Source organism: Vanessa atalanta, chromosome 13, assembly GCF_905147765.1.
Source record: "Vanessa atalanta chromosome 13, ilVanAtal1.2, whole genome shotgun sequence".
NCBI classification, from domain to species: Eukaryota; Metazoa; Arthropoda; class Insecta; order Lepidoptera; family Nymphalidae; genus Vanessa; species Vanessa atalanta.
The window spans coordinates 7253370-7397548 of record NC_061883.1 but is presented as its reverse complement, the minus strand read 5'-3'; the positions used below and the strand labels follow the sequence as shown (position 1 = coordinate 7397548).

Here is a 144179-nt window from a genome sequence, read left to right as displayed (position 1 = left end):
AATTACATTATATACATACATTTCCATACAGATTGTCAGGTGCCAGTTATAAAGTCGGAACCTGTCCTACCACAAGAAACAGACTATCTAACGCAAAAATATGTAATTAACTATACCGGACTGGTATTTCCTAAGAATCGCGCGTATAATCATACAAACACTCCAGCGCTATGTATGAACATATAGATTATACCTACTTATTAAAAACCTTAATAGTCTGAAAATATACTCTACAACCTAGGTGTTGCTTGTGCCTTGATAAGTTATAGGTGGTTTTGTGTTTTTCGTCATAGTGTCCGTATCTGATTAATAGTTTAATGAGTACTAAATGAAACTACAATAATGAGTAGAATTAGGTAGTTGTATCATATATTATATTATAGAAAGAGCAAAAATTATGGAATGTATTCTGACTGTAATCTCACTAAGCATTAGGACAGCGACCATTTTGGTGTTTGGAATGACTGACAAATAATAGGATCATTAAATAAAATCAAATTTCTTCAACAGCAATAGTCACGTCAGGAGACCTGTTATAAGATATATTGAGAGAATATTATTTGGTTATGATAAAACGTAATCAATTATTATAGTGTGGGTAGTTTAGAAATTTTTGTTCGTAAAATGCTAATACGCTTTAGATTTTGAAAGTCAGATTTAATTTATATCTGTGGAGTAAGTGGCTCGACATCCTCGAGGCCCTGGGTTCAAATGGGTCCGATTCACGGCACTTAATTATTGGGTTTTTCTGTCAAATCTCAGTAATTGCCCGAAAGGAAATAAAGAGTGCTTTTCTCCGTTGAGAACGCCTGCCACGGCTGAAATTGTCGTGTTCATAATCATTGTAATTGTATTTTGAATAATCTGGTCCTATTAATCAAGGACAGAAGTTTATTTTTAAGCTTATAAACCATTTGATCTTTTAAAATCACGTCAATTAATGAAATGCTATTATTTCAGTTGAAACGTTGCTGTGTATCAATTTTGCAACGTAATTAATAAAATAAATCATTTTTTCCTGTCTGTATGGAAACTTTGGCTTAAAATATATTCTGATCATTGAATATGAATAGTTCTATTAGTTATTTTTCTGCACCTTTTTTCTTTTTATTGAGAGGATAAATCAAAGAGCGGAAAAAGCATTTAAAAAAACTCTTTTTCAGATAAATAAACATCGATAACTCATACATCGAAACATATGTACATTTCGATTTGTAATTAGTACGTATCGTGTGTCGTGTGACAAAAGGCATAGTGGCCATTAGTTAGGTCACACCAATATAATCTAAATATACAAGTACAGTGCAAGGTTGGATCCAACGTATAAAGGTTTGACCGCATCGATCGGCAAACGACGTTAGCATTGCCCTCTTTTTCTTTCCCAAGATTAAAATTCCATTGTGACGTACCATAAATTTTTATCTATTAATCTTTTAAAAACTAACTTAGCTTGCTATGATATTTAGAGATATTTTATGACAGTTGCTTTAACCTGGGTTCGCGACAGCAACTTACTAATACAGATAATATTAATTGCTGTTATTAATTAAATTACACAAGTTTCGAATGTACATTTTTTTCGTTTATTATTTTATAATAAATTACTTAGTAGTATTTAGATGAACTTGCGTTCGCTAGGTTTTTGCCGTTAATGGGAAATTTATATGGAAAAAAAAATTCTTAAGTTTCCTGAAAAACGAAAGAGTTCTCGAAACTATTTTGTACATTAATCAATACAAATAAGCTATAAATATATATAAAATAGAACTTGATCTTTCTTGAAATTCGTCTTTTTTAATTCGTAATAAATTATATATTTAACCTACAGCAGATTTCCACTTGTTCTTATTATGCTATGAAGTGGCATACATGGACAGAATATTTCGTGCTCAATTAGCGTAGACACGCGCCATAAAAGAGGAGAAAAAAAAATAAGTATACTATTTATGATTAGTTTTTATTAGCAAGTTCGTATAAAGACACGATATCTACTCTGTACATAAGGCTCAAAGAATAATATTTATGTATCCTTTGACGATTGTGAACATTTAAAACGTTCTTCAAACGGTACGTACCTAATACTAAATGACATTTGCTATATTTAAAAAATTTTACAAGTAATAAAATTTTCACAAAAGTAAAAAATGCATGACGAGTCATTCTAGTCGGAACCGTTTGAACGCGGGAAATAGCAATTGGACAGCGGCACGCATCAGTCGGTTCAGTTTAGTGATTATAAATAAAAGATAGGAAACTCGGCCACTGCTCCTGCTATTTCGGCTTCTGATTGAATCTAACACTGAAATCAAGAACACGACCAGGTTAAAGTGGGTTTGTTTTAAACATGAATTTGGATTGTCGATGGGGTCACATATTTAGGACCGTACGTGTCTGGTTGCTGTGCACGATGCGAAATGTAAGTCTTTTAAAAATGTCTATAGAAAACAAGTATTAGTTTATTAAAAGAAAAAAAAATGTTGAAATGAATTTCATTTGTTAATTTAAATAGTAATTAATTTTCCGGTGCTTTAAATTGCTTGTTAATCGTTCAATTATCTAACTACATATATACCTAATTATTATTTAAATGTTTAGTACTCCTTGCTACTGGATTTATATTGTAATATAATATTCAGTGAGACACGTGACTCGACTCATAAAGACTTAATCTGACTAGGTACTTTAGACATGAGTTAGTATACAGTGTTAGTATGATGTAAACGTAATCTTGTAATCCATGTTTCAAGATTGCTTTCGCCGTAATCCTACGATTAAAGCAAGTTATGCCTAGTATTTAAAACATTTCCTCCCAATTTATTGGCACCATGCCCGGTCTTACGGTTATTATGTTCAGTCGTCGTATATGACAAATACGCGTTATCATAACTATAATAGCCATGATTAACATTCGTTTATAATAAAAAAAAACATTCTTTCATGAATAAAATCTTTACGTCGTATCACCTGAAAATGTTATTTCGATCGATCAACGACCTTTGGTATCACATATATTTATTTGTACGTTAGATCTGAATTATTTAGGAAAGCTTAATTATAAAATTATTGATAATATCTTTATAATAATTATGATTAGTGTAGACAAATTAAAGAGCATTCTTGCCACCATTCCACGCGGTCAAGATTTATACAGTAACTATTTTTAATTATTTATATATATTTAAGCACTTAATGTTATTAAATAAAGAGTTGATTCATTAATAAAAATTCAATAACAGGATAAACGTCAAATCCAATCAATAATTTATCAATTTTCAATTTTTTTATACAAAGAAATTATATACAGGAATACTAATCATATACAATACACAATAAAACGATATCTATCTACATAGTATACACGTTAAAAAATGTAAAGTGCTGATATATGCACTTATGTAGTTTGATTTACTTATTTTCTGCTATACTAGAGGATTTTTAAAAGACTTTTATTTAATTGTATGTGTAAGAAGAAACATTTGCATGAGTTTCCTATACTTTATTTTATAACATTTCATATTTTTTATAAGAATTGATGTTGGCGGCTTGAATAAGCCTATAAACTAAATTGTCTCTATAAAAATAATTCTCAAAAAATTACACGAAACGGTACCCAACTATCGAATGGGGTATTATATACCAAATTACCTTGTTTTCAATTTGAGTTACATTTTTTTTATGGTATTCGTTGGCGGACGATCATATGGGCCACCTGATGGTAAGTGGTCACCACCGCCCACAGACAATGTCGCTGTAAGAAATATTAACCATTCCTTACATCGCCAATTCACCATCAACTTTGGGAACTAAGATGTTGTGATCTTGTGCCTGTCGTTAAACTGGCTCACTCACTCTTCAAACCGAATCACCACAATACTAAGTACTTTTGTTTTGCGTTAGAATATCTGATGATGGGGTGGTACCTACCTAACCTACTCAAACAGGTTCACACAAAGCCCTACCACCAAGATTATATAATACTACGAGTTCCAAAATACAAATATGTGAACATTGTAGATGACGGTTAATTTTGTTTACAGGGTATGGCAACCACTTCGAGGAGCCGAAGAAAGGTGAGATATGCTAAGGACAATTTAAAAAAAGCTATACGTACCTACGTACCTACACGCTGTGTGTACCTACAAATTATTTTACATGCATATATCCAATATCTTTATACTTTCGTATATAATAACTCATGATTTAAGTATATAAAAATATATTTTAAAATTTGGTATATTATTTATTTAATATTCATTCGTTCTAGGAATTTTCGTTGCCAATTCCAAAAATGTTTATTATATTTTAGTTATCTTTAACTTTTGGTACTCTTTTGTCATTTAGTCGAAGTCAACTTTAATGTTTTGTAATACCAACATCACTTACAGTATACAGACTACAGTGGTAATGTTTGGAATCTTTCAGAGCGTACGTTCGCTCGTTTGCCAACACAACTCTGTTATGCTACGTATGTTTGCAACTATGTGCCTAATTTGAAACATTGTGTCCCCTTGACTTTGACCACTTTACCGAGTTGAAGTATTTTGGGCACTTGTGACTAATATATATACAAATTGATATGTTTGAATTGCAACAATTTATCTTATATTATGATTCATAGAAAACTCAATATTAATCCACACTCGAGAATTATCTACCTACTTGTAGGTACTATTGTGGTTTTGTAAACAAGCAGTAAAAGAAAATAGGCTTTGAAGATTTTAACGTAAAATGTTGTCGGAACCGTCTTTGTAGTGAACAATAACTCATAAACGCTTTGAACGGCAGGAAAGAAATGTCTATTTTTTTCAAGTAGCTAAATGTTGCAGAAATGTTTACTGGCCGTGTCCCGAGTTGATGCTGTGCCAAACACGACATTAGTTATTTCAATACTAACTTCATTTACTCAAACTAGAACTTACATATTTATCAAAAAGTTATATTTAATAAGTCCTTCTACAATACTGAAACATGTCGAAGCGCCAACTTTATATAAGATAAATGTAAGCTGACATAAATTCTTGGCATAAATAACATACATATATAATAAACTCTGGTCCCTACAGTTGACATCATATTAAATCTTAATATGATAAATGATCGGTTAAAATGAAATTATGACATACCTAATATGTGAGTTGGCAATGAAACTTTGTAAGGGACATAATTCATAAGGTATTCCGTTATGATTGATAATCTAAGTATTTTAAAGTTTAACAGAGTTGTTTGTGTTTGTGTTTTTTTATTTTAATAATTCAATGCAATTTTTTATATATATATTGCGGCTATCTGTACTGCAACAGTTCCTAGTTGACAAGTGAGTCCAATTATTGGCTTTAACGCTTCCTACATAATGTGTCTTTGGTTGTGCGACGTTGACATTACACGTCTCGTATACACTTTTTAATAGAATGAAAATAAACAACAACAACCTATAGTTTTATTTTACTTCTTATATCTTAAAACAAGCAATTTTTCACAAATGATAAGCCCTATTTGAAACAAGTATAATTTTTTTACTGGGTTTTCTGTGTCAGAAGCCAAGTTTAAAATGTTGTTACTGAGAACTATACAAATTAATAATTTAAGGTCTTCATTTTATGCTATTTTTAATAATTGTAATAATGTAGCCAGATTTGAAATAATTACGGTTGAAAAAATGTCTTGCAAAAATTACATAAACAAAAAATGCTCGACGAAAACCTTGTTACAGATTTCTAGGTAAAATAGATGTTATATTACTCGTAGGTGGCGTTTATTTTGTTTCCGACATTGCGAATTACAGTTTACGTTATAAATAATTTGAATTCGAATTTTGATCGAGTTCTCGACTTAATGTGTTCTATTTATCCATGTTTAGCTTTACCATTTAGTTCTGTTAAAATAATAAAATGTTTTTATTTAATTATTGCATCACCTTACTTATTATTGCAAAATCTTTCGTATTTTGTAATTGTTTTTTTTTTTCAAATAAAACAAATAATGTTTATATATATGGAAAATATAGAATCTATTGATCAACCAATAGACAGATAAGACAAACAAAAAGAGTGATAACGTTCGGAAGTTGATAAAGTTGTACTGATATATCGCTGGCACATTATGACCAGTAAAGTCACTGTTATGAAATAGAATATATTGTGTACTAAATAACTCTTTCAAGTTTTGTGTATGTCTAATTTAAGTAATTCAAATAGTTGTAATGGATTGCAGCAAGAAGATGAGAAAAAAAATAAAAAGAAGCAGTCTCCAGTGGACGACCGGCCCTCGGTACCAGCGCCAAGTGAGGCATTGCTCAATAGTAAGCATACGAAAATATTTATTCGTATATTTAATAATTTTCATTGGATCACAATCATTTTCGTTCGTCAATGTTTATCCTACCTTGTAAGTTAATACTATCAAATTTACTTGATGTCCATTATGGCGTCAATTTTCGTAAATCGATTCTAAGTTTGCCTAACATTTGGTGTTATAGGAATTTTACGTACTTTTACCTATACTAATTAAGTGAAATAGTTAAGTAAGTTAATTATGTAAGCACATACTTTAATTATATTATATTAATTAAAGCAACAGGTATGTCGCATCTATTTAAATATCTTTATAGTTATAATTAAACATTACCAGCATATTTCAGAGTGCTATTAGTTTAAAAAATAAAGATAATGTATTTATTTTTTATTAACAATATTTGGCGGCGATATTCAAAAGTTATTTTAATCCACATTCCAAGACCCTGAAAAATAATCAAAATACCACTTATCAAATCATGATAGCATCGATTTCAAGGCTCAGGAAATGCACACTAACATTAATTCAGTATTTTATTTGTTGTTCATTATAATTGCTAAAATATTATGATTTATATAGGTGCACGATAAGATAAGGCGAAATTTTACAACCTTAAATTTACCATTATTAGATAAGTCGGTACTTATTTTTGGAGACTTTTAGCCTTAATTATTGCGATTAATGATAACATTTCAAATAGGTTTTGTTAAAATATGATTATGAGTTTTAGTACAATACCTTTAGTACTTAATTGTTTAAGAAATAGGCCGAAAGAAATTGCAATAATCCGAGTTAACAATACTGACTTTTCATCTGCTTAGTTTGTGCTTATAATTCAACTCTAGCTCAACGGAAATGAAGGACAATATCGTTGGAAACATGCATGTATCGGATGAAATTTTGCCGGCAGTCCGGATTGTAATAATGTCATTTATATTCTACACGAAAATTCTAAATATGAAACATTTCGCTTATTTTGTAGGACGTTTGTGAGACTTTAGGGAATGTGGAGCATTGACAACATGTTAGAGCCAATTATATATAATATAATATCACTTATTTCTTACACATTCAAATGTCTTAAGAATAAGAATCGAGGCGACAGAAAAAAGCAACTGTTATTAAGAACATCCCACGACACACACATAAAAAAACGTTTATATAGGTGTCTATTTCGAAACCTGCGATAATTCCACTAAATATATAGTGTTATTGTTTACGAGTCATTTCAAACGTTTTAAAAGAAATTAGAGAATTCATTGTTAAACTTTAAAAACGTTTTGCAAGGCTTTTAATTGAACGCTGTGATATTATAGATCTATTCACTCACAAAGGCGTTCACTCCATTCTCAATTATCAGAGTGCATTAATATGAATGACGCTTGTGTTTACAAGATTCTTAGAATGCGTGAGATGACTAATGTCAGAATAAAGACAGCAAATAAAACAAGTTAAATTGGATTATATTTGTTAATGCACGACGATAATTTAACGCACCAAACGTGAGTGAACAGTTCTATCTATACATTATTAAAATATTTGGCTAGCGAACTATATTAATTGACTACAAATTACGAAAACTATAAAATAATTCAAAGCAAAATATAAGAGATTTGTCGTTGAAAAAATAAGCTGCTTAAAATACGGCGAGCAGGTGGAACTATTTAGGTAATAATAAATTAGGTAAAATAATTATTTTCAGCGTCAATTAAATTTCCATGGTCGCTTCGTCGGCTGTCTTAAAATTGAAAGATGAAAGATAAGAACTGTATCTACGTAGCGTTTCCCTAATCTTTTGTCAATATTGTGAACGTTATAAGGCAAACTGATGAGAGAACGCTCATTTTCATAAAACATCTTGCCATTAGAACTAAAGTGATTATCATAATTTTACATAAATCAATTATATTTTGCAATATTTGCTATAATATAATCTAGTTGGTGTGTCGTTAGTTACTCGAGCGAAATGACTTTTCAAAAAAATAATGATTTCTGTAAGTAGTTTTATCAAAATAGACATTTAAACTAATATTTTTCGTATAGTGTTTATTTAAGGTCATAGCCAAGTTCTGTTTAGAAATTAAAAAAATAAATCGAATTGTATTCGTTGGAAAGTTTCGATAAATAATTCACACATTCGTTTATAAGTAATTGCTAATTTTACGATGCGTACATTATAAAGGAGAAAATTTATTCGACGCGATGGGAGTAAACCAAAATACACTTACTGACAGTATCGATAAAACACACATGTTATCTTATATCTTCATGTAAAATGATGTAATAATCAAGGATTCTGTCATCGAAGTCGTAAATTTATGTCAGCGCTTATTAGTTGCAATGCCATTTACCAGAATTTATACTTGTTGTGATAAACATATGGATACTTATGTATACATAAAACAGACCTAATATAAATCGGAAATCGTAGCCAAGTGGCAGCGAGAAACGAGATCTTACTAAAATATAATCAATTTATAATGCAGGCGGCAACATACGTTTTTAAATAATTACTACGATTTCTAGATACAAAAATCGACATACATATATAACATAATCATACGGCATCTCCATCAACCATCCAAAATGCAAATCGCTTTATTGGCTGTTTGGCTTGGTGTATTGAAAAAAATTTGTTGGGCGTAGCGCCACTCTAAAAACAAATTTCGATTAAACCTTCAGACTTTCTGTCGTACGTCTTTTGGTAAAAACTGTGTTGATATTCAGTAACAGATTTATACACTCACGAAGACACGCCCCTCAACTTTAAATTATCGCCGTTCATTAGTTTTGATTGACGCTCGTGCTTAAAATATGTCTTAGTATGCGTGAGACGATTAACAAAAAAAAGTACAAACAGAAAAAGAAATATAAGTTTAATTATATACCCTTATTAATTTAAGTTTAACTTGGAGGGGCGCGTCAGTCCAATAGCAAGCGTATCCCTAAAAATAGTGTAGTTCCCTCATTTCTGCAATTATATGCAATCTCCTAAAACAGAGCTAGTAAGAACTGATGATGAACTTCCAATAGATCCAATAATCTTATATGAAGTCATAGTAGCGATATCTGTTAGGAATGGTAGCATGTATCACTATAATTTGGGAACGTTCGTATCAGGGCACGCAGTTGTACTTCCGAAACAATGGAAATGTATTATTAATTATTACATATTATTTACAGAAATTCTGATATTTCAAATTTATTCGTCCGATTTATGTCAAAATTGGGATAGGGATAGGATATGACATTAAGTCATGTCGGATATAAGCAAAATAATATGTTTTATATGTATTATATTTTTTGATGACCACTGTTTTCGTAGATATTTTTATATCGTTCGGGGGCTGTTTATGCGTATTCCGTTCAAACGATTGCTACCAAAATTTTTGTACGAGAGCTTTTCGTATTTTGAAAATATTATAAGTGTACCTACATAATCAAAGATATATAAGTAATAATAAGAAAAATAAAATCAACACATGTTGCACATAATTTTGTTTATATTAAAGTAAAAGTAGCTTAAGCAAGTATTTTTAAATATATTACAAGATGTTTAAATTAACTCATTACAAAAAGGACGCGAAACTAACTGCATTTTATATTTTTCAGGATTCCATATTTAAGATCTAGTATCAGTAATTTAACTTATATTTTAAAAAAATATATATAAAATACAATTTTTGTTTAAATAATCAAATCAAATATTCACTTACAATCTAGATGTTTTAATTAGTAGCCAATATATAAATAGTTCTACTATTTAACTTCTAGCTTTATCACAGATCAATTTGGTGTTACCGTATTATCGTGTTGTCCTTTTGCAAATTATATTAACATTACATTTAGGTATTAGAAATACGAATACATATCGTCTTTTTTAATTCGTTTAATTAATCAGCTTAACATAACGAATTACCCTTGTTGAAAAAAATATTTCGACAATAATAATATAATGAAATATACCGCGCATTATAAATGCTAATGCCTTAACCTATGTTTTATTTTCTAGATCTCCGAACAGCATTCGGTCTGTTGGATAGGGATAGCGACGGTCACGTAACGCCGGCGGAGCTGCAGTTTATGCTGCGCAACCTAGGCATCGAGGTCAGTGACGACCTCATAGCCGATCTTATTAAGGATGCCAGTAAAACTGGTGAGTAAATCCAATATAAATTCCCTTTATTATCTTATTCTTAATAATATAATAAACACAATATTATATAATAAGCAGAAATTTAAATGTTGCTCGTGATTAGTATTCTCAACTGTTTGATCACGTGACAGTGTGCTTGACGTGCTTCCAATATTGCCAATGAGGTGGAAAATGTAGCTTTATTGTTTCTTGTCATGTTAAATCTATTATTACATAGTTTTGTGTAGAGAATTATTGATGTTTAGGGAAACATAGTCATCTAAAAATACTTCAACCCTATAGATATGTATAAATATAAAATTTAACACCTTGAAATCACTAGCCAAAATGTCATGAGCTTTTAAAATATATGTCCTTGTTAAAGTACTTTCAGCTGAGCATCGCCCACTTTGCACTTTGATTTGAATTGTTGCCAAAAACGAACAGTCTCGCGCAGATTTTTATTCATGTTAAGATAAATTAGGTCATTTAACGATCTTGTAACCGGCTAATTGTAACTGTTATGTCTTAAATCGTGCATAATTAATATTATTACCGAAGACGCTGGAATTTGGTTCACTAATTTGTGTTTCGCTTAGACCTGTGTTATTGTTGGCAAAAAAAATGAAACGATAAGACTGATTTATTGAATTATATTTTAAAGGAAAAGTAAACAAAGTTGATTAAATCGATGGAGATAATTTATTCGAGGTATTATTGTAATGGCGTGCAGGTGTGGGCCGCCGCTTCCGGTGACCTCGCGCGTTCGCACGGCACCCTTACACCCCTTTTCCTGAACGCGCAACATTACCACAGAAAGATTAGACATTTACTTACAAAAATCGTACAATGTTGTACGTGTTTTTTTATTTAAATTAGCATATATATATATATAATAATTATTTTTTTATATAGTATTTGACATGTTTACTTACATTGACACAATAGAAGTTAACGCAGCAGTGGTTTAGAATTATTATATAATAAAGTTAAGGACTTAATCATAATCAACATGTTGGATACATGTTGATACTGTGGTTGAGAATCGACCATATCTTTTTCAGGCTGTTCGTTTTTTCTACATATCTATGACACAATAACGAAATCGAATAATATACGTACCATAAAGTTACCTTAATTTGCATTAATAATAAATACTAAAACTTATGTCGTCTAAATTTCAAAGTTCACGAAGTTATGTGGGTACTTATATATAATGTAAGATTAATTGATTCTGTTGACTGTTTGACTGAAACAATTCTCGTATGCGCTTAAATTTAAACAAATATTATACTTGATAAAGCGCCAACTCTGTTAAGAATTTACCTTTAAAGAAACATAAAGTTTTGAAACTATAATTATGGCGAAATCCTACGCAGTTAGATGTACAAAGTTTATGTTATTTATGCTAATGATTTATGAAGGAAACATGAAAGAGTCGTTACATTGTCTTGTGTAAATGTGTGACGTACTAGAAGCACCTGTAACGGACAAAAATACTTCGGCATCACAGCACGCAACGCGCTACACCTACCATCGCAATATGCTAATCCACCCTTCCTATCAGATTATTCGGAGTGCCCACTTTACCTTTAAATTAGATCTTAGATTATTTTTACATTGTGTTATTTCAACCATTTTACTTAACTATTATTATTTTAGAAAATAATAGAATAAACGAATTCATTTATAGTATAGATAACAAACCTTTGTCTTATGTAAGAAAGAAGTATATATTTGAATTTAACCAAGACTTAATAAATTTAAATTCAATGTTTAATATTTTTTCTATTGTAATATAAACTATTTTTTTTTATATATGGAATCTGCCCCTTACAAGCATACTTGACTGTAAAATTCAAATTCAAATTGGAAATGAAGATATACCTACAAGATTTTAATTTAAGGTCCAATTAAAGGCATGTGAATCGTGTATACTTTTTTAACTTAATTTAATTTTAAAATACATTACTAGTATTGAAAAGAATATTGAACAATAATATATAACAAAGTTTGATTAGACTTAAATATATAAGTATTATTATTAGTCTTGAATATTTTCAGTAAGGTTGACAAAGGGGAAGTCGTCGAATACATTTTTTTTAATCGTTAGGAATTTAAATAAATACTTTTCAAGTTAAGGGTTATCGAAATACATTTTCCTATATTATAATCTTACGTTTACAAATTGGTGGCAAACTCACGATGTTAAATTTTATTAGGTTAAACACTTGCGTATGAACATTAACAACGTGTCAAAGCCAAAAATAGCGCAAAGCTCAGCAAAGGCTACGTCATAACTGTAATGACTTCCCTTTTACTGCGTTAATTAAGTTTTAACGACACAAACCCTTTCATTAACTATCGCATTATCGCCAACGGTAATGAGTGTGGACTTGTATATTCCTATAGGTTAAATGAGATCATCTAGTATTGTAAATTATAAAATGTTTCATAAAATATGAAATACAATAAAAAATGAAGCTTAAGTGAAATATTAATAGTTATCAAATCTTGCTTGTAAATAAAATGACTTACTGACTATTCAAACCGGAACACAGCATTTTGTAGCATATATGATATATTAGAAGTACCTGTTAAGGCAGGTATAGGCAGCATTAAATAATATCTAATACTAAAAAAATTGTTACAGGAAATGGCTTAATAGATGAAAACGAGTTCATGCAGTGGGTGACAAAGATTCAAGCACTGCAAGGGTTAGATGTAACAACGACTGGAGGAGATTCGGAAGAAGAAATAACGAGAGATTTGCTGGCAGCATTCAAGTAAGCCGTGCATTCATTTAGTTAGCGCCATGTTAACAAATTAAAGTGTGACTCATAAAAACCTTCATTTCTTTGCAATAATATATGAGTATGTTAAACGAAATATGTTTTTACATTCAAATCAATGATTAGGTAATTAAAATAAAAAACAGAAAAATATTATTTTATAAATCGAAAGTATAGCAAACAAAATCCCCATTCACAGAAATGTTTGACAAGCTTCAATATTCTTTACAGTAGATTCTTTAACAATTACGGTGATTACGGTATTATGGACGTCATTTTGATAAGAGTATGCCATAAATTTTATAAATATTCTAATCAATGTCGAATATCGCCTTCTTACATTTCACGCTCGTGTTCTGCGGTGAATTTCGCGTTTCTTTTTACAGAATACCTCTCCTGTATTTACAGTCCACTCCTTGCAGTTTCTCATGTCACAATATATTAACCATAAATTCTAATTCACTGTTAATCTCATACTTAATATTCAAGTGATACCACACTACATTGATTATTTACTTGTGGTTTATATTACAGAGTGTTCGACCGCGACGATAACGGATACATAACGCGGGATGAATTGCGCTCAGCACTTGAAATTATAGGAGAACCTGTGACGGACGCGCAACTGAACCAAGTGCTGGCGCTCGGGGACATTGACCACGATGGCCGCATCGACTATGAAGGTAACAAAAAGCCCAAGTAAATCGATCTTTAATTGGTGCAACTCTTCTCCAAAATAGACTGCACTAAGTTTCAACTGCGAAGTTGCTGTAAAACTTTACCGAATCGATTTTGCAGTAATGAAGAGTAGACTGTTAATGAATTGATTATGCAGTTGAGCAGTATAAGCATTAGGAACTATTTCATAGGCCATTTGGCATAATAGTGTTTATACTTCTTTAAAAATATATATAAAAAAATAATTCCATTTAAACAAAGCACTATACAAATTGCTAAGATATAAAACTACAGACGAAGTCAAAAGTGCACAGATTCATCAAAATTAGAAGAATATTTATTGAAATTTTTTGTTGCAGAGTTTGTCAAGATGCTGTTGTAATACAAAAAAAATCATTGAAAAAGAAAGACCTCACTAGATATATTACTGTCTATTGTCATCGATGTTTCAACGACGTCGCGTCATAGTTAGTTCAGTAGTTATTGTAACTGGATACTGTCCAAGGATCGAGTTAGGTTAATTTACTTATTTATAGATTTTTATAGGTTATAGATATAACCGTGTATAGATGAAATGTTTATAGGCTTCATAGAAGGCAGATTGAAATATTTGACTAAAGATTGTTAACGTTTTGAAGTAACTCTTATATGTTATTTTCTTTTTAATGTCTGCCTTGAATAAGAAGTTGAAACAGTAAATTAATTTATATATCTACGGATATTTTAAAAAAAGTTTCTTTTTAGTCTTACCTACCTTAGTAGGCTACACGTACATGCATTCGAGCAGTTTGTTTTTTTTTTATACCTACTGCAAAATTAATGTTTGCGGTTTTCGTCTGTAAGTGTTTTTAGTCAATAAAATTAGAGATATTTTTATATGCATGATAAAATTGCAAACGCTTTTTACAACGACAGAGCGATCTTCGTTTGGACTCAATACGACTGATAATATAAAACAAATATTCTTGGATGTTTTTATTTGTCTATATTGTACTTACTTGATAAAATGAAAATTTTCTTTTATGCAATCTTAAGGCACTATGAAATATTAAAATTTATTAACATGGCAATACGAGCTTTTTGGCGTAAAATTACTTTAGGTTAACAAATCAAAGCTATACTTATGTATAATATATCATAAAATATTCTAATTTTATGGTTGTGAAAGATAATTTATATCAAAACAGTTGTATATATTACACCGTTTCAATGTTTATTTATATAAATACATAAAGCGAATGGAGTATAAAGTTCAGTGCGAACACAAGATGCCCACACACATTATATTTTTATTTTAATACAAAAGGCTTGCTTTGTAAAGACTATTTCAAATGTGAACTATTATGAAATTTTGCAACAAATATTTTGTAATTGTTGCTAAATATTTGTAGTATCAATAAAGTTCATGGTTGCAATAGTTTAAAAAATAGCCTTTGAAAGGCATGTGATTTGTATTATTCGTGATCAAATAAAACATAAATTTGTTATTTATTTTATTATATTACTAACTCCCTATCCCTCGTTATTCATACAGATTTTGAAATTAAAATAAAACATCAACTATTAACATCTAATTGTTATGCTTAATAAAGACTCGTTGATGTAGTTGTCTACCGAGGCAGAGACTCTGGATCTACATACCCTATTTCCTTCAGTCCCGCCATAACTAGAGAACGACTATACCGATATCATTCATCACTTTTTCGAAAGTCGGTTTCCTCATTACGAGATTTCCGAAAGTATAGTCCGATTGACTTGAAATTTATCATAGTTACTTCTTTCGCGATGTAGGCACTTACTAAGGATTATTGTAAATTTAAACTTTTTTTTTTTTTTGAAGTTTAAAGGTTCAAAATTTGTATGAATTTTACCATACGAAGTATAGTTGCCTCAACCTATATTTAAAATTCTACTATTTTTTGTGATGTAGGCAACACGAGTAGAAAACCGAAAACGGAGGTGGAAATATAATGTACTTGACGGTGATTGGTTACCACCAAAAGATATTGGCGTTACAAAATATATTAACCATACCCCAAATCGCCAGTCTACTATTACCTTTAGGAACTATGATATATTTTAGGCCTTGTGGTGTTGGTGTCTTATAGCGTGTATGTTAAAACTGAAATAACAACTATGACTAACTCACTGTTCAAACTGGAACAAAATAATACTAAATATTGCTGTTTGCTGGTTGAATATTTGATGAGTGGATAGCACCTACCTAGACGGGCTTAGCCCTACCAGCAAGTGCTATATAACAGAAAAAGAAACAGATCGTGGCGGGAGTTCTCAATATAGTATTTATATTAATCAGTAAGAAGTAGTAAAATTGTCTATGTCTAAATGTCATTGTTTTTGATAAGTTATTTTATATATAATTTTAATATATAAGAATATGCAAGAGCTATACCAACTCTGTTAAAATAACTAATATATAATGCATAAATAATTCAGCAAGACTTATGAATTTAAGAGTAGCGAATTCAATCCCGCATCAAGATCGCGATCTCGTATAAGCCTGCGAGATTGGTATAATCAATCCCGCGATTTGCGTATTTGCAAATTTTATTTTCTTATAAATAATAATTTAAAAATATGAAATAACTTAAAGAATTTAAAAAAAATGCAAATGATGACATTCGAACGTTCCTATTAAGGAAATAGTAAATTAAAAAAAAAATACCTTTTTTAGCTGTATGTTAAAAACTGAAAATAAAATTACTTTAATGAATAAATTGTTAAATCACTCATTATTGAGGGTGTGCTGTAGGTAGTCTCATAAATAAAATCAGATCGTCATCTGAATTATGAGTTATCTCGCATTTACGATCCCACAAAATAGGTACGGGGATCCGGCGTTATGGGATTGGATTCCCTACTTATTAGTAATAATAATACAGTTCCTTGCGCAATACTACCGTCATGAAAAAATGATGAGGATGGGTATTAAATTAAATAAGACAGTAAGGTTATTTATATATAAATATTTAACTCATTTACAATCGGAGAATATAGATTTTTGTACACAAATATACGTGAGAAATAACTATTTAAATTTTCAACTCCAACGTCTTTAATTTTTAAACAATTTTAATCCAAATTTGCTAAGAACTTGCCAATAAAGTCGCAGGGTTTTGGTTCGTAGGTTGGATGCCAGTGGGCCATAATGTGACCTTTTTGTTGCCATTGATGCGTTATCTCTTTTAAATTTATAAAACCCTATTAAATACAATTAAATTAATCAGTGATAATATTACTCAGAATATTAATAAAAGAGCTCTATTCACTACTGATTAAAATTGAAGCAAAGCAGGAAGTGTCTGTGTTTATTTTGTTTTAATGTTTGCAAAGATTTCCAGGTGCATATAAATATTTTCGTTGAATGTTAGCTGATAGAAGTCAAAGGTTCTTACATAGTTAATGAAACACATTCAGAAATATGTAGTTTAGCCGATATACTCAAAATTGAATTACATATCGTGAAAATTATTTAAATATCTATAAAAAACATACATACATACAACGGTAAATAGGCCACCTGATGGTAAGTGATTACCATCGCCCACATATATAGGCAGTATTACATCGTGCATGTGCCACCATCCTTGGGGAGTAAGAAATAATAACCATTCCTTACATCACACTAATGCACTACCAATCTTGGAAGCTAAGATATTATGTCATTTGTGCCTGTATTAATGTAATGATTTGGTGGCACCTACCCGTCTTGCCTGCTTAGGCAAGACAACAATTATACTATTGGCATATTAAAATTATCTCATTGCCATAGCATAGTTCGAAAATGCTATAAGTAATTGACTTCCATAATACAATATTGTACTTGATAAAATTAGAAACAGAGAACAATACCTTTATGACCATTATGTCAATAATTCTCAAATCGTTGATACAAGCATTTTTATAAAAGTATTCTCGTAATTTTTTCCGACAGTTTTCCTCGCTTTTCGGTATATCAAACTGTTTTACTATAAATTACGTTAAAAATATTAAGTATTAGCTTTTCGTGTCACTGAATTATTGCTTAGAAAACTAATTACATATTTACCTAGATAAGGAATATAACGAAAATAAGCTCGATATAAACTAATAACACGTCTATGGGCTTCCCGACGATCTCTTGATAAAACAGGCTTGGCGATTTTAAAACCAGCTTTTAATGTTTCTTTGCCAGCCATCTAGTAAACATAAATTTAGCGCAATCTACTATAATATAAAATAATGATATCTATTAATCAATTGTAAATTCAAGTTGTCATCAAAAATATATTGTTACTCTTTGGTAAATGCTTAAAAACAATAATAAAGATACTCTTTGGTGGTCTTACAAAACTGTGTACGCCGGGTATTAAGAAAAATTAAATCAAGAGGTTCAGCAGTTGGCTTTTAAATGTTAAAGCGAAGTTTGCTGTAGATTTTGGTTACTCTTAATAGTTCCGATCAATATAAATAAAATAATAGGTAAGCTTACAATAATTCACATGGAAATAAAAATTGGTAAAGACCTTCGATATAATTATTATTAATATAAATGAATGAGAAGAAATAAGAGACAATTTAAATTATGTACAAAATATGTACCTATATTTACTTTTTCATAATATTCCAGAGAATGGTGGTGACCGTTTTAAAATATCGAAAATAATATTATGAACGGCTACGTCTGATGCAATCTAGCAGACTGTTAATGTCCCACGGCAGGACAAAGGCTGGGCGACTGCTGTTTTGCTACTTACTCATCACGCTTCTCCAACACGGGTTGGTGGATATAGGTGGCAGATTCACATGTGCCATATGCAGATTTCCTAATGATGTTTTCCTTCGCCGTCGGGCAGAAGATGAATTATACACTAATTAAGCCCATGAATTGAGTAGTACTTGTTCCTGGTTTGTACTCAGAATGATTTAATAAGATTCAAGTCATCTAACCGCTAGGATATCACGGATGACATACGTAGAAGTAATCGTATATACAATATATGCGTTAAATAAATGATGACCTGGCAAACACTTGCAGGAATGAATATTGCTCAAAAAAAATATTTGTCTAAGAAATATGCCGCTTCAAAAAAAGAAAAAAAATTGCCACCAATGTTCACATTATTAAGCATTTCTACCAGACTGAGGCTAATTCGATGTTTTTTTTTTTTTGAATATACGCAATATTCCAATGACTTCATGACTAGTTATCACTGAATTATTTCAAAATATGTTTAAAAACAGAAATAAGGTTCACTGGTTTCCTGATATCAATATACTTATATTTGGGGTGAAGCCACAACAGTGGTGCTGGTCTCTTCTCAAATTATTATAAGAAAGCAAACATTATCAGCTAAGTAAAACTAATAACTAATTTTCAATGTTATATATACTATCTCTAGTCATTTCGAATTTACACCACATAAATTATAAAAGTTTGAGAATAGAATGTATAATTGTGCACTATCATATTATGCTCCTACAGTTGGGTGTTCTCTCTTAAGAAAAGCAAACATGTCCTAAAAATCAATCAAGTCTAGATATATATAAAATTGTGATCAGTTGTGATTTTTTAAAGTTCTCGATCGTCATATTTGTGCAGTCCTAAATTATCCCAACACCAATACATCCCGAGCAGTAACATTTACATTAAAAAAATTTTTATTTAGTTCTGAAACATTTTTTTTTATTAAACCTTTAACTACAAACAAATAATGAAACTTTAAATATAGGTCTCAATATTGTAAAAGAGAAGAGACTAGTGCAGCAAGCATGTGGTGGCCATCAACACCAGTTAAAAACTTACCTGTGTATGACATAAAGGAAAGAGACAGATTTCTTTAGGTATACACAATTATATTAATCACTAGCTGTGCCCGTGACTTTGTGCGTGTTGTTTGAATTTAAGTTATTTGGATATTGTAGCGTGATTTTATTTTTATTCTATACATAATTGTAAAATAAAAGTAGCTTAAGTTACTCCTTATTACATCAGCTATCTGCCAACGAAAGTCCTGTCGAAATCGGTTCAGCCATTCCAGAGATTAGCCGGAACAAACAGACAGACAGATAAAAATTGTAAAAAATGTTATTTTGGTATATGTACCGTTTATACACACATATGCATTTAGTAAAAATGGGTTATTTAATTATTACAAACAGACACTTCAATTTTTTTATATGTAAAGATTAATAAAAGTCTGCATGGTAGTAACTGATTTCTCTATTCCATATTATCTATACAAATAATTACATTATTTTGCTTAAAACAAAAAGTAATTAATCAAGACCAGAGAAGAATTTTGATAAGAAATCTTTAGGTTTTGGTTCTTCCGTTGGTTTAAAGAATGTCATAACATGACCTTTTTGTTTCCAGATGTTGACTGTTTCTTTAAGTTCCATTTGACCCTGGAATTAATAGCAACATATATTAATGTTTATATTTTTTAAATATAATGTTTTTAAAATGTTTTTAGTACTAAATTATGAAATTAAAGATAAGAGGTGGTTAGACAAGTAAATTTATGTTGTAAGTTAATATTTTAATTTTAAGGTTTAATAAAATAATAACTTACTTTTAATGTTTAAATGCATATAAAAATAAAACACACTATTATACAATTTTACTATGCAGGATGGAGAATAGAAGGATATTGATTATTTATATTATTGCATTGATAGATTAGTCATTCAATTAAATCTAAAGAGCCCAATAGAATTACTAAAAATTCAAGTCTATTGTATTTTGAATAAAAAGAGTTACACACCTTAATCACAAGCAGATCAATAACCCTCACATCAGTGACATCTTTGTTTTTTACAAATATTTCCTTTAATTTTGCACGGCACTGCTCCTCTGATTTTGGTATATCAAAATCTTTGACTGTAAAATTGAGACAAAGATTAAATAAGGGAATTGTTACTATGATATTTATGTTGAACTTTATATTATAACTTATGAATTTATTTTCTAGTTATAGAATAATAGATATAAATCTATCACTGATACAAAGGCTTGTTATTAAGTAATACGTTGCCTTTGAAATAAGCAATAATTAATTTCATTGAATATTGCGTATTTCCGAATACAAATGAAATTTTTATCGATGACATAACATATTACAAACCTATGTAAGGAATCTGACGATACCAAGCTTTGTATAAACTTAATACTCGTGATCTGGCTTCTGCTTGGTTTAAAGATAGAACTGGCCTTACATTTTTGGTGCCAACCCGTATGGCTTGTTTTGCAGCCATAGTGTGATATCTTTTTTCTAGTTTAATGGAAGCAAGATCGTCTGTAATAGCTTATTTTGATATAACTTGACATTGACATTTGACTTTGACATTTATTTTTTCTTATGACACAAAAAAGGCAAAAGTATGATATTTTACAACTTCGTAAATTTTTTAAAAATATATACATTTCCTATCTCGTATCGACTTCACCACTGACATATATGACAAAAACAGATTTATTTATTTAAGGCATGTCAACTCTTATGGTATGCTTATTACCTTAGTTATTAGTTACTTATTAACGAATATAAAATACGTTAGCGATTTTTTTTCTTGCCAATTATGATTTAATTTAATCGAATTTACTAATTGGCAACAAAAATCAATGTTTGGTCCTTTTCAATATTTCATTACTCTTTTTCAATAATCTGAAAATTTTACTATTTATTTGAATTATACAAAAATATGTTTAAAGATATAGAGATCACTTTAATTTGTATAATATGTACCTAATTACGTTTTTTTATGACCAACGGCTTCCAATCCTGTAACTTAATGTATCACAATAAATTAATTTATAATGTTACAAAACTAAACAAAAAATAAGTAATAAGGAAGTTCATATCTTTAGTGTCATACACATATATATAATCGAGCAGGAGGCTCACCTTATGTAAAGTGGCTACCACCGCACTCGTACTGCACCGCACATGTATAGAGGCTTGCAGGTGCGTTGCCGGTATTTATGGAATAAAATAATAACTCACAAGTTCGGAATATAATAATTTTGTTGTTATTTGTATTTCTTAAACACGAAAATAAACATTCAATAAATAACAAAAAACTTAAGTGAAACAGAGAGTTAGAACTAAATCACAAAAACACATTTTTACTTATAAGGGACACGTCTTCGCTCCATGTTTTGGTGTTAATTCAGAACTGTATGGATTAATCAGGAATGTATCTTTCATTCGTCCAGGCATATAAGTAAAATAAATATCCCTGAAAAAAATAAACAGGTATGTTATACTTAGATAAAATAATACATACCGTCTGAAATTAAAAAAATAAAAGTATAATTGATTTGATGAAAATGAACTACGTAGCTTGAGCCTACTGAAATAATTTGAGTCAAGCACCTTAGCGATATCAATTTAAAAAAAAAAGTAATGCTACCATTAGGCTTGTGCTCTAGGCAAATGTATATTATATCTAGAAGGTAACCGGCAAGGTACTCAGTAGTTAATCTTTTTAAACAACTTCAAACTCCTTTGTATAGTCCAATCTCCTTATTTAGATTCCTTAAACGGATTTGTATAAACTCATTCATGAACCGATTTGGGAAATTATTTTTTTGTTGTTATGTTGTGTTTTGTAAGTCTTATTATTGTGTTAAAGTTTTAGCAATAAAATACGTATAATAATAATAATTTTAGATATTGGTCTATAACAAACTTACAAAAACGCTTTGCTGGCGTAGGCATCATATTTTGTGGTCGACCACCACAATCTAGTCTGATTAAGTTGCAATAATCTATTTCTAGTTACGAAGTCGTCTAATAGTATTTCAAACTAAAACACAAGATTATTTGAACAATTGATGACGTCAATTTCAAACAAGACGTATAAATATTCATACGTATGTTTATTTAATGTGTAAAATTTAAAGAAAAAAGTACCAGTGTTTGTACTACATGACGGTGGGACCAGTTCATATGTTTTAATTGTTTCAGTGTGAATGGTATTCTATATGCACGAGCTCTAAAATCCATATGCTTGAGGTCAAGCCATCTGCGTTGAGATTGCAATAATAGTTGTTCTGAAATATAAATAAAAAATAGTTATTAGTAGAACAATAATCACATTATGGGCTACTGAATGTTAACCACGCATGATTTATTTATTGTCAGGCTATCGCGGGATCTATTATATAATTTGACTTATTACCTTTTAACTAAAACACACACGTTTAATGGCCTCATAAATAATGATAAGGAATATATTTCGTTCTACACGAATAGATGTAAACCTTGAGATGGTCACATCACAAGCTGTAAGCTTATATAAATCAACAAGGGCAAGCTCAACTGAGCCCTGTACTATATTTATGTCTACAAAACATCATAGCCGTATGGCTATGTATATAAAACATCATATCATCATCAATGCCTGCATTTATCGATGGAATAAAGTTCCTACACGTTTTAGGACATCAGTTACGAGGCTTTACTTATCAGTGCCATTTTTGTCTCTACTTTTAGAATAGACAATATTTTGATATTATTTCTTATCATTGTTACTAATATAATAAACATTTATTTATTTATTGTACTTTCGAACGTACTGTCATCGGCTGGTGTAAGTTGACCCTTTACTCTTTTCCTGACCCACTCCTGAAGATTATTTAAAAGATTTGCTTGTGGTAAGTGTGGAATTAAAAGAGGTGTATCTGACAAGTCAGCTAAAAATGCCTAAAAAATAAATAGGTGTATTATTATTACTATAAAGTTTATAAGTCTTGCTTATTTATTCACTATAATATACTAATTAATTATTAAAATACTTATTCACCATAGACCCCAGTTTTACATGGCCTCCTGGCGTACTGTCAAATATAATCTACTAATCTAAACTAATCAAAGAGAATGAGAATAACCCATAGACAAATGTAGTACTACTTTTTAATTATTTGGTACGATCTTAACATTAACTAGTTGTAATTTGATTGTTATATTTGTAAGCATTGGCTCAAACTTCTACAAAATTGTGATTGGATAAAGTTTTGGTTATACTTATTATACTACTCTTTTATCTAGCATCAACTTTACTTGGTGGTCCACTCCATGCCCACCCAAGCAATACTTACCGCAAGTAAATCCTTCTCTTTTAAACCGGAAGGTAATATTGTTGGCATCGAAGCTTCAGGCTGTCAGAAAAATGATTATTGAAACTTAGCTAAAATTAAAGCTAACTTAGCGTGGATCTATAAAGCTCCTTTATGAATCACAGTTAGTCCGTTACGGTTTTTTAGCAATTAATAGGCCTAAATGATATGAATTCCAACCAATCTCTACAATAAAATAATACAGAAAAAAGGTAGGACTAATTAGTGTTTAGTACAAGTAACGCTCTCTAATGGGCAATCCAAAAAAAGAAAATTCATAAACTAAAATAAAAATCATTTAAGTCAATCATCGTAGTTTTCTCCAGCTAAAAACATAATTTTAATGCAGTTTTTGAATGTCATAAGCGAATTGGATTATTTTATATGCAAAGATGCTAATACTACAGGTAAATTTAATATTTGTAATGTGCCTTAATGATGATAACGATCATGGGTCGACATGAAACCGTTATTAAACAAAATACTCCCCGTTTGGAACAGCAGCTGTTATTGTTTCACTTAGCAAACACAAAATTTCAAACTATACCGTTGGTTCCGCAGACATTAGTGATTCTCTGACAGTTTCTTTTATGAAATCCTCCATAGGATCTAATTGATAAACTTTAGCATTATCAATCCAATATGGTCCATTTCTCGTCGGTTGATAGAAATATTTTTCTAAAGGTATTCCTTCGTTGTAAAAATCGTAGAGGTGACCACATTTACATTTGGATTGTTTAAGATATGTCATTACAACATCGTCCCTAAAATTAACAAAATTCTAGAATCATCATAACACATTTTCTAATATATTTCTAAGATTTGTTCTGATAATTCAATATTTCTTTCAATATAAGGGTTAATTAGTATAAATATAATTATTTCGGTAAATATATGTACATATTTTGATATAAAAATAATACCATTTAGATATACATTCACAATTTGTGTCACATATTTCTTTAACTTCTTTCGGAAATTTCCAGTAACCATGTATATTGGTGACAAATTCACCATTGAAGCAAGCAAACCCATTATTAATGGGTATATAACCGGTCGGTAGCAGAGAAACATCTATGTTAACAAAAAATATTACATGAATTTATGTTACAGAAAAAAGGAATTATGTTATTATAGGAAGCACAGTCACAGTACCGATCATAAAAAGTCTGATAACAGCATTTATTTTTCGAAATATTAAAGTAAAATAAGTCATAACTTACTATTTAATAAGTATCGGGGTTGTCCACCTACAAAAGAAACGCCTCCGACGAGATACTGAACATTTTTATACGGTGCCTTATACTTAGGTTTCGCTTTCTTCTTGAACATTTTCAGTTTGTTTACGTATGCTACCATTTTAGGATCAGTATTACCTAAATAGATATATTTTTCTTTATCATAAAACGTGCAGCTCATTAAAAATTTATCATTAGAAATAATATTTTTTTCTTAAATTAAAGTTAATAAAATTGGAATGGTTACTAACGTAATGTACTAGGAGGCTCCCAAAACTTGTATTTACAAATTCTTTCTAATTGCTTTTCCTTTTTATTTCTATCTTTACGTTTTTCAAGCTAAAATTTATATAATATTAAATAAAATATAAATATAATAAAGTAGTATTAAACCATTATAATAATGTAAAAATAGTACTAACAAAATCATGGTTCTTGCAAAGTCTTTCGTAACTCTGAAAAAAAATCAGTGGTAAATTTATCTATAAGTAGGAAATATCTAATAATTGGTGCTCATGTAGCTTTCATGTGGCTCTGACTTTAGATTATTAAAAAATCCATAAATATAATAAGCACTCCATAAAATGAAACATATTTAATATTCGTTCGATCCCAATAGACCAAACCGCACAATATGAGCTTTTAATATAAAATTTAAAAATATATACGATATATTACTTATTAAATTACCTCATCACTACGAAGTCTAACTTTATATCCAAGTGGTAGAGGCTTTTGCTTTGATTGATTACTTTTAGAGTGTGTACTGTAACACGGGACGTAACATTTTTGGAGATATTCCCCGTAACGAACATTCGGTTGAAAATTTCTACGAGGTTCTGTATAATGAATAGAACAAAGATTAACTGAATGAAAATAGCATAATACTTGTAATAAATGTATGAAACTGACTTTTATCTGATGTGACCGACGGTATCTTCGCAGAGTACGTTAATTTTTCTAGTTTCTCTATACATTCAGCTAAGTCAATAAACACTAAGCATGACATTAATATCATGGCATTCATGTCGTACTCTGCAATATAATATTAAATAATAAATTATCGTCACATAATCAACAGCTAATTAGAATAAATACTTAGTGACAATTAAGTGGCAGCGGTATTTTCTCTCCTGTATAATTATCATATTGAGTTCTGCAATCTCTATTAACTGAATATTGATTATCCTTACAGTGTCCCCGGCATAGAACGTTTGTTTAGATATATTGTACTATTTTTTTCTTTCTATATATAATATAAGTGTTTAAGGTTAAATAGTCTTACCAGCTCGTAGCTCACTCGGGGGCTGTCTGTAATATGCGCTATAAAGATTCCAAATAAATACACCGGGGTCTTCGAAGGAATTTGTCATCGCTTTCATAAGAAGTGGTTTTGGAATTTTTAATGTGACGCCCAGATCGGATAACGATTTTCTTGTTCTGATAGGCAAATCTTCTAATAGATCTTGATGAATATTTATTTTTAAAGCGAAAAGTACCTCTCTTTGACTGCTTGAAAGTTCATAGTACCAAGGCGGACCCACCTCTCGGCTTAATCTCTTTAGCTTGCGTTTTTCTTAAGGTAATAAAAATATTGTTAGTACTATATCATTAATTATATATCAGCGCGACGATCAGCATCATATTAAATTACTTTGTTCCTATTCATTACATTATTTTAGTTTTTTTTTTCTAAGCGACACAGTACAAATAAATTAAATCTCCCAAACTTGGAATTACATACAATAATAAATATAGAAGAATAAATGTCGTACAAAAGACGAAATATCCATCATTCACGATTCTGCTTATTATTATAGAGCTAAATTTAACCGTTCATACATGTAAATAAATACCTTCACAATAATAATAATATTTTAAATCCCTTAGAAACTTTAGCCAATTGCCGACTTTTTCATTATATGGTTTCTTATCAATATTGTTTCTCATTTCTCTTTCTAAGTAAACCCATACTGGGTCTTTGTGATCATAAATTTTCTAGAAAATAGGACAATTTTTTTTTTATTAAATATTGTATATATTTTAAAATACATAGCTATGATCACGGCGGCCACGGCAGCCAAGGCGTTGGGAACAAGGGATAAAAGTCAACAACGTAGATATTATAGTGCTAAATAAGTGCGTAGCCGCAGATACAGCCTCATTTGCATAATCCGTTCAAGCGCAGGATTAACCGCTTGACGTGCTTTCCGAGACAAGTTATTGCAAATTTCCAAACTTCGTGCTCCTACGCGAGTTTATCTTGATAGAAATACGGGGTTTGAACCTAGGAACTCGGGATGCCTTATGAGTTAGCGACTAGTACCTAGTTCGAGACAATATAATATAATAAAAACCCATTCGATTCTACTCCAACTATTACGATTTCAAAATATTAGTTAAGTAATTATTAGTTTTATATATATTTATTATTAATAATGAAAATTACAGTAATAATATTCCATTGATCCATGTAAAGTACTTTTGTTTACCTTTTTTTTCAAAAATTGATGCACAGTAGGCATTTTATAAGTAGCCATTTTAAAACACTGAAGAATTTAGCGAACAAACTAGAATTTTGATAAAAAGTATTTAGATGTTACTTAAAATTTTCCAATTAGCCTAATCACATTTTATAAATTTAGACATAACTTTTTTATTTTTTTTGAATTTGCCAGTTCTTTCTAGGTTTGACATAAGGTCAATACACACAAGCAACTTTTAAACGGTGAAACTAAAACTCAACTAATATTATAAATGTGAAAGTGACTGTTTGTTACATTTCACATCTTAACTATTCATCTGATCATCATGACATATTGCATGCAATATTTATAGAGATACAGGGGTGTCGGGGGTCCAGAAGAGAACGTAAGGTACCTAATGCTTTAACAAAACAAAGGCAAAACCACCGGCAGAAACTAATTTTTTATATTGCACCAAGATTCAAAGGGTTTGTTAGAGGTTAAAAAAATATATATAACTAATGAAACACATATATACTTAGTTAGAAATTTTATTTTTATGTACATCAGTTATATACAGAGATATAGATGCAATTATACTAATTTACTCGGTAATTTTTATACTAATTTCCTTTATATTATAAATGAAGTTCTTTCTTAATTTAATTAGTTAGCATACCATTATTTATTCATTTAAGCTATTGCTTTTATGTATGTTTTGAAATTGTAATAATATTTGCTTATAAGTTATTTGTTTGCATTGATTTATTTTTTTCTAAAATTTCTTTGTAAGGAGGATCTATAGGTCCTTGGACAGGTTCCTTGTATTCATAAGATTCTTGACCTTCTAATAACAAAGGGTATGATGTATCAGAGTCATAAGCACTGAGGTCACCACAAGCATTAAATGGTACTATGAACCTATTTGGCCCTGTAAACTCATTGAAGTCACAATATTTATGATCAAGTAGTGGGTTAACCATGGTAGGGACATAATCTGGTGGGGGGTTATAGTTTTGACATATAACAAAAGCTTCAATACTAGAATTTCTTGAACTTCTTGGCTTTGACACTGTAACAAACTCAAAAAAAAGCTTTAACTGTGAATACAATAAGGTAACATCTTTACCCCTGAAAATTTTGGCAACAAAAATTCCACCAATTTTAAGTACATGTGTTGTTATATTTAATGCAGCAAGAAGAAGTTGTGATTGAACATATTCATCAATATCATGCAACCCCGTTACATCTGGTGCTCCGTCGCATACAACTAAATCTGCTTTATGTCCTTCGAATTCTTTAATTATCTCATTTGCTGTTGATATTTTTGTAATATCCCCTTGAATTTGTTTAACACCTGGAAGTGATGCCATGGCTTGCAAATCCACCGCAACTATCTTAACATCATCTTCTTTTTCTGTATTTTGGTGTAACTTTTTTGTTAATACCTGACTCCAACTACCGGGTGCAGCACACAAATCAACGGCTCGTAAAACACCTTCAAAAATATTATACTCTTCATTAATTTGTAATAACTTGAAAGCACTTCTGGCTCTCCATCCTTCTTCTTTTGCTAATCTATAGTAAATATCTCTTTTGTCTTTAGATGTTTTTCCCATATTTATATTTTTGTTCTCTTAGATTTTATGAATTCTTAGTTGAAAAGAAAGAAGTGAGGTTAGACCAAAAACAAAATAAGAGTAGTACCGATGGTGATATTTATATTGATTTATTTTAAATTCTTTATATAAATTCAAATTAATTTTATTGAGATAAGAAATAGCAAAATACTATTTGATATTATATTTATTATTTTAGTCCCACCTGACTTTTAACAGATCAAATGTCAAAAGTGCTGCCAGATGTTAGGAACTTAGGTTAAATTTTACTCTTAAATCCTAATCTATCATAAAATCTCCCCAAAAAATGGTACATTGAAAAAGCATCCAAAAAACTACTATTATATTATGTTTTGTAATATTTCTACTATTATTATATATAGGAAGTTTTATAATTTTTAGAGGTACCACTGATTCTCAGCACATGAGATTTCAGTTAAAATATATGTTATCTATGGATGAGATACGAAAATTATAGGATCAATTCTTCTCATTGGTTAATGATTCATTAATAATTCATTGGTCGCTGACATTTGTCATTCATCAGTTTATTTTATGATCAGTTTTAATAAAGTTTTACTTGGTTGATGTAGTGTTTTTTGCATTCATAAAAGTAATTGTCATTGCTGACTATTGTGGAAGATCGACAGAAAAATGGAACTGAATACTGGAACTAAAGAGTTATTGTTTTTCATAGTCGAAAATTGGAAATTATTGCTTTTTTTTAACTTAATATTTTTTCTTTATTTTTACTACACCCAAACGTTTGATTATTTTGAAAAGCGAAATATAAAATTTATGAAACCTGTTATTTTCTTTGGAAATTCATTATCAAGAATAACTGGTAAAAGGCCTTTCATCGAATTTCAGTTAGATGTTTACAATTATTTTAAAGGCAATCGTTATGGAGGTAAGTTTAAATATTAGTAGAACCTGGATCCAGAGTCATTTTTTCTATTAAAATTTTGTCAAAAATATAATCATTAATAATTGTATAATATTATAGGATATTTCGAAGGTCGAAGACCTGTTCTGTATGTCTTAGACCCAGACCTAATAAAATCTGTCACTATTAGTGATGCCGATCATTTTATTGACCGAAGTACTATCAAGACTAAGGAACCAAGATATTTGAGCAGATCGCTTTTAGCTTTAAAGGTAAAAAAATCCTTTAAAACATAATAATTACCTACAATATTTAAGAGTACAGATTTTATAGCATTAGGTAACAGTTATTTTTATTTATTTGACCATTTTGCTACTTTTGAATTAATATAATGAGCCAGAACATTTCAAAACAAGATGGTACTGTGTGCCAGTGGCACAGGCTGTTTTTTGATCTCGGGGATCGAGTTTGGCTTTTCTATGACAGAGTCATGCTAATTATGGTTTTAGATAGGGCTCTCATTTGTCCACTGAGACTTACTGGCTTCTGAATTCTGTAAACACCACCAATTTAACATGACAATTAGCAATTATAATATATTTCATGGATTTTCATTAAATTTCATTATTTTTCATGATTATAAAATTCTAGGGTATGGAATGGAAAGCCGTCAGGAGCTTAATAACACCAACTTTCAGCTCATCACGCCTAAAAAATATGTTCCCATTAGTTCAACATTGTTCAGACCAGTTGGTTGGACTTTTATCACGCTTTGGTCAGTATTTCATATATATTAATAGTTCATATTTCAGTTACAGTCCTGATTATTCGTATGAAATAAAACTGAAATTCATAAAAACAACAAAAACAAATCAATAAACACTTACTTACCGAAAATACAATATCCTATCAATATCCTTTTTAACGTTCTTGACCTAATATTTTTAGAATTTCTCAACGAACTTATCAGCATCTTTAATGAGCATTTAGATTTCATTCATTCATCATAGGTTTTTTAGATTTTCAATTCAAATCTAACAAAAACAAAAGAAACCTATTAGTTAAACTCTGATACTTCTACTGTGATAGATTTATGTTGTTTTCTTTTAAAGTAACCAATTTAATAAAAATTCTCATAGTAAAAATTAAAAATCTTAAAATGCAGATCAATTATTTATTTGCACCCAATAAGGAAGTTCCACATATTAATGTTTGCAGACAATACTGAAATCGAACTCAAAGAGATGACTGGCCATTTCACATTGGAAGTTACAGGTGTATGTGCATTTGGTATAAGCACTGATGCTCTTAAAGATGAAAATGCAGAATTCTACAAGGTTAGTTAAATATGGTAGTTGATATTAATACATTGAACATTTTTTGTTTATTTGCTTATTTGTTAATATTCTGAAAATATTCAACATTTATTAGGCAATATATTTTTATAATCTATCAGTTTGCATGTATTTTATTTTATATTTTTAGGTAGCAGAGAAATTTAATTACATGTCCATTCAAAAGAGGATCTTTTTCTTTTTCATTTTATTGTTTATGCCTTCGATGTTCAGATACATAAATATATCTTTTATGAACTATGATTCTACAAAAAAGTTAGTAAAAATATTACAAAACACTAAAGCTGAAAGAATGACTGCAGAATCAAAGTAAGTTTATAAAATACTTAATTAAATGCTGTTTGAGAAAGAAAAATTTAAGCAATAATAAAACTTCAAAATAGTAATTTCTGTATGAAATTTCTTAACATATACTTTAATTTTTTTGCAGGAGAAGTGACTTTTTGCAGCTTTTAGTTGATGTCGCTATAAAAGAAAAAGAAGAGCTTGAAAATACTAATGAATCTTCTAAAAGATGTAAGCAAGAAGTATTACACAATATCACATATTTTTTCTTGGTTATAAAACTATTCAGAGAATTGCCTAACTATTTATTTTATCTATTTACTTTGCCTTGTTTATTTCAGATTTGGATAATGACACATTGGACGCACAAGCATTACTATTCCTGTTAGCGGGTTTTGAGACAACGAGTACTTTGTTATCTTTTGTTTTTCACACAATGGCCGTGCGGCCAGATATACAAGACAAATTAAGGGCTCATATTGAAGAAATTACTAAAGGACAAGAGTTGACCTATGATCTTCTTTCGCAACTAGATTATTTAGAAGCAGTTATACAGGGTAATAAAAATGTATTATTATTAATTCAGAAAAAAAAAACAAGTAAAATTTTCAAAAGTCGAATTGTTAACGTTGCATACCTTACCGTAATTAATCTACCTCAGCTTAAAGTACTGTGATGTATTCCTAGATTTTTATGTATTAAATTCTTGGATCGAGTTCTTAAATACCTGTGAAGATGACCATAAAAGTCTCTAAAATATTGTCTTTTTTAGTCACAGTTATGACGTGTGTTTTTCTTAAATCTACAAAAAGGCAAAACTGACTGTGTTCGCCTTGCCACTTGTTTGTTTCATTCCCACAAAACTAGTTTTTGGGGCTTGTGACGTTCGTCACGAGCGACGAGCATCGCATCGATTGGACAGCAATCATTAAATCTATGCGCCCATAATTTATTTATTTATTTATTAGGTTCGCTAGCGATTTTTACATTTGTCATTCTTACATAAATACACAATTAGGTATATACTTATACATCCATAGATTAATGTAAAAACATTTAAAAGCAAACACTACATGCTAATTAAACTATTAATTACAATTGCTTGCTACAACAACAAAAGTGAAAAAAAGAAAAAACGATAAATGAGCAAAAGAGAAAAAAAACAAAAAAAAAGCTATTAAAGCGTTTTTACACATATTTCGGCTTAAACATTACTCTGGTATATAAACATTTGTTTAGATTTGATAAACTAATTGTTTAGTAGCTTAATTTAATTTTTCGTTCAACGAATTAATCAACGAGCGGACGGACAGACAGGAAATTCGATGTATAAGATGTTCGTATGTACATCGAATGTACGGAAGTAATAACTTACCTTTTATTTCAGAAACTTTAAGAATGTACCCACCATTAGGCAGAATTGATAGAACATGTACTAAGCCATACACTGTACCTGGTACATCATTGCATCTCAAAGTCGGCGACGTAGTTGCAGTACCCGTTTATGGCATCCACATGGATCCAGACATTTATCCCGAACCTAAGGAATTTATACCTGAAAGATTTATGAAGGAAGAGAAAAAGGAGAGGCCTTCGCATTTGTTTCTGGCATTTGGTGCTGGACCTAGGAACTGCATTGGTAATGTACTTTAAATAATAAATTCTAAATATTTAAAAAAATGTCTGTTATAACCTTTATTTAGCTATAATAGTAACTATAAATTAGAACCGATACGAGCACATATAATTTTGTACTTTGATAATTGTCTGATCATGACTAAACACTAAAGACCACACAAACGTGTGAAAACGAAATATGACCTTTGCTTGACTCCCGTATATTTTTATTTTTTCTCGATATAATAATGGCATAAATTTACCAATCATGATATTATGAGGAAGTTGCTGTTTAAAGTTAATATATTTAACTACATAATAATTGTACTGTAAAAACTAGTTTTGTATGATCTAATGACGGTAAATCAGACATATAATACTATATAAATATAAGATACCTGTTTGATAACAAAAGCTGAGGCAATTATGTTATATAAATAAAACAATAGCGATAGCGATATAAGAGACGGAATAATTTGAGTAAATATCACACAACATAAATTTAATTAAACGATACAAAGTATCTAGGATTTTATTTAAAATAAAAGCCAACACTTGATTTATAACGTGCGTCAAAATAAAGTAACAGCCTTTTAGTGTCCCACTGCTGGGCAACTCTCGAGTAGACGAGAAGGTTTGGTGTTTGTTTCACCAAGCTGCTTGTGGTTACACATGTGACATATTCCTTACGATATTTTCCTTTACTGCCGAGCACGAGATAATTATAAACACAAATTAATCTCATGAAAAATCAGTGGTGCTTGTTCGGTTTTGAACTAGCAATCATCGGCAAAGATCTCGTATTCTAACAACTGCGCTCTCGACTGTCATGAGTCATAGTAGGTATACATGTTCAATTATAATATGGTGATTAGTTTTTAATGCAGTTTTTTTTATTTGACTTCATAAAATGCTATTGAACTTGACCTTGCTTTAAAGTCAAGTCCTATTTTATACGTTACTTGAAATGCATTTTTATATAAAATGTATGCATTGATTACTTATTAAAATTTATTTTGTAATTTAATTCGTTTGATTAAAAAACCGTGTAATTGATCAAGTTCGGACATTATTATTTGTAATGTATTCTTAAAACTCATTTATAAAGCCAATACGTTAAGTTTCATAATCGCACAAATTTAGCTAGTTACGTCTTAGTCATTTTTTTTTTTCGTTTTTCTCGGTAATATATCTAAGATAGTGTTAGTACTTAGTAATAACAATTTAATTAAGTGTGTTTTAATTAATCTTACGTAATCTTCTACTTAACAGTCTATTCATTGCAGGTATCCGCTTCGCGATGATCGTTGCCAAGACAGCGATTGTTACTCTGATGAGAAATTTCAAATTTTCAAGCGGACCAAAAACTGAGAATCCTGTGAAATTTCACAGAAATTCCATGTTGTTAAAACCAGAATCTGGTATATGGGTGCACGTTGAAAAGATATAAATCATTTGAGTAACGTATAAAGCTGCCTTCCAGTGCCTGTGGTATTACGGAACACGTAGCTGGCGGTTCCGCCCGGCCCGTCCAATCCACCAATAGTGGATAGGCAGGTCACGGGCACTAGTTATCACAGGCTGTGGAAAGCCACTCTAATGTACTATTATATTATTATACTATAAAGTTATTCAGAACATCGAATGTTATACGACTTTAATTATATTGTTGTATGGTTGATAATAATTATTTAGGTGTCGGATCCGGCTTTTAAACCACAAGCTTTATAAAATTGAATAATTTCACAGTGAGATTAAATAGTACAAAGTGAATATATAATTTAAAAATATTGTAACTTAAATATAAATACATATTCGAATTTAAGATTATAAAAATATTAGAAAATTTATAATATTATTATTGAGATAATCTATTATAATTTATATAATAATTCAATAAAATGTATATGCTACTTTAAAAGCTCGAATTTTAGTAAATCTTAAGACTTTCCAGTAAAACCTAAGATTTACCGATTATGACTGGTAAATGTCCATAAAACTTTGGGATTCGAACATTTACCATCATTCACTTGGTAAATCTTAGGATTTACATATTAGGTTAGGTTGGAATGGTAAGTCCGAAAAAGTCGTCCCTTTATAATAAATACTTACATTTACCAACTCATGTCGGTAAATCATAGGTTTTACTGGAAAATCTTAAGATTTACTTTAGTTCGAGCTTTGCAGTAACATATACATTATTAGAATATTAAATAAAAACAATTATAACATGTAACATTTGCCACTAATTTTGTGATATATTTTTTTTAGTTTATTGTTGTCAATTTATAATTTAGCCATAATTTTAATAAATACGAGTAATAAGTATTTATGAACAATAAAATTTATACTTGGACACTATGGGTATTATTTTTGTTTATTTAGTATAGTAAATAACATAAAAATTAAACTGTAAATATTGAATTTCCATACTATAAGTTTTCTTCATTTAAAACTATGTACCAAAACGATTAATTTTATTCGGTGAAATTAAAAAAATATCATTTTTGAACACCAAAAGAATTAGGGTAATAAAAAACAACACTTGATTTAAATAAAATGTAACTTATTGTGCTAACTGTTATGATCTTTAGTTTTTACGAATGCCGCTATAAAAAAACCTATAGTATTTTTATATATGTCTTCAACTGGTCTCAATTCATCGTCTTCTGGGCCAAATCGTTGTACCATCAATCTGTAAGTATTAATATATATATGATTAATAACTCTGATATTCTGATAATAAATGATGAGCTCATTGACAATATTATCTTGACGTAATATCTGCAAAGAGAACGACATCATTTTATTTATTATACTTATTACAGTCCCGTTTTATTAATTAGTACACTAATAACTAGAGATTTTAGTAAGCTAGAGAAGGGTAAGTGGGCTATGAGACGTGTATTGCGGTGGGGTCCCGACATGATTCATCCAGCCCAGTTTATTATTTATTTATGTTTTAATTGGCATTTGAAATCAATAATCAAACATTTAATTACAATAAATGACCCAGTTAATACATAAACAAGACCGTATCTAAATACTAAATTTTTAGCCAAATTGTTAATTTGAGTATGAACGAATTCAATTTTGAATTTTTATACTAGAATTGCTAATTTTATAGTATTTGTAAAATGTTACTCCATATTGCACGTTTTAAGCTAGTGACTTTGTGCGAAATTTTACAATAGATTAGGTTTTAACACATTCTTGATACAATATGACCCTTTAATGTGATCGTGTTTTTCAGCTTTCAGCTTTTACCCTGCTTTCATTTTGCTTATAACTCAGTTTACCTTTCTCTTTTTGCAGTGAAATGTAGGGATTTTTTTTAAAATGGGTAATTCAATGCATTTGTTTTATTTTATTACCTTTCTTTGTCAGACAGACCAACATTTGGTAAACCTGGTCCCCCATATAGAGGTTCTGCAGGTATAAGTTTCAAACATGGAAATTTTTCTAAGACCCAAGCCACCATTCCTTCGTTCTCGTCCACTGTTACTGTACAAGTGCTGTATATTAGTTTACCATTAATTTTCAAAATTTTTACAGCCTGAAAAATATGTTTTTTTTTAATCTGGCAAAAATACATAATAACAACATGTCTGGTTATTTTACTGTTAAGCATTATTTTACATTTACAATTACTTATAATCGATTCCACATGTCAAACTCCTAAGGAACAAAATACTCGTACGTCATTGCTCAATTGGCTAAATGTAAGTAAGACTATCCTCAAAAATGATTTCGCCAATGAAGTTAACGCACGCATAAGCCAATGAGTGCACAAGGGCAATTTGAATCAGAAATGAGTGTTTGTATCATGGTTGTACTTTACAACATGAGATAGACCATGAAAATAGTTTTTATTACTAGCAGTATATTATTTTATATTCTATGAACGTGTGATATTACATTATTCATGTGATAAACAGAGAGCAAAACTCTAAATAATAACTATGTAATAAAATACTTGCCGCATCAAACAACTTCCTTTGAACAAATTTGTATGATTGAAGCATTTTTGGTGACATATTGTTATTTAATTGTGGTCTTTGACCAAGCCCACTACAGGGTGCATCCAGGAGAATTTTATCAAAACTATTTGAACAAAATGGAGGCTCCAGTATATTATTATTATCATCACCAGAATGACATTTTGTTGAATCATATGCATAAGCTTTTACACATGTAACACCCTGGGTATTGCAAGTTTGCTGTATTTTAGCACATTTTTGAAATGTCTTGTCAATAGCAATAATAACAGCCTAAAAATAAATAGTTTTGAAATAAATTATAGTACTATAACTATATATTGTTGATATTATAAAAAAAGAAGTATTGTATCATATTTATTAAATTTATTACATATATACATATACTGACTTTATTATCTGACATTTCAGCTAAGTGGGTTGTTTTATTACCAGGTGCAGCACACATATCCAGGATATATTCATAAGGCTGTGCATTAACAACCCACCCAGCAATTATGGATGGGAGATTTTGTAACAAAACTTGACCTTTAGGAAAAATTGTTTCATTTATTACTGGCAATCTTGAAGCAGGCAGTAATGTTTGAATTGCTATACCACTGTAAATATAAATTAAAAATAATAATAATCATGACATTCATAAACAATAAAAAAGCTAAATAAAAATAAGGATAATTATTTAAAATATTTTTATAAACATTATACCTAGGTTGAACTCCTTTGTCGAATAAGTGGTATCGTAACATTTTCAAAAAACCTGTGCCAACATATTGTTTGTTTCCATCATATTTTACTTTATGACCTCTTTTACATTGGCCATCCATTGAACCATAGATATCTATTCTTTCGTTTATATCACAGTCTATAAAAAATAAAAATATTTATATACATAAACATATATTTTACAAAACATTTATTACTATTTTATGTCTAGAAATAAATATTTACATGTTTTTCTTCAATAAAGCTATTTTACTTACTCGTGGGAAGGCCTAAGACACCAGGGGCATATACATGGGCACCTCTTAAGACTGCAGCTGCACATAGTGGATCTACAATTACTTCATTCTTTGATTTCTCAAGACTTAAAGTTGTAGGCCATTGTTCAATAACAAGACAGTCAGGTTTTAAAAAATAATATTTTGGAATACTATCAGTGTTTAATTCTTTTCTTTGCTAAAAAAATAGTATTTGTTTTTATTACAAAAATTATATGCTTTTCGTATATGAAGTTTATTAGAATTAAACATACTTCCTCTAAGTACTTTTGAAGATTCACTAAATCCAATTTCATTAATTTATTGATTCTAAATATTGTGTACTTCGGAGGGTCTAATAGCCAGTCCTTTAGAGAGTTGTTTTGTGTCATTTTCTTTAAATGAGTGTTTAATATGTATAAACAATGACAAAACTATGTATTTATTTTGTTAGTCTAAAACTAAGATTGAGTAAACTACAATCTTATACCAGATGTAATTCCCTTATTCCTACATACTTCACACATGCCACATTTTATTTCAGTATTTTATCAAAATTCTAGTGTACTAGGAAAACAAATATTTATAAACCTGTAAAATGTAAATCATTGGATATTTGACAGAAGTGAGACGTCATATATTTTAGCGATGTGTTCAACTTTAAGGCCATAGACAATTTGATCACCTCATTAAATTTATATTATATTATGGAGTAAAGTTTTTGCTTCCATACTTTTCGATTTTACTTATGGATCTCGTACGGTTCCGTTTCTGTATTATTATTATTAAAGTTGAATGTTTTTTTCCCTATTTCAGTGTAAGTTCTCTATTTAAGGATGTCTTTATTCTGTTTTAATACATAAAAAGAAGTATAAAAGTGCTTATACATATAGAAAAATCATAAGCTGACAACAGTACCTTGATATATGCCCTTGAAGGTGCTTCTTTTTCATTGATATTACTATTAAACAAGAAGAGAGTGCCTTTGCCGTTTAATCGAAGAACATTTCTAAGTTGCTAGTGTTTCGTAGTTATACTGACTATATTTCTTTTGCTGGTGTCCTCTAAGTAGACTATCTGGGATGATGAAGCACTCTACACTACAACACACGCTTTCAGCGCATGGCATTTTTGTTTGATGCCCTATCTGACTGGCGCACAAGATGGAGATTTTTCAATAAACAACTAGGGCCTCGATTGTTCGTGTAACTCGACACCGCAGAACTGCTATTAGAGCCCCTAGGAGCCTTCAACACCTGATTTGAGCCTATAGTCATAACTAACATTAACAAGTTATAATCAATTGTTTATATACTTAGTCTGTCATAAAGTTTACAACTTTAATACGTTTACGACTTTAATAGGTCTTTTTAAAAGTATTATATATTTTGGACTAGTGGATCTTAAAATTAATACGTTCCAACAATAAGAAACCAAAACTCTTCAGTTGATATTATAAAAACAGATTCCTTTATCATCAAAATAATAACTTTATAAAGGTAAATATTCTTGAATTCTGTCGAATAATGTCATGATAATTTCAGACGATGTTGTTGATAATTTAATTGCAATTGATAAGTTATTGTTTTAGAGCTAAGAGCGAAATAACTTAATAATATGCATTAATATTCCTCTTATTCCTTTGACTGCGTGTAACTAATACATATATATTTAGGGAACATAATAAATAAAGTCAATAATTTTGGGAACGTGACTTGAATTTATTGTAGTTAACGTTGAATAATATAATATGAATTATGAATTGTTCAGTTATGACTTCAAAATTAAATTTATAACTGGCCACTTTTTTCCGATACGTGGCATAGGCACGAACAACTTCCACGTTCGCCGCCATTTTGACATACAGTGAATAGTAGAGACTTCAGTGGATTGAAGCGTTTTTACTTCATTTAACATACATTTCCTCGAAAAAAAAAATGTAAGTATACTACCATAATTTTATTATAACTCTATTTAATATCAAATAAGTGATTGAACTATTATTTTATACACCTTAAGATCCTTGGGTGGTGACCCTAACAAAATTACTAACAGCGGTGTTCACGAATTTTAAGCTAAATGTATAATTTAATTTGTGATACACTACTTAAAGTTTATATTTTATATTTGTTTTAAAGTACAAAGCTCTTTTTATTGTTTGTTTCGATCTAGCTTTGAACAAAGTACGTCTAATTCTAGATAGGACTTGCCATGTCATTATCATTGATTATAGTAACATATAGTGACGGATGAGTCAGAGTGAATGTGTTTTCTAATGATTAATAAAATAATTTCTTTTCAGAAAGCTCACAAAGCCGCAAAATGGGGAATATGTTTGCAAATTTATTTAAAGGCCTATTTGGCAAAAAAGAAATGAGAATATTGATGGTTGGTCTTGATGCAGCTGGTAAAACCACAATCTTATACAAACTTAAATTAGGAGAAATTGTTACAACAATTCCCACAATTGGTGAGTAATTTGTTATATTATTTTAATTCTACAATTTTTTTTTTATATTTATTACATTAGACTTATGAAATAATCAAAAATTTATTGCTGGTAAAAAAGTAAAAAATCAATGTGGAGTTATAATTTAATGTTTATTTATGTGTATGTTATTTAATTTTGTGTGCTGGCTTGCTTGTCTATGTGATTGCATAGTGGTAAATGAGAATACAATGTGTACACTGATCAGATAAGCAATATGCCTAATTAATGTAATATCGAAATATATTTATAAATATTATTTAATTATTTAAAACTATGAACTAATTAAAAATAAAACTGAAAGCTTTAAAAAGAGAAAGTATTCTCTAAGCTGAGTATTGCTTTTGACCTATTTATTATTAACAATATGTTTAAAATAGCATATTGGTTATTTTCTTCTATTAAGATTAATTATATCAAATCATTGCTAGAATAACTAGAACAACACACATAATGTTTTGATTTTTTTTTATATTAGACTACAATATATTTGTATAATCAGATATTACTGCTAATTTTTTCCATCTTGTGTAATGTCTCTAATAATAAACTATCCCTTGTTATATAATATTCTTATGACATTTATTGAGATCAATCTTATAATAAATAATTTATGTAAAATATTACAGGATTTAATGTGGAAACTGTAGAATACAAAAATATCAGTTTCACTGTGTGGGACGTCGGTGGCCAGGACAAAATCAGACCTCTATGGAGGCATTATTTCCAGAACACACAGGTAATTTTTTTTTCCTCTGATACAGTTATTAATTAAATATATCTTACTTAATGATTTCATAATTCAAGTTTTATTTAAAGACAACACATACATAGTAGTGCAAGGTTCGTTATAGGAGCCCTAGATTACGAAAACAATGTTGTAATTTATGGTGCGGATGATGATAGCTTTACATTAATTACAAATCTGTGATGTGATGTGATGATGATTCAAAAGTGCTTGTAATGCCTAATTGAATAAAGTATTTTTTGATTTTATGTGATATGTAAATGATTCGCTATGACATAGAATAAAATTTGGAATCTCAGCTCTAAAAGCTGATTTACATATATTATGTAGTCATGTAATTAAATTTTATCTTAATTTTAAGCGACTTAATTTAGAATAAGCTTTTATATGTTTGATCTGAAATTTATTGATTAACTGATACCAGGTATAACAACAATTTGTTTTTTTTTTAACTCCTTATTTCTACAATGTGAGTATATTATTTTTCACAAACTTATATTTTATGATTTGCCACGCCCATTAATAATTTTAATTCATGAAAATTTTTCTCACTATTCATTAAATTAATTGATTTTTATTTAAAAATTATGAATCTTAAGAGATTTAAACAGTAAAGTTCATATTAAGCACTAATAGCAAATATATGTTTTTATTGTTATACTCACTTGGGATTTTTTTTTTATCAATCAGTTAGAGGGATTGAGTGCAATAATAAAGTATGGCATGAGTAACAACATTTTAATATTACTGGGCTCTTCTACTGATCCTGTTGAAATTGTGTGTATTTAATTTGACAAAATATGTTATGTTTTTAGGGTCTCATCTTTGTAGTAGACAGTAATGACCGAGAGCGTATCGGCGAAGCGCGTGAGGAACTCATGAGAATGTTAAGTGAAGATGAGTTAAGAGATGCAGTACTGTTGATTTTTGCAAACAAACAGGTAAATAATTTTTAAACAATCGATTTTTTTTATGTGACAATTTTGGTTTTACCACTTTATGTTTAATTTTATATGCTTTTAAGTAATATGCGATTGACTGTATCTTACAAATTGGCAACTTATTTATCTTATCTAATCTTGTTATTTTTTTTAAAGCATATACAGTATTAGTTTTATGTATACAAAATTTCTATTGTGATACTATTAAGATTTGAGTTTGTGCATGCATAGCTCACTAACGATTTAATTTTCTCTCATTATGAATATTTGTAGGTTCATACTTAAAAACAGTATCAAATTCTTGGTTGCAGTTGGCTGACAAATATATTATTAATTAACATTTATATTAATCACTATTTAAGTGATGCATTGAAAAAGAAAAATGTTAAATATAAATTTAAACTTAATTTATTTTTCTTGTGTAGGATCTGCCAAATGCCATGAACGCGGCCGAGATTACAGACAAGCTGGGTCTGCATTCACTGCGCAACCGCAACTGGTACATCCAGGCGACGTGCGCCACCTCCGGAGACGGACTTTACGAGGGGCTCGACTGGCTCTCCAACCAGCTCAAGAATGCCAACCGCTAACCACCTGTGCGCTATCAACTCACAGACTAATCTGATTACTGAAAGAGACTATGGTTTAAGATATGTTAACTTTATTTGCTATAAATGAATACAATGTATTATGTGCGGTATCATAAATGTATTACTGTGTCACCCGGTGACCGAGCTCGCATCGCATTCTCGCCGAACCACTCGCTTACACCGAAGCCCAAGTACGTCGCTCTCGACTATATGCTAAAATAAACGCGATGCATAATCTTCATTTCTAAAATATTATATCGATATTAATTTGTACAAAATTAAGGGGTCATGCTGTACTTAGTGCAATGAGGTATTAGTCATTGGGATTGCGTTGTTTGTTCGATCTCTGATGACGTTGAACAAATATAGTGTGTAAAGTTAATGCAAAATTACAATTTTTGTTTATATATGTATCTGTAAACAAAAATAAAACTGTACATTCGATTAATCGCGCATTGTGATGTGGATAGGTACATATGTGTAGCTGACTCGTGATAAAGTGAATCACAGCATAACATGTTTTATATGTATACTATAATGTGGTATAAGTTGTCGTAATAAAGTATTTAAAGTTAATTCACTTTTATGACTTTAATTCACTAGTTTAGTAGCTATTGCCTGTAATGGGCTCACGCGGGGGGGATAAGGGTCACGGTTCACCGGAAGCAGTAAGCTAGAGCCAATAACGCGTGGTATCGAAGGTGCAGATAATTTTCTTATTACATATGGAACTACAGAAGTTTGACCAAGTATCCAAATTATGTGAAGAAGATTTGAGATCTTCGCCGCATAGCATGTCACAACCTATTCACATCGCTTTGTGACTTACTAGGGACTTACTTCACCTTCGATTTTGTGCATATTCCAATTATTATTTGAACGACTTATTGTATGATGATAGTTTATTTTTATGGAAGTTAACTAGGTAGAGTAAGCTGTTATGTATTTAACATTTCAATCGCATTCAAAACAGTTCCGACCGATGGCTCTCATTTATCGGATGGCTCGTTATGACCACCTGCATTTATAGTTGACTTCTCATGACGAACCGAGATTTAATTTAGGCGTAATATGTATTAGATGGACAATGTGTCATTTTGGGAAGTGTTTTTGCGTACAGGAAACCGTGCTCGAAACACTTCAGTGGTACTTTGCTCTTACACAATTAATTATAACTTAGCATTTTTTATAATAATTTAGAAGAAATTATTAAAACACAATTTAAGGATATGATTATGTGGCGTGTGGTGGAGATTTTTTTTAATTTTTATGAAAATCAAGAAGATTAAATGAAATGCGAAATGTGACATTCCGGTTTGTCTTAATGCTGTATTATGGAATAAAATATCCTCACCAACCTTCGTTTTTACTTAATAAATCCTATCATATTTTATCCTAATTTGTAATATGTATGCATGAATAAAGTTGTGAATCAAATGAAAAACCGGACGCGAAAACATCAAAATTAATTACTGTTTATAGGGAAGTAGATTAAAAAAAAATAAATAAAAAAACAATCGCACTTACTACATTTTCCTGGTTTTTGCGTTAGATTAGTTTCTATTTATGTTAAGATCTAAGAAGAAAAGAGGAGATAGAATTATATTCATAACACAAACTCAACTTACCGTACTTTGCTACCGTACTATGTAGAGATGTTCAGCGCGATTATTTCGGACATGCAAAATGATGAAATGAAATATTTAATTGTTTTTTTATAATAGTATTGTTAATATTCAAGTACAATTTATGAAATAAAATCGGTTTTGAAAAAGAAAACAATACAAAGTTTCCAACTTCAGTTGACAAAAGACAATAAATCATAAAAGGTGCGCTTAAGTCGCACGCTCTGTAATATGTATAAAACAGTCAACATCATTTTTTTTTAAATACGGCTATTGTTTTGGCAATATTGCTTCCAATTGCTCCATATATTCCATGTTGCTCAATGTCGACGGCACGTGTGCGTGCAAGTGTGTACATCGTAGTTTCATGTGAGTTTGAGTTGAAAATAATGTCCTTCGTTTCTTATTTGATTTTATTACAGTACCTGACATATATGTGATTCTGTTTATTGTAAACTTGTATATCTTACTTAGACCAGGGAATCATAAACCTTCTCATTTCGATATATTGTTTATATACTAATAGATATCGCTGGAACTTACGACACGATTTGTAGTGACCATTTATTGTGAAGCAAAAAATGAAGTCTATGAACATACATGTAGATGTCACGATGCGGGGCCAAGGGTTCTGCCTATTCTATTTGTTGTGAAGAAACTGACATATTTCAGATGAAACCAAACCCAAACTGAATTGAAATAGCATGTTGGAATATGCTTAACACCCCAAAAAGCCTAAGTAGACCATCTTTATGAAGGAACATAACTTAAACTTGATATTTTGCTTTCAATAAAATGTTCACTACAAATCGTGTCGTGACCATCGCAAAAGTTTATTAGTTATATCTTCATATCGAGGTAGAGTAAGCTGTCCATCTAGTACTTTGTTCCAATTTCTAACCCGCTTTAGAAATTTGAGGCCCGCATAGGTGACCAACTAGCCATAGGCCAACCGCCGCGCGTCACGGTAGAACGGTGCCCGGAGTGGGTACCGCTGGTTTTTAGTGGATTGTCACATAGCACCGGTGAGTAATACACCATTACAAGTGGTAAAACGCGGTGTGAAACGCGTAATTGTATTTATCAAGTTCAGTCAGAGTATGATAATATAAATTGAATTACCTTTATTTGGTTTCGTCAACTAATTGCAAAATGTAGATAGCAATCGTAAATATTGTAATAATCATAATAAATTTGACTTCAGGAGCATGTAATTTATTGCTATATAAAATATGTCTATGTTAGTTAAACAAAGGCCCTTTTATTCCGCGGCCCACGTCAAGACCCTCTCGATTGGCGTATAACCTTCACCTTCCAGAGAACGGTAATAAGTTTCGAAATCTCTATGCGCTTTCGATCCGCATTTTCTTAGACTAGGTCCGAAGATCATAGAAGGAGTTGAAACGACTTCTACCCAACATTGAAGGCAAGAAATCACCATGCCGGCACTGATACAGCGATCGGAACCCACATGAGTCGCTAGGTAACTAGAAAAGGCGGCACACTGACATCCAGACTGACGCAGTTGCTTACCGAACATGGGTATTTCGGTAAGTACTAGCACAAATAGTCACACGGCGCACCACATCCTAAAGGAGATCGCTGGTTGAAGGCCCCAGCGGCTTTCCCTGGCAGCCATAATTGGCGGAGACCTTTCGCTGACGAGTGTGATAAATGTTAAGGACTGGATGGAGATAGTATCCTTCTGCGAGACTATCACGCCGTAAAAGAAGGCCGCAGTGTGTCAGCGCAGCAGTGTGCGGGAGTTTAGGGAGATTCTCTCTACCATAGGAAACTTGCTACAAAGGAGGACCGCATAGGTGGACTATCCAACAGGGTGGCATGGTAGTATCCGTATGCAATCCCGTAGCGCCCCCGCGGGATGGGTAGTAAAAGTAATAATTAATACTTTAAGGCAAAAGCCTTTTTTTGTATACATAAATATTTAAGCAAAAATAGCACCACAATCTATTGTTTCTTATTATATCCTAAACCGAACTTCGTTAACCTAACCTAAAATATAAGATGGGTATCTTATATTTTGGTTAAAAAAAGAATTCGTAAATTTTATTCGATATATACTTCGGGATTCTATTAATTTTCAGGTATTTGTCCTTATACCTAATTATATTTTAGAGAACGCAATAAAAAAAATGCGTTTGCTTAAAAAATCACATAAGCTTAAAAAATTATAAACTTAACACTGTCGGTAGTTGTAGTCAAGGAATGATTGTCCCTGTTATTCTTACAACTTTTATTAAGAGAACATTTCGAATGGATGTAATTTTTCTTAATGTCTGGTTACTAAATACTAGATGAATTAAACATTACTTTCTCTGTCAAAACTGCCTACATCCGTCTACTCTCTTTAGTTACACTTTTTATGATGTTATCAATAAAACATTGATTCCATTATATACTATCAATACACTTATAAAACCTATTATTTTAAATGGTAAGTACTGTATTTTGGCTTACTTTCAACGTAAGTGTCTTTCCATATCATCCATACTTTCAACAAAAATAATCTTTTGTAACAATGTTATACTGGACGTATCTATTTGCGGATCGTCTTCCTTTTTATACCCTTCCATGATTTGAGTTAAGGCAAAAGTAAGAGCTGTCAGTGAAAAGTTCTATTCGCCTCGTTACCATCGTACTAGTTTCAACGTGAGCAGACAAATTGGACTGAGTTTATTGATAAGTAGTAAGTAAATGTAAAGTAACAGTAAATATTATCAAGAAGGCTCTATTTCACCCGAATTATACTACTACTGAGCCGAGATGGCCCAGTGGTTAGAACGCATGCATCTTAACCAATGATTTCGGGTTCAAACCCAGGCAGGCACTACTGAATTTTCATGTGCTTAATTTGTGTTTATAATTCATCTCGTGCTCAGCGGTGAAGGAAAACATCGTGAGGAAACCTGCATGTGTCTAATTTCAACGAAATTCTGCCACATGTGTATTCCGCCAACCCGCATTGGAGCAGCGTGGTGGAATATGCTCCAAACCTCCTCAAAGGGAGAGGAGGCCTTTAGCCCAGCAGTGGCAAAATACAGGCTGCTAATGCTAATACTATTATATATACTACTATATACTATTGAGTATTATTGCTATGGTTTTCATATTCGTTTCTCTTATTATGTCCATGAGTGTATATTGAAAAAAGCAATGTCCTAAGTGTCAATGTCTGACATATAATATCTACATGAAATTGAAGTTCAGAAGCAATCCTACTTTTATAAAGTAGAAGTGCTTAAGAAAGTATATTGAGAATCTTTCAGGCAAGCGGCATCGCGTCAACTTGAAACGTCCAATTCTTAACAGGCGAAGTTGTGATAGAAGTTGCTTATAATACAACAAATACCTAAATACTATTAACATTTCATTGTTTTGTCTTCGTCTTTGTACATGCCATCCAAGGCAAGTCACAAAATAAATAACAGACCGTAAAAAACAGCTGTAGGTGACACCTACAGCTACTTGTTTAAATAAAAATAATTACTAAAAGTTACCCTACTAAAAGTTCTTGATTAATATATTTGTATTTATGATACAACACTAATACACTTAACTACTAATATTCTTTTTAAGTTCCGATAGCAGTTCCGATAGATATACTGGTTCAAATTACAAAGCGTGAAATTTACTTTTATTATATATATAAATGGGTAATACATCATATGTTATTTGTTTTTGTTAGGTGTTCCAAATAAATTGTGATAAGATTTTTGGGAAGAGGGGGAATTGCTTACGTGAATAGTAATGTAAGTTGCCTTAGGTTATTAATATTAACAAAGGTGCAATATAAATAATTATGGTATAAAGAAAAACTGTAAGAAGATTTCAAAAGTATGCTTCGATACTCTTTTATGATTTTCTCAGAAATGGTAAGTATATAAGTATGAGTTTGAGATTTGGCGTTAAAGCTATCTGCACGCACGTTCTATACGAGTATAGAACTTCCTTCTTGTTTTGAAGTCAGTTAAATATATCTAGTGTTATTTCAAACGGTGCATGTACAAATAATCACCATATATTTGTTATATTTAAAACATTTATTTTTATTAATAACATTTCTTATTATTTTTCAAGTAAGTAATTATTTTTTAAGTCAGTTAAAAAGCAAAATATCTCCAGGCTAAAATTTTACGTTTGTTATTACGAAAATAATAAACACGTAAAATAATTTAAGTTGGCTCGAGGAAAATATTTAAATAATAGAGTTTCATTTAAGAGAGAATAAACTCGTAGTTTGCTACTGGGTGAAAGTGTATTGTCACGTTGTTCTCACACGTATTACGCTAAGCTAGGCAGTTGATTGGCTTTGGTTTATCTGGAGGCATTAGAACACTGCACCTTTAAATGTCACTATACTTGCTTCTAAGAACTTCGAAATGATACTACTTCATTCAGATACACTTTCGCAGTAAGAGTGTTAAACGGCTATCCATTAGATAGGTAGATAAGACGATAGATTAAGTGTCCATAGAGAACTCTATATATGTAAAAAGTAATTGTAAATAATTTAAGAGAATATTTATTAGATATTATTGATACACAATACTGCTTAAGTTAAGGAAATAAAAGATTGGATCAATAACTTAGATATCCATAATTTATATGTGTTAATACTAAATTCATAATCTTTTTTGTCGATTTTTTTGTAAATATTTCGTTATTATATAAAAGTTTGATTAGGCAGTTTTCTCTAAGAAATAAAAAAAGTATACACATATGTATGTGTATGTACGTGAGAAGTTAAACTTCTTCGGCGTAGTTAATTAATTATAATAACATAATAATAATTTCATTATCATAATAATAATAGTGATAAATATAATTTATTCTTTCTCACCACTAGCATAATCGCCTAAAACTTTAAAAAAATAATAATTTCGATTTGTAATAAAATATATATTTTTTAAAAAGATAAGGTGTGAAGTTGTTTATTTCGAGCAGCTTAACATTTAATTGGCGGTTTAGCGAGCAACTTCATCATATACTTTAAATGTCACCCTGTGCGCGCGCAGCATAAAAATTCATCATCATTTTTCATAACATGTTATTTTAAATGCGGGCTAACACGTAGTAAGCATATCAAACGTTTCAACTGCCAATAATAATTATATTGTTTGCTGTTGTAATAATTAGAGCTAAGAGTCATAGTGCATAAACCATGATTAAAAATATAATATTTCGTCTTAATGCCTTTGACAGAAGGCAATGCCACAGAAGGGCTAGTTCATTAATCCGAATTGTGATTCGACTTGGAAATGTTGCATTTCACGCGGTCATGATTTGTAGGGTAGCTTTTTTGAATGTTATGTCTAGATACTTTAAGGTAAATATTTTCTTGAGTAAATATGTTATTTGGAATTATGAAAAGTATTATGTTAAATTAATATGTTAAAGTTGATATTTGCGTAAGTAAATATAAAAAAAATAATTATCACGGAAATTGAAAATAATTATGTTTTTATTCTATCCTGCATGTCTTTGTTTTATTAACTTTACTGTTCTTAAAGATATGTACGTATGTATGTATGTATGTAGTGCCTATTTAGAACGTGTAAGATACAACCTTCTCAAAAATGCGGACATTTACTATAAATGGTTAGAGGCGTACGCATATATTATTTTGAATTTACCATTTGATGTTACATTTTTGCGCACTTATCATTATGAACGATTGTCATATTTTTGCATTATCAAATTATCCATCGTAAGATCAGTAGATACGTAAGATATCCTTCTGATAATCAAGGTGTAACTTCATGCACGCGCGCTGATATGAATGATTAATGTCTTTATAGTGATTTAAAAAATAGGAACTCTTGTTTGTTTATTTTTTCCCGTATTCTCGCAATAAGCTGCTGTATAATTAATGAATAATCTGATTGTTATAAAACTTTCATAGTGTTATAGTAAATACTTTAATAGTTTTAAGGACTTTTATAATGTTTAATATATATTAATACTAGCGCGTGAATATTAAACTTTACATTTAGCACACAAACTGTCACCGCCCAATTTTATCCCCTCGAGTAGTGAATTAAAAAAAGTAGCTCATTCCTCAAACTCACTCAAACCAAAATTCATCTAAATCGGTCCAGCGGTTAAAGCCCAAAGAGGTAAAATACAGAGTTACTTTTGCGTTCATAGTACTAGTATAGAATATATAGATAGAAAAATATTTTGAAATTTATTTGGATGAGTCAGATAGATAAATTACAGAAAACATCGATATTTATCACAAATTTCTTCAATTTTAAAATATCCTACTCTACCGTACAGACGTTACCTCTATGATCCTTCGTCACGTTCGCAATATAAATATTATAATATTAACATTTATTGAGAGGTACAATTTGTCTTAATAATAGTCTCGACTATATTATAGGATGCTGTCACGATTTTATTAAAATATATAATTAAAAAAAAATATAAATATATGAAAAAAATATTATCTTTTCCTTCAACAAGTCTAGTAATTTATGTATATCGATATCTATTTATTAAGAACCCAAAATATGTATTTAATTTGATTTATTTAATTAGCAAACATAACTTATTACAGTCATTAAAAGCACCTTAACTATAGGCCTTACTGAAAATAATAGTACTGTTAATAAAAAAACAAAAGTAACCAATCCTAAAGTTTCAATATGAGTCGTTCAGTTGTTTAGTGGTAACTAAAGCCTCATAATCAATGACGTAAAATACAGACAGAGATATTATTGGTATTTAATATTAGTTTAATTATTTCCTTGAGAATTATAGAATTTAATGAAGAGAAATAGAGAATCTTATCAGTATCTGTAAGGCAGTTACCGAGATTAAGGTTTACAGATTTATGTTCTCAGGTCTAAGCAACTTAAGACGATAAATCATAATGTTATTTATTAACGTCAAATGTTAATAGCTCACTGTCACCTAACCATAGATATATATTGTTGTAATAATAACTTTAACTGGATGCACTTAACTTCATGGTCTTAATGAAACATTTTTCTTTACTAACGGTTTCATTTTAGATTTATTTTCAAGTAGTAGATAGTATAATATGCCACCCGATGGTAAGTGGTCACCACCGACCATAGATATTGGTGCCATAAGAAATTTCAACCTTTCCTTCATCTATAATCAAACCGGAACACAAAAATGCACAGTATCGTTGCTTGGCGGTAGAATATATGATGCGGTGCATACCCAGACGGGCTTTCACAAAGCTCTACCAAATGAATAATTAGTGTTCATTGAGAAAAAATCAATATTAAAAATTTCAGGAAAACGTAAAATGTGAATTTATACGTATGTTTTGATCCTTGCTTGCAATGAAACAAGAAAACTACGTAAAAAATTTGAAAATCCTATGGCTTGATAAGCAGAGAAGGTAGATATTGAATCTTTTGTCTTTGTCTATTAATATATTGATATCAAAGCTACTTTAAAGTTTCGCACGTGACATTGGCGAAATAATCTGTGCTATATCGGCACAAATAAAAGTCAAATAAAAAAAAACAACTTTTAAAGTTTTGAAGCTTTTCTTTACATTTTTTTTTATATTTCAGCTAATAGCTGTAAATAATATTTACAAGGAGTAAATAATATATATATCAAATAGGACAATGATGACTAACGCTACTTACCGAGTATCGCGATATTTAGATGTCCTGAGGAAGGCGTCACTAACATTAATATCAGGCTAACTATACATTATTCATTTCAACAATAATAAATCGTTTCTATTAATTTAATTTGTTAAGCGTCTGCAGTTATTATATATGCACGTAAATACGCCCGTACTTAAACATGATATTTAAATATTTCATTCATTTTCTTATTTCAGATTTCGTAATATACAGGTATGCTTAGTTGGGCGTTTTGCCAGAGTTTAAACAGAAAACATTTATAATAATTTACTGAATTATTATAATTAATGCTTTCAGTATGTTTGGTATTGAATGATATTCTAAAATCGAAATCGCTTTAACCATCTAAATTCCGGCTTACCATTAACGTATTATTAGTAAGTTAAACTAAAGAAAATTGAGCCGTAAGTATTTAATATGATTATAGCTGATATTAAAATTATATTGAGCTCAATTTTCTTGTTTCGTTTTTTCTGGTTTCACGCAAGAGCAACTAACCCGGTTGATGTGTTAATAATCGTAGGTTATATGTTATATGTATGTATTGCTTTAATTACTAACGTAGTGGGAGAAAAAAATGTCGGTACTTTTGAAGCGAATACTGCCCATACAATTTTGTATATATATAATAACATATCAAACGTATAACATACAATAAAATATCTAATCATTGCTTAAAAAAAACTCAGGTGTTTTCATTTAACTAAATAAGCAAATGTAAATATAGTTGTTTTTCTTATAGCGGTAAAAAGTTGTTTAGTTGTATTTGTACCTTCTCTGTAATAATGAAAAAAGTATTTATTCAAAACAATCGGCAACAATTGCAGCACAAGTGCATGTGAGTGCACGACTGTGCGACGGTCGCGGCGCATGTCGGCGAGGCGGCGGGGCGGGCGGCTTGGATGGCGGCGCTGCAATTTTCCCCGCCCGCACCGCCGTGGGCCGCGCTAACGCCGCGTTTTCCGCGAGGGGCGCGCCGGCCCCCTCGCCCGCACGAGCTGGGAAATCGCTCTTCGCTCGCCTCAGTCTGGCTCGGCCGTCGCACAGAAACGACGCGTACGAGTTGCGCGCTACACTCGCCACTCGCGAGCCTCTGCTCGAATAAAAACTTCATCTGATATTCGAACGAAAAGAGCACGCGCGGCGAAAATAGTGAGCTCGTGGCCGGGACTGTCGATAAGAAGGTGGGAGAACGAGTGGTAGGTGCAGGCAGTATGATGCTGCCTGCGCTGGCGCTGCTGGTGCTGCTGACGCTGGCCCCAGCGGGGCCCGTAGCAGCGCGTCGTCATGCACCTGACTTACGGGAGGACGAGCCTGCGCGTCGCACTACACGCCCTGCCGGTATGTCCAGGCGACTATCACTCTTACACGAGGGCAATTAAATTCAGATTATAATCAATCTTTCGTGTATAAATCATTCGTCGTTGCATTGCATACTCGTCTATATTTGATGCACCGACTATTAAATAAATATACGCGATGTATGAAGAGTGGATTAGAATGTTTATGTAAATAATTACATTCCGCATTTGCTGACCTGGTAAGCGCGACACGATTAATTAAATCGTGTTAGTTAACAAAACGGCGTTGTGAGGGGGCTAATCATACTGTAATTCGTCATAGAACGGTTTATTGATATTTTGACGATGACGTATCGTTATCATTTCGATATCACCGGTATGATGGGATAATAAAAACAATGCCACGTGAGAGCGGTGATCGGCTTTCTTCTCGATGCCACGCACAGAGAAATGTCAAGTGATCTATTTTTGACGCGTGATAAAAGTTATCTTTTTTATCGGCCAAAGACTTCGAGAAGGACATAATATGTATATGTACTTTATATTGAATGCTATGATTGTTTGTATTTTTTACTTTACATTTTTCTGATATCATTAACTTTTAATACGATATAATCTTAAAAAAAAAAGAAATTATCGTAGTAGGGGTTGAAATGCATGAAATATTTATTTATCATTTGTTTATTAAACATATTCATCTATGAAACAATAGCGGAAAATTACTTTTAACGTTATTAAACATAATATCAACACGCAAACATGTAGGTAATAAAACTTTTAATTAAATAATATCATTCCATTGATCTCAGTCATAAAGCAAAAAAGGGTATTTATACACAGATCAAGACAGATACCAGGTTTCATTCGAAGGCTAAATTTAATTTTATGCTACTTTTTTATAATTTTGTATTTTCAAAATGCGTGTGAATATATCATTAATGCCAATTAAGATAATATTATAAATACATGTGTAATTATAACGACCAGATACGATACATATACGTTTGATAAATTAATCGATAGCCAAACCAATGCATATCATATTATAATAGAGATAACAAGAATTAATTTGCTTTTGCCGTTCCTGCTTTACTTAAAATATATTACTTATAAAATTATATTTAATTTTTTTATTTGTACCTAATTTATACAAATAATTATAAAATACGTCTAGTATTTATTATTAAAGATAAACTTTACACTGATTATTTAAAGGTGTATGGATTCAATTAATGTATACCAGAGAATACTATCAATTAGATATTTTATTTTTGTAATAATGTTTTTTAAGTAGAACGTACAATGTATCCTTTTTATTTCGTAAACACTCAACATAAACATGGTACGATTTTGCAATCTTATCGCGATTGACAGGCAAAACGTAATTTTGCAAAAGATTTGGATTCGCCTACATTAGCCAATTTCATTTCGTAACAATTATTATCACTTAGATAATTCTTTTATCTTGATTTTCCATACCTACTTTTTAGTTATAACTTCTTATCTAATTGGTCGCCAATGTTTATGAGATTGCATATAATCTTAGATAATTCGATTTCATCAATTTATAGTATAAAGTTTTTGTTGATAAAATTACGTGTTACTCATAAACAAAATAAATTTTCTTAATAGCAGAGTGTTAAGATTTTATGTGTTTTGATTTATTTATATTTTATAAAAGAATAGTATGTTATGTTCATTTACCTTTTAATGAATTTGGTAAATGTATAGCGAGGACGTTTACATTTTGCGATAAAAAGTATTATAACCATAAACTCAACATTACTACATTAAAATATTATGTCATTCGTCATCAGATTGTTTTAGAGATATGAATTCTGAAAAGTATTGACATACACATATCACACAAGATAATGCAACTTGTGATGACTAGAATCTGAGAATAAAAACTTCAATCACGATTCTGTCTTTTGAATACCCGGAATTGTTTTATAATCATTATTCGAATTGTGAATATTTGCAAAAAAGTAATTATAATTTTGGTGTATTTCTATAGCAACGGATGTCTTTTATATATTCGATTTATAGATGAAAGTGATTTAACGTATTTATAAAATATAAAAGATCAATATCAGCGGAAAAGGCTGTAAGCATTTGTTTACTATTTATCTGCAATCCGAGCAAATGACCAGCTTCAAGATGGTTTTGCGGAAACGTTAAAACATACATAACATAAACATATGTACGTTAAAACATAAATGTGTTAAATTAGTTATAAGCGTTTGATTAAAAAAAATACTTTAGGAAGAGAATATTGTTGAAAATATGTAGATTAAAATTTCTCGAAGAATCTATCATCTGAATTTTATATGTTATGTGGTTGTGCTAAATTAGTAACGATAAGTTGAAGGAGTGTCTATGTTATTTGATTATTATTATTATTAGTCTAGTAATTATAAAAGTTTTAAAAACATAAAAATCGCCTCGCACATCATCGCTATCATTAATGTTTTCACCTTGAATCTACTTTCTCGGCTTTGCGTTCATAAAATTACAAAATATTTTATACATTTAACCTTGTCTGAGCGCCAGGACGATGTCATATAACATAATAATTATAATAGACACCAAGGACATTTAAAGCGTGATGTTAGCTATCAGTGACTCACTCACTCTCTTGTCAACTTTCATTCATTTTTTTTTTAAAGGATAAAAGTAAAGTTTGGCAAAATATCTCAAAGAATGTGCCAAAAAATAATTTTACTGAGAAGAGAAAAAAGTTGTCTTCGGCGTCTAGACGATACAGCGAGACGCGACGTGACGGTTATAAATAACAAAACATATAACATTTTTTAAATTTTCGTAAATAATGTCTACATTATTTGATTATGCGGAAAATGAACCAGTAACGAAATGAAAACATTGTGAAAATAACCTACATTTCGATGTCACAAAGGATTAATGAGATATTTGTAACAATCAACACACGCAGATATATTTATATTTATTAATGTTATACATATGAATATTTTTTACGGGTTTTTCCTTCTTTCACAACGAAAGAGCAACCGATTAAATTTATTTTTTCAAGACGCTAGTAAATTGCGAGTCAAACTCGTGTTGAGAGGGTTTCGTGCTATAAAGATAGAATATAAGAAGAAACATATGTATAATATAATGGAGATAAATTTTCCTCGAAGAAACGACAGAACTCAGATAGAAACAGAAAATATTTTTTGGTAATAACTTAACATTATTAAAAGAAAACACTTCAAACGCACTAAATTTTACTTTGATTTAGTCATATAATCTTTTTACATGTTTTACTGACATGTGCTTAAATAAAATACTAAATTGACAATATCCCGATTCTTATCCGAGAGTCAAGTTAATGAAATCACTTTTAACAGCATTAACCACTACCTGGGTACTACAGTACTCACTAGATCAATTGAACTTCCTAAATCTTGCTGAAATGTAACTTATTTTGCTTTATAATTCAAACAGTTTTATAGAATATATAAGTTACCTTTTAATAAAAAAATTGGCGGAATTTCGATCTAAGATTATTAACAAAAAAAAAAAACATTTTAAATGGAACATTAGCAATAAATAGTGTTGACAGAAAAATGTGTTTGACGTACATATAAATACAAAGTGCAGTATTAGTAGCAGTGAAGTTTAGTTGACTTAGTTATTCGTTGGCTATGTTTATTATAGTTTAGCTAAATGTTTGGAGCTATTGATAGAGAGAAAATAAAATGGTAATGCAATTTGTTATTTATAAAAAAAGATAATTACGTATAATACAATGAAATTGATGTATCCGCCTGTGTAGGTGTGTCTTAATACATCTTACTGAAGGCTCCACGTGTTTTATTCTTATATGTTTATTTAAATGTCTTGTAAATATATTACTTGCATATAACTTATATGCATATATTTGTGTAATCAATAGGATTAGTGTGTTTTAAACAATCAGCTAAAGCTACTAAATAAGCGATCCGATATTATTATACGCCTTACGTCGTTTTTCTTAAACAATTTGAAACATACTGTAATTTATCGGAAACACTTACTAATTTAAATTGTAAGCTAAAAGAGTAAATGTTATTTGCAGAGGACGTTTAGTTTGTTATTTATTTTGATAGGGTTTAACACTGTGCGTCAAATAATTCGGTTTTAAGTTATCGGGTAGTGGGTAAACGCCAAATGGTGCTTTAGGTTTGCATTAGGTTCGAATGGCTAAAACACAACCGTATCGATAAAATCAGATCCCTGATTCAAAGTGTAACAAATTTAAACTGTTTTCGTTGCGTATGCATGAATTTCTTTAAAAACTAGTTTGAAATATTTGCAGATGCACAAAAAATTATTTAAAAAAAGCTTAATTTATTAAAGTTAAGAATTTTTCATTGACATAGATAAGAAACAGGAATTCGCTTTATTAGTAATTTTTTTTTTTTTTTTTAACTCGTCACTAAATAATGCACAAGAGAGTTGATTATTAACATTTTAATAGTACATCTACTAGTTCAGTGTTTATGATTGTCGTATTCAGGAAGTGGGCGATATTGATGGTATAAAATTAAATGTCAATTTCCACCTACTGCATTCATCTTACTAAGCTAACGTTCAATAAATTGACGTTAGGTTCGTGTGGGGGCGGGTCTATAGAGACGATTCACAAAGGACAAGTCATAAAGAAATTTCTATTCATAATTATTTAATCGTTTGAATGGAAAATATTTAAATGATACGATTAATTGACTCGAAAATTATGTGAAGTCAACGCTGACCGGTTAAATAATTAAATAATTCCGATCACATTTTATTAGTCTAGGAAAGATAAGATTATACAAATTGTTACACTTTAATTATATGAAACTATAATTAGATATTATTCATTATATGTTTTTGGCACAATGATTTTATCAAATGATCTCGTAACCCGAAGGCGGTAATGTATCAATAATATTACTAATAAACTCGATATGCACACATTATAATGATCCCATTTTTGATATTTTACGTGACATTTTTAATTAGTAGTTCCAGCATTTTCATAACCTTAATCTACGAGTGGTAGGACTATGCGCATACCCGTCTGGGTTGGTACCATTGATTCATTAACTATTTACCGCTAAACTGGTATTGCTGTGTGCATCTTTGAATGGCGAGTGGGCCAGTGTAATTACAGACACAAGGAACATAACATCGAAATATATATATATAAAAAATATATATAAAAATAGAAGTTTTGCCGTATTTTCCTTCGATTTCTAGTAAAGCTCATTGTAATCTCTCATCGGAAACCGCAAAGAACTGTCGTAACACTAAAACAGATTTATGTTACGTTAATGGTCACTCAGGTTTTAATTATTTGTACACACTGCGGTAGACGTGTTTATTTAGTATGTCAATAGTAACATTATATGATATTACAATTACATAGTATGACTGATTTTAAAATATGAGCATGATTTAGCGTAGACATGATTTTTTTATAAATACCTACCTTTTCTAATAGGTAATATGATATGTTAAAAAGTGCCGCTTTTTGTGTGAAATATGATACTTGATAAATATTATAAAAACGTCGATTTGAAGAGATTAGCAAATGGCTTCTCTTTGGGTAGCTAACATTAGGTATTCGTTATATTATTTAAAAAAAAGTTAAACATTTCAAGATGATAGATTAAAATCTCACATATTGCTTCTAATTGATATATTAAATAAATACAACATAAACAGTTAGAGCTCAGAGCCAATATGGTCGGTGGAAATGTAGTGTGTCACTAGTGAATACGTAATGTTGCACACATGTACACTTGAGAATAATCCTGATTTCTGGAATGTTTATGCATTTTATTATACAAGATTGTTTGTGTAGCGCGTTGCATTTGGAATGAAAATGTGTTTGCGCGTCTCTGATTGCGTGACATTGTACGACTCCGTCGGGTAATTGTCATAATGTTGCCTTTTTACACACATATAGTATACGTGTATTGTTAAAGGTAAAACGGTAATGACCTACGTTGGATATGATTATGATAATAATAAGCAAATACTCTTTTCACATTTTTTGTTTATTTGAAAATATAGAAGATTATTAAATTTAAACAAAATGCTTTTATTGTGACATTGACATTGTTAGTCAGTCAGTTAAATTTCATATCAATCGAGCTTTTGTCTACTTTCGCCTACTCTAGTTTTAGTAAATTCACCCATTGTTCTAAGAATGTAGATAGGTAGAGCATTAAGAGTTGTGTCACATTTTAAATTCAATTATGAATGTAAGGAGAGTTTTGGCAAACGCGATTAAAACGATACGATGTATTGCAAAGCGTGAAGTGTAATGTCGTAAATCGTGGTTGGATTGCGTTATGTCGGTGGCTGTCGCAGGACTCTTATGTCCAATTCAGTGTATGGTTCATTGCCCCGAAGCTTGCGCGTAACAAACGATCCGTTGAGTGACGTCACGTCATGTGCAATGCACTCGTTGCAATGAGCTTGGTCCTGCGCTAAATCTTAGCTCATATTTGAACCATATAAAATCGAGGCTCAACATAATAGTGACCTGTCTGAATTCTTATTAGGATATATAAAGGTAAGGAATGGATTGGACGAATGGATTGTTTTTTAAAGATTAATAATTAAGCTGATCATTTAGTTTTAAACTGACAAATATATTCAAAGAAGTATCTGTGCATACTATATGTATCATTATGTATAGTATCTGGCACATCTAGAGACAATCTGGGTATTTTTATAAATATTAATTTCGCATATAAGTTCCATGTTTATTAATGTTATATACCCGGTTTTTATTTTTTATATGTAACGACTACATTCGTTCGGCAATAACCGATCGCTATTCAGCCAATAAAACCTATCCCATAATTTTGTACGTCACATACATGCGATTTGGAAATTTACGAAACGTTCCTTTTTACGCTTCCAATGACACCTAGTAGACATTTACTATGCTTATTTTGAGGCATTCAACCGAAATATTAACACAAAAATCTATCTGCTTCAATATTTTTACTAATTATTAATCCATCAATCATTGACTGAGTCTTGGTCGTATAAAACCTTATAAGTAATTTAATGATTATTATTAATGATAAAAGCATTTATTATATTTAATAATAAACAAGCATAATTATAATCTGGGTAATCATTTCCAATAGTTTATATTCCGTGGAAGAAAAGGTTTAAAGCCATACGAAGTTTGTAGTCCATACAGGAGCTATGTAGATATTATATTAATGCACAATTATGTTTCAACAATAATATTTATTATAAATGCGATTTTTTTTTTACGGTGATAGGTTATAATTTTAATATTCAAACTTTCCAATTCTAAACGAATAGTTCAGACGTGTGAAGAACCAGCGAAGAAAACTCAGCGAGAATATATTTTTTACTAAATTCAATAATAATATATTGTGATGGGGTTTTGCGCTAGCAAGAAGGTTTAGGTACCACCCACTTATCACACATTGTAAGGCCAAACAGCAATACTTAGTGTTGTTCAATATTTTGAAGGGTGAGTGAGCCAGTGCTACTACAAGCACAAGGGAACATAACATCTTAGTTCCCAAGGTTGCATTGGTGATTATTTCTGTTAAAGTACGAATATCATTTGCCAGTATACCAACTTATATGACAAAAAAAAAGAAAAAAAAATCTCAAGGTCATTATCTAAGCAGTCTATTAACGTAATAAATGTTCCAGCTGTAACTAATATTTTTACTAAATTTGATAGTTGCACTTATACGAATAGCAATATGTAATATACGAGATGTAAAATGTGTGTAAATTTTTGAATATATTCATAGTAAATATCTAATAAAAATATTTTTTGTTTTGCCAACGACTAGTGAGCTCTCACCAAATATTAACGCACTTAATTAACGCACAACGAACTCGCTTCCACGAAATTAATCGAGGTCAAAGAATTTGAGTGCATACGTCTCAATTAAATTCGCCTCAACGTTATTAACTAAAATAATCATTACTTTAAAGTATTCAGTTATAATATTTATCCTTTACCAGAACTCTTACTCACGTCGAGGGTCGGTCGGGTCGGTATCGGTGTGCGTAATCACACGCCGCCTTTTAGATTCGGACAATAGGCATTAATTTTGAAAACGCGAGATAGGAATGTTGTCGGCGCAGATTCGGGCAGGTAGAATTTTTAGCGCCTTTATGATCAGATCCTGGCGTGTCATACGCCACCCACGGTTCTAATTAAGCCGGTAGCCAACAAAGGCGCCGGGCTGACCATAACGCTGTCGGATTATGCGGCGCGAGACGGGCGGGTCGTCGGCCGGAGGTGCCCTCGCGTGCTACAATTGCACACAATACGCCCCCGCACGACCCGAGAGACCAAAAAGTTAGAAAAGTGTGGCACGGTGGGACGTTACGCCCGCGCGATACCATCTCGGCGCCACAGCCGCCGCCGCCCGCGCGCCCTGGGTTACTCGACATTTAATTTTGACCACTTTGTAACTGTCCGTGTAACCCGTCGACTTAGTTCGACGGTCGAAGAAGGTGCGGGGTTCACTTAATTAGAAATTTACTTTTAAGGACCTGTGAATTATTACATACCTTAGAAAATTTGAATCGTTTCGGACTCAATACCGAGAATCGATATATGCGACACCGAAAATTGAGCGATCTGATTTATTTTATGGACTCTTTCGGTCTTTCGGGCTTCAAATCGCTGATATGATCGCGTTTATCTTAATCGATAATAAAAGTTTTCGATAAGATACAAATACGGGGGAGCGGATTCTTCGGGTGAATTACGGAGTTCCTCCCACGTACGGTCGCCGGCTTGTTATGAACTTGAATTAAATGAATGACGCAGTTGTATGAATGGCGCGGCAATGAATGTGAGTCGGAAGTGCAAGCCGCGCTTCAGCACGCTAGTCGATTGCGCCGATGCACGTGCATCCGTTCTTCGGTTCTTAGCTGTGCTTGAGCAGTGCTGCTCCAAGGAAACTACTGTCATCCTAGAACAAGAAGATGTAAAAACAATTAATAATTTAGATATAAAATGTGAGAGTAGTTATTTTGGAACTGCTCTCAAAATTAAAAGCGAAAGTTAATGGGAATGGAATTCAATGGCCAATATTACTAACTATTGTATAATCATATTATTAGTGCCATAATTATGTCACAAAGAGGGAAGGAATTAAGTATATTTCATTGTAATAAAATAAAATATCCTTGAATATGTTTTTGGATCGATTATATTTTAAAAATATCGATAATTCGTAATAGAATTTACAGAAATTGAATATTTTGATAATACAATGCATGATAATTCAGAGATTTAAATCAATCAATCAATCCTCTTATGTGAATATATAGATTTGTTTTTGAAATGTGTTTCTGTTATAATTATATTATAAATTAATATGATAGTATGTACATGACAGGCTTAAATAAAATTAGTAAGTAGTTTTTTTGTAAGTAGACTTGGCAAAACTTTGATGTAACCTTCGCTGAGATAACACTCATCAGTCAGGTATAAGCGCAACGTAAACTAAAATTGTCTTTAGTTCTAGCAAATGTCTATAAACATTCGTAAAAATTTAGTAAATACTAAAAATATAAGTCCTCAAAAATAAAAAAAAGCTAAAGCTGTTTAGCTCACGGGAACCATTTTGGTGTAATTTTCTGGTAGCAACAGAATAAGGACGAGTTGTTTATTGCAATACTGTTTTAAGTTTCAACATAACTAGTTTTTAGATCGAATATAATACGTTTTTCAAAACACGTAACAGATTGTATAGTAAAATATGTAAGTCGTAATTTTATAAATGTGCGCTCTATTGCGGCAGAAAATTAGTATATTCAATAAATATCTTTTGGTAAATTATTTCATACTTCTAAAAATACCTATACCTTTATACAAACGGAATTGCGTAGCGGAAAACTTGTGTTTACGTTTAAATCGACGATCATACGATATAAGTTTACGTAATTAAGGCAACCGTCGCTTTAATCTATGATTCATTTTCTCATTGGAATGTTCGCTCGCTCGTTCAAAGAGGATTTACTTTAGAACACTCGCTTATATGTGTAATTCGCTATCATCCAAATTACCTAATACACGCCTTATCATGTTAGTTTGATTACAGTCTGTCATTGTCAAATATACAAAATACATGAATGTAGAAAGAAAGATTGATTAAATAAGTAAAATCAAATATATATACGTCATTTATGTGTATAAAATGTTACATTTAGTTGTACGTCAAGTTACATCTCTAAAATTAACATTTTTTTCAACATCTTGTTAGTAATATTTATTTTAAATTTTGATCATCTTTGTAAGTAATACTCTGAACAATTGCAAAAGTTGCGAACACATAAATCGCTAACTGTTTGTAATTGCATGACGAATAACTTGAACCATGTTGACATTTTCACATATGATCATCTATTGTTATTATTTATTAGCACATCTTCAATATACTACCCAACATGACTGTACATAATTATATCTTAAATATATTTCAATAATATGGCTATAGATGATTTTTTTCATAATAAGCCAAGAGAAATCATGTAACGGGAATCTAAAGAATTCCATATTCCATTCGACCTTGATATGTCGTTATTAAATAAGTCTGTTTCCTAATCCTAATAAAGAATATTGCTTATAAAATTAAATCTAAATTTGCCTCTTTGACATTTAAACGTAAATAGTGCAATTTACCCGTCAATAAATTGTACGGACGCGTACGGAATCGTGATGTAATGCTAATAATGGAATTTTACCTAGAGATCGTCTATGATCGAGTGCTCTTCGTAAAATATATATTTATTAGCAAATTCCTTATTTTGTTCTGATATAAGTCTACAGCGGGATATTTTCTAAGGCGGATTTTTTTTTCGGGACTGTTTTTTGTTGAAATACACTTAAAAATTCTGGTTTCACTTCATTGATTTAGAACGAACATGTTAACATTCCTTTTGTGTGTGTATCTTATTATATTTTATATGTTTATCTTAGTAGGAACTGTAATATAGGCAGCGATTTGTTTGAGCATATTCTTTTGTATATATATTTGTCGCTATTTTTATTAAAACCAAAATTAATAAATAAGTATTTCATAATTAATTGATACAGAATTGCGACCGTATTAAGTTACTTTTGTAATCCCTTTCAATATATTCACAGATTTCAATTTTGTGCTTCTATTTAGAATTGGAATTCGGTTAGTTGTAACTATTAAGTTGTGTTAGCTAAAAATTAAGTAATTCGAACCATCTCATGACAGGCGTGGCCTAATAATCACAGATTGCTTTGCAAATGAATAAATTAGCAATAATTTATTATTAATACTACGTCATGTTTTCCAAATCATGTCGTGACAAGTCATGGTAGACGAAACTGTTAAGGGTTTTCTTAGCTCTTTAATTATATTTAATAATTCATTTCTTAGTATGTTGACCTTTAACTAATAGGTTAAAGGACATTGATAATATTTACATTATTATTTACAAATAGTTAATTATTATCTATTGATAAATTTGATCACAAATCAATGTCAAGTTTATCTTAATAAATTGAATTTTACCGAATATAATTTTATTACGATATTGTAATAATGAGTTTGTAACGAAGTTCAAAATATTAATACAGATTATAAAATACAAATATCAATGACTGTACTTAATGCTGGTGTGTTATGTAAAGTCGAAAAGTGTATAAATTAAATTTATTTCATTCATTTCCGTTCAACCAACCAGTTGCTATTACTACGTAATAAACGGAAGTGCTCACAATAAAGCAATCGGGTGCACGAATGATCTCCGGATGCTTAGAATGGCCATCATTTCACAGTATAGTATGTATAGGACTTAAACGATGATACTATAAATGGCGATTTTTGTATTGGTACAGAATGACATTGGTAGATTTTCTGTTAGTAAGGAAATATGACTGACTTAATATAATTATTTAAAAAGGTGAAGGAATGTAGGTAATCAAATAATATTAATATTAATTTTTTTTTTTTTTTCGTTTTTTCATATCTTGGAAAATTATTGCAAAGATGCGCAGTCATTCGCAATAAGATATAAAAAAATACACTGACGATGCTACTAACAATCCAGGCTTAATAAATATTTATCCGCTTCCACTTCTCGCCAAACGGCACACTTAAAATCATTCACAGAGCCCCATTTGGCGCCCAATGTCAATTTTGCAGATTACCCATCGTTGGAAAGTTTCAACAAGCACTCCTATCGAATGCTGTTATGCGAATAACACGCTTATTGTATAGGTATTAATTGCAATAACTGTGTGCTGCAAAATTGTTTGTTCATGCAACGCGTAATGGATCCGAGCACTCTTCTCAATCGCTCGCGAAACGTGTTATGGATAAATGCTAGTGTGACTTTCATATCCTTACTGCTTGAGAGTTTGGCTCGCTGCACTTAGTACCTTATTGGTATAACCTATCCTGTTAATACTTAATAACAAATTATAAATAAGCACACTGGATGTTAAGAAAATATAGATTATTTTTAAAATAAATAAAACTGCGAATTTATACCTTGAATTTATAACCTTAGAGAAATCATGATTTTTTTTTTGTATAAAATGGCGGCCCACCCAGAGCATAGTCGGAAATATCAAAATTTCCGCGAAAGTTGGAGTATTAATCGCTACAAAAATTGTTCAATTTAAATTGTGTTTGATTTTCTGACAGAATTGCAAATAGTTGCAAGTGGGTACAATAATTGCCAAGTTTTTCAATAAAAACGTTATAAATTGTTCTCTTTAAAAAAAAAAAATACGAACCGATATTTTCATCATAAAATTATTCTTCTTCCGTTTAATTCTTAGAGCTAACACGTCCGCTTTCGAATTGACGATTTAATAACCGCAACTTGAAGATTTAATAAGGACGTCGTAACCTGATGTCGTCTCGCTGTCTACCGAACGTATGTCTGTCATTATAATCTTTCTACGATACGTTTTTATTATATTTAGTCTCAGATTATTACAATAAATCATGACAAATTGTTTCAAATGAATAGGTAGATAGGTAAAGCGCAAATTAACCTAGAAGTGTATTATAATGAAGGTACGACTAACCTGCGTTAGCGCAAGGGGTCACGTGTATATCTAATTTATTTTGAACTCGTCTATTGTCATAATTTTGTAAAGTGACATTTCTAAATAGTGACTGAAATAAAATTATCTATTTCATAAAATTGTTTATTCATTTATAAATTGTTTTGAAAACCACAAACGTTAATGAAAGCGTTTACTCGACACTCCACATTCATGTTTATAAATAAAGTAGTGTGTTATTATTTTATTACAAAATATTATTATACAAAATGCGATCGACACAGCAATATCAAGTAGCAGGTAAATAGTAACGTTTGTGTTAGTTCAGCTAGATAATGTTCTGTGAATATCATTCTGTGAACACGGTCCTATTTAGAACTTGTACGGGACGAATATTTACAGTTTTATACGTTGTGTAAAGTTGGTTAATTGATGTTACCAAAAAATAGTTACTGGGTTTTTCTATATGGAGTGATAACCCAATAACTCAGGAATTCTTACTCGCAATCAGGAGTTTGATTCTCACTAGCGATCCTCTGAAAGCACCTAAAGTTGTTAGTACTGCTCTTGATCTTATCTAAATTGCCATCCTGTCTTACTTTATGAGTAAGGGAATAGTGATAGTTATTTGTTCACACCCTTGTGTATTGTCTTTATCACTGATATATGTAAATGGTTAGTCTTGGGATTGACTGGTTGCCTAAATTTGGTTAGGAGGACTTTATTATTACTATTAAGGCTTAGATGACAATGGGTGTTTCGGCATTTAGCTGAGTATACGCATATAGCATTCGATTCTATAAACGATCTTGCAATTTTGCTCGGAAATGTTATCGAAGCTGTGAACATATTCGGATCTATCACGTAGCCAAGCAGTAGTATAAGTTGCAAGTCAAGTCGAAAATACAGGCCGATTATTTCTAAATAGGCTGTCCGGTTGTACAGTTGCACTCCTTAGATGGTCGGTTGGCGCCAGTTTCTCTCGCCTTGTACGCCGCTCGCTAGTACGTTAGTTAATGATCGATCCATCTCGGATATAATCAATCGGACAATTAATAAATATTAAAAATAATATACAACATATCTGTTTACTAATATTAAAGTTTTTTATTACTCTCTGTTCAAGCATTGCAGTAGAGATTTAATTTGTATAATTTTATAAATTATAAATATAAATAAATATTGGACAACATCACATATATTACTCTGATCCCGATGTAAGTAGCTAAACCACTTGTGTTATGGAAATCAGAAGTAACGACGGTACCACAAACACCCAGACCCAAGACAACATAGAAAACTAATGAACTTTTTCTACATCGACTCGGCCGGGAATCGAACCCGGGACCTCGGAGTGGCGTACCCATGAAAACCGGTGTACACACTACTCGACCACGGAGGTCGTCGAATAATTATAATATATTTATACGTAAAAAATCAGAATCTCCTTAACAGGAGACTATCAATTTATCAAGCAAATATATTAAAATTTTAAGACCTTATTGTAACTTCATAACGTAAAATAAATTCTTCAGTGTGACGATTATAGACCACGGCGAGCGCACGAGACGATATAAAAATGATATAAAACACTTTGGGTGTTTCGGATGAATCTAAATCCCGCGAACCGCACAATGTCAAAATATTGTCAAAGTGAATTCCTCTTGTCCAATATATAATAATGATTTTCCACTTGGCAATAATCCTAGCGATTTATTTCGATCTCGGTAGATATTAAACCGCATACCGCATTTATCTAGGCGTCGGTCACTTTAGTTCGGTAGTCGGTTGTTGAACCTCCTTCTATAAGATGGGATAGGTTGAGACTGGCGGGCGACTGAGCGAACGCATTCAGTTTCAGGTATTTGTTGCGTCGAGGATGGCGGCTGGGCGTCTCATTGTCGTTTTCGTATATTTAGTGGTGTCGACGCGTCACTCTCTCGTCCGGAAGCGTCTGTCGTCGGCGCGTGTAACCGGCCACCTGCACCCGGACACGTACAGTTTACATCCATACTGACTATCCACTAAGCAGATGTAATTTGGCAAAATCCTGATAGACGTCTGCCCGGTCAATCTGCGAATTGTCACGTCTAGTGTTGCACGTAATTGTTGACGCATTTTGTAATTTATTGACGTCGACCGCCTCCCTGATCACAATAATGCTATAAATAGGCATTGAATAATGACCACTCACGAATATAATATTTACAGCATATGCTTTCGTTCATATTATAGTTATATCATAAATTATATTGGTACAATAAATTAACATTACAAATAGAAATATGTCTAAGACGCGCTGTATTCATTGATTGTTATATTACAAAAAGCCAGACGGTATTGTTTATTATGTAACTGTCATTTCTTAATCTATCAGACGATAATTAGAAGATACTACGCCCACGCCGCGCCCACTTCTGGTCATCGGTCAAACTGTCTTACAATATTGCTGACCAATTTACTTATTTATATTTTATCTAAACAAATGTATGTTGAGTGGGAGCCACTTTGTCGTTATGGACTGATAATTGGTCAGTTTTAACAAATGTCTATAGGAAACCAGTAGCTGGATTCTGTGATAAGTTATTGTGGATTTTTCATTTCTTAATTTAGTAGCAATATAAATTTCTTCTTAAGAAATTTTATCAATGAGTAATGTATTTTCTTTTCTTTTATGTATAATAAATAATTATATCACTAATTAGTATTAGTGAAGGGGCAAATGTCTCGTGTTTTTACTGGAGCTTTAGTAAACAGTAAAAGGTCAAACAGCAGCGGTAACCTCCGATAGTGCTTATGTCTAATCTTGAAAATATTTTAATTATAGTATTATTTACTACGTTTTTTCACTAATTTTTTTATCAAATATATAAAACTATTTATCAAGTGTTGATTATCTCAAAACAAAAGTGCATGTTACTGTATTAGATAAAACCAAAATTCAACAACTCATTTTTTCCATTACATAACATACATAAGCAGCCCGTAAATGTCCCACTGCTGGGATAAAGGCCTCCTCTCCCTTTGAGGAGAAGGTTTTGGAGCATATTCCACCACGCTGCTCCAATGCGGGTTGGCGGAATACACATGTGGCTGAATTTCGTTGAAATTAGACACATGCAGGTTTTCTCACGATGTTTTCCTTCACCGCCGAGCACGAGATGAATTATAAACACAAATTAAGCACATGAAATTTCAGTGGTGCCTGCCTGGGTTTGAACCCGAAATCATCGGTTAAGATGCACGCGTTCTAACCACTGGGCCATCTCGGCTCTCATTTTTCCATTAAGGAAGTAAAAATCTGCGGAAATCTGGGTTAATCCTGCTATAAACTCTTATCTCAATAATTTACAGGAGACTATGAAAAAGCACTTTATGGATTTTATCCGGTCATATTTTAGGCGTTGGTAACTTAATATTTCTCTAGACGAATAGTTCAAAAGTGTTACAGAAATGTTACAATAAGTAAGTAAATGCGGTTGCTTAATTAACATCAGATCGTCATCCGCGAAGATAATTATCGGTCAGTAATTGGTTTCAACTGAAGTGGTTTCGTACAAATTACATAAGTGGTGACATACCACCCACGTTATCAACTACATCTTTGTAGCGTAACTGGTGTTACGAGGCGGTTTATTAATTTGCGCGTAACACGCAATAAATTTTATAACAATGACATTTGCACATTTGTGTTATGCAATTTCATTAGTGTATCGACATTTTTTTTATTCGAATTAATATTTTATTGTAACATGCTTTCACTGAATTATAAATTTACAACAGAAAAAACATCTTAAAATAAAATAAAAGTGTTTTCAGTGATAGTGTTTAATAAATGTTTTTATTACTTCTATGTTCTTGATTAGCTAGGTTTAAATGGTATAAATATATTTTCTAAGTACGACTCATGCATTTGTGAGAGCCTTTATAATGAAGTTGCTCTTAAAATGTTTCTTTGAGAGTCGATATGAGAATCAAGTGGCTGCAGAGTTGTAGTAGCAGATACAGTTGCGTGAAATAACGCCTGACTCAACGAGATATCGTGTTGTATATTTTAAATATATTCTAAAAACACACTAGTAAATAATTTCGTGCACCATATGACCGGCCATATCATCTGATTAATTAATTATAGCATCGATATGTCACGCGTTTGTGTATTTTTAAACGTAACATTCACATCGCGTTTATTAATAGACGATAACTTTTTTTCAAATATATGTCTGTCTTCTCATAATAAACTTAGATGAAACATTTTTTTTAAATGAGATAGAAAGAATATATTTAGTATGTTTTCAAATGTAAAGCTCGCGGATGATTCACGTGTTGTATCTCAGTGTTTTATATATTTTTTTAAAATAAATCATCACGAGAGGTATGCGAGGAGCGCGATGAGCTGTTTCGTATAGACAGAGTTTGCATCTACAAGCGTTGGCGTGTTATGTGTTGGTGCGAACGTGCGGGACTGCGCACATCGAGCGACGCGCGTCGGTGACGGTGCGCGGGCCGGCTGACTGTGGTCGCATCGCCAGCGGCGGTGGCCCGAGTATATTTTTATTTGTCGATATCGGTGATCGGCGCCTGCTCCATTAGTCATGTGACAGTATCGACACAAGATCGACCCTCTCGGCCCTCTTTTAATTCTATCGATGCCCGCCAGACCGAACCTGCAGTATGCAAATTTACACGCGTACAGAACAACTGATGAATGATATACTGACGCGCCAGAGTACATTCACGCAATGCTTTCTGAAGAACTGATGCGCTAATGGCTATGCGAATATTCAAAGATTGAATAGATTGCTATAATGTAAGCGCCGCTTAAAATAGAGCCTATATTTTATATCATAGATTTCTGATGAACGATTTCTTTATTTTGGTATTTCTGTCAAATGTAATCTGATAATACATCATATACAATAATAAAATTACATAGAAAATTATTCATTAATTAATACTTTTTACACACAATTGGGCTAATTAAAAAGGGTTTGTAAGAAATGATAATGTTACTATAATAAAAAATATGTTGAAAGTAAATTCCTTCATTATGAAATTATTTTTTTCTTTGAATTTTAATTCTACTTAAAGTGTGTTGTCAATAAACTGTTTGTTATGTAATATTTGAGTATCAAACAACGTAGTGTGCACAGGAATAGTGTGCGTCGGCGGCTGCGCGAGGGTCAATGCGCCCCGGCTGACTCACCGCGTGCGACATACGTACACTATAACATTATTACTTTCTTATAAGGTTGTCGTGTTTAAATAATGCATGTAATGTAACTGGTCGCAATTTGTGTTCTCTTGAGGGCGTTCAAGCCAAGCTGTGGGGTCGGAGGGTCCTAAGCAGGCCGGCGGAGCGGTCTTAGACTATGAATGCAACGCAAACGATCCCGCATGACGTCTATGATTACAAGTCCGTGTTCACTTATATAACGTGTAATGACATCTATGTTTTATTAAATAAATACCACTTCAATGTAATTTAACGAAATATATTAGATTCTTTGAGCTATTATTAGACTTATAATATTTAGACTTTTGCGTATAACATTAACACTAACATTAAAAATATATCTTGAACTTGAAATCCCTTAACGTTGTCTTAGATTTTCGCGATTATTACACATTGAAATAAAACTAGTTTTTTTAACGGATTTAAACGTCGGGATGTTAAAATAAAATAATTAATATACGCGATTAAATCCGTTAAAAAAACTAGTTTTATTTGAAATCCCTTACTGTATCTTCATCTGAGTTTTTCGAAGAAATTCAATAAGCAAAAGAAAGCAGTTCTACTCGTAGTAATAACGAAGAACTTAAAATAAATAACTCATTTTAAAGAGCATTAAACTATATTTTGACTTGCGAGCGAGTGGTCCACATTTAAACACATATACTCATATACAAATATTTATAATGAATATGGTGTGCTTGCGATTTTATTTGAAAAGGAAATTGTTTATTATATTAGGGGCGCCTAGGAGGTAAAATGGGCGTGAAGGCACGCATCTCTTCGCGCCTCGATATCGATTCTATCTTAAAGAAACGCACCTATTGCATATTAAAATAGAGAACGCAATTACCCAATGCAAATGCTGCAGTAATTATGTTTTCTTATGTATTTATCATTTATATGTACCTACATAGGATATTTATATAACAAATTTTAGGTGAACTTATGGAGCTGACGAGTTAAATTTTTGTAGGGTTATGTAGATCATTTAAATAGCGATGATAGAGTACAATACTCTAGAAGCATTATACGCTGCGTTGTTAATTGAAAGCGTTTTTAAAGCTATCCAAGTTAAGTAGTAACGTTAGCTAAGTTCTGTCTCTGAGGTTGATGTTCAGAATCCTTTTTAAAACGACGTAAATTGAATAGGCACACATCCCAGGCTCCGACTTTTAGCACTTAGATATTTCAAAAGATTTTTTTTTGGTAGAAATATCAAAAACAATATGAAACACCACAGAATATGAACTATTCTGTCACAGTATTGAATCATTTTTTAAAAACTTTGCTTCAAAAGTTAAACAATGGTGTGCTACGTAATTTAATATTATTTGTATTTGAGGCTGAGGTTCAAAATCAAAGTCCTCCTTAAAACAAAGTAACCTAGTTGATTTTAATTTACTCGACTAAATCAATTTGTATTAATCCGAGTTTCAGTTCCTCTCGCTACGAAACTATTCAGTGACTATTCTCCCGTCAAAAATAACACATTATAATTACATTTACATTAATTGTACGAAACGAGCTTAAGTGAGAAAACGTTTATCAGAAGGAAGTTTACGTGAATCGATCTAAATGAAATATTCCGAACCGACACAGGACCAGCATTAAACGCATTATCGTGTTATCGATCAGCGTCTTTAAAGCGGCTTGCAATTAGTAGTTTATTTAAGCGATGCAAGTGCGGACCTCCCGCGCTTGACGCCAGGCCTGACGCCGCCTTCTTGTCTTTATGAAATTATCACTAAATTGAGAGATAAAGTCTACTCTCTGACGTGATAATAGCGCCCCCCGGCGACTGCTTTTGCCTATTTAAGGTATGCAACGTATCAAGGAAGAAATTGTAAATTACAACGGTTTTTTGCCAAGGATTACTTGTTAATGAATCTTGGGTAATGTGTGTTTAATATTTAAATTACTGTTACTTATGTCAATTAAAATTGACCATGGTATATGGTGTAGTTAATGCGATACCTTAATGTAAGAAGAGCGACGCCGTGGGGCGGCATGTCAACAGTGGTATCAGAGTTCGCAAAGGGCGTTCGGTTCTCCTTAAAAGGCACTGTCACTTACGAGAGACCTTTCATAACACTTAATAAGATGCAGTACGAGTGTAAAGTTTCGTGATGGATCCGTGAGAGTAGTCACGAGGCGCCCGAGGGCCGTGGGACAGGGCGACTTTGTTTTATTTTTAATGCTTTACGTTGTGCCGGCAGCTAATTACACGGCGGGTCGCTTTTTAACGAGCACTCATTCAGCTTAACAGCACGCGCACGCGCAGTCGTCACACCTACGCACGTTTTCAATGGTATCAGAAAACACTTCACCGTAAAATAAAAATTGTAGTACACAATGTTAATTTCATTTTATACTTTTTGCAGGTTTAGGTAAAATAAAAATACGAGTAAAATAATAGTTTGCTAATTTTATCACAACATTTTATGTGACAGCCAGGAGATTTTATGAGGCAATAGGTATAGGAGCGTATGCGTCTAAAATAATAGAGATTAAGTAATGTCGCTACCAAATGCTGACGTACGAGCAAGAAAACTACAATGTCTCTGTTTTATGATCAGTCCTGTCGATGTAAATTTGGTATTGGTTAGTACTAACACGATTTTATATTTAAATAGAAACGCCAACGTTACGACCGGAGTAAGATATATCAAAAGTTATAGTCGCTGAATGTACGTATAAGTCCGATAATATTCTATTCATTTATAGATTAGATATATTTGGAATTTATAGTTAAACCTTACGACCTATCTCCTTGTAATTTATGCAGAACAAACATATTGCGATTGCGTACATTTGTATTTCTGAAGTTTATAACTTGGATAATGTGGTTTCCATTTTGTTACACCGAATAAATGGTTTGATATTGTAATAGAAATTATAAAGATCGTGGATTTGTACGAGCATTTGCTCAGCAAATAATAACGAGAAGTCATTATATATTATGTCCTTCTTATGTAAATTACCTTGACTTCAAAATATACAATATGTATTTTTCCATTTTGTGTGACGATGATGATTTCGTGACAAATGTGGTTTAAATTGAAGTTCTAATTGCTGTTCAAACATATTCAATTATCTATTTCTTCCATTTAGCAAGATTTGAAATGACTATCTTCGAGTCACGAAATATAATAATCCGGTATAATTCCGTTAATAATATATATGATCTCCTATAAATGTCCTATTTCTGGGCAAACGCAGATTCCTATTTACTCGACACGATTGGTGTCAGAATTTCAGCCAACATATGTAGGGGAAATATAAACACATATAAAGCACAGGAAAATTCTAATGCTTGACCGGATCTCAACCCGCGATCTTTGGTAAAGATCTGCGTATGCTATTCACTATGCAATCTCGGGTTTGTTATATAAATATGTATACGCTTTTATTTTTTCAACCGATTAACTCGTGCGTGTTTAGTTTATTTAATAGGAGCTGCATTTTCCACTTCACGTCGATAGAAGATGGTAATAAAAATGTAAACCTTAAAGGTAGGTGATTGGTTGTTGACGGGCCACACCGTATGCTGCATCGCAGTTACAGAACGATATCGATCTTACTTGAAGCACAGCTTTCCAAATAGGGAGGCCGAGTTCCCAAATAGGCAACGGTCAGACGGTCGCCGCCACCGCCATCTTCACTATCGAGGACGCAACATTTTCCATTGTCTACACGTTTTTGCCCTCTCTGAAACCAATATTGCATCTTCATCGAGGACATCCAGTCTACTATAGACGGTGTCACTGTACCCAGCGCTGGAAATAAACTTGTTTCGGCGGCGTTTTCTAGGATATCGCTATTTTCAGATATACATAAGTTATTGTGAAATGTTGATTTAGACAAGGAGTTGAGACTTCACTGAGATAAACACATGATTATTTGTATTTTTATTTATATAATAATTGAAAAGCGAACGATTCGATTATTTAATATAAAAAAATATTCTACGAAATAAAACCAGATGTATTTTTAAAGCAATACGAAGCGACTATCTAAAAGAATAATTGGAATATGACTCAGAAGGTTCGATGCCAAGTGTAATTTTCTATAGCTTGAGATAGTGCGAACACTCTATAAAGCGTGTGCTCTGTGGCATTGACTAATCGCTCATGACTGAATACTATCACTTACTGACCTCCAGTTACCCTCGCTGGCGTCAGTGGAGATAAATAGAATACAGTGAGGTGCTGCGGGGTGAGTGGGCGCAGTCTGGCGGGTGGCGCGACGGGCACGCTGCTGGCGCACTCGCACACCCCGCTCACACCCACTACGACCACGCTTTATAATATTTCTAACAATTCAACAAGAAGTTTATCTTCATTTCAGACATGTTTATGTCGACATTTCTGTTAGCTAGTTAGTAGAGTAACAGAAATCACATTGAGATATGCGACCGCAACTGCCGTCGCGCGGCGCCGGTGGAATGTAGCCTTGGGGATTGATCGTAATGTTCAATGGATGAAATATGTAGGCACGAAATCAATAAGTAACCGTTGGGCCTTTCAAGCTTATTAATCTCAATTGGAAGTCAATTGGCACTTAAATCCTTCGCGATTTGTAACTTTAATTACAAAGAGGTTAACAGATTTGTATTGCGGTATCGTTTATGTCGAGGATAGTTATACGAAGAATGTCGTAGACTTGGAGCCCTCGAAGATGATTATACATGCTCAAGCGCCGACGAGCCTGAGCTATTGCGGTATTGTATTCAAATCCTCGCGCGTCACCATGCAGGGTGCGATGCCGCGTCTGGCAGGCGCGAGACGTTCTTTGTGGCGACACACCTCCTCAACTTGCAATTTATTTCAAATATGTAGACATTCTACTCTTAACAGTTTAATTTTGTATTAATATTCAGCATGAAACGAACTAAACGAGAACGAAATAATTAAATTAACTTTTAGGTATTGTCACCTGGTTGCAAGGTCATAATTCAGAAGAACTCTTTACGAATATCAAAATGCAATTCCTCGAGATTGGTTTAAATGAATTTATTGCATAACCCAAGAGAATACTAAGTTGCAAACGTTTAATATGCAAATTAAGTTTAGCAGTGAACACAAGGGTTATAGCAAAAAACATCCTGATCGAAACAAAAGTTGTATGAAATATGGTTACATATATACCTTATAAAGTCAATATTTCTCGTTGGCCTCACTAGAGGTGTCGTTTGAATCTCGCCGAGTGATCGTGTGAGGTAAAGTTGAGATATAGGAGTGCAACTTCTATGAGAACAGACGTTAAAGTCAGTGTAGTGTGCCTTACTTAGGCGCATGACATTAAACATTTAGACATTGCATATCAATTTCACTTTATAACAGGACTATTAGCTTTATAGTGTTCAATACTATTATTAATAAACATAATACAATCATAAAATAATTTTAATATATTAAGTAAGAGTTACGGAGACGTTATATTTAAAAGTGTGCAAATTAAAGATTCAAGATTATAATAAGGTAATTTATATCTTAAAGGTAGGTTCAAAGTTTTTGAAACCAAAATTAAATTATAATCAGGTCAGCCAGAGGCGCTGAGAGGCGCTCTGTCACCAAACAAGTATAAATAATCCTTTTAACTTTTGCCGCCGCTATGTTTTTCTTAGAATAATTATATTCTTGAAGCGATAATGATATAAAAATATCATTCGTTAATTAAACTGGATAAGTATAGTTTATTTTTAGTTGTTGTTATAACATTGGATAGTAATATCATAATTATCTACATCATATTATTCTCTCGTAAATGTAGATTGAACGATATTTGAAATGCGTTATTTAGGAAATTTAGAATTTAAATTTAATAAGAAATTTCGTTCACATAAAGATTGTTAATCAACACCGTATCAACTTGTAAAGAATATTAATTACGCCGTTGTATGTTTTTACCTCATTCCTTTATCTCTGGCGCCAGCGAGTGCGTATTGTTGACCCTTTACTCAATTCACTGCTGTGCCTTGAATGTGGATAAATAGTCATAATTGGCACTTATATACTTTTTTACCGTCTGTCGGCTCATGTTAACAATTTTCTGGAACATAATATATAATAATTTAAGTGTCCCTTGTACTTTTTATAGCGCTGACGTTAAACTTTACGATACAATACTTTATTTTTTATACGTTACAAATCATAGTGAACTGAGGCCACCAACTGTCACAACATAAACAAAAGTCTCGCACGCTTCTAAGTCGCTGTGACGCCCCAATAGTAAATGTTTCACGCCATATTGTACACTTTATTAACGTGAATGTTGGCATCTCTGCTCGCCCATTAATCTCCATATAATTAAATGATCAAGTGAAATTATATTTAGCCTAAGAAATGAGGACGTGCCCACGCCCGTCGCGGCGCGTTTCGTTCGCCCTATCGGACCACATTGAAAACCTCACGGGCGATGTGAAATACTTAAGTTTTAATAAGTTAACTATTAACAAAGTATGGGCGATCAAAAGTACATCTTTATAAGCATCAAACGAATTTGTTTCATGTTCTTCGACAGAGTTTACCAGTCGTAAATAAATCCGACATATTTCTTAGCGCGTTTATCATCGTTACCTCAACCGTTACATTTCCCTATAGGCGCTATGACCGACTCGATCCGACATTCGCATAAACTCACCGCTAATACACATTAAGGTTTATACGTTTAGGCATTAGTAATAAAATATGTTAGTAAAATGATTCCCGTAAACGTAACGGTTTAGTATCTCTCGGCTGTAGGTATAGGTTATCGCGAAAGGCTTTCTACGAGGCCTGATAACGGAGACACAAAACCATTAATGAGTGTTCTCGCTTAGTGAAATCGTCGAGGAAAAATCTCAAGTCTTATTAACATAGTAGTAAAGCTAGTTTATTCATAATTGGCGGTTATCTCCCTCCCTAGAGCAGTGCGTGCATTGCGCCCCGCCCCGCGCCTCGTCGTCGCGCAAATAAATTGCGATCATAATATCGCGCAACATCGACCCGGCCCGACCACAATTAAAATTTGCATTCTTGTCCTTTGATTGATAGCTCTGTTCAATAACAGAGAACCCTTCTGATATGTGTTAAACCTCATAGCGTTTAATAATAATGTTTCACGTACCCTTTATCTGTACCGCAATATCTAGTCGATGTTTTTGTTTTATGTAAGAGCCCACGATAATAAATTAGTGTTATTAGGATACATGTATAAAATTACTTGTAAAAAAGTTACAGCAACGCAATGTTTTGTATTCCAGCCTGTCATTGTTGGGGGGGGGTGTGTCACTATAGGAACTATGTAGAAATTACGTTATGGGCGCATTAAAATAATCTTTTGTTTAAGTAATTTTACAAATAAACGTTAACGTAAAGTTAAAGAGGCGTGTGCAAAATTTCAGCTTGATTAGTTCTGTGGAACTTGTTCGAAATTAAAATGTAAAATCAGTACACTCTAACAGGCATTAATTAAACAGATATTAAATAAAAGCTACTAAAATAATTGGAGTATTTAACTTTTTCGTGGAGTATCGCATAACCATTTGTAGAAAATATTTTCCTGTCCGCCTTTTCTTAATTGTAATATAAGCAGCCCAGGAAATATATCATAGCAGGTAGACAATAGTGTGTGCAAACATAAGTGCCTTCTCTTTATTTCCTCATACTCATTATCCCATGGGATAGCAATCTGGTACGATCGTAGATAGATCTATGAAACAATAAAGTGTGACAATGTCATCTACCTAATTTGATCAGGCTAATTTCCTTAGCTTTGAGCCCCGTCCCTTAGCTTTACCGACTTAACAACAAAGGAAGTTTATTATTTAATTACTATTCTACTATCAAAAAAGAAAACAATTCGTATATACCTCAAACATCCTTAGAATTATGCAGACAAATATCTAGATCATATTAAATTATGTATGAGCTCTTTCCCGAGACGTGGACAGACGTTATAATGAGCTGTATTTTTCAAAGAAACTAGACTGAAATAACATCAATATTATTAATACGCAAAATATGCACTGTATATATATATCTGTTGCCCGATGGCATCTCATATTTGCGAAAATATTTTTTAAGTTTGTTTTTATGAGGTGCAACTGTACGAACGCTCATTCCGAAAGCATTTGTAGAATGATACTCAATAAATTATACGATATTTTTGCTTAGCGAGTTGGCAGCTGTCCACTGTCTGCTACTGGATATTATGATATTAGACTAATAATCGATTAGGCGACGAAAAAATGTACGTAAACGAACATATATATCAGTTCTTTTAACGCCTTTATGGAATAGTTATAGTTATTGGGCCGTTATTTTAGAGACTACATTTTAATACTGTTATGAATCTACCCACATTTTCAATCTGAGATTGCCCCCGATAAGGTATTCGCTATCTGTAAATCTGTCTTCACCTCGTAAAATCGTTTCATTTCACGCCTACCATAGATTAATTATGAGAGAATAAAGTTCATGTTGTCCATCGATAAACTACTAATAAGGAAGAAGCAAGATGATTTATATGATATTTACGTTGACTACGAACTGCTTCGAAAATTAAAAATCGTTACTTTAACTTTTTGCATTTTAATCAGGAGTCATTGGAAATAAACATATATTTGTTGAATTATAGGCATATGAAACGAGAAGAACCAGTCACAACTGCGTCAAGCAGGCGCCGGACCCAGTCAATGAAGTCTACAACAATAAATAAAAATTGAAGGAAACGAGACCGTACTGATATAGAAACAATTTATGTTTTATCTTTGTCGCCAGCGATGCGTTCACAAACGCGATATGTGTTTTAATTGTTGCTCAATGCTACTAAATCGAATGCATACGCTAATTGAATTTAATTCAAGTAAAAACTTGACTTGAAGGTGAAAAAGGTCAGTAAGATGCCAATAGTAGGCAACGAAACTTAGTAGAAGAGACAGGAAGCCGTAATGCAATGTCGTCAGCCTTGCCTCGTATTTTGTATATCTGTACCGTAGACATTCTTGTTATAATATATGTAATGTTAATTATTTTAAAATAAAATGAAGTAATACTAAGACTTAAATGTATCTGGCAATTGTTTATTTTTTTTTTAATTATATTGGGCTTATAAAATTGATGTTTCTCTAATTTTATTTAATCTGTTAGACTACAAGAATACGGTTCGTATTTTCTATAAGAAAACCGCGATTTAATCTATAATTAAACTAGGAAAGTAAGTAGGTAGTTTTAAAATCATAAAAATCCTTGTAATATAACCTTTAATAAAATCTCAGAATATATATCTTGCCTCGTGATGAATGGGAAATCCTGAAGACAAATTTATCTCACTCAAGTACTCGTAATAAGTACCTTTATAGGAAGCTACATTAGTAAGGAAAATTCAAATTGATTGACAGAATGATTCTTTATAATTTCATGGAATCGTACTGAGATTTTTTTTTAAAACGAGTGGTTAATATGTAGAATGATGTAACTCAATTAAAAATGCCAGATTTAAGGATCATTTAATTATGAAGACAAGATATTTAAATAATTAAAAAACAATATCTAAAAAATATACATAATATCATGTTATGCCACTGCCATTAGTCCTTGGTCGGACCGAGTCAGTGTGGCGACTATTCTGCTGTGTCCATATTAATCGAATCGAGACGAACAGCGCACGCGAACCCAAGAGGCACTATCGTGCGCGCGGTATCAGCTAACATTGGCAATTAATGGCTTCGTTTTGTACGATTCATTTGATTATATACCATAAGATTTAATGTTTCGTTTTCAATATCTTTTAGTTTCCTATAATAATGTAGATACCGTTAGAACATAGACAATGGTGATTAATTTTTCTCTGGACGTTATGGAATCCTATGATACTTATAACAGTAATATATATATATATATATTATATAAATCACGTATCTACTAATATTGAAAGTTAAACAATAAAAAAATATATATCTAAAGGTAAATACTGTAAAATATAAATAGGAGTAAGAACTAAGCTAAATAATTTTGTAAGCAATTGAGAGATTACGTCGAAAAATGAAATGAATTTATTTAAAATAGTATTGTGTTTTGTCCAAAGCAATAGAAATTAACATTATTTTTAAATACCTATTTCAGTTATAGCTCACAAAGTTACTAATTAACAACTTAATAATCAAATTATCCAAATTTGAATGAAGGATTTGACCTTATTCGTTTGATATGTCAGTAGCAGGATCGCATTGGCCTCAGGTGTTGGTCGTCTTGCGGCCACGCGTATTATGTAAAGCGGGGAGTATCAAATATCAGCAACAGGTGTCGATCGCGGCAGCTCATAAGAATTATTGTTGCGCATCGATTTAATCAACCATGTCGACGATTAGTGTCTGTGTTGATCGACCAAATAGAGTTTTTAATTGCTGTTTACAAATAATACAAAAACATTATGACTCAAGTTTATAGTGTTTAGCTACGTTATTTAGTCGTAGTATTTGCGTTTTAAGCTTTAAAGAATAAGGAACTAGCTGGTAACCTTTATATTTGGATCGTTTTTTTTTTTAAATTATCGTTGGCCAGTTTTTTAATGCGCGTCATTTAAAAAAAAGAGGTCATAACAGCAAGTAGTTTTTATTAAAACTGTGAATGAAATTTATTTAATAAAATATTTGATGTTTATGAAAAGCAAATTAATATGTCATTTGTATATATTTTTATCCGTAGGTTTGGTTTTTATAGACAAATAACTCTTGTATTATTTTTACATATGCTACTAGTCAATAACACAAGATTTATTTCGCAAATTCTCACTGTAAATAGGAGTCACAAGAATAACAATATTTTTTTTTTTACAAGTAATTTATTTTGGTACATGTTAAGTATAAAATAAGTTTGCGCTAAGCGATGGCCGGCTAACATTTGCTTTGGCAGGCTAAATATCAAAGTACACTCCTTCTAGCTAATTCACAGCAAACAATTTATGCTCTACCCACGCTTGCTGAAATACGGCGCACGCCTATTTCAACCCTTTTATGTTGAGGATTTATTGAAGCGACTCGAGCATGCTTCAATGAACCGGCCGTATACCTTTGCCCGCTTGACATGTAAGTCATACTTATCGTGATCTATGACATGACAATGCATTGGAAACCGTGGGGCCTTGCATACCACGCTTCAAAGATGACAAATGGTAACTAACTACCTTATGCTGTACCGACGTTTTTCAAGTAAATAAGTCATGTTATGATATTGTGAATATATAGACGCTCGCGCAGTAATACATTAAGAGTCAAAGTGATTTTTTTGTTTGTAGCATTAAATTAGCAACATTATTGCTAACCAAAATATTATTCGTGCATTTTCACGATGGTCCTGACAAATTTATAGATATTGAGTTTATTCAAAATAAACAACTGCATAAATATCGGGTACAAATTTCCATAAACAGATCGTGAGACCAGCATAAGACGGGCGTCGCCAATACTTCATTTCCCTGGCGAGCCGTTTCTGGCTCCGCGCCAACGTTTCCGAGAACATGGGAGAAGGTTACGCGATGTCTCGCATTAGTTTATATGCTTAAATCATATCGAAGATAATATTTTTACAGGTATTCACTATATAGAAAGTCCACTATTCTACACTTTATATTAGAACTTTGAATGATCATTTCAAAGTCCCGTAGGTTTGAAGCTAAGACAAAAGTTTTACTATTATTTTTTATGATTTAGGTTGGCGAACGAATGGTCCACATTGATGGTAAGCGGTCACCACCGCACATAGACATCGCCGCTGTAAGAATTGTCTCACCCTTCAAATCAGAGCACAACAATACTAAGTACTGCTGTTTACGGTAGAATATCTGATTAGTAAGTAAATTACTCGTATTGAGATCTCCAGTATACAATTATACAGCATACAATGGTTTTACATAAGTCTATGTGTGTGTGTATTCTTTCACTTCAAATATTCTAAAAACGAAATTAAATTATGATACCTATTTAAAATAGATGTTATATAGTTTGCAGATTAGGCTTCCTTAAATACAATTATGTAGTATGTGTATAAATTTGTTAATTGAAGGTGCGAATGGACAAAATTGCAACCGGGTAATGTTTTTATTTTAGTATTGACTCAAAAAGATCATTTTATTTTTTTAAAAGACATACGTGCTTATCTTTTCCTCTTACGACAAAAATAGTTTATGTAGATAGAGACGTTTCGCTGCCACGATTACTTAGTCAGAGTCTATCGTCTGACATGGTAAGTGCGACGCGTGATTGTCGCATCCTTATCCAAGGCTCCCTCCATCCTCATTATAATGGCGCGGATACCGAGCCGTAGCGAAAGAAATATATGGATAGAAAGCAGTGTAAGTCGTATTGACATTAAGATCAATATGTTCTCACGCAACGTGTCTCGGCCACTATCAGTGCACTCGTAGAGTGAGGTTAATTAAATAGTTACAAGAAGGCGATAACAGTGACGCCTATTTATAGAGGCCGGGCCACCTTATCGACCTAAGCCATCTGATAGTGATCTATTTACCACACCGAATCGCTCACACTAGCCCTTCGTAGTGGCTCTCGAAAATGCATATATTATCATTTATTTTATGACCGTGGTTTGTAAAATGCATTAGTGATTTCTATGTTTATTATGCGAAACTTGACTTTCACTGTTCTTTAGGGTAATAGGTGACAATACGTAGTAATCCATATGGAACGAATCATGAGTAATTATTCAACTAGATAATAACATTCATTAAAACTGTGATTAGAAAGGGTATGATATGTACACATATGTTTATATAATAGTATTAATTTATACTTTCCCAATCCGTTAAGACTTCTAAATTTTTAAATAAAATATTCACTGTAACGAATATAGGTTTCTAGTTTATTCAATTTTACGATGTGTCGATATTATAAACGTCATCGTCAAGTGACAATATTTAAAGTAAATGCTACGTAAACCCGTTTTATTTACGACAAATCGCATTAGTTAGGATGCGAATAGATACTGTTAAAGTTTTGAATGCATTACGCGGTTGTTTTCTACCTTTCAACGCTACAACCTGGACTTTTATTTTTAGATGTCCTCTCGACTGCGGCATGTAAATGTGTCTTGTTAACCTGCGGGCACCGGTTTAGTCTATTAAATTATTAAATTAACTATTAATCTTACACGTGTAAAACAATCGACACGATTATTAATTAAAATAGATTTGATTAACGTCCGACCGTATGTAATCAGCCATAATCGTGACATTTATTTGCATTTAATAATCACGTGCACAAAAACATTACCAAAAAAAATCAATGAAGTCTTAAAATTTGATATTATTCATTATCTTGTGTTTTACTATTTAAGTATACTAAAATATGCAATTCGTATTTAACAAGTTAGTAGATAGTTTCGATTTGAAAGTGTCAAACGAATACAAAGATATTACTTTGTTTTGGCGCGGCGCATCACTTTATATAATTATATCTGTGGTGTTTTGTTTTTAAAAGCCTGTGACATGTTCGTCATCACGTCACGGCGGCGCGCCGTTAATCATGAGAGAGAATATTAAATTAAACGTCGTATATCCAACGTTTGGAAGATCAAAAAATATATCCGTTTATTTGGTTTCGACGTCATTCGAATACGTCGAATTGCAAATTTTAAGGCCACATGCGGTTAATCTATGATTTCTGTTAAATAAAAGATAAGTTTCGCTTTATTTATCGTTTTGCCGTGTAATTAATTAAAATTTCAAGTGGCATTTTAAATCGTGACCGCGCCTTTAAATTAATTAATGAAATTTCCAACTGTTAAAACAATTGTCGACGATCGTGATACATTTATCATTGTAGTACATTGGAAAGGTTGCAACTTTCCAGCTATTTCGCTCTGCTGATAAATCCGCCAGGTGAAGGTGTCCGTTATAACTAAAAGCAGCTACGACGTTGTTTGTTACCGAATACCCCCCGCCGCTTTACAGATTCACCAATAACAAAATGCTAGACGCAAAATCTATATTAAGAACGTACCTGTAGTACAAATATTTTTATTGAATGTTAATGGTTTTTAATTGGCGTTGTTCAATCACTATTGATGTTTGGATCATGGTGTGTGCCAAATCCCTGATAAGGGCATCTAAGAAAACTAAGAACTCTTTGGTTTCCAGTTTGAGAGTGAGAGTGTTCAGTTGTCCTCTATGTTGATTACACATTTTATTTTATTTTGTTAGAGATTTTTTTGAAATATTTATCCGAGTTCTTAGGTTAAGAAGTTCAATGTCATAAAATATATAGCTATAGTAGAATATATACATACATATATATATACCTTTATTCGACGATACTTGACGATAATTTATAAACACAAATGTGTTTATATGAAAACTCAGTTGTGCTGTGCAGTTGTGATTGATTTTCATTAGTTTTAACCACTAGATAATAATTTCCGCGCGGTTAACTCGTTGGTTATGGTTTAATATGAACATATCTTATTGTTACAGAATGTCAGTTCGGGAAACAAGCGAAAGAACTCGGTTCGACGTGGTTCGCGGACCTCGGACAGCCTTTCGGTGTGATGTACTGCATCAAATGTGAGTGTATATCGGTAAGTATGGGCATAGCTCTATTTTTATCGACTTTGAAATAAATGATTATTTAATTTTTTTAAATAAAAATCAGTTGAAACGGTTATTTTTTACTGAAACATTAATAAACTTTTTTTTTAAATATATTTTTTGGCAAAACAAGTATTTTTGGTGTAACATTGCAAATTTACAAAGATACATTATTTTATTATTTTTTTAAGAATCACTTTTGTAAATGTAAATTTTCCTCTAGGTACAAAAGAAGCGTCGGGTTGTAGCAAAGGTGCATTGTCGGAACATAAAGAATGAATGTCCGGAACCTTCCTGCGACACACCCACACTCCTACCCGGTAGATGCTGTAAGACCTGTCCAGGAGATATAAATTGTGAGTAAAGAATATTATATTTACAAACACTATTTGAACTAAATAAGTACCTCAAGATTTAACGCATAAATGCGCGTAGTTATTAATATATTAAGTAATTAATCGTAATGCACTTTTTTATCGAGCATCGAGCGTTCAAATCGTGGGCATGTTGTCGAGTATACCTTAGTGTATTTACCGAGAGCAAGCGAAGAGAAGTGAATTAATAATAATAACATTATATGTACATGCGTTTGGTTTAGTAACACAATATTTGGATTTGCAATTAAAAAGGGAGTTAAATACTCATAAATAGAATATTCTGCAATTGGATGTGTGCTATAGTTAACTATATATAGTCTATTCCAACCACAAGAGGACAAAACCCAAATAAACAACATTGACATTGAATTCACGCGATAACATTGCTCGAGGGCTTAAATAATCTATGATATTAATTATTAATTTGAGTTTTAAACGTCGACGATTTTCTATCGGAACTTTGGAAGTGAAATTAAAGTGGATATAGGTAGTAAAGTGTAACAGTGTTGTAATTTAAATAAATATATATTAATCAATAACTATTAATAGCGAAAAATGTAGCGGAGCTATTAACAAATATGTAAATTACATATTTGTTTGTCTTCATTCCTTCTTTGAAATCAAAAAATTAAAATCTAAATATACTTTATTTAAGTAGGCTTTCAAGAAACTCAGTAGTTACTCTTTTTCGACATCTAAAAATACAGTCATGTTTGTTAAATACAATTATATATGTATGTTATGTCTCCTGCCTGGAAGTCAACAAGCACTAACTCCACGCTTTTTATCATCTATATAATTTTGTATCGAATAATATGCCTTCTTAACCAATGTATTTTTTTACAAATGACTTGACTCCACGAAACGGCAAAGTTAAAAATGTCTGCGGAATTTTATTATATTTATTCGTCTGGAATAGGCTATAAGTATTATATTATTAATTTAAATGCTTATATAATTTCTATTCTAATTTGACGGATCATTTGAGAATATCAAAAGAGCATCGTGATAATAAGCTAAAGATAATGTGGACGGAGACATACACGATATTGATAACGACAGGCAACGGTACGAATAGAGTTTAATTATCCAGGGATATTGTATTCATTTTTGTGTTCCGTTTTGATTAAATTGATTGTTACGTAATTGGTTTAATATAATTTGAAGAAAAAAAATATTAAAGTCAACAATTATATCTATTAAAGTCGTGCACTTATGGATAAGCAAAAATGCACAACTCATAACGCTTATTAATTCAAAAAAACATTTTACATTCGTAAAACACTCTGATGATGCTTCTCATCATGAGTCGGGCAAAAGAAAACATAAATTATTTTCTTATAATTTGTTTATGAAATGACAAACAAATAAAGCTAACTTTTTGGTTTACACTAATTGATATAAATAGAAAAATATTCATAAATTGTGCAACTTACAAATACGTTGTATCAAATTAAATACTATATCCTATCATATACGTTTTATTTGTGTTGGGTCAGAAGTATTTGCTTAAATAAGAAAAGAAATCATGATTTTATAATAAAAACATGACAAGGCACTTCAAAATGTAATAAGGTTTTATTTCTCGTACAAAATCATGTTTTGCATAGTTATGACTAATTATAACCCAGACATAAAGATATTCATAACTATTTCAATTGAGACAGACTTTTCTTGGTGTCGCGAAATAAAATATAATGTCTGAAAGTCAACATTTACATTAGCCATCTAAAAGTAAAAGAATTTTTAATCATGTATCATTTTTATGACCTCTTAAATACCGCCAGTATTTATGTAAGTGATATATGCTTATCCATTTAATATGTAGAATTTTCTCGTTAGTTTATACTATCTGGCGTCTTTTAAAATGAAAAACTTTTCATTTAAATTTTATAAATATTGAATATTTTGAATACGTAATAATAACACAAATAGCTCTATACTGAATTTGTTTCTGGATTTTCAAAAAATGAAGTGCAATTATTATTAAATATTCGATTTTAAAGATGATATATTTAAGATTATACGATTACAATAACTTTGTGATTCAACCAGGTCCATTTTAAAAAGATTCATTTATTAATTGAAGTTGCATGAATTCACTGGCGAATCGTTTCGTACTCAGCGTCACGCACTATTATACGTATGTATACGTACGCACGCACATCATGATGTCTGTCAAGATGTCGATTCAATTTCATTTCTTAAATTGGTGATGTCACTCTTACTTTAGTCAGTATATATTGACTGATGTCATGCTTTTCCAACTTGACATTGTTTGTTGCTAAGCCGATAATGTCCCTCGAGCCGGAACTTTAGTATCTTTTCATTTTGTTAACATAGCCTTTGCGGTACACGGAGATACAATCTTCTAGCGTGTTTCGTTTCAATTTCATCTTAAAGCTTTCTCTTATATTTGTCCTCAGAAAGAATCACTATCTTAACTCGTGTATAATGTAAACTACGAACTACAACTGGGTTAATAATAAAATAATAAATTAATATATAATACAATGAAAAATAATGTGTTTTTAGCATTTACATAACAACTAATAGTAATCAGTCTTTGTTTGGATATATCTAATTAATATAAGTATTAGTCTCGGGAGGTAATGTGAAGAATTAATTTGAAACTTATTAAAATTGTCAAAGAGGTAATGATTTATTGATATCGTCTTGATTTCGTTCGGAACAAATACCGCCGCAACAGGTTGGTGACTCACGGGCCATCTGTCGCGAAAACTATCCACACATGTGGAAATTGTCTGAACGACATACAACTTTATGGATTTTTTTTGATGACAGCGATTAATATTCCGTTTTCGGGTGACCCCTCTCTCTTTTGTAATATGACACTTCGAAAGATCTAGTCAGTTTATTATAACTTCCATATAAATACAATATTAATTGAATAAATTATGACAGGCCGTTCGTTATTCAAATACATAATATAATTATATCTTGAAAATAACGACATGCGTATTTTAAAGCCATTAAATTAAATAGATATAGAATTCAATTACCTATTTTTTTTTACATTAAATGTCACTTGATTGTCATCGTTTATCATTTCAATGGCTGTTTTTGTTGAATCGGCAAATTCCCGACTTAAAAGGTAATTGCAAATGTGAGAAAGCATGCGTACATATGAAGTGACAGGAACTGGCGATGACAAATGACATTGGACAGGCACGGCGGCTCCCACGACTGATTCTCATGATTACCTACACATGGACGCTCGTTGCCTACATTCGATCTGGATAATCATTCCTGCCGACACTAATTCGTAATGCACAATTACATGTTCCGATAATGAACTGAGAAAATATATGCGCCATTAATTTAAAAGCAAAATTCCTCCTGTACGGCGTGAGTAGTGACAATGAATCACTTTCGACGAACGCTCGCCGGAGCCGAATGTTGTTCGCGGCGTGGGGCGGTCACCATCGACGACGTTGCCGACAGCTCGTCTGCCCGCTCGGATCCACTGAGTGGGATATATCGAGAGCATTACAATGCCATTACTCAGATGCACCGGGCTGGTGCAGAAATGGCACGCGCTGGTGTCCCCCTGCGCCCGCGCCGCTGCTGCAAATATAGCTGCTGGTGGTGGTTATTCCGGGCGCGGCCGTCGACCCGCCGCCGCGACGCCGTCTGCGCGCCTTTTTAGCGAACACAACTTACAACACACACATTTTTTGCGAGCAAATATCGGCGATGTCAACGTACTCGTCTCTTTTCGTTATTCCTCGAGACGTTTTCTTAGGCTTGCAAAATTCTCAATCGTTTCGTGTGTGTAAATACTCGTTGTTCACTGTCTCGTTAATTGATCGTCTGAGAGCGCGTCCTAAATTCGTTTCGCTTGCGTAGCGAGAATATTATAAATTAATTTTAAATTGATTAAGGTTATTAACATCAAATTACTGTGGCAAAACAATATTAAATTTCGTCATGCACGCACTTGTGGCTATCCTATGACCTTTTTGCATATGTAGACTAAAATGAATGTTAATGTTGTTCCTTTAAAAAACTACGCGTAATATTTTAATGTATGCAAAGCTATTTTGTTGAATGAATGTGCCTTAAAAAAAAGTTGTGGCACAACAAAGTTTATCTAAAACTCATAGGTACAAAGCGCACGAAATCTGATTCACTGTCGCCTTACGAAGTCCAGTTGGCCGACTGCCGTCTATGCCTTCCGACTGTGTCGTATTTTATCGCAATTTCAATACACTCCTTGCCGTATAAAGCGAGTAAAATCTACGATTTTTTAATTGAAACTGCTCAGCGTTGGAATAATAAAACTCATTTAAAAGTACCTCGACACGGGAAGTGTCTAATGTCAAATTAATTACGTTGTTTTAAGATGATAAAGTTTCGTAAGCATATGTAGATAGCTATATAATTCTCTGCGATTACATTACATGTTAGGTTACTATTATTATTAATATATACACATATTTAATATTTATTTATACTAAAATTTTAATTGCTACCTTATATATTATATATGAGGCACTGTATGTTTTATAAATAGAATATTATAAGTAAATAATTAATTGGAGAAGTGTTGAAGGACGTTTAAAAGTGGCAATATGTTTAGTTACGTATTTTATAAGTACTAATTAAAAAATGCAATGATCCTTTCCTACATTACTTCCTGAACAAAGAATGGAGAACTGAAGTATAATTTTAGTGTGGTCCAAAAATGAAAAGGGGCGTTAGAAAACTAATTTAAACGAATTTAAAGTTCTTTTTCTGCTTATACTTAGATAAATACTTTTTTTATCGATTAAAATTTAAATAATGGAAGGACTTTTAAAATTTCAAAAGTGTTGTATTCACGAAGTCTCTTACAAGATAAATACACGATAAACGTAAATCTATGGAGAATACATCTTCAACTAAATACAAATAAAATTATATATCCTGCATGAGATTCCACAAAAATTGGCTCCACGCTTTTTTATCTATAATAATAATGTAGGTAATTTTGTATGTAGGGCGTAATCTCCGGAACAAATGATCCAATTCTTATAATTGAAATATTCATTCTTGCAAAGCTAACATTATTCTGGAGCGCTAAAGGGTATAAATTGAATATATCATAATATTTTCTTCATTAAACAATTGAATAATCAATTGAATATTATGCTCTTTAAATCTCCTATCTTTGCTTAAAACAACGGAGGTTTTAGTTACAAGATTATAAAAAAATATATATGTAGATCGGTTTTTTTTAAATAAAATTAAATATATATTTTTTAGTGCTTAGGATAGATACAAATATACTTATAAAATATACTTATCGAGGAATATAAAATATCAGCGTGTACTGCAGAGGGAGCTAAGCATAACTGTAAGACATGACTAATGAGAATTCCACTGTAGTTTCGAATCTAAAGCAATTCCTTAATATAGTCATGTATTTTTCGCTCAAAAAGTTGTGCCTTATACTAAACTAGTTTTTCTGTTGGTGGTCGTAATTATTAGTTATAAAAAAGAATAAAAAGTGAAATTCCGTTCAGTGGCTTAAGCGTGAAAGTATAACAGACAGACAGACAGACTATGTTACTTTCGCGCTTATAATATATATATATATAGATAAGTAAAAATAAAACACTTTACTTTTTTAGCGTTTATAGCGAAATGTTTTTTTATAAACCAATTCAGCATCAGTGTTAATACATTGTTTACGTTGTAACATTTGTGAATTTTCAGAGCGACACGTTTATCTGATCCCAAAGAGGTATATGTCCGTATTTATTTGCCTAAGGTTGCCAAGATACAATACGAGCCTTGAAAATAAATATTTCGCAAATTCATTTCATAGCGTGCCTCTTAATTACGAAATGAAGAAATCATCCTAGCAATCAAGGCTCTATATTTTATAATGCTTGCTACCAATCCCGGGTTTCGCACGGGTACAATAATTTATGTACTTCTAAAAGTTTTAGATTAAAAAGCAAAGATAATAAGAAAAAATAAAGGCTTTGTTTTCGTCTGTTAATGAAAAGTTGATATTCTTCGGATGTTCTCTACTGTAATAAGTGTGTATAAACCTGCCTCTTAAATCACTGTTTATTGATAAAAGCCGCACAAAAATCCGTTGCGCAGTTTAAAAGATCTAAGCGTATCGATGTCGGGGAACTTTGTTTTATAACATCTAGAGAACTATCTACTCAGTTAGTCAGGTCATTTTTGTTAAGAAGATGTATATTATAATATATTCTTATATGGTACGGTTTATTCAAATAATCCTAGTCACTTAAGGTAGTTGAAAATACAGTACAATAGTCATTAATTATATTACCAAATACGTTTTTTTTACGTTGTCCTAATATAATATAGATGAGATAGAGATGAGAAGGAGAGAGATGATAGAGAAAACAAAATGTACCCGGTTAAATTGGTATAAATTAATTTTACCAGAATGTTATGGAACGAAAATGGTTTATACTTTATTTATACAGAAATATATAAAACACTTCTTAGCGAAGGAATAGCGAAGGCTAATTCTTTGCGAAATCAAGAGAGTAAATTAGTGAAGAAAAAGAAAAAATATACATTAAATGTTCCAAAGGCTTAAACGTAAGGACGATAAATGATAAGTCATAACTTCGCGTGATAGCTATGACTTAAGAAGCAGTAATGAGGGACGGCCGCGTGTGCGTGTGCGTGTGCGCTCACAGAGCGTTCATGGTTCATCGGACATCGTATCCCCGACCACCGAGCAGTCGATCACGAGTGTATCTAATTCAGTGTGCTGCATGTGCCTCCGAGGAATTTGTTTTGTGCACGCCGATGCCGCGTACAATCGACGTTTTATTTTCGTGAGATCGGTGTCCCTGCTTGCAACGCATTCCTTGTTGTAATTTTGTTTGCATCTTTTTCACTACACAGCGAAAATGAGCTTTGATGTTGGAAACGGGATCACTTTTTTACGATGTAAAACGATTTTTCTTAATTTGAATGATTGGTTACTGTGTAGGTTAAATCGGACGTGCGAGATCGTTCACGCCTCAGTTATATATTTAAACTTTATATAAATGAGGTTACTACTCTCCGCGGACACGGACGCTTGGAAGATGCTTCAATCAAAAAAAAAATCGATTTTGACAATTTAAAATACAACTTTGAAGAGAATACTTTATGTCTTTGCATCCGGATTGCGGTATTGCAATGGGTGAATGTTTTTTTTACAATGGTTATTACGGAGGCATTAGTCGTTTGCGGTTAGATTATAAGCTTGTCTTGAATAATAGGCCCGTCGTTTGTGGTTCAAACAGTACGTGACTCGGCCGCGCCGCGACGGTAAGCGCCCGGCCCCCGCGTTGGCGCCACGACCACTCCGATTTACCTCAAACATTAATCTTTAGATCAAAGCAAGTCATGTTTTATATTAAATGGTGTTTGATATATCGTTACACGTTTAACGTATTGTTGTGCTGTGCTACTACTACGCAGCGGAGTACTTGCCTCAATTATAACATGTAGGCAACTCCGCTATCTTGATACTTGTAACTGACCCCGTATCTTATATTGCTTATTTACATTTACCAGTCCATCCAAATATATATTCAAAATGTTTGTTTGAATTTTACAAATAAAATAATCATATTTTAGAAGTGTTAAAATTTCACAGCTTCAACTGATCCCGAAGGGCTCACGGCCGCTTTATTAGGCGAAATATTTTAAGACGTAAAATGCGAAGTGTGTTCAGTCTGAAGCAATTTGCGACGTGTTTATTGAAACAAAACGTACTTGCGTAAATAGAGAACATGCGCGATGTGCAAACAAAGGCGACGTCGCGACGCTCGGCGCCGGCGCCGGACAGTGTAGCTCTTTTTACATAGATCCGATCGAAAAGAACAAACGACCTCTGAAATAATCAACGAGCGCTTTTAGTTAAATCATTGAAATAATCTTACTTGCAGATAAGACCGCTTTAGTTATTCAAACTGTTAGTAATTTACATGGTGTCAATTAATAACAAAATTTAAGGAATCTGCGCATTTCATTTAAAATATTTTAAAATTTAAAATCAAATTTAATTTAAATAAAATAATTTTAAGATAAAGGCACACGAAGTGTAAAGCACTTCAAAATCAATTTTCGTTGATATTTACTTGTGACCCGAGCGCGTTCCGAGGTACTGATATTAATCTAAAATATTCGGTATGAATATTTATTATCTTGCAAATAGCGGTCACGATTAAGATTTAATAATAAAATGATTAAGTTATTGATATAATTATTATACAACGTGGTCAACTTGGTCGACGACAAGTAGAATGAAAATGTCGCCGATAGACGGCGCCAGTGCGTTAATGCGTACATTTTAACACGATTGCTCTTATTTCATACAATATTAGTTTGAGACTGCGGCCTGCGGGTGGCTATCTGTGCGGCTGAAATTACGCACGCTTGCATTTTCATTTATCAACACATTCTGTTCTTCCAGATGGGATTAGCACAATCGCACTGAAGTTCAATATTGGAATACACAATACTTTTATTAAACAAAAAGGTGAAATAATATTATTTATATTGTATTCTAATATATTTTCCTTCGTAAATGAGTTTTAGCTGAAGATATTTTCTGATTTTAAATATACGTGCACAAACATGATTCGAAAATAAACGTTAAAATAACTGACGCCATTGTAATAGAATATATTATTTGAAATGCAAAACTTAAACGGAGGTATTCGTTTATTACGATCATAAAAGCACGGTTTCGCTTCGTATGCGTTTTCTGGTATTGTCTGTAAATGGCATTATGTGATGCTTATGAACCATGACGCGCGGCGGAGTGCATAAAGAGGGTGAAAAATAAATATGTATTAAGTTTCATACTACTCAAGTTCTTTTGTAGCTTCATAGCCATACCTTTACTTTGTTATTGTAACTTTCAGATGAATAATATTTTTACGTTACATTTCATGTTATAGCAAAGATTTTTTATCTTCACAGTTTATTTACATGGTTATTATATTCGATTATTTTTTGAGAAAGGATTAAGTTTGATTTACTTGTTTACTTGTCGCGTATTAAATTATTTTTTCATGTTTTATATTAAGTCTGTACTATGAAGATGAAGTTTTTTAGTTAGGGAACGCTAATCTCTAAATTCATTCGAAGATATCTTCTTGCGTTAGATAGCCCATTTATTGAGAGTACACTACCCACAGCAGAGTTAACTGGCAGAAACTTTCACGTAAGGAAAGAGCGTTATGCCTTCTTCTGGAGACCTTACCCTCTCTGTCTCTCTTTCTCATTCTATGAAATAAAATAATTTAAATATATTTTATATGTTGTTGTTTTAGCAATGCCATTTAATTATCATACATTGTTAACTTAATTCTAACCGGGTGTCCAACGACACGTTTTTTTTTTTTAATATAAATGTATAGAATATATATTATTTATATAAGATAAATCAAAATCATTGAATTAACAGTAGAGGTTGACGGTCGCATAAATTCCACAATAAAGTATTTTAATGTCGAAGGAGTGCTGAATAGCGCTACATTGCTTTCAATGGCACTAGTAAAGTTCTCTCGATTACATTTCTAGCTCGATCCAGCTCCGCGTATTTGTAGTATGACTACTACCTACTTATTCATGTCGACGAACCATTATCGTTATCTTTTGCACGCTATAGTATTAAATTTGATATAGTGTTACTGTCTTGTTCTTAATATAACTGTTCTATTTAGTCACAACTACGAATAGTATTTTATTGCCAACTCATATGCATGTAGAAGGTGTGTTCCTTCATCGTGAGGTGCCGGGTTCGTATTTTGATGTAGCGCCAATTCGTGTCCATTTAAAATTTTTTATCGAAGCTTTTATTGAAACAAATTGTCAGAACGAATTTAAGTGGCACATTTTATCAATTCAAAGATTCCGATGATTACTTTGCAAAAATGCACGACGGCGCAGCGTCTGGTTTATTTAGTACAGTGAAATTAAAATCGTTAATAATTAATTTTGCTTTTTTTTTGTCTAAGAGAAATTATTAATCACATGTTTAAAATAATTTTATGAAATTAACTTGCACATAAAAACTACTACTACTACTAAATGTATGTAAATTGAAAAAAACAAACATACACGATAAGTTCGTCATCAGAGTTATTTAGAATCATGTCACATTTCTCGCAATTACCTGTTACACGTATTTGGATGTAGACTTACAAACTAAATGAATATAATTTGATCAATTAAAATTGTAGCGTCAGAATCTATGAGACTAGGAGTGGAGTTGGCCCATAACCCATAAGGCAAGTGTGCGTGCTTAAAAGGTCACAGGCGAGACGCGAAGGCTATTTGGAAAGTAGACTGGCGCCAGCGCACGGCGGCTCTAAGCAAATTTGGTGAGAATGTATAGAGCTACCGGCACCACCTTTAGTAAACTGACACATGAGTATGTTCACTAAAACTATGTTACCTATAAAATCAAAAGTCACGATTTTCGTTTTTTGACTATGCATTATGGAGAGGCGTTTCGGGAATCCTTAAGGTCACGACCTACGTGAATGTTTAATAATATAAACATAATTTAATTAAGTTGTAAGTGTAATACACTTGTAATATATTATAGCATATAATGTAGCATCAATGACGTCTTTGTCATACCTAGGTTATCGTCGGAGTTCGAGATTTGTACTGACGCCTGACCCTACTTTTGCAGAGTGATATATTATTTAGTCTCGTGGCACGTAATTGGTCAACTAAACATGTCCTTACACATTAAATCTTTGCAAAATAGACAACATACTTAAATCGGCAGCGTTATACTTAAACGACGTAATACGGAATGTGATTATGACGCCAAATTAAAATATTTCTGCTAACTGTTTCACAGTAATAATGCAAATCTCATTTGCAACCTAACTTTATTCGCAAAATGTTATTAATCAATTTGAATATGATTGATTACATTTATAAAATCCCTTAATTGACTAGGCTTGATGTTATAATTTGTTTGTTATTAATGGAATGGTCATTTGCTTAGTTACCGTAGCGAGTTTCCTGGTTAAACGGTGAGACAGCATTCAGTGCTATATTCGCGAAATGGCCTAAATGCTGAGCATATGAATGACATGCAGTGTATATACTATGTACATAATTATGAGTACGCAAGTTATGATCGCGCGTTTGGCGCCATTTACATACCATTCTATTGTTCACAGAAATGTGGCGCCGGCACTTACTTGTTCATACGTAATTTTATGATCAACGCTCGCTTGCTGTTTTCTGCATCTGTAGCCGCCACTTGAATGTGAATAGAGCATGGCAGCCACGAACGGTCCTTTTAAATCTGTAATAATTCATGAGCGTTTACTTGCGTGCCTCGAATATGTTACCTTTGTGAAAATTCTCAAATATGACGAGACATTCTTTGGTGTCGTTTTCTTACGAGCGGATATGTATCAATAGAATGAAATAGGAATTATTTATCGCTTTGTGGTCCGAGTGCATCGTAAGGAAATCCTGACTCATTTTGTACATAAATTGAATAGCATCAATTTTTATGTATAGAGTGTAATGTGTTACCTTTAAATATAGACTCATTTAAATAGTTTCGTGTTACGTTACTCTAAAAGCTGATAACCCTAAGAATTCGAAAAAGAATTTCGATGTTAACTTTTTGTTATTAGAACGTCTGATAAAAACAACTCTAGTCATAGGCTTATATACAGAAGAGAATTTACTTATAATATTTTAAAACATTTTCCTTTAATTCAAAAGAAAAATCTCCACAATCTTACTATTATATTTTGATTGAATTCGACAGCATCACAAATTTTAGGATTACAATGTAATTTGCCTTCTACTTCAATTTGACTTGGTGGTAGAGCTTCCTGCAAGCCCATTAGGGCAGGTACCACCCGCTCCTCTCATATTACCCCACCGTACATCACCTTGGTGTTGACCTTTTACCCCCGGTAGCCCATTTGCCACTTTTATTATACAAAAGATAAATATAAAAAAATGAGTCTTGTTATTGTAAAAAAACTCAAAATTGTTAAATTTGAAATAAATAAGTCTCTCCGAGCTTCGGTTCTTCGCAGAATCGAGTGTTTATTTCCGATTCACCACACCAGTATGGTGGTAGGTTTTTGAAAGTCAATAATAAAATTGAATCTTTATTCCATATAGAAGATATTTATTAATGATTTTGACTTTAATTTTGGTTTTTGCGACTTCTTTATTGCCCTCAGATGTTATGTTCGAGTTGTCTTCGAATACTATACTAAAATTCGAGAATGAGAATGTTTTAACAAGATACGAGGTCAATATAAAATACTTCGTTCTAAATTTATTTTTTCATTCAAAAACTCATTCATCATCATCATTCGCTTCCTGTTATCGTATTTATTTGGTTCCGGCGCGTATGTTTATCTCACTACAAGATATACGATTAGCCAGACTTTTACGGAAGACCGCCTAGCTGACGCCAGCCCTCCATGTGAATTTTCTAACTAGTGGTTTGAATAAAAAAAAAACCTTAGTCGTTTTCAAAACAAAAGCAATTCGAGATAGGGAGCACATATCTAATAATTAACACGCCAAACGACTTCTTTAATTATGATAAAAAATATAATCCAAACTTTAAAGTATGCGAAAATGCGAAATGCGAAAATAACTCTGTCTGTCTGTCTCGCTTTCACGCCAAAAGTACTGGACCGATTTAAATGAAATTTGGGACACAAATAGTCTAGAGCCTGAGAAAGGACATAGGCTACTTTTTATTTGGAAAGTGCTGTAAAGAGGGGTGAAAAGGGGGATGAAAGGTTGTAAGTTGTTGAAAATATTGTCATTTATAGAACTAGAAGCATAAAACTTATATTTTAGGCTATATATAACATATCATGACACCCACTAAGGAGTTAATTTTGGAAATTCTACCCCTAAAGGGGTGAAATTGGGGTTAAACGTTTATATGGAAGTCCGTAATTTTTTAAGTAAGAGAAACATGAATCTTTATTTTTAGGATACTGATTAAAAATGAGTAGATACGTATATAAGTGTTCCTGCATATTCTACCCTCACGGGAGTGAAATAAGGGTTGAAAGTTTGTATACAAGTCAGTCATTTTTGACGATAGAAACTGAGTAAATACTTATTTAAGTGTTTCTTGATATTTTAGGCCTAAAGGGAAAAATAGGTGTTGACATTTTGTATACAGGTTAGTCTGGAAGTCTGTCATTTTTAAAGTTAGAAGCATGACATTTTATTATGGGCTACCGAATAAAAATGAGTTGATTCGCATTTAAGCGTTTCTGGATATTCCCTAAGGGCTGAAATACACACCAATGTGGTATACAAAGAGTAGGTATACAAGATTAACGTAATATTAGAAATTAATTTGTAAATATATTCATATTGTACGCGAGCGAAGCCGCGGGTAACAGCTAGATAATATATAGATATAATTTAAGATTTACAACATTAAAACATTTTTAAAAACGCTTAAAGAAATCTTATAACATATCGATATCGATGGCATATGTGTTTATCGAACTAGGCGTTAGTGCGGAAAGGCGTTGAAAGGAATTTATAAATATTTGAACGTTGTATAACGAATGTACCGTGCCTGCACTCCATAGCTAGACTCGATGAAAGATTTATCTCAGGTAATTTATGATAGACACAAGAGAGACGGATTGAGTAATGCTATAATAAATAAGCCGGAGTACTTATTTCATCTTTATTTTATATGAATTAAATTAAAATAAGCAAAAATCTATAAACATGGTTACTTGAAAAATATGGACATGAAAATTGATCCGATTCTCCAGCACTTATATTTTTAGTATAACTATGTTTTTGTGTATTTTATAACAGTGGTTTGATCCGTAAGGGTTTAGAAATAAATTGATAAAATGCTTGATTAATTTAGCATTCAATTCTATATTAATATATTCTAAAATTAACAATCTTTTGATTGAATATATTCTTTTGAATCAATCCTTTTGACACGTGATAGACGAAATTGCAAAAGATCCTAAAAACCCTTCTTTGATCGTATAAATATTATGAATTATACTTAACTAGGTTACCTTTGTTAAATAAATGTAAAATGACCATGTATATTAAGATATTATTAAAATCAAACATGTTATTATAACGACATATCTACAGGCAAATGATTTGAGTAAAACCGAAATCAGTGATTAGATATTTTGGCATTTCAAACGATCTAATGTTGACACATTTTAAGGTTAGATTATAAAAAGCGAATTCATAATTAAGTTATTTCCTTTTAAAATGTTTAGTTCTTTTTATACGATTTCTTGTATAAGACGGTATAAAAACTGAGCTAGTTTCACTTTTTCAATTCTATACTTATTTATTAGTACACACGTTAAAAACACATATAACGTACCTTATATAGTGATAAATATCACATATTACACACGGATTTATTTAAATAAATGCTTGAAAGTAAAGAGTTAATTATAGTATTGATATTGTAAATAATTTATTTATTGAGTTTAGAGTTTCCTTATTTTGTTTTATTTTTTTATTTAAAGATTTTATTACGACTCCTTCTCGCTTATTTTTTGTGTAAACAGAGTAAGTCTGTTTACATAGAGCGGAGATTTTTATGTAAACGCAATTGATACAAATACATTTGTTTTTTTTTTATAAATATATTTAATACCTAAATATTTTTTGATTAGATTTATGTATACATATATAATATATTCTCTATTTATATACTTAAATAAATAAATTATGTTTAATTATAGAGTATCAGAACACTACAATAGAACTTTTTAAATAGAGCGAGGCTTTTTGTATAAACAGAGGCAAAATGTTTATTTGACTACGAGGTGTGATTGGCATATCATTAGTAATGTGTTAACTATTGACAGAGTAACAAATCTTTATATCCTAAAAAAATAGCAATGGTTAAAAAAATATATAATGTTCGAAATGTGTTTTGATTTGTAATTATTTGTACGAATTAATTATTTAACAAGCACAGTTGGAAGTGTTCGCAAATGGATTTTATAAGCACATTAAGTAGGTATTAAACCGCGTGTAATTGAAACTATAAATTCTATTGCAGTCGAGTAGTAACTTGTATATACAATTAATAACCTAATCAATTGAGTCTTGCTATTGCAGATGACCTATGCACCTACAAACGCCTTGAGATAGCGAAATCTGTTTATTATATAATGTTGTAAAATAGATATGGCAAGGATTTGTGCAAGTCCCTTTGGGTAGGTATGACTCGTGGCACTACCGTTTTCGAGAAACTATCTAAATCCGATTGCGTTATTTAATTAGATCTTAATCAGTGAGGCGGGATAGATTGTTGACATAAATGTAAGAGTAAATAAGGAAAAAAAGAGTTATAATATTATTTTATGTAAATAATTATATAATACTGGATGAAATCCCGGCTTCGCTCGGGTGAAATAAATAAAACTAAACAAATAGAGTTTATCATTTACTTTTCATACAACTTTTTATAAACGTTGTGATTATCAAACTCACAATAAGCATTCTTTACACAGCTCCATGAACGCACCCGTAAAACGTCAAACATGGCCGTCCGTTGAACTGTCATGTCATGTCATGTCATCAATGAATTTCATGGATTTAATATCGAAATATCTCGATTATTCGTATTATGCAGTTATGCATATGTTGTCGACTAAAAATCATTACTTTTTAACGATCTATAATTGTGGATAGGTTTCAATCGAATCTATCGTAGACCCGCGCAGAATTGTTAAATAGAGATGTAATTATATATCTAGATAAAATTGTATAATATAACGTATCGGAAATTAAATTCGCAAAAATACAAAAATAAATTGAAAATGCAAACGTAAAATGCCTTTTTAACTTGTCGAAAAAAAATCAAGTTAATTTAATTTATATAATCACTGTAATTTCCCCATGAATTTGATTTACTGTAATATGCTTTTTTAGTACTCCTTTTCATTAAGCGTTACACTTTAGACATTGAACAATACGCAAATTAAATAATAATGCAAAGAGGACGAAAAATAATCCGATACGATTTGCGCGCTACCTTATACGCTGTACCTACTGATGGTACTAGGTCCGAAATCATCACGCACGTGCCAACAACGGCAGTACAAAGTTTCAAATCGAATGAACGATGCAAACATAAGCACACGTACTTATAAATATTTAAAAAAAAAGTTTATTTTAATTTTTCACGAAACGTTCTGTACACATATTTGAAAAAAATACTGAAATCAACGATATATGTTTTTTATTGGATGTTTTCTTAGAATTAATGTATTATTTTTATTAATATAATATTTAGATTGAGTGCACCACGATTTTGAATTAGATTTTCCCACGCACATACATAAAATCGTAAATATTTAGGTACTAAGCTATAATATGTATTGCAAAAGCTAAGCATCTTCAAAGAATACCAAATACGTGTAATCTATGTACAAGTATGTCGATACTGAAGTGACACGTCGTGACCTTATCGATTTATGTTTAAGTTGATAATAAATTTTAATCAAGGAAAACGTTTACCTGTTAAACTAGAAGTAATAAACACAGAATATGTTTATTGTATAGTTTCATCTCTTCGGATTATGTTTATAAATAAATGCCTATATTTCAAAGTATCGTCATGATTTTAAAGATGTTGGTAATTGTACTTTATAGACCTTATTACAATAGAATAATATAATTTATTACAATATAAAGGTGAAAGTTTGTATGAACGGAGGTTTGTTACTCTTTCACCCAAAAACTACTGAATAGATTTTAATGAAAACTTTCAACAACTTACACTTCAGAATACCTGACAATACCTGAGCACCAACCCCTGAAACGATATTAATCTTAACATTCATTCAAATTACCTATTTGTAAGGTCTGTTTGTGTGTAGAATAGTAGATCTTATTTTTAATATTAGTAATCATAGGTGTTAAAGATATATCTATTTTAAAGGTTTTATTATAAGGTTTACAAGGAATATAAAATAAAAAAAAACCTTTGTGCTACCTGGATCTGGTATTTGTAAGGTTTCCTATGTACATTTTTTATTACGTGTCGTAACATGCAAGTGAATTTTAAACGAGTTTAACTTAATCGATTGAGTTTATAGATACTCTACAAAATTTTATTCGTTTTAGAGAATAGAAAACATTTTGATTTAAATACGCGCTGTACTTTAGGACTTACTTTAAGTGGTTATTAATCACATGAATTTAAAAATACTTTTCTATATTACTTTAAAAAGTTATTATTTTATTGCGTCTATGTTTCCCTCAACGTAATATTTAGCCGGCCTTTGCTCTTGTATATTGTCTTTCATAATCGAATATATCTAGAATAGTTATATCTAAATATCTGTGAGGCATTTTAAATTTATGAAAAGACTAAGCTATTTATTTTCGTTTAATTATTCATAATTTTCAAACAATTCAATCTATATTTACCGAATATTCGGCTTATTTCTTTTGAATTATATAAATGTGCTGGTATAATGATGTAGAACATAGTGTTTCAGTAGAGCGAATCACCTTATTAAATACCAGCAACTATATATAGTATATATAGATATAAATACTCAACTACCTAATAGAAGTTGTCTAGATATTTGGCTTACAGTCTCTTAGAAAACCGGTGTAAAATGCTAATATGGCAAAAAAAAACTGCGAATTTTTCATTTCCGTGAGAACCTTCTTATAATAAAAAAAAGATGAATGAAATCCATAAAGAAGTAAGGATTAATTTTCTATATAAAATATATCTTTTATTGGCTGTAGTAGCCATTACACTCCAAATACGTTGGCAAATGTACATTATTAAGTTTTCTGGAATCTGTGTACTATCTATTTCAAAGGAATAAAGTTCCTGTGTTATGTCTTATCACAAAAAGTATGAACGGTTTATAATGTAAGCAGTGTTATTTTTGTATTAAATTTCATTTAATCTAGGGCATGTAGGTACATTTTGTTTGTCGTAAGGAACGGTAATATTTACTCGACATGATAATAAATGTTATTAATTAAACATGCCTTTAAATATTTGCTAATCCTTAAATAAACTGATAGAAATAAATTAATTTTGCAACTGTTACTTTATTGTGAGATATTGTTTTTGCTGTTATTTGTGCCAAGAGGGCCCATACTATTATGCCAATGTCACGTGCGATGGAGAAGACACGATGGAGACTAAATGGTTCGGTAGAAATTACAGGCTCAAATCAATTTTAAAGGAATAGACTCTTTGTAAACTCATAACCTAAAATAAGATAATAATAAATAATTAGTTAAATATAAAATGTTATTAGATTTAATACAAACAATCAAAAAACTATTACAGCTTAATTTTACTGCGCTCAAAGTATTTGCATAAAAATTTACAAATTAGACTAAACACAAACTTTAAAAAATTCATATGATGATTTACTGTAGGTAAGAGAACATTCTGTGAGATATTTGTTAAATAAATTATTCAATTCGACAAGATAACTGTCAACGGTTTCTTTTACATGTATACAAAATAATGTCGTGTATAATTACTATAATTGAAGGACACTATTCACTTTCAAATATATTCCGTTTTAATTAAGCAATTAGTATAGCAAATGATAAAATAACTAATAATAATTTGAACAAACGGTCTAATCGTAATTTTTTTCATACAGTCCTTAAAATAGTACCAGGAAAACATAACACCGTAGAGGTCATGAACGGGGATGTACAATTGTACAACCTTTAATATCTTACGTTCATGGTCAGACTGGCGCCAGTGGTTGGGCGCCACATGGCCTGTTTACAACGACCACCATTCATTGCGTCCACAAATCGCAGTTTAATCTCTATTATTGTAAATGTGATTGATATTTTGTTGATGCCAAGATCAAGGTTAAATATAAAGCGAGGTACATATCATTGCAAATATTGTATTTAAAAATAAAATCGTTTCGTTAGAAGGTTTAATATTTTTTAATTTTAAAGACCGTTTTCAACGTGATAATAATATTTATTATTATTCCAACTTATTACAGTGTGAGTATTTTATGATTTTCTCATGTTTAATTTATTTAGCCGCACGATATCAATGATTTCGAAGAAAAGTTGCTTGCAGAAACAATAATAATACAGTCAAGTGATGTGAAATAATTTGTTTACGTCGTGAATATCCTAAAGTTATTTCATCCTGTTCATGAGATTAGCCCTGATGGATTTCTACGAAGTAGCGGCTAACTCTATTAAGTATTCCAGAACGAACTGCACTTATAGTATTCTCGTAAGTGTCGGTAGTGGAAACAACACAATAAGTAATGACACGTCGTGACTGTAGGTTTCTTAACTAAAATTATTGTAAAGCGAAATTGTTTTGTCGTGCGCTGTTAATTAATAATAGGAAAGAATAGTTATAAAAAAATATGTGAGATAATATTTTTAAGATATATCATTTACATTTATTATAAGCTGTAGCGTATTGTTTATTTATACACACGTTAAATGAAGCTTGTTAGCGCTCGATTATTGCCAGAATATTCTTAAATATCCCGAACAACCCAACTTCAATTATATTTTACTTTATCTCGCTCTTTTATGATATAAATGTATACAGATGACAAAATGACATTTTGATAGATAATATTGATATAGTTCTATTGTATTTTGTTCATTAAATCAATAAAAATATGTGCATTATAGATTTTATAAGACTTGAAGAATCACATTGATTTTAGTTTTGTTTTTTTTTTTTAATTAAAATGTACTTACTGCTCTACTCAACTTAACCTAACAAGAAATGTTTTGTATATTATATATACACGATTAAAAATACAACAAATCATATTGTTCTCATAAAATAGGCCCGATTGAGAGTCATCGCAAAACAATAGGATTATTAGAGCTTGCTTTGTAATCATTGTCTTGTCTCAGCGGTGTGTTCAATCTCGGCTGACCTTTAATTCGATCATTATATCTCTAATGTTTATAAGATATTATACTTTTAAATGATTCACAATATAAAATACGCTAAATAATTTGCTTGTTAATGAGTAATACTCTTATCGTGCAAACGTAATCGTCAAATGTCAATAACGCAAGTAACGTGTTCAATTGACATTTCACGATTACGAAAGATCTGTGATAGCGCTATAAACCTTGCTCTTAACAACGTTGATTTTGATATATATTAATAAACGATTATATAAGAGCTATAGAAATGCCAAGATCTTAAACTATGATTGATAAAAATGGGTTTTTTAATGTATTTTCGTCGTTTTGTCAAATTTGTCCGCAACTAGACATAGATATACTTCCGTACTTTGGAGGGCACGTAAAAACGTTAGTCTTGTGTCTGATCTCTCTCTCGTTGTGTCGGATTGCCAAGCTATGAGGGTGAGTGAATGCTCTTTTATTTGTGCAGAATTTATCAGAAACCGTGTCCAATATTCGACCAAGAGAATCTTATCTATAGAGACTATTAGATTATCTTATAAACATAAATATTATTTGAATGTCATTAATATTACAAATAAGAAAAGTTTAAGAAACAGTAGCGCTTGATTTTTATTTATAATCTTTCAAATGATATTTAAAAACATTTAATGTATTTATCTTGCGTAATGTATATATGTAATGTGTGCTGTGCCGAACGTGTTTCTTTTAAATAATATTCACCGTCATGTAGGTACGTTAATTAATACATTTTAGTCATATTTATGATACTTCCTTATCTAATAATATCAAAAAAATCTGTGTCATTTTACGAAGTAAATAACAGAATTATAGTCTTAAAAACATATATGACCAAATTTATTGAATGGTTACAAATAAAGACAGTTTAAACTCAAGATAGTTTGAACGTGTCGAATGGTTGTAATTAAAGGTCTTTTCAAGATAAAAAATTTGCAGAATCGTTTTTCAGTGCGCCTCTATTTACTAAAGACGTAAAGGTTTCAAGTATTTATGTTCAGCTAGACGTAGTAATAAATCGATCTTTTCAAGCAAACGTTATCAAAACTATAACATACACTAACATTTATTTGGGATGTGCCCTTTATTCTAAGTCAATCTTTATATATTTTTAATTGCATAAATTATTTGTCACAAAATATCAGTTTTAATCAAGATAAATAATATATTCACATGAAACGTCTTCTTGAAACGTGAAAGGTCGATAAATTTATGCAATTATTTGCGTGCTTTCTAAGGCACGGGGGTATAAAAACAGTGTTGCTATAAATTATTTGTTAATATAAAAATTGAATGGCTCTAAAACATTTTACAGCTAAACATCAATACTTTGTAATGCATTGGGTGTGAGCCATTATCATTACATACACTACGGATATAACCTCTTAGTTACATTGGCAGCGTGATACGGTATGGAATAATGAACTTCTTGCAGTACTTAATATCTTTGAGTAAAGATTTCCACCATCAATTAGAGAATTTGCACATCTGCCTTCCCAAAAAGGTATCAATCACTTTGTCACATAAATTATCATACATATTTATATTTAAATTAATATTAATTATACTTTTTCTGATCTTATCTTGGCGAGTAAAACTTTTATAAACATATTTCTCTGAAGCTCCTTAGTTCAATTAAAATGAGATTTAAATTATTATCATATAAGATAAGTATTAATAAATATTCATTTATAGAAAGTTGCAAATATGATTAGCCAATTTTATTGTACATTTAAGACTTAAGATTATATTGAAATGTATTAATATGATTACATTCCTCGATTTTATTGGACATACATTCATTTAAAATGTAATTTTATAAACACAAACGTTTGTAAGCTGCAATTTAATTTTAACATAAATTTCACATTTAACATATAAGCCGCGTCCGTTCTAGATTATATAGGTAAAAAATATATCCAAAAGTGCGAAAACTTTACTCAGAATCAATTCCTTTAAAAAAATTTAAATGCAACATTGCAATATTGCGCTTGATTATCTCGCGACTCCGACGCCCATTTGCAGTGTGTGCATTAAATTAATTTTATTCGAATTTCACACTTTTTAAGGTCAGTAAATTAATGCTGGTACGTAATTGAATGCTCTTGCAAAAACAACTCACAGATTAAGTAGTACCTTAATAAGGGTACTCTTTAGAATTACTTCTTTATACGACAAATCATAATATATTATTGTTTTTATCCGAAATCGAGATTCCGAGTTCTCACATTCCTTTACGGGCGCGTATTATTAGTCAAGGCCTTAAGAAAAAGCGTATTAAAAGTAATACACGTGATGAGTACATAGGAATGTAGTCCTGACCATATATGTAATATTTAAATTGCTAACTTTTTTTAAACAACAATGTCATGTAAGCAAAGTTGTCTGTAATTTTTCTAGCTAAAGATTCATTACCAGAATTAACGCTTTCTAAGAAAATTGTGGTTTAAATGATAACGACTAAATCGCTATCTCGATTATGTTCTATTAATCAAAATTACCATCGTATTCAATTGGTTTTGTACATCAAATTGAGTTTATTTTACAAGTTTTATTAGATTTAAAAACATACTTGATTGGTATTCATATACGCTTTGAATTTGTAATGTAATAATTCCAATTATTATTGAATTAATCACCGCTCAATGACTTGTTCATTTGTCAATATTTGTTTACTAAATTGAGCTAAACTCGACGTATCGTTTGCTTCAATTCGGATCGTTTAATTCGGGTCGATCGAGGGTTCGAGTAGAATCAGCTGCACAGAAATGTTATTGCTAACATAACTAACATTAATTTAATTTATACGTAGATAACATATATTTGTTTTTTTTTTATTTTGGAAATTATTTTTTAACTAAATTTGTGTATTAACAATAAGGGTTTTTTTTTAAAAAACGGTGCATTTAGTGTTAAGAGACGCTGTATATAAATAATGCTCGAATTTACAAACGCATTGGTAATTCTATATGTACTCATTGGACTTTCGTATTCAGAACGGATCGCCTTTGATCTGGCGGTGCGTCCTCGGTCCTCGCAGTTCGATCACAATTAACTAAACGATAAACGTTACATATCACGCTTTACATCATATCAAATTAGACTCTATAATTTTGCAATAAGTGTTATATTGGCGTGGTACATTTTTTTTAATTTAAACCTTTTAGGTATACTGTACGTAATTTGATATGTCGCTCGCCAATAGTCCTCGTTCACACCATTACATATATTATGTGAGAGGCAATTGATTCTTATTTGTATTGCGCAGTTCAGATTTCAACCAAAATATTTGCAAATTTGAAAGTCTTGGCTTCCTTATTAGTCGAAAGTTGTAAAAGTTTCCTTTATTTGCGTTTTGTGTTAGACTTCATAAATACGAATTTTTATTTAAAAAAATAAAATGTTCAAAAATGAAAAATAAGTTATATAAACTCACATGTGCTTGCTTGAATATTTTCAATGTTCTATGAAGGCATATTATAGATTTATTATACATTTTTTTTATACCTGTCAACGTAGCTGTCGCTCAATTATTGATCATTACTTTTTTTTATTAATATTAAGATCTTAATTATATACAAATAAAAATAGTTATTGTATAAATCATGGCCGCTTAGAACACTAAAATAAATAATCAAGAAGTATTAAACATAAAGCTACCACCGGTCCGCAATGTATATTCTATCGAGTAAACCGGTAGAATCTACATTCCGGATTTCTATTCGATAATATTCAAAAATATAAAATCCAAGATGTAAATAGTAATCTTAGTCATTGGTTTGTCATATAATACATAATAGTTTAAAAATGTTATCTTCAATAATATTTATAATATATGACTAGGTACTAGGGCTCTACTAATCATTTTTATAATACATCGGGAACTACCGAACACTGAATAGTTTCAGCCGATTTTAGTTTTTTATTTCTGTACAGAATACCTTACCCACTTACTAAAGTAGTATGGGTAGATATTGAACTCTGCTATAGTTTTTATAAAGTAAAATTCTAAATTTGTTGCGATTTACATTTCAGTCAATATTGCAAATGGTCAGATCTCAAGTTACGCATGGAGACAACTCGTCAATGTATTTGTTCAGTTAAAAGAACAAACACTATTTTATGTTAACATAAAATGACGAAAAGTGTATATATGTACCCCGTTATATTTGTGATAAGTTAATGACTAATTCAATGGATTAGTTTAAAATGACATATTGCATCCGGTATGATTTATAATCTTTCGCTTTAAAATTTTTAGAACGATTCACTTATAGAAAATAACAGGAAAAATAGCAACCGTTGATGGTTATATCTCTAGAGTACTAAAATTTATTAACGTAGATATCAAAAAAATATTTCACGTACTCTTTAATACAACAGCTGTCATTGATAATGGTTTCATCATTGTTTATGTTTTTGTTAAGATAAATAATATATTAATTTGTTATACATCGCTTACAAGTAAAAGGTTAATAAACTTACTTGTGTCGCACTTCCGTATAAAAATTGCGATACGACGTCCGTAATATACAGTAAATTTAATGTTTTCTGAAATTATTTTATATTAATTATAGATTAATATCTCAGTTATTTCTTTGTTTCAATTTGTAACGATCACGATCACGAATCTAAATGATTAATCTATGATACTTCTAAGCATTAATTGATAACGATAAACTATTTCAAATTGAAAATTATAAAGGTACTATTCAATGGGTACTTATAAGAGAAATTCATGAGCTTCGGGCGCAGAGAGAACCGCGCAGGGTTGTTCGGACCTTGTAGGCGTTAAATGCAAATCGCTAGCGTTTCACCGCAGGACAATGCGGTCGACGTGTTGCACGTCTTGTAAACAGCACGGACGTGGATTGTTGTTCTACTTTTTTGGTTAAGTGGTCGTCCGTAAACGGAGGTGCATAGGCCGCCGAAGAAATACCGCAGGCGGTACAATGCCTCGTTCAGCGCGACCGTACATGGGAAACGTGGTGTTAAGGCACCGATTCTCAGTTGTACGATATATTCAAAGTACGTATCGAACCATTATAGTTAGCAGTAAAATTTGCAACTCTGGCGTTGTTTATACTCGCTTACTGTGCATTTAATCGAGTGGGCGGATAATTCTTTTTTATTTCATATTCAATAGCGACCTATTTTTCGAGTAACATTACATGAACTCATGCAATTCGCGGTAAGTGTGAATATAGATCGTGCGGAAACATTAACTTCGGTACATCAAGAGAATGTCGAGATGAAATTATATTTTATGGAAATGGACATTGAATCGGAGCCAACGCTCACTGCATTCTCATAGCGCGACAGTTATGCGGGCGTGTGTGCGGGCACGATCACTGCGGTATGTCTCTCGACAACAATAAGACCGCGCCTTGTGCCATAAACATTCTTTGCCACAATCATTACGAATATAACCTATAAATTAGCACAGAGCCGATTGCAAACACGCCAGTCAGCGTCGAGGGAATTCAAAATAAGGGCTCGGCCCGTGTGGTGCTGTCAATCTCAATGGGATAGTTGTATGCCGTCACTACTGACGACTTTCTGTCACTTTGTCTCAACATAATCTCTGCCAATTAGACTTTGAGCTCACCTCGGATACGGAGATTTCAAGCTATCACCACAAGTATGAGCAAAATGATCGGTATATGGGCGGTATGACTTATTGATGTCAGTGCCTCTTATGATTAGTTAGGTATTTGCTATTTTTTTCTATAAAATGTAAACATTTCCATCAATGAAGAAAAATTAAGATTCTACAGATTATATTTAAAATTGACTTTCCTTAAAATATTTTTCTTTCATAATATTTATTAAAAAAATATCGTAGGTATATTGAATAAGATTTAGATGATATACATAATTATAAAATACGTAAGCATCTTTGAGGGAGCGGCGTTATGTCATATTTATGGGCTAGTAAAATAGATTCTTCAATCGTCTATTGAAGGATAATATATTTAATATTTGAGATTTAGTATGAAATTCAGATAAGAAAACTGTAAATAGAATAATACAATATCAATGTTATCTCGAGTTTGTTTGAACTGCATGTAGGTTAACAGTTAATTAGGTCGAGTACTTAATGTTTCGATGGAGTTCAATTGATTGTTTTATGTAAGTGAATAAAAATATTGCTAAGATAATAAACTATGTGACGTGAGACGTCAGTTTATAAGGCCACACATTTTGTTACTATTTATAGTACTGAAGCGCAACGAATTTAATTGTGTTAATAACAAGCTGAGAGTTCAGATTGAAATAGTGGGACATTATGTTGAAGAACGTAATTGAAGTTGAAGATCTTTATTATAAATTTAAAAGGCTGGAATCGTAAATTACAAACCTTTAAATTACCTAATAATGGGAAATTGACTACTAATGATTTGAGGAGAAGTTTTGGTTATGCTTCCAGAATTTCATCCGACACATGCTCGCTCAGCATGTGATTAATTGCAAATTAAAATTATGAGCATGAAAGAGATGCTTCTGTACTTTTTGAATCCACTGGGAACTAGAACCTCCAGCTCGTCTATAACAAATATAATCTCAGAGCGGTGTAACTTAAATATATGAAATGACTTGTGTGGACGCGGTTTAAGGAAAAATAATGAGGTTTTTTTACTTGCATCTTTAAGGTATTTCTAATAATAATTTAATTTCGATACCAGAAAGTATTTTAAAATTATCGAATATTATTCTTTTATTATCAAGGAGGCGTAGGTCTCGAACTAAACATTTTAGGAGAAACTTCTGCTTCCATGCAGACATCATTGTAAGCGACTAGTTATTAATAGCAGATATATATGTTTTAGTGAAAAATTTAAAAATAATAAGATGAAATGTTGGCATAGTCGCAGCTTCTGTTCAGTCAATCAAGAAGACATGAGACGCGGTCACGGCGCGTGTTGTAAGTTCCACTGTTACGTCATACGGTGCATCGTCATTTGTTCAGAATAGTATCGTTACTGAAATACCTCTTCACGGCAATACAGCGGAGGTCAAGGTGCTGCATAATGAATTAATTTCGCGTAATTGCGTAAGACCTTGCTTTTGTCTTTTATTTAGCAATTAATCTTTTTCCGCAATAAATTACGTTGTTAACTGAAATTAAAAAAAAAAAAACATCTAGGAAACAACAAATTTTAAATGACTTACACGAAAATATTCACAGTAATGTATCCACGAATCTGAATTGGTTACGAATATTTTAATATTAATTATTATTGCAGATCTCTCCATCTAAATAGCGCGCGTTTCATGAGGATATCGATAAAATTAATATTACCAAGTACGAATAATAATAATATTCAAGTATTCATTGAGTTTTTATAGAATAATATTTACATTTTATCGCTAAAGCTTATCCTTACATAAAAGGTTTATGAACTTAAGATTGAGTGTAAAGAGATTAAATTGTTTTTTCCTTGGCATATATTAGGTTTGCTTATATTGATATCGAGTGTTGCTATTTAAGAAGTCAACACAAGCACCCGTAAACAATGTTCATTTGTTTTTTTTTTGACTGTGCGTGTTTGGTTTTGTGATTTACAGGAGACAGTTACGATATTTAAAATTCAAGCAAACATTAATGCGAACAGAATCTAAATTGTTTTGTGGAGTGATACGATATCGTAGTTTTACGTTGCAAGACAACATGGAAGCTGATCGATACTAGATTGTGCTGAAATAGGAAGGACTTTCCTTGAAATCGATAATGTTACACTTTTTGTTACGTTGTTTTATTACGAATTATTGATAGTTTTAAGTGTCGTGTACGCAGTCTATTCATGGTATCGGTCGTGAACGACGTCGTCAGAGCGGCGCCTGGTTACATCACGCGATTGGAAAACTCGCCGCGTCGGAGAGGCCTAAAGACATTAGACCGCGATTGGACTCGGAATTAACTCGTCTCTAACTAGAAGTCATGTCACGTCTCTACTCTAGGATACTTTCAAAAGTTTAAATTTACTTTAGAACGACGTTAATGAGTGACGCTATTCGTCGAGGCACCTTGAGTTTAGCTGATTTTCTCTATTAAAGTTGTGTGTGTACGTTTATAAATATTCATTGCGCACATAGACGCTTAACGTTCTCGGCGCCGCGCAGCAAGCCGAGTCAAAGGTGCTCGGCATCGTCCTTCGGAAATTCTCTTCTAAAAATAACAAAAAACGGTTAAAAATAAGAAATGTGTTTATCGGATAAAATTATACTATCAATAATAACGATAAAAAACATCTCGAGATGTTAACCTGCATTTAAACTGAATATATTTTACGGATTAATGGGATATTAACATTCATTTTCAACCGACTAATTTATAGTAAGCCAATGACTTATGACTGATCGATTCTAATGCTAACGATTGGACGTCTACGCCTGTCGATTCCAGCTATTTCTTGAATTTGCATGTACTGTAGACTTACACGTCACAGTGTGGCGCCACCCGCCTATAAATTTAGGACTGTCTCGAGCATTAAATGAATTCTTAGATTGAATTATGAATACTGGCGCCGAGTTGTACTAGATCATAATCTACCTATGGGTATATCAGAGCGTAAACAGGTCTAGCTCATCATAATGTTTGCCAGGGTTACTTCGATATTGCTTGTATAACGCATACTACCTACGGAGAAAGATATGATAAGACGATTTATTAAACACATAATTCATAGTCTTAGAAGTAACCTATATTACTTTAGTGTACGTTTATTGTGATGTAATGTGTGAGCAAGCGATTTCATACATATTTTCTTAACATAGCAGCTTTTTTTATTTCTTCTATATTCGAATATATGTATATTTATAAAATATCTTAAGTTAAAAACAGTATAAAGTCTTGGCTGGTTTCAAATAACTCGTTAAATTCTAAATGAATCGTTATAGATTTCAATTTTGTTCAATTGAGAAAGTTACTTAAGATATCAGGAAGAGATAATACTAGGACAAATAAACTTAATCAGATATTTATTCTCGAAACATTAATGTAGGTAAAATGAATTTATAGGCGGTAGGAACATTTATCAAATTCGTCGTCAAATCAGCTGCATGATGTACAATGCCGTAAGACATAACTCGAATTCCGTGTGAAGCAGAACAAGAGAATATTGAAAAAGGCAAATTCCACCGTCGCCGTCTGGACGCCGATTCTGTTACGATTGAATAATATTTGATCCAATCAACCCGAATGGATGGGTCGGTGAGGTCTTGCGAATCGGCCCTTACCCGTTGGTCCTTACTTGCGATCAATTGATTGCACGACATTTTATTATGAGACAGTGAATAGCATGATAAAGCTTTTGATGCTGTACCTAATAACTCAGTAATGCATATAGACTTCAGAGATGTTTAAATGAATATTGTAAAAATACTTCAACTTTTTTTTAGGTTTTGTTTTTCTAATAGTTTTATTAAGTGTTGTATTGTTACAGCTCCTGATGTCGTACAAGAGGATAGTCCAACAGTTGTGATCACGACTAATGAAGACGAGGAACTGAGTACAAAACGTAAGAAATCATTTCTTTCTTAAATTCCTTCCTTCTTAATATATAAATTCTCCTTAGCACTAACAATTTCTCAAAATGTCATAAATGTTATTCTCAGATTTCGGCGCTTTGCTAACCGGTCGTTCGCCGCTGTGCATACGGCGCGATGACATGACAGGAGTCCCGGTGGCTTCAGGCGTAGCAACCGCTCGCTTTACCTTCCGACGTCGCCACCTATTCTGGTCGGTTCTACTCGGACCATCTATGGTTTTACAACCACGAGCCTTAGCTTTCCTAGACAGAGGTGGACGTATGCTCCTTGAACATCCTTTAAAACGGGCGCCGGGAATTCATAAGACTTACGAGGAAAAAACTGATAAGGTATTATTAAATCGCAAAATGTTTGTTGTTGTTTAATTCACTTAATCAATCACTTCTCTTAGATGACTCAATGAATTGCCTTGTTTACAGTTGTGTGGCGTCTGGCGTCGAGTGCCTCGGGAATATAAGCGCTTATTGAGAGAAGGCTCTTTGTATGTCGCCTTGATTTGGGGTGACGAGCGTAACAATTCGATGGAAAGTGCTCTCAGTGGTCGAATAAATAGGTACGCTAAGAACTTTTAATGTTGTACGTAGAAACATTTTTTTTTAATTTGGTACCGATATCATATATGTAGTATATATTTAAAGATGTTATCAACACGGAGTGTACTGCATGACGCACAAAGTGCGAGTATGTGTAAATACGTTAAAGGCCCGTTAATATCTATGCGTGTCAGGCGTGCTTGTAACAAATAATCGTAAAATATAGTATATATGAGCGCTTTCATAAAGCGTAATGTAACTTTATATGCACTAACGTTTCCGATGCATTACAATCGGATGCGTTACATCTGTATGGAGCATTTGTGTCTTAGGTATACACGCGGTCAGTCAATTACCTTAATTTACTGTTTACATTTTACAGTTATTTTACATAAATGCACGCGAAAAATACTGTTTGTGTTTTATTTTATCTTATTTTAAATAAAGTATAATCTATAGAATGGACATTAGTGTTTATTGTGAATAGCCATACTGTACAGTTTGAGGATTTAAAATTAAATATTTTCTATCGAATTTCATATTAACAATTTTAATATGCAAAATTTAAGAGTTGGTTTGATTGTTTGTTTGATATTGTCAATCTCTGGATTTACCAGTCGGATTTGTAAAAACATTTTTTGCGTTATATAGTCCATTTATTGAAAAATGTTATAGATTATACAAAATCTGGAGTAGTAACATTTAACGAGGATGAAACCACGCGGAGCTGCTAGTATTATATATATATAAATAATATACATATATACTATTCCCAATACATTACTATGCAATGAAGCTTACCCTTGAAACAATGTTCCAAGGATGTTACGAGTAGCCTCATTGTTCGTATTAAATTAACCGTGTGATTAATAACGGAAACTCACTCTACTTCGTCAGATATAAGAATAGGTACGATTAAGTAGATATATTAAACGTACATATATTTTATTTATAAAAAAACGTTAAAAGGCTTAAATAACTTCTGCTATAGAATAGGAATATTTCTAGAATTTGTTATTACTTTGTTCATATGCAGTAACATCATCTTCTCCATAATGGCTCTATTCATATTGTGATTAATGATTTCAAATTACAGATATCCAGCGCTTTCTACGGAAATGTTTACGTCTCTGCTTGAACCAGAACATATACCTACGACGATCGGTAACGGACCTTGCGATGATTACCGCTCTCCAGGGCAAGAAGAAGGTTGGTGGGGAGGAACAGCTGTTGTCACGGGAGCTGCTGGGGCTGCCCCCAGTTTGCACTTGGCTATCATATACAATGGTGTGTTCATGCCTGCTACAAGAGATCCATCCGTAAGAGTTCTGCTGACGCTCCCGGAAAGAAATCAAACGATTATTGACGAGGTTCGAGGTTCAAATAGTTTTCGAAAAAGAACATTAAGAAATTATTAGACAAATTGCTTTTATAAATGATATCATATTATTTTCAGATACAAAAAGTTAACAAACCGGGTTACGAATTAAACATATTGGAAGTTTCTACGCCTGTGTCCGCTGCAGAACTGCGATCACTGTCAAGAGGACGTTTGCTACTATCCGTGGAAGCTCTACGCACATCAGAACGACGCATATCTGGTAGCGTCAGGCAAAGAGCAGCTTGTGAAGTGTTCCATGCACCATTGATAGCTGAAAGACCACCTGCAGCTGTTACCCCCGAGGGTCTGGCATTGTTATATATTGACAAGGATGGATCACTTGTGTATGATATACAGGTAAATTAAAAAATATTAAAGTTTTTTTTTAAAGTAATTTTTCTTCGCTGTCTTTCGTTTTGCACCGAAGTTTTTAGAATAGTTAGTTAGGTCTTAAATCTTGTAAAAGATAAATTATACTTGCATATTCATAATCCTACAAAAAAGTAATATTAAAAATTAAGATGAAATAAATGAATGGGGTCATAATCAATTTTATTTCGAATTCAATAAAGAGAAAAAAAACAAACAATTTTGATTCTTTATGCGTCTGTTTTACGGTCTGTATAGTTTATTTACAAATCTGTTTTGACTGGTACAGTAAATGTATTCAAAACAAATTCATACGGTATTTGTTATTGAATTAATCAAAATGAATTCTCATACAGATCCTGTATTGTAACTCAATGACAAGGGCGTTAAGAATGTTCTAGTTCATTAACCTTTACTGATTCACTAAGTTAATTTCTGTTTGCTCATATACACACGATATTAAAATCACTCGCTTTTCGACTCGCTTATAAATAAGTAATCGTTTATTATTATATATATTTGTAGTATAAATGACCTTAAGGTAATCAACATCTTGTATATTCACGACAATTATGATTATGAAATCCAAATGCGATTAATTTTAATAATTAATTTAATAAATAATTAAGCTAGGTCGATTTTTTTGGTCGGTCGAATTTCAGTTCTATATTTGCTTGTCCAAATTTGTTGCATCAGTTTTTCGTATGCAGATTTAGAACGGAGTTTATAAAATAATTGGTTTGCTTATAAGCATTTTACTAAATAGAGGATTAGTGGTGATATTTTAAGTTTAGAATATCGAATATATCCATCTGTTTTTTCATAAATTCTAATCTTTGTAGATAGAGAATTTGAGTATAGCAGATCCGAAGATTACTCTAGTAGAAGAACAAAGCAAACGTCATTCGCAAGTGGAGATATTAGATACTAGAATTGGAGTTCTAGCCAGACCAAGCGCTCGCATTTTCCCTCCATTGTACGAAGATCAACTTGCTGTTCATATTGGTTCAGATACAGGTATAATCGATACACAATTTGTTACATTATTTTGAAATTTATACAATAAATAATAACGTTCTACTAAACATGTTGGGTCTGTATAGGGATGTAGATTCATTTCACAGATGCCTGAACTATTCTGGTTGTGAAGAAGCTAAGATAATTGTAAGTTACTATCTTGATGTCATGATTATTTTTTTAGGTCCGCCAATGTTACGAGGCAGATTACTGACTCGACCTTTACCAGACGCGGCTAGCTCTGGACCAGCTCTGTTAAGACGCACAGATGTTCGCATGTCTCCCTCGATCAACCCGGTCGCTGGTCTCGCGTGGCTGTCTGTTGATGCTTTATGTGGAATGAATTATGAGGTATCTACTTATACACTTATATACTTTGGTAATTTTTAATTTGTAGATATTTACATTAAAATTTTCTGTTAGCAAATGAAAAACTCATGGAATAACTACCCAAATGAAAAAGTGTGATTGTTATTTTTAAACAAAATACATGTATCAATAAAAGTTCAATCTTATGGTGTGTCTGTAACGTTTTTTTTTTAACAATTTTTATAATGTTTGACATAATATGTCTGCTCAAATATAAACGTCCAATTAATTGCTTTTTTAAATAATCAGGCGCATATTTTAGTAATGTACCTAGTGGTACATCATTTCGTTTTAAAAATTTCAGGTTGTAATAAATGGTTACTCCGGTTCCTGGTCCGCGTGGCTCGACAGCCATGCAGCTGGGAGCCCTAGGGCTTTGGCAGGAGCTGAAGGTTCTGTTCTAGAACCATCAGCGATGGAGCTAGCGGCTTTGAACGCTGGCAACGCGTATCTTAATGTTCGAGCTTCTGATAATGACACTGAATTCCTGCGTACGCGTTTACCACAGGTAAATTAATTAGATATTATACGTTACTAGGTGTAGTCATTATGTGTCTTACTGTCAGTGCAAGTGCCATTGAATTTAGCCTAAAGTTTGCCTAAGTCTCGTAGTTAGTGCCGCATTAGTTATGTTCCTTACACAGAAACTGTTAGTACAATCGAAATATGTACATTAATATCATTCGTAAGAAAATACAAATTAACTTAAAATATAGACTCATTTAGACATTCGTATGTATTCATATATATTACCTACATAATCACATACTTACTGAGCACACAACATTTATAAAAGTTTAACATACCATACAAAAGTAAAAATGTATAATAAAAAGAAAAAATAAATATTGTTACATTTTAATGTCATGAATACGAGTATATTACTTATTATTTAACAATAAATCCGGTTTCGTTTAGGATATTCATTGACTAATCTTCTTCATATTTCTAGTATTGTAATATAGCCGTGTGTATACAAAAGAATGTAATATTAATTTATTCCATTTTTAATTTACTTATGACATTAAAATTTTCACGCTGCTAAGGTTATGCAAATAAGGTAAGCTACGCAATATAGTATCGTTCATTTGATACAGATGGCGTTAACATCTTTTTTCAATAGTCATTGGTTTATTATCTGAAGTTTCATTAGTTTATATTATTATACACGACGATGATGATTTCCTTCTAACTAACTTCGGTTACTATGGATATTTCCAACGGATAATTACCAAGGAGATATGCAGTTATTTAAATATGTACCTGTGAATAGAGGTTACAGTTTCTCGTAATTCTATGTAGCGGCATCCAAAACGACTTATGAGATTGTTATATTGTTTAGTAGTTTTTTTTAATATTAAGCTCGAAATATGTATCAAGTAAAACTTTACATTAGTAAAAAAACTGTCTTAGGCTAAAATTAGTGTCTTCGTTTGGTATAATTTCTTCTGACAAAATTAGACAATTAGAGAACGTTGGATAATTTTATAAAGTAGAAATTGCACAGTAATAACTTATTATTTTATGTCATATAGATAAGCGTGCCACTCTCGTGTCTCCCAGCCGTGCCCGATTCTGACAACGAATTGAGCGCAAACTATGCGCCGACGCACGTCAATTCGCCCCCACCTGACAACTCACTTTCTAACACAGCCTCGTGTTATTATGCCGGGAAAACGTATGAGGACGGTGCGCAATGGATGTTGACCGAGGTAAGTTATTATTATTTTCTCCATAAGATTTCTAATCTCAGCGCACGCTTTCATTGAGCAGATTTTATATATTTTTCTGATGTTATTATTATCTTATAAGTAAAAGGAATTCACATTCACCGAAACTAACAATTTATCATTTTATCAGTTTTAAAAATATAGTTTCCATTTTATGAAAAAATATAACTTTAAATAAAAGTACAAAAAAAGGAAATATTATTTTGGCAATTGCTAAATGCTAAATATAATGATGATCAGGGGATAGCCGTGGTAGCATACAACATTGCTTTTTAAGATATTATAAGATTAAGCAGATATGCCGGAGTAGATGAACATATATCATCTCTTTCACATTCATTTCATATTCTTAAGCCTTCTTTTAGATCAAAGTAGTTGAGTAAAAAATGATAAATCTAATATTTATTTTAGTCTTGCCATATGTGTGGTTGCGTGCACGGCGTGCTGCGTTGCGACCCCGTACGCTGTCCGCCTGTAAATTGCGCCGTGCCCACGATACAGCCCCCAGGACAATGCTGCCCTATTTGCACTAGTAAGTCATATTTTTGTCAAATATTTTTATATATAATATACCTATGGTCTGATAAATACTTAGGCATACAATATACTAGTTGTACACAGAAGCGGGTAAAGAGTATTCACTAGTCAAACGCTTCGATTTTCCTTATAAATAGGTCTACCCTAAAGATCAAACGATCATCGTTATACGAAATGTATTATTTATTATTATTGTTTTCGTGAATGTGCTATTTAATTTTATAACATTATTTGTTTCAAAGACATTTGGCTATTGTTATTAGAATATTCTAATAAGAACAGCAATATTCAAAATTATAATAAGGCCATTTTTTTCTATTTTCAGATTCAACTAGTGCTGTTTGGAACGAATCACATGGTTGTCACCTTGCCGGACAATATCATGCACCTGGTTCTTCTTGGCATCCATATTTAGTACCAGGAGGCTATGATACGTGTGCGATATGTACATGCGAGTTTCCGACGCGACAAGTGAGATGTCCACGTGTTAGGTGCCCGCCATTAAGATGCGCAGAAAAAGATGCATATAGACCAGATAAAAAGGCGTGTTGCAGAGTTTGTCCAGAGGTAAAGGATAATATGAGTATAATATTGTTTCTTTATTTTTATTTTGTAAAATTTGTATAAGGCTATAATTAATGTTTTTTTCAGGTCAAAGCAAAGAAAATAGAGGAAGAAACGCCTAAAGATCAGGGTGCGCCGCGAACCGCAGAGGAAATTCTTGCGGAAGGCGGTTGCAAGTTTCCGGACGGGCCCCTGCCTAATGGCAAAGAAGTTCATCCATCAATACATTCACACGGCGAACAGAGATGTGTCACGTGCCGGTGCAAGGTAGAACGCCATAAAGTTTTTCACATTATTTAATTATATTTAGGGAGCCTTCCTTTTATATATTCTTTTATATTTTTTTTATATATTTTGAACTCGTCGTTTTAAATAAAAATTAACCAAATAGTAATGCTCTAGACATTAAGATTTTATTTTACCATTTTTGTTAATTAAAGCGATGTCACTAATAAATGTGACGTCACTAGTAGTGACGTCACATTCACTGACTGTAAATCTTTTAATGTAATTGAAAAGGTTCACACTGTTACATATTGCATCTGTCTTTATACAGGACGGCGAAGTGACGTGCATCCGCAAGCGATGCGGGCGGGCGGCGTGCGCGCGCCGACGCCGTGGCGACGCGTGCTGCGCGTGCGCACGCCACCGCCGCCAGCGCGCGCCGCCTCCGCCCAGCTGAGCGCCGCGCGTCCGCGCCCCGCGCCCCCTCGTCGCCCCGCGCGCCCCGCGCCCTCGCGGACCCCCGTCTATACCCCAGACTGCTCCTAGGCTAAGTGAGTGAACGCTTCGCTCTATAGACTGATATATTTTTATGTTCTCTTTCGATTCGAATGAGTCCGTCTAGTTTAGTCGGCGTGCGGCGGTCGGCCGAGCGACTCGGAGCAGCCGGAGCGCCCGGCGTCGAATATTCGCTTCCCACCGGTATTTTAATTGGTATTATTCAGAAATTTGTTGGCGCAGGGAGTGCTTCGCCGACCGCGTCGGTCGTCACGATCGCACGGAGAGTCAGGAATGTGAGCGCGGTCGATGTTAAAGATGTGCCATATTTTCTTAATGTAAATAATAAATTATTAAACTTTATTATACCTATGTGCATATTTATTTACGACTCTTAATGTATATTTCGTGGTGTAGCGATCGTATCATGTATTTTCGACACCATCACAGATTGTATATTGTCGTCGATTCGATCATCTCTATTTGTGCATTTGCTTGTAGTTTTATCTTTACGTTATGCCACACTTGTACATGTTACATATTTTATCGGTAGCTCTTACCGTATTTAATCAGCCTGTGTTAACTCTAATATGTAAGTAAACATAAGTATGCGTAACTTAAGTTCGATATGTTCATGCGAGTATCGGCCACAACACACTTTGTAAATACTTTTTACACAACGTTCTACTTATAATGATATATGATAATATACCTAATGATATTGTTCGTTTAGTGTATGCTGTTAAAACCGGTAGCATGGTTACACACCGTTATAAAGCAATTAGAATTTAGTTAAAGTGAATTTCTTGACTAGTTTTGTTTAATTACTAGGTACAGTTTTTATAGTTACGTAATTAAGGAAGCTAGTCCAAATGTGTTGATGTGATGGATACAATGCCATGTAGCTAGATATATGTCTGCTTTGATTGATATTGATAAATATAATTATTATTTTACGATAGACTAAATCTAAAAGTATTTAGCTTATACGGCAAACAAAATAATCGGGGCTTACTCTGTGAGAATTTGCCAAAAATTTGTAAACATTGTAAAGAGAAAGGCGTTTGTGGGATCTAGTCCATCAAATTGTGAATGTATTATATTGTTATACTCACGTTATTGGCTATCTAATTTTATGTTTTTTACGTAATTAAAATACGATTCGATTAGGGCACGATTTATTCTGGTTTTAGTTCTATAATCTAACCGTAGTGAGTAATCACAACTATGGCTTGCGAATAACATAACTAATAGCCATAATGGGTACTATAAACTTGCTTGTGTTGCATTGTTTTTATTTGATAATTATTTCTAGTAGCCGACTCGATTATTTTCCCTCATTATACAAAGGGATTTATATTTATATTTGATTCTAAAAATGTTATATGTACCTATTGAATGTATTTAATTTGGAATATAAGAATTAAATCTAGCTAGACTTGTGGAACTGGTCAAAATTTCTGTAAAACGCCATACAGTTTTAGTATGCAATAAATTACCTGTGAATTCAAACATGCTTTTATTTATCCCTCAACTAAAATCCATACTTAAAGTATAAATATTATATTTACCTAATATTCTAAAGGTGGTGTTCGTACAGAACATAATATTTCTGTAATTATAATACCACATGTTTTAATAAATTTAAAATAATAATGAATTACTATTATCTTTATTTATGTTATAACAATTGTAATTATTTAAAAACAGCGGGAAATTTTACTAAAAAGATACAGTAAAAATGTAAATTTCATAATCATTTATATTTATCTATAAATCTACAAATCAAATCTATTCTGTAAATAAAGTTTCTTTTAAATATTGAATTTCAATAAAAGCTTGTTACTCATTTAACATATATTTTATAATCCAACGCGACATTTATAATGATGATTTAGTAAGGGCCCTCAATGTATCCGCCATGGCATCTGCAACAGTGTCTGCAATTTCTATAGAAGAGTTGACACCCATGATACCGACGCGTAAGGCTTTACCTGCAGTGGGTCCGAGGCCACCAAATATCAAGATATTGTGTCTGCAAATGAAAAACATATTTAAAATTTAACACGTGACATGTAATTAATCATATATGTATATATTTTTATAAAATAGGTAAATGAACTGGCAAATGGGTCATTTGATGGCAAGTGGTCATCACCTCCCATAGACACCGGCCGCTGTAAAAAATGTCAACCTTTCCAAATATTTATACATCGCCAATGCGCCGTCATTTCTGGTAATTAAGATGTTATAACTTAGATACCTTGTGAATAATATAAATAAAAAAGCAAATAAAAGATAAAATAAATACATTAACTAAGTCAGGGAATAATGAAATAACAAAATTGTTATTAAAAATCTCATGTAAATTAAAAAAATAGTTTAAGTAATATTATATGAAACCGTATAAAATAAAGAGACAGAAAGAGAAAAATACGGAAAGGTCGTCTATAGGTGGAAAATGGGTTTTTCCTCACGTGACGATTTCTGCCAGTACGCGTCAAAGGACTTCGTTACAATAAATTGCTTTATTGGCTTGTATGATAGTTCAATTTTTAAGTTATATCAATGGTAATACACATTGATTTAGGAAATAGTATTCTTAATATTTCATTGTAGTGTACAATGAAATATTAAGAATACTATTTCCTAGTCTATACGAGTTTAATTAAGTACCGACGAATATACTTTTCTTGATATTTAGGATTCTGTTGGTATACGAATCAGGTCTTGCCAGCTACAAGTTTTTCTAATTTATGTGATCGAAATCAAAGTGATCATTTACGTGCTGTAACTGTGTGAATTTTATGTTTAAATTGTTATAATCGTACTTACTTTGCTCTAAGATACTTGACAAATTCCATGTAATCGTAACCAGACGGTAAGACTACAGTGGTTACAGTAACCAACCGATCTTCCGGCTTGGGTATCAGGAACTTAAATCCATATTCCTGCAATCGTTTGTGAAATTGAGCTGTGGTTTGGACGTGGCGTTCCCAAAACTTTGGAAGTGTTATCTTGCAAACTTCCATCAAGCAGCATCTGAGTGCCCAAATCAGTGGCGGACTCATGGTGTGGTGGTACCTATGTATTTAAAATTAATAATAGGTATATAACAACTGTATCTTTTTGGATAAATATATATATTTATGGAATCAATCTTAAAATTAATCTAATACTGACATTCTTGTGTTACCGTAGCAGTTCCATTGTTGCGCCAACAACTTGATGTCGAAATAAAAAGGCGGATCATGTTTTCTGTTCTTTATTTTCTCTCTGAAAAAATAATAAGCTAGTAAATATATGATTATAAAGAATTTGGAACGACATATTTTTGTGTAATGTAGAGAAACTATTCAAAGGTAAATAATTGGATATTAAGCGAAGATCGCGACTTTAAATCCGGGCAAGCAACACTATTTTAACGCTTGACTTGTCTGACTGACTTAACACTAGTGGAAAACATCGAGGGAAAATATGTTTGCGGATTGTATTCACACGTGTCAGTGGCGTAAGTCCATGCAAAAATGTCAAATTAGAATAAGCTCTTTTCCCTAAAAATGGGAATCGGTTATGCTAACAAAATTACAGCAACAATACTTACTCGGCTCGCTTGCTAAACGCTACCGGGGAGATGCCAGCCGGTCCACCGAGTGCCTTTTGGGTTGACGTGTACAGGGCGTCCACACCCCATTCGTCCATAAAGAAAGGTTCTGCGGCTATTGATACTACGGTATCAATTATTAGGAGAGTTCCATATCTATAAAAGAAAGTTATTTGAAGTATTAACATACTGATGTCAGTATGATTAACGATTTGTAATTTAATATGAGAGGTATATATTATATAGAACTATTAACATTTCTTAATCGGAAGACATACGTGAAGGAACAATTTTGTTAATTTGTAAGCCTATAATGTAATATATTTTTATAACTTTCTAGATTCTTTTTTTATTTTGTGTTTTATGATACAGTTTGAAAAACATCGACCACTAAGCGTAATTATTGGTTATTTTAACTGATTTAGTAATAGTAATTTCAATTTTTATTTATTGATTTGTAGACTTTTAAGTATCGTACATATATGCTACGGAATACTCATAAGCGAATTATGGGGGTTTAAATAAAATGAATTATCATATATTAGGTCCTTACATATGAAACTTTTAATGTAGCTTATTACCGTACGATGGAAAACATGAAATATCGGTATATTTCCAAGTACGAGTTTTACCGTGGCACCAGTGCTGCAGAAACAGCTCGAAGAATTAGTGATGTGAACGGCGCTGGTCTCGCAAAAGAAATCATGGTACGTTTTTAGTTTCAATTTTTTCGTTCTGGAAATTTCGACCTTCAGAACCAACCACATGAACGGCCGGAGACCGAAGTGGAAAATGAAGAATTAAAAGCTATCGTGGAAGCGGATCGATCACAAAGCACTTTAGAAATAGCTGCAGGCTTCGGGGTAAATGATAAAATTGTATTAATCCACTTGAAACAAATTGAGAAAGTAAAAAAGAAAAAAAATTGAACGATGGATACCTCATGAATTGAGTGAATCGAACTTGTAGTATCGTAACATAGCAGTATCGTAACATAGCAGTAAGTATCGTAAGTATCGTAATCGTAGCAGGCGACGCGTGTTTACGCGTGTTTATGTTACTTTGCTCAACCGATAAAATAATGAAGGGATTTTAAATCGAATCATTACTTGTGATGAAAAGTGCTTACTGTACGATAATCGGAAGCACTCGTCACAATGGCTGAACCCTGGAGATCCAGCCAAATCCTGCCCTAAACGAAAATCGACTCAGAAAAAGTTACTTGTAAGTGTTTGGTAGACTAGAGCTAGTATCGTTCACTACAGCTTTCTAAAATTTGGCCAAACGATTAAAGCAGATATCTATTGTCAGTAACTGTAAACAATAAAGAAAGAAGTAGCTGCTAAAACACCGAGATTGGTCCATCGCTCTAGGTCACTGCGGTTTACGACAACACAAGACCACACACTGCACAACAAACCATCACTAAGTTAGATGAGCTACAGCTGGAATGTCTGCGACATCCACCGTATTCCCCAACCTTGCTCCAAAAGATTACCATTTTTTCAGAATTTGGACCACTTCTTCTTCAATTTCACAAGGAAAAAAAATCAACTCCTATGCGGTAGTCTAAGCCGCGTTCAAAGAGTTTATTGATTCTCGCTCCCATGGTTTTTGTAGTAAAGGGATCAATGAACTATCTATGAGATAACAAAAATGCATAGATAACAACGATGCATACTTTGATTGATTAAATATAATTGACATAAAAAAAGAGTTTATATTCCTTCTGTAACGCCAATTTGATATGTAAAGACCTAATATATTGAGCAAATATTTTAATACAGAAATAAGTCCGAACAAATTCTCCATCTTAATTTGTAAAAACACGAGAGATTTGTTCACTGCAAGCACATTTTAAATGTCTGCACAGTTTGCAGATTTTCTATTTTTAAAGTAAATATTTACGTTAAATTTTCGCCGCGTTCTTGCTCGTTTCCACTGCATGTTAATTGCGGACTCCTTGAGAAGATGTAATTAAAAGAGTTTTCAACTTGGAAGTGTTCTGTGACCTAAGTTGCGAGGAAAAATATCTAGTCGCGGGGGAAAGAGATAGGAGATGTAATTAGATTGTTCAGTTTTCCGTGTCTCGCTTCGGTACGAGGAATTAAATAGTTTTTCTGCTGAACTTTTCCCCGTTTTCAGTTGTCGTGAAAAGTGCACTCGTGAAAATTCTGTGACGTAATTTAGCTTATGAAGCAGATACGCTTTCTTGCTTTTGCACAATTAAAAGTGGTATAGTTTAGTTCTCGTGACAACGCGATTCACAACGATCAGAACGACACCGTGACTTAAAAAATAAAGCGCCTGACAAACATTTTTGACGTATACGTATGTATGTTTGTATTATTACAAAGAAATAATCACTTAACATCAGTTTTTCAACATTTTAATGCTCAGCTTAAGTCGTCGTTATGTATTAACACAGGTAATATTTCACTTATTCTTTCATGAACCAAAGGATGTCAAATATAAACATGGATTATGTTATGTGTGGTATTTCTATACAAATACAAATAAAAATGATATTTTTAGTTTTTTTAAATGGCTGTCTTATATATATATCTATTAACTATTTCTTACTTAGCAGATGTTTCTTTCGTGCTTATCGATTACTAAATTTTTCAAGACCAAAAGATACATTTATAGAAATATGTATTAAATTATGGGCATGCGTGTTAATCACTCAAAGTTTTTGTAAAAAGTTCATTCTATACTTTTATCAGAACTGTCAGACCCTATAAATTGAATAAAATAAATAAAATCAAGCGTTAAGTTTAATATACTAGATAAAGTCTATTTACTAAGTAATATTATAAATTAAAACTAATAATTAAATAACATGACACAAATAAAAAATAATAATCAATGGGTTGGAAGAAACGGTGAAGTTTATTTACTAATTCATTTTCAAGGAAACATGTACGCTATCTGTTTGATTGCCCCTTTTCATGTAACAAAGAAACAAAAGTCGCCTAACAAACAATACCAAAGCTTGTCATGCAGGCGGGCTCCCTTCGCGACTCCACTAGCCTTAAATCATATAGCAGCGTGACACTTTTTACTAACAAGAACTCTTCCCACCCATTCCTTAGAGGAGGAAACTTAGCACAGATAAAAAATAAGCCTTTTATTATTCTTGTATCAAGCTTTATATTACAAACGTCCAATTAAAGTGGCGGGTGAGCCTGTGTTTACTTAACTAATGGACGTTCCAGATTAAAAATAAACACTTTAGAGGCATGTTGATGTTGCGAAAAGCTCGCGTGCTATAAAATATGTGAATTTACCTTTAAGAGTGTTGGCGTCACACCACCCCCTTATTGTAATGTGAGACTTACATGCGATGCAAATTTATAGGTTAAATATGCACAATAAAAATGAGGTCGAGTAGCCGCAAGCCGGGCGCGCGGTTGCTGTTCTACAAGGGTGTTTAGGAGTATGCAAATTTTTAATGGGTGATAGCTTTACAGCCTTTGTTATGGATGTTATACATACAGCGTTGTCTGTCTTGAGCCTTGTTCACTTTTACTAGATATAGCAGAATTGCTTTATGTTTTAATTCATTTGAAAATAATATAATCAACATTTACTTGTGGCACAGATCTCCAAGTCCCACCAAATTCTGAACGGTCCCCGTTGAGGAATCCCCATGAGTAATGAAAAGGGCTGTTGGCTTTAATTTCTGCAGCTCTCTCTCGATCTGTTCCAAGCTGAATGTCGTGTAGAAAGGGATCCGAAATTGTACTGCGTTTATTCCTGTAATCAATTGGTTATTAATTTAATTTTGCCTTGGTTGTCGTAAATGGTATCATCCTTTTAATTTTAAATTATAAATGACTGAAGTAATAGAATAAATAAGATTATACCTAGTGTGTTGTTAAAGCAACACAAAAAGTCCGTTAGCTTACTTCATTACCACGTTAAAATAACTAAAAACAATTCGATTTATGTTACTGTACATCAAAATCAAAACTTTTGAATGTATAGAAAAGAAACAATTCGTTTTTCTAATAGAAGGTACAATTATTTATAAGGTGTAAATCAAAAACATTCTTATAAATACGTTTTGTATGTGTAGGACTTAAACGTCTTATTACTCGTAATTTAAAAACGATCGTTTAATGATGGACAGTAATAAATAATTATTCGTTAAATATAGCCGTTTGGCATTAGTCATTGTCCTAATACAAGTCCATATGTAATTTTATAGGTATACAGTATATTTTTAATTTGTACTTGCAATAAATAAGTATACACTAGGAGTAACTTCACTTACAAAATAATAGCATTCATACAGGTAAACAAAAGGTATTCAGAAAACTATAATTTTAATTAAAATATATATAAGTTTACAATGTATACTTTTTTTAATCAATTACAGTAATACTGCGTGACGGCTCCCTACGTCCCTACTCAGTCTGCTATTACCCAGCGGAAATACATTTTGCTGCACTTTAATGTAATTTTTCTTATACATATATTCCATTTTTTATCCTTCTTAGTACTTTTGATGGAAAATATTCTACATTTCTATTTAGTTATAAATAAAAAATAATAATATTATGTAGCCTTATCACGACGTTATATTCGATTATATGCCGTATTTAAAAAATAATTACGGTTTTTTTTTAAATTTTCCTTTAATATTTTAAACTATCGTCATAGAACTGTTACCTTAAAAACGCTCGAAACAAGTTAAATCGAGATCTTTAACGCTCGTTTCGGAACCGCAAAATATGTTAATATACAGATATTGTTAGTCTTTGATAAATATATATGTATGACATACATAAACTTTATTACCTTGTCTTTTAGCCATATCGTAGGCTCGTTCGTCCCAAATGCCCCTCGTCGCGATCAACAGAGTCTCTCCTGGTGCTACGAGATTTGTGATAACAGTCTCGATGCCTGCGTTTCCAGATCCACTGACAGCCAACACAAGATTGCTTTTAGTTTGGAACAGATACTTCAGTCCGGCTCGAATGTCCGCCAACACCTAGAAACAGATATTTCTAAAACTATATACATAACGATTATGTAAAGTAAGTTATCCGATAGTAATGATCACTATTAAATTCTAGCGTAAGATTATTTATTATTCAATAAATATAATACGAAAAATAAATGCAGGAATATTTTCTATATTACATATTTATTTCTATATACGTATTATAATAATAAAAGATGTGTTTTTTAACACTAAATAAATCGAAAAAAATCTCGGTAAAATGACGAACACATCCTCGTCGACGGTCGTCCATAGATATTGGCGCTGTAAGAAATATGAAGCACTTCTTAATATTTCAACGCGATTGAAGAACTTTGTAATTACATTAACTCACTCACACTTAAAAAAGTAAACTAATATTACAAAGTAGTAATAATTTATTGGTAGTAAGTGAGGTGTCTCTCTAAAATATAATCTCACATAATTATTTTTCACTTTTAAACTACTTTTAATGTAACAACTTAAAGCATTAGCATTAGCATTAGCAGCCCGTAAATGTCCCACTGCTGGGATAAAGGCCTCCTCTCCCTTTGAGTAGAAGGTTTGGAACATATTCCACCACGCTGCTCCAATGCGAGTTGGCGGAATACACATGTGGCAGAATTTCGTTGAAATTAGACACATGCAGGTTTCCTCACGATGTTTTCCTTCACCGCCGAGCACGAGATGAATTATAAACACAAATTAAGCACATGAAAATTCAGTGGTGCCTGCCTGGGTTTGAACCCGAAATCATCGGTTAAGATGCACGCGTTCTAACCACTGGGCCATCTCGGCTCTTAAAATTCATACTTAATAATACATAAGAAAAACATCTTAAAATTTTATTAAGTCAACATAAATATAAGAAAATTAAAATGTTTGAAGACAGATTTGAAGAATTTGAAATCAGAAATAGTTGGTGTGAATGAAAATTATTATTTTAAAACTAGCTGTACCCGCGACTTTATGCACATTTGAATTTAACAAATAAGTTATTGCTGTAGCCTAAGTTACTTCTTATTACATCAGCTATCTGCCAGTGAAAGTGTCGTCAAAATCGGTCCAGCCGTTCCAGAGATTAGCCGGAACAAAAATACAGACAAACATTTTGGTATATGTACCGTTTATACATACATTTAGTAACACAGACACTCCAATTTTATTATATGTGTAGATAAAAAAAGCAATTTTAGACACTGTATATGGTCGAAGTAATTCTTCTATTCAAGTTAATTTGTAATACATTTCTATTAAATTAGTGTGATAGGAATTGAATAGTTATATGTATGGACCGTAAATCAGTGTTGGGATCCAGTTGCAAATGCAGTTACTGATTCAATTTATTTTAAACTGGACGTCTACTCAATTAATAAAACAACTTTTGTTCTGCAATCTATCACGATTGTCGTATTTTGTTCTGGTTTCATTTAAAAGATACAATGTTGAAAAAACCTTCAAAGTTTTTTATGAAAATTTGTTTTTTTTCCCACGAGTTACTGTACTCCAAAGACACATCTTTGATCATGAGCTTGTCGCAACAGTACAGGTTTATATTTCATACAGTTCTATGGCTATATTAATCTACTTATACAATTTCAGCTCATACAGATGCTTTTTATTAAATACCTCCACTAAAATATAGTTTGGAGTATTTTTTACCATGTTACCCAAGGGCTGTTTGGTAGGACATGTGACATAACATCATTTCACGTCTGTAATATGAATTTAACGATGTTTTACTAATGCAATAAACACATATAATTGACGACCTCCGTGGTCGAGTAGTGTGTACACCGGTTTTCATGAGTACGCCACTCCGAGCGGTACGGGTTCGATTCCCGGCCAAGTCGATGTAGAATGTACGATCAGAGAAATGTATGTGATGTAGTCCAATATTTATTTATTATTTATTATTATATAATAGTACTTACTCTGATTTAAACCCACGATCACTGCTTAAGACAAGCTTATCCTATCCACTAAGTTATCGCGGTACACAACTATTACTAATATGTATTTAAAATAATTATATTAAATTTAAAAATATTTCACTCACATTGAAGAATTCGTCACAAATGGGTGATAGAACTGGTCTAGTGACAGCTTCAGCGACCGAAGGCCACAAGTCGCACGGGCCCGGTCCGCATAAAAGCGGCTTTTTGAAAACACGATCTTCTATCTTCGGTACTGGCACGATCATATGTGACGCAAACATTTTGAGTCTACAAAAAATTAAAAGTATTTTAAAGTATCGGCTGAAATAAATAATGTTTTTATATATTCTTCAAAACACGCTTTATATCACGTATATAATTCATTAAGTTGCTGGCGCTTGGAGCTGCCAGTTAACCGGTGACTACGTCAGATGCATCTCTGTTGACAAATCGGTTTAGAATACCTGACGAAAATAACTATATGGTGCCCACCCAGACCTGCACGAAGCCACCAAGTAAACCATTGGACTGTTCCAGCTCATTATTGTAATATTGTCATGTAATATTTAAAAAGGGAAGGCACAGGTACGAAGTATGGTAAGTACAACTCAATAAGTATTGGTAAACGTGTAAATATATAATAAATGGAACATTTACTGCTAGACTAGTATTGATATTCGGATAAACAAGTTGAAGAAATTGATTATTACTCTACTAATGTTACACTATCAAGTTTGATTATTCCTGGATTTGACTTTAAAGAGCACATCGGTCAAAAGTTGATATTGAATTCTATTTCGGGTTGTACCGAAAATCGTTTATTCATTTCATACCACGGAGAGGCTATTGACCTTTCTTTCAATATACATATTTCAAAGGCGTAAAATATGTTTATATGTTTTTGATCAAAATCGTTTAGATAGACTATTTTCTTATCGACTTGATTTATGTAGTCGTGACTAACAATATCATAATATACTATATTCGTTGTATAGTTAATAGTTCTATTTTTCGCCCTATTGAATATGAACTTTGTCTAAGTGGTGTATCCAGGGCTGCCAGTAAAGCCAACTTATTTAACTCAGCTTTCACTGAAATTGTACGGAAAGAAATCTTATTATACAAAATATCGGAATTGGTATGTATTACTTTCCTTCACTTATGAATATGTTTATAATGATATTTTTTGTTATGAATTTGAAGCTACCAGTCTAGCAACCACCGAAAAACTTACGTCTGAATTTTCGCGAATTTTTTTTTACATTTGACTATTTTTTAGCATCCAGTAGTAAAGGCAATCTGTTATACGAGTTGGATACAAAAGATAACTGCATTATACACTTTCTGGATCCAATTATACGATCTGGCAACCCTGAGAGATTTAAAATGCGACTTTCATAATATGTGTATCATATATTATAATATAGTTCGAGTATTGGTGCTCAAATTACAATTAATAAATAGCGTATGAATTAATAATAAATACTATTTATAAAAATGATTGTGTCGTACAAGTTTTGTTACGATCGAATAAGAAATTTTGAATCAGCCTTAATTTCAATAAATACAAAATAATGTATATATGTACATACATGTGTACTTCAATAAATATAATTATTATCTTAAATAATTGAATGTATTCAAAACATTGTAATTTAATTAAAACCGGATTAACTTAAAAATGCCCAAAGCGGTTATTTATCCACTTCAAGACTTTTATTACATAAAGTTAGCCAAGAGCAAAAAAGTGTCGCGCGTTGTAATATATTCAGCTCGTTGTGACCGATATTTTGGACGAGTAACCGTGAAGTTTGGTTACCGGAATCGGGTTAATGTTTAGATTTAGTGCTAATAGGGTGGTTGTAAATTTGCTGCAATGTTCTGGCGCTATCGGATGGTACATTTGGCAAGTACGCCTCGCCCGGGGCGCGCGACGCTTGCCAGCCTCATATTTGTTCCGCCTGCTATCGCCCGTTGGTTACCGTGGTTTAACAATTGTTTTTATATCCCATTTAACAAGACTCGTTGCAATTACTTCACGCGGTATAAAGTTAGAGCGAGATAGGGATAGTGCGATAGGAAAGGCCGGAGGTCGGGTCGCACGCGATGTTCTGCGATAAGGGTTCTGTTATGAGATTGAAAGTGGAGAGAGGATAAAACAAGTTCAATGTTGCTTCGACAAATTGATTCGATTCCCATCGCAACTGTGGATGTTGTCCCGACGGATGAACGGCAAAGAAAGTAGACAGGCGATCCGCGGAGACCTTCGTCCGTAAATAAGAAGCTGTATTCGAGTGCCATCTTCTCGGAATTGATATTCTTAAAACGATATTCGAACAAAAATCGTGTTTATTTATTTAGGGCAACTAACAAAACATCACGAAAAAGTAATACTTACTTAAAATTCAAATTCAAGTTACTATAACATGTGATAAAGTAACATAATCATTGACATAAATATAACGCTACGTGTTCTTATTAATATAACATTACACGTAAGGAAGAAATAATAAAAATAACAAGAGTTCATATATGTTGCTTACTTAAAATTAACATTTTTTATAATGAATTATCATTATTATTTATTATAAAAAACATAATTTGCTAGTAAATAAGTTACTCGTAATATTTGTTTTATTAATTATAATATTTATTATTAATATTTGTTGGAAGAAAAACTATGTCAAAATTAAAGAGTACTTACTGTGAATATTTATACAATCACTAACACTGTAACACTATTGAATGATTCGTTATAAATTTTTTTATTTACAAGTATCACACTATTCCACTGTCTTGTGTACAAGACGAGTGATTGGTTAAGCTGTTCACAGTAATGGCGGCTTGGTGATAACCTAATAATTTGTATAATTATTATTCAAAGACAAAGATAGTTAAGAGAATGCACTCTTGTACACTCATTAATAAATTATTCTTATTCTTTGTAACCTTACGTGACATTTTTCTTTGTCATTTAATAAGATTAAATAACATTTAATGTTCGTTAAATTACAAATGGTTCGAAATATAGATTTTACTAAGAATAATTTGTATGAAACTCAGTTTTTTCTCCGTTCCAACAATAAAACTATGTAAGTTATATTAATAAAATACATTGAAATTAATTAATAATGTATTTCAATGACTAGTCGATGTTTTTATATCATTTATATATTTTTATTGAGTAATAGACCTTATGTTTATTTAATATGAGTTTCAAGTTGGATAATTGACAAAGATGAAATTAAAAAATTTGTAGCACTCTCTTTGTGTTTAATAAAAGAGACTAATATGGCAACTTTTGTTCGATTTTTCTGTCACAGAGTCATATCCTTTCACTTGCCAATAATAAATGCCGTTTTTACTTTTAAATTTTGAGCAGCTCTTTGAAGGATTATATGAAATTTAAAAAAGGCTCTGTGGATCCGGTTTGACGTAATAACACTAAGTACATCCTTAATGTAATTCATCAATACCGGCAAAGAGTAATACTTTGTACTGCTGTGTTCCGATTTGAAGGATGAGTGAGCCAGTGTAATTACTGGTTTGGTTGATGATGGGTATATGGGTGATGTAAGGAATGGTTAATATTTCTTACAGCGCCTTTGTCTATGGGCGGTGGTGACCACTTACCATCAGGTGGCCCATATGCTCGTCCGCCAATCAATGCCATAAAAAAAAAAGATCTAGGTTTCCAATCGCATCCCAGGCGCATTGGCGATGTACTTCTTAAGCTCTAATGTCTATGGGCTATCCATTTGCTAGTTCGCCTACCTATTTTAAATATATGTATATATTACAATGTAGTATTATACTGTAGATTCCATTTAGAAAAATAAAATTGGGGTGGTATTTGTAAATTTCAAGCGTGCGTGTTTTCATTTCATTTCAGTTGTCTAGATTTAAATAAACTAATGGTCGATTGTAATACTGGTATATTTACAGTCAGTGTTCGTTTGTTTGACTTATAATATTTAAAAATAGAGTGATAACAAGTTCTTAATGTGTTTCCTTTGTAACGGATCAAATGACAAAGATAACTCACACAACGAAACGATTACTTCAAAACCATGACATGATTTTATGATATTTAAATTCCCATTAGTATGGCACTTCCATTTTTATATTTAGAAATAGTTATGTTACGTTAATCAGGCTAGCTAATATGCTATACATGTAGACTGGGTTCAACAAAATAATTAATTGGACTTGTCTGTTAATAAATATACGTTACGTTTACATAGTGTACGTCTGTATTCTCACCAGTCATTTAATATTAGAGAGTCATCAGTTCATTAAAGCCCTTCTCTCCTGTAATAGTTTTATCAACACAATTCAAGCCGAATATCAATCACACACTGACATCAATTTGTATAATAAAAGGTACAGCCATATTAAAAAATGTAAGCAGTCAAAAACTTCAAGTGCAATGTATAGAACACTATTTATTTTCCTAAGATAAATAAATTTTCATAAAAGTTTTGAACATTGGCTAATCTGAGCGTAACAGCCCATTTAAATCTGGCTAGTATGTTAAAGCTCGTTTCTAATGCTATTAAATTCGGACGTAAAGTGAGTGCAACTGCGGCTTCCTGATTAGAACAACGGGCTTACTTGCGCTAAATAAAATTAAATAGATTTTTTTAATGCAGTTCGTTCATTTATTACTGCAATTAATATTCTTTATTCGTATTCTACTGTTTTAAGGTAAATATATATAAATCAATATTTTACTGCTACGTTTTGGTTATCATGCTATTGCAAATGTAATACTTAAAAGGTAATTAACGAAATAATAATGTTTTAAAATGTATTCGTTACCATCTTTCATAGTAAAGGGTGTCCCAAAATTAACGCAAGATTTGAATTAAATAGAAAACGCCGTTTTTAGTCTTTTGATAGTTATATTTTTATTGACTCGTAAAGTACATAAGATAGGGTTATGTATGGAATAACACATCGGACAAATGGCCTCCACGGCTTTGCATGCACATGCGCACTCTTTTGTTGAAATTTTCCATGACCATTCTGCATAAATGTGGCTGAATTTCGTTGATGCAGCGTTGAATCTCCTCCTTTAATGCACGGGTGGTTGTGGGCTTGTTGACATAGACTTGTGATTTCAAATAACCCCATAAAAAGAAGTCTAATGGTGTTAAATCACACGATCTAGGAGGCCAATTTTGATCACCGAAACGAGAGAGTACACGGCCTGGAAATGTCTCATGCAGTAATTGAATTGTGTCACGGGCTGTATGACATGTGGCACCGTCTTGTTGAAACCACATATTGGACACATCAATATCATCCAATTTTGGCAGAAAGAACTGTGTAATCATGTCGCGATATCGAGCACCAGTAACAGTCACTGCTTGACCAGCATCATTTTCAAAAAAATATGGCCCAATTATGCCTCCAGCCCAAAATCCACACCATACAGTCACGCGTTGTGGATGCATTTGTTTTTCGACAATCACATGTGGGTTCTCCGAACCCCAAATGCGGCAATTTTGGCGATTGACAAAGCCATCAAGATGAAAATGTGCTTCATCGCTTAGGATGATTTTGCTCGAAAAATCAGGGACCATTTGTTGATGTTCAATAATCCATTCAACGAACTCTCTTCTCTGTGCATGGTCATTAGGCTTCAATTGTTGTGTTAATTGAATTTTGTAAGCATGAAGACACAGATCTTTGGTGAGTATACGCTGTAGAGAGGTTCTTGAAATTTGCAATTCTTGTCCACGACGTCGAATTGAGGTTCCTGGATTGTCAGCAACACTCTCACGCACTGCTTCGACATTCACATTTGAACGGCTTGTTTTTGGACGACCAGTGTGTTTGGCGTCTCCAACGGATCCAGTCTCCATGAATTTTTCAATTAATCTCTTCACAGTTGACGAAGTTAAAACACTATTCCGACCATATTTTGTATGAAATTTTCGAACTGCAGCCGCCAAGCTTTCATTATTTTTGAAATATTCTTTAATAATGAAGACACTTTGTTCTATTGTGTAACGCTCCATTTTTAATAACCCTATACTGTTAGCTGTCAAATTGCTTTTTTTCAGGGTTGCCAACACTTCACTGCACAAATGGCGGCATATTCAAATCTTGCGTTAATTTTGGGACACCCTTTACATTATTGTTATCGTTTGACTGTTGTTCTTTCTCTGCTATCGTTCTGACAAGACACATTTTACTTTTAAAATAAAATAGTTTAGCCAAAAATTCAAATTCTATAATTATATGAAGCGGTTTTCTAATTTAATTTTAATGTATTCCTAACGCAGTACTTAAAACAAAGTAAAATATTTTTAATTATATAAGTAGTTAAATTTATAAATAAAGACAAACAAATAAATTAATTACATTTATAGAAAAGAAAATATTGATTCATTGGTCATCAATGGAACATTAAACAGACATGTTTTTCAACTGTATTTCAAAATAAATAGAGTTTATTAAAATTTAAATACAATAAGCGTTTGTGATTGCGACCACAAAGCTTTTAAATTAGTAAACTTAGTGGGCTTCCGTCCCGGAAAATGTCTTCCCAAAGATCTTTTCGTAAACAAAATGTAAGGCTGAAAACAAATTTTAAATTAAATCCCCTTTTCTCCGCGAGTTAATGTCCCGTAGGACTTTTCTCTGGTTTTAATTTCCGGAGAGTTTTCATTGAGGAAATAGTTTGATGGGCAGTTATTTCTATTTAGATTATAATGTGTACATATGAATAACATACTAGAATAAACAAAGCAATCATATACGAAATTAATTGAAATTAAAATAAATGCTAGTGTTTTATTCTTTCAAAAATTAAATTAGGATTATGACTTAATGCAATTTTCATCGAGTCTTTCTGGATTTTTTTTCAGTTACTTGATTGCTTAGAATTGTATTTAATAACCTTTTCTATATTTGCTATCGATGTTTGTAAAAATATAATAACAGTTTGTAATTGCTTATAATTAAAACTGCAATTAAGTATACCTTGATACATATTATTGTAACTTTTGTTGGTCATTCTAATAAAAATATATTAAAATTTACGAAAATGATATACATTTAAATCTGTTCGTATTTTTAAACATATTAAGGGAACTACGGAAAAGGAAAGGTAACAAGGAAATTGTACATTTGAGTGGTCACTGACAGCTATAAACAAGCTGTAGAAGCAGGAGGGAAGTCACAACATACAACAACATTAACAGCCTGTTAATTTCTCACTGCTGGGCTAAGGCCTCCTTCTATGCTGCTCCAATGCTGGTTGGTGGATAGACATGTGGTAGAATTTCGGTGAAATTAGACACATGCAGATTTCCTCACGATGTTTTCCTTCGCCGCCGAGCACGAGATGAATTATATACACAAATTAAGCACATGAAAATTCAGCGGTGCTTGCCTGCTTAAGTCCGCAATCATCGGTTAAGATGCACGCGTTCTAACCACTGGGCCGTCTCGACTCTCAGGGAAGTCACTCCCTGTACTAATTACTCAAATGATTCGTGTTCCGAGCTAGGTTAATTCAGTAGTTTTATTGCCTGGCAGAATATTTGTTAGAATATTTAGTAATTGCATACACTGAGCATTAGTCGATGTAAGTCACATCGCCGGGAGGCCATTATTTTTACAGTTCGTTTCGCCGTTCGTGGCCCACCGCAATTTTCATTTAGTTGACTTCACTAAGTTCTCGTTGCGTTGAACGAGCTGCTTGTTGTTTTTTTTTTCTTTAAAATAAAAATAACAACGAATAAAAGCTGTTCGCTATAAAATCCTAACATAAAGTTCAATCCAGATCATACTGACCTGCAAAGCAAAGAACTTAATTATTGTGAAATGTTATGACTTTTCAATAATTTTAGTATTCCATTTTGTCCAATTCTTTTCTAATTTATATACTTTCTTATTTATAAATAATGAAGAAATTCTTATATTTTAATTTAATAAATCTTTTTATAAAAGTTAAATGTTTTCAGCCATTTCTTAGACGTTGAGTCACTGGTTTGAAGATAAAATCAAACTTTGATTGACATTTTGAATAAGTTCAAACTTTTTACATTCGTTAAATCGAGTTTAAAACAAAGGTACTTACGAATATTTATCCTGTAAGGAGAATATTATTTTGTCTAAAATTCCAAATGGTTTAAGTTTCGGTAACTCCAATTTTGAGTTATATCTTTCAGAACATTTTTGGGTTAAAATTTGCATGAGAGATACTGAGATTTCATGGAAGTTATTAAATACTTTAAAAAAATAAAGGATAACGTGTTTCTTCCTTAGAAAAAGTTGTGTGCTTTTTTAAATTCCAACAAATTTAAGAATTACACAAAAAACATACAGTGATACTTGATGTTATTAAAACAATAATAGTCTAGTAATGAGATTTAGTTGAAGTAATCTGCAATTAGAGCAAGCACAAATAACAAATGCTTAATAGCAAATTGAAAAATGTGTGAGTTTTTAAGTACATTAATAGCAAAGTCTGTTCATTGGTTTATTTCTTCCTTCAGTTAAGCGTAACGCTGGTGTTTGTAGGGCTGTAGCCTAAAGTGTCAGGATCGAACATGTGGTTTTCACATCACTAGAGCGTTAAACTATTGACATTTCGATCTCGTTCGAATTATCTAAGAAGTCAGCTCTGAAGTGTAAGTTTTTTATTTTCATCAACCAATTTTTGTCGAATAGTCTATGATCGGGATTATATTACTGAATCATTGCGTAAAGAAATTTGAAACAAAGATAAGTTAGATTAAAACAAAAGTATGAAAATGATTTTCAAAAATAATCAAATTGACGAGGATGGAGTCGAGGGTAAGTGCTATAGCTGAAAAAATAAATTTATTAATTGAATGATTTATTTTTTACTTTTAGTAATTTAAATGGGAATTTGAAAAATTCAGCCGTCTTTAATCTCTTTAACTGGTGAAGTCTTCCGACTTATCGACCCGATAATTGAAATTGCAATTCGAAATGTGATTACCACATATCCATCGGGTAATGTAATTTGTGCAAGAGTTGGTTTAAATCTATAATTATATCAATTATTATATAATACACTATATTCATCTGTTAAGTATCTGAAACTCACGTAGCAAAATTTAATTATTCCTAGTAATAAATACATAGCTTTTCCAATTAATGATGTAGGTCATGAATATTATGTTATACACATTTGCCATAATTCCTGAGTTACTCTAGATATGTTACAGAGAATATGAGATTCGTTGAATAATTATGTAAATAGAGTCATAGCGAGGGTTTTAATTGTGCAGCTGCGTTGTAGGAAGCTTGTACAATTTCAGCAGAATGCGAGAAACAAATAAAGATAATTCTTAAGCGTTCACAGAAAATACGAACAGACGATTATGTTTGAGCAGTTTATTCGTATTTTATTTATATGAAAATATATTTCTCTACGCATTCAATTGTTTTCGGATTAAAAAATACGTGAAATCTTTAATAATAAAATTGTTATAGTGAAACGGATAATTGATTAACCAATTATAATCATTTAGAAGAAATAATAATTAGAGCCGATTTACGAGAAAGTAAAATTTGATTGCCCTGATTATTCTGAGACTCAGTTTATTTTCTAATTGTGAACTGTGCGATTTGTATTTTATTCAAGTCAAAGTCAAAGTTTTTATCAAATATACAGGCATTACACTAAATTTATTTATTAATGATTTGGTCGTGCCTTAACTTGTGTGTATAATAGACAATGATAGTCCAATTTTAGAATATTTCCTAAACTAATACTTTCAAATAACAAGAAATATTTATAGGTATCAATTTAGAAGTTAAACCACTGACTATCCATC

General features: G+C 31.9%; 10 protein-coding genes across 12 annotated transcripts in view; 4 read left to right on the top strand and 6 right to left on the bottom strand.

Annotated features, from left to right (window-relative positions):
- LOC125068029 (calcium-binding protein E63-1) overlaps positions 1 to 15387 on the top strand; it is a 20576-nt gene extending 5189 nt beyond the window's left edge. For all 3 annotated transcript variants that reach the window (XM_047676989.1, XM_047676988.1, XM_047676990.1), the window contains 6 exons: positions 4038 to 4070; positions 6211 to 6298; positions 10304 to 10447; positions 13080 to 13212; positions 13753 to 13901; positions 14256 to 15387. In XM_047676989.1, coding sequence (XP_047532945.1) covers positions 4038 to 4070; positions 6211 to 6298; positions 10304 to 10447; positions 13080 to 13212; positions 13753 to 13901; positions 14256 to 14278 — 570 coding nt within the window. In that variant the 3' untranslated portion in view covers positions 14279 to 15387. The remainder of the gene's footprint in view (positions 1 to 4037; positions 4071 to 6210; positions 6299 to 10303; positions 10448 to 13079; positions 13213 to 13752; positions 13902 to 14255) is intronic.
- A 1514-nt stretch (positions 15388 to 16901) lies between these two features.
- LOC125068030 (NADH dehydrogenase [ubiquinone] 1 alpha subcomplex subunit 6-like) lies at positions 16902 to 18428 on the bottom strand. The gene is made up of 3 exons (XM_047676991.1): positions 17966 to 18428; positions 17770 to 17885; positions 16902 to 17118 (listed from the first exon to the last, which is right to left on the bottom strand). Exons 1-3 carry the CDS (start codon positions 18093 to 18095, stop codon positions 16990 to 16992), a joined length of 375 nt encoding a protein of 124 aa, XP_047532947.1. The 5' UTR covers positions 18096 to 18428; the 3' UTR covers positions 16902 to 16989.
- A 1673-nt stretch (positions 18429 to 20101) lies between these two features.
- Positions 20102 to 21225, bottom strand: LOC125068246 (NADH dehydrogenase [ubiquinone] 1 alpha subcomplex subunit 6-like). Its single transcript, XM_047677332.1, has 3 exons — positions 21024 to 21225; positions 20664 to 20779; positions 20102 to 20304 (listed from the first exon to the last, which is right to left on the bottom strand). The coding sequence occupies exons 1-3, from the start codon at positions 21151 to 21153 to the stop codon at positions 20176 to 20178; spliced, it is 375 nt and encodes a 124-aa protein (XP_047533288.1). The 5' UTR covers positions 21154 to 21225; the 3' UTR covers positions 20102 to 20175.
- A 721-nt stretch (positions 21226 to 21946) lies between these two features.
- Positions 21947 to 27866, bottom strand: LOC125068233. Its single transcript, XM_047677310.1, has 15 exons — positions 27750 to 27866; positions 27114 to 27255; positions 26543 to 26833; positions 26170 to 26292; positions 25948 to 26096; positions 25680 to 25712; positions 25509 to 25596; positions 25243 to 25395; positions 24943 to 25093; positions 24567 to 24783; positions 24002 to 24061; positions 23480 to 23606; positions 22815 to 22954; positions 22595 to 22707; positions 21947 to 22137 (listed from the first exon to the last, which is right to left on the bottom strand). Exons 1-15 carry the CDS (start codon positions 27795 to 27797, stop codon positions 22029 to 22031), a joined length of 1944 nt encoding a protein of 647 aa, XP_047533266.1. The 5' UTR covers positions 27798 to 27866; the 3' UTR covers positions 21947 to 22028.
- Positions 27867 to 28264: 398 nt separating this feature from the next.
- Positions 28265 to 29554, bottom strand: LOC125068213 (putative tRNA (cytidine(32)/guanosine(34)-2'-O)-methyltransferase). The gene has a single exon (XM_047677276.1). It carries the CDS (start codon positions 29339 to 29341, stop codon positions 28463 to 28465), a length of 879 nt encoding a protein of 292 aa, XP_047533232.1. The 5' UTR covers positions 29342 to 29554; the 3' UTR covers positions 28265 to 28462.
- Positions 29555 to 29972: 418 nt separating this feature from the next.
- LOC125068292 (cytochrome P450 9e2-like) lies at positions 29973 to 35532 on the top strand. The gene is made up of 9 exons (XM_047677397.1): positions 29973 to 30251; positions 30348 to 30499; positions 30879 to 31002; positions 31446 to 31564; positions 31713 to 31891; positions 32013 to 32098; positions 32209 to 32424; positions 33255 to 33506; positions 34771 to 35532. The coding sequence occupies exons 1-9, from the start codon at positions 29996 to 29998 to the stop codon at positions 34932 to 34934; spliced, it is 1548 nt and encodes a 515-aa protein (XP_047533353.1). The 5' UTR covers positions 29973 to 29995; the 3' UTR covers positions 34935 to 35532.
- Positions 35533 to 35949: 417 nt separating this feature from the next.
- Positions 35950 to 39067, bottom strand: LOC125068185 (tRNA (cytosine(72)-C(5))-methyltransferase NSUN6). The gene is made up of 7 exons (XM_047677230.1): positions 38735 to 39067; positions 38463 to 38658; positions 38188 to 38344; positions 37874 to 38081; positions 37465 to 37755; positions 36859 to 37040; positions 35950 to 36179 (listed from the first exon to the last, which is right to left on the bottom strand). Exons 1-7 carry the CDS (start codon positions 38849 to 38851, stop codon positions 36059 to 36061), a joined length of 1272 nt encoding a protein of 423 aa, XP_047533186.1. The 5' UTR covers positions 38852 to 39067; the 3' UTR covers positions 35950 to 36058.
- A 1202-nt stretch (positions 39068 to 40269) lies between these two features.
- On the top strand, positions 40270 to 44583 carry LOC125068151 (ADP-ribosylation factor 1). The gene is made up of 5 exons (XM_047677185.1): positions 40270 to 40398; positions 40762 to 40929; positions 41577 to 41686; positions 42511 to 42636; positions 43062 to 44583. The coding sequence occupies exons 2-5, from the start codon at positions 40782 to 40784 to the stop codon at positions 43224 to 43226; spliced, it is 549 nt and encodes a 182-aa protein (XP_047533141.1). The 5' UTR covers positions 40270 to 40398; positions 40762 to 40781; the 3' UTR covers positions 43227 to 44583.
- An 8907-nt stretch (positions 44584 to 53490) lies between these two features.
- Positions 53491 to 123786, top strand: LOC125068355 (dorsal-ventral patterning protein Sog). The gene is made up of 16 exons (XM_047677456.1): positions 53491 to 53850; positions 86588 to 86691; positions 86925 to 87057; positions 116499 to 116573; positions 116671 to 116933; positions 117024 to 117157; positions 118234 to 118507; positions 118594 to 118875; positions 119730 to 119904; positions 120089 to 120255; positions 120578 to 120781; positions 121809 to 121985; positions 122415 to 122535; positions 122866 to 123107; positions 123192 to 123371; positions 123661 to 123786. Exons 1-16 carry the CDS (start codon positions 53724 to 53726, stop codon positions 123784 to 123786), a joined length of 2784 nt encoding a protein of 927 aa, XP_047533412.1. The 5' UTR covers positions 53491 to 53723.
- A 1875-nt stretch (positions 123787 to 125661) lies between these two features.
- Positions 125662 to 137211, bottom strand: LOC125068431 (serine--pyruvate aminotransferase, mitochondrial). Its single transcript, XM_047677545.1, has 8 exons — positions 137060 to 137211; positions 134478 to 134643; positions 132235 to 132427; positions 131022 to 131187; positions 127429 to 127584; positions 127008 to 127100; positions 126660 to 126908; positions 125662 to 125859 (listed from the first exon to the last, which is right to left on the bottom strand). Exons 2-8 carry the CDS (start codon positions 134634 to 134636, stop codon positions 125706 to 125708), a joined length of 1170 nt encoding a protein of 389 aa, XP_047533501.1. The 5' UTR covers positions 134637 to 134643; positions 137060 to 137211; the 3' UTR covers positions 125662 to 125705.
- Positions 137212 to 144179: the final 6968 nt, after the last annotated feature.

Excerpts from the sequence above, each read along its gene's own strand:
- LOC125068030 (XM_047676991.1), bottom strand. The coding sequence starts at position 18,095 with ATGGCTGGCAAAGAAACATTAAAAGCTGGTTTTAAAATCGCCAAGCCT. Across the intron at positions 17,886-17,965 it reads TCGTTATATTCCTTATCTAG|TAAAACAGTTTGATATACCG; the intron begins GTAAATATGTAA and ends CGTAATTTATAG. Across the intron at positions 17,119-17,769 it reads TTGACATAATGGTCATAAAG|GGTTTTATAAATTTAAAAGA; the intron begins GTATTGTTCTCT and ends TGTATTTAATAG.
- LOC125068246 (XM_047677332.1), bottom strand. The coding sequence starts at position 21,153 with ATGGCTGCAAAACAAGCCATACGGGTTGGCACCAAAAATGTAAGGCCA. Across the intron at positions 20,780-21,023 it reads TCGTCAGATTCCTTACATAG|TCAAAGATTTTGATATACCA; the intron begins GTTTGTAATATG and ends TCAATTTTACAG. Across the intron at positions 20,305-20,663 it reads TTGATCTGCTTGTGATTAAG|GGTCAAATGGAACTTAAAGA; the intron begins GTGTGTAACTCT and ends TATTAATTCCAG.
- LOC125068233 (XM_047677310.1), bottom strand. The coding sequence starts at position 27,797 with ATGGCTACTTATAAAATGCCTACTGTGCATCAATTTTTGAAAAAAAAG. Across the intron at positions 26,293-26,542 it reads CCCGAGTGAGCTACGAGCTG|AGTACGACATGAATGCCATG; the intron begins GTAAGACTATTT and ends ATTATATTGCAG. Across the intron at positions 23,607-24,001 it reads AAGAGAAGGATTTACTTGCG|GCATTTTTAGCTGACTTGTC; the intron begins GTAAGTATTGCT and ends TTTATTTTTTAG.
- LOC125068213 (XM_047677276.1), bottom strand. The coding sequence starts at position 29,341 with ATGGGAAAAACATCTAAAGACAAAAGAGATATTTACTATAGATTAGCA.
- LOC125068292 (XM_047677397.1), top strand. The coding sequence starts at position 29,996 with ATGGAACTGAATACTGGAACTAAAGAGTTATTGTTTTTCATAGTCGAA. Across the intron at positions 30,500-30,878 it reads GATCGCTTTTAGCTTTAAAG|GGTATGGAATGGAAAGCCGT; the intron begins GTAAAAAAATCC and ends ATAAAATTCTAG. Across the intron at positions 31,003-31,445 it reads TGGACTTTTATCACGCTTTG|ACAATACTGAAATCGAACTC; the intron begins GTCAGTATTTCA and ends TAATGTTTGCAG.
- LOC125068185 (XM_047677230.1), bottom strand. The coding sequence starts at position 38,851 with ATGACACAAAACAACTCTCTAAAGGACTGGCTATTAGACCCTCCGAAG. Across the intron at positions 38,659-38,734 it reads TTCAAAAGTACTTAGAGGAA|CAAAGAAAAGAATTAAACAC; the intron begins GTATGTTTAATT and ends CTATTTTTTTAG. Across the intron at positions 36,180-36,858 it reads GGTCTGTCTGACAAAGAAAG|ATTGATGGTACAACGATTTG; the intron begins GTAATAAAATAA and ends TAATACTTACAG.
- LOC125068151 (XM_047677185.1), top strand. The coding sequence starts at position 40,782 with ATGGGGAATATGTTTGCAAATTTATTTAAAGGCCTATTTGGCAAAAAA. Across the intron at positions 41,687-42,510 it reads ATTATTTCCAGAACACACAG|GGTCTCATCTTTGTAGTAGA; the intron begins GTAATTTTTTTT and ends TTATGTTTTTAG. Across the intron at positions 42,637-43,061 it reads TGATTTTTGCAAACAAACAG|GATCTGCCAAATGCCATGAA; the intron begins GTAAATAATTTT and ends TTTCTTGTGTAG.
- LOC125068355 (XM_047677456.1), top strand. The coding sequence starts at position 53,724 with ATGATGCTGCCTGCGCTGGCGCTGCTGGTGCTGCTGACGCTGGCCCCA. Across the intron at positions 117,158-118,233 it reads CTCAGTGGTCGAATAAATAG|ATATCCAGCGCTTTCTACGG; the intron begins GTACGCTAAGAA and ends TTCAAATTACAG. Across the intron at positions 118,508-118,593 it reads ATCAAACGATTATTGACGAG|ATACAAAAAGTTAACAAACC; the intron begins GTTCGAGGTTCA and ends TATTATTTTCAG.
- LOC125068431 (XM_047677545.1), bottom strand. The coding sequence starts at position 134,636 with ATGTTTGCGTCACATATGATCGTGCCAGTACCGAAGATAGAAGATCGT. Across the intron at positions 132,428-134,477 it reads TTTGTGACGAATTCTTCAAT|GTGTTGGCGGACATTCGAGC; the intron begins GTGAGTGAAATA and ends ATCTGTTTCTAG. Across the intron at positions 131,188-132,234 it reads CGATATGGCTAAAAGACAAG|GAATAAACGCAGTACAATTT; the intron begins GTAATAAAGTTT and ends AATTGATTACAG.